The following is a 144,179-nucleotide window of genomic DNA, read 5'->3' on the forward strand; positions in this document are numbered from 1 at the left end:
ATCTTTCAGAAATTACAGAACTTGTATTTCAAGATTGAAAGAAAATACTTCCCATGACACATGGAAGCACCTGGAAAAACAATGTGCAAATGTCATAGTAGCGTTATAACTCTAGCAAGAGTTACACCTTTGATTCGGCCTTTAAATGAGTTTGCTGGATCAGACTTCCTTGAAGCAGGTTTATCTTTTCAATTAAAAATATGATTATTTTATATGTCACTTCTGTAAAACAAAATTGAATATAACGGGTCTTCTGGGTTAGTCTTTCAAAATGTTCCAGACCAATATTCCGTCTGAAGAGTCCCACATGCATGTTCTTCTCACTCACAGTAGTCCTGCCTTAAATGCTGCACATTTCTTCTTTCTATCCCTCTTGTTCACTGTTTTTTAAAGCAATTTTTATAAATAACTGTTCTTTTCTTAAAAACAATAGTCCTTAGTTTGATTGGATGCCACTCACCCTGCCTCCTATGCAGGATATAGCTCTTGCCTTCCTTGAAAGGAGTATGTGAGCTCTAGGAGGTGAGGATGCCTTCCTTTCCCTACCCTCCAACTTCAATGAAGCCACAGTCTGTGATATAAAGAAACCACTTTGTCCGGTGCTAATTACAGCAGTAGGAACTTAGTCCTACCCACTAACAATACCTATCTCATGTATATCACAAATCAAAACATTACAATGTGCAAAATTCTCAGCTTTGTTCTTTTGTTCATATTCCTTTCCTCCCTACAATTTTTTTAACTTCATTTACTCAATAGCAGATTTTAAACAATAGTAAATAGTTGACATGAATAACAGCAGAGCTTGTTAAAATGTTACCTATGTAATATGTTCAAAATCTAATGAAAACGTCTCTATTCAAGAGGAAACAGAAGAGAGGCTTCTACAAAATCATGAAGCTTCCAATAGTCTTCAATTTTTCTCTTGAACCTGCTCCTCCATGACAGTTTTAGCAAAAAAAATCCACTAACTTCCAAGACACTAAATATCCTTTATCTCTCACCACTTGCAGTACGTCTCTTCAGCAAAAATGCAGCCTTTTGTAAACTTCTCACAGGTTAAACTTTTTTTCATTTCATTTAATGTCCCTGCTCAGCAGTGCTATCTTAACTACTGTTTAGGATGACTGTGCCCCAAATACATCGCTCTAGAGAGAGATGTCTTCCGCAATGATATTTAAACTGCCTATCCTAATAGTCTTCTGGTTAACTAATGAAATCAACTGGACCTGTAGTTTATGGATCTGGTAATTAAAATGTCCTCCTATTTATTGAAATCACTATACAGATTTTAGGAAGAAGAGAGATCAACCCCCATGGGGTTAAAATCCTTGTGGCAAGACAGGCCATCTCCTGCATGACTGTGATACAAGACAGACTCATGAGATAGCTCATAAGTTTCACATTATATATATATGTGTATATATATATATATAATTATATCCCGTATTTTTGGTACTGACTGAGAAGGTCAGTACAAAGTCTACTGAAGTGCTCAGACTGCGGGTCAGGCCAGGCAGAGACCGGAGGACAGGTCCCCGAGCCCCCGGGTGGGGGGGGAGGTTGCCATGGAGTCCTTCCAGAAGAAACAATTCTCCATTCTCATGACTTTCATAGCAGGAAACCTGCCCTTTGGCTGCTTTTCTGCCCATTCCTTCTCCTTGACAAGGTATTTTACTCCGGAGGTGCTTGCTGCCCCTGACTGCTTTTTCAGGGGAGCGGCCAGCAGTGCAAACGGGATCAGCGCGGCCCGCGGCCTCGTTTGCTACCGGGCGGACCCGGGGAACAGCAGGCACAGGGGCTGCAAGGGGCTGCCGCTGGCTCCATCGGGGCTACCGCAGCTGCCTTTGCGGGCAGCCCGCGGGGGGCGGCTGCTTCTCGCTCCCCCTCGCCTTCCGCAGACCCCGCCGGCGCCTGTCCAGACGGTCACCCAACCGCCGCTCTTTCAACGGCTACAGCGCGCGGCCGGTCAGTCCGCGGCGCAGGCCCGGCGGCTCCCCGCACACGCTCCGGCCCCTCTGGAGGCCCGGCTGGCGCTCGGGAACGCCCCAGGCGCGGGCAACGAGGCGGGAGGCGCCGCCGCCGCCGCCGGCTCCGGGCCCCGCCGGGCAGGGGCAGCAGCAAGGCCCGAGCCGCCCTCCCCGCCTCTCCTTTCCCTTCCCCTCCCTCCGTCCCTCCTCCCTCACGCAGGCGCCGCCACCGCCCGCCCCGCGGCGCTGTGACGTCAGCGCGCGGCGCCGTGACGCGCCCGGCGAGACACTCCACGTCTCCGCCAATGGGGGGGCAGGCGGAGGAGAAGGGAGCGCGGCCGTTGGTTGGCCGCGCCGCCGCCCCGCCCCCCGCCCCCCGCCGCCGCCGCCGCCAGCGCCGAGGAGAGGGCGGGAGGGGACCCGGATGAGGCGGCGGCGGTGGTGGCGCGCGGGGAGCGGCGGGCGGCGGCGGCGCGGGGGGGGCCGCAGCCGTTAACCGCCGGCCCTGGCGCAGCGCCCGCCTCCGGTGGCGGCGGCGGCGCGGTGAGGGGCAGCGCGGGCGCAGGTGCGCGGGCGCGGGAGCGCCGCGGCGAGGATGCTGCTGGTCTATGTGATCCTGCTGTCGGCGCTGGCCGGCTCCTTCATCACGCTGCTGCTCCAGCTCCTGCTGCTCTACAGGAGGAAGCCGGAGCCGCCCGGGACGGCCCGAGGTCCCGGCGGCCTCGTCTACTCCCGCGTCGCGTCTGACTGCAGCCTCCGGGACTATCTGCAGGGCCCGGAGCCGGTGGGCGGCCAGGCGCCCTCGGAGCCGGCCCCAGCCCCGGCCCCGGCCGCGGCTGCCGCGCCGGCCGCCGCCGCGGCTGCCCCGGCGGAGCCCAGCGCCAAGCAGCAGCCTCAGGAGCCCCCTCCGGCCCCCTCGTCCCAAGAGGAGACCTGCCACTTCCTCAATGCCATCTTCCTCTTCCTCTTCAGGGAGCTCAGGGACACGGCCCTGGTCAGGAACTGGGTCACCAAGAAGATTAAGGTGGAGTTCGAGGAGCTGCTCCAGACCAAGATGACAGGGAAGATGCTGGAGGGGCTCAGCCTCAGGGACGTCTGCCTTGGGAACGTCTTGCCCGTCTTCAAAGCTGTCAAGCTCATTCGGCCCGTGGTCTGCAATGAAGAGGGCTGCCCCGAGGAGCTGGGCTTCGAGGTCGACCTGGAGTACAACGGTGGCTTCCACTTGGCCATCGATGCCGACCTGGTCTTTGGCAAGTCAGCCTACCTCTTTGTCAAGATCTCCCATGTAATGGGGAAGCTGAAGCTGGTCTTCACGCGCCTGCCCTTCACTCACTGGTCCTTTTCCTTTATGGATGACCCTGTGATAGTCTTTGAAGTGAAGTCTCAGTTTGAAGGGAGGCCCATGCCTCAACTCACTTCCATCATTGTGAACCAGTTCAAGAAAGTTATTAAGCGGAAGCACACCCTACCCAATTATAAAATCAGGTGAGATTCATTTTCTCCTCAGTGTTACTTTGGGAGGAATGTAATAGAATTGCTGTCATGTTCTTAGTAGGTAAAAAGAGATTTCTGCTGGTATTCTTACAGGCATATAATAGAGGTATTTGTGCATTACTTCTCTGATATCAGAAGCCTTCCATGAAAGTAAGCATGATTTTCCATTTATAGTAGGTTAGGTAGCTGGTGTGCGGTGGATTGTGAGTGCCCCAAATTACATACACCTAAGTGGTGGACATAGGAGGTATCAAAAATTCCAGGATCTTGTCAGATGTGCAACAATGGGACCATGGTATCCCTTTGGAAAAGGAAGAAGCATGGCTTTGTGGGACAGCATGTTGGTTTGGGATATCATTCTCTGAAGCACTGCCGCTGATGAGCCACCTTAGACAAGACTTCTCGCTTATACTTATCTATAGAAGCAAGGTTTCTGTCAGTTAATGTGAGGCAGGGATAAACTCACTTACTAGGGAATATTTTTGAAATCTCATGATAGATGCTGTCATATTCCTTTCCAGTCTGATGAGTTTCTTCAATAACTTTGAGGAAATCTAAAAGTTGATAGAGATGTATTGCCATTGTTGCAAGACTTTTGGAGCCTCTTTTTTTATCTCTTTTGTCTTCTCTCTTCTTTTTTTTTAAATAACCTAGCACATCTTCTCTTGTAAATATATGGACTGCAGTATAGATTGCGTTATATATATTGCATGCAATGCAGTATTCAGTGGTAAATCTGCAGCAGAAGTGGCAAGTGGCATCTTCTTTACGTGATTCCATTCCTGATTTCTGATTAAATATATTGAATGTCCTACCACTGTGAAGGTACTTTGTTTACTTTCTTTCTTGTATTTTGCCACTGTTAGAGTACCATGTGCCCTTTCTTCCTTGTTCATTCTTTGTAGTTTGTATTATTGTGTATTAAGTGAGAATTTCTTTTTTGTTTACCACGTTCTTCTGCAGTAACACTTCTCTGAAATTCCCCAGAGATGATTAACTCAAGATGCTGATTTGGAATTTGAAGTGTGATTGGCTTTGCAGTAACATGATTATTAAAGCCTTTTCAGCCTATTCTTCAGCAATCTAGTTTGTAAGAGTTTGCATAGAAGTGGATGTGTAAAATATACAAGATTTGGAAAGCCCAAAAAGGGCAGTTAGTAGCTTCTAAATTTCGAGGTTCTGAATTGCTCTCCAGAAGGCCCTGGGCAACAGTGGAACTATCAGAAGTGAGTTTGCTTCAATTTTTTTCATTATTTTGGAAAGAGCCTGAAACTATAAATTGTGGAAAAGAGTCTAAAGGAGAGGCTGGTGTAGCACTATAATAGTGACAGAGTGAACATTTTCAGTAAACCTAAAAAGAGCAAGTAGGACAAATGTTGTTTACATCCCAAAATTTTTACTGTGCCTGTATAACCAGTCATGGCATCCTCCTCCCCTAAGACGGAGGGAGGAAGACATCTTCAGTTTTCCTCGGGGAGACGCACCTGGACAGTAGGGCTCTCTTCATTTAGTTAGAGATGATGGATGTTCCATATACTTCTTAAGCTTTCTGCACTAGAAGGAACAAATTAGGCAGGTGTGAGCCATTGACACGTTAAAGAGACTTAGAGAAGAGAAACTAGAAGGATGATAAAAAGGAAAGAAGTGTCTGGGGCAGAAATGAGTAGAAGTGTATGAGGACAGGAGGTGACTGACATTGAGAACAACATAAGCATAAATTATTATAGAACCAAGCGGAGTTAACTTTATTTTAAAAACGTTCCCTTTAAGTTGTAGGGACTTGGGAATTTGGGAATGCTTAGGAGAAAAATATAGCATCATAGCTGTTTATCATACTAGATAGTAGGCTTATTGTACAGGGTGGCAAGTGTCCAAGGCTGTTACTTTTTAAACTTTAAATTTTGCCCTACGTTCTGAGCATGTAATTCTGACCTCACTGTATTGGGAAGGCAGGAGACTGAGCTTAATGCACATTAATGAAATTATCCTAAGGAAGGAGGATTGGATCATTGTCCTAACTGTTCTGAACTCTGCCTTTAACATTTTCTAGTGGGACTATAGAGCCCTACATAGACACTTTTAGACTTATGTTTCTTAATTTTCACCTATGAGTCCTTTAGCTGTCCACAGCTGCCCAAGAATTTGTTGAACACACGCTGAAAACGCATATTCTAGACCAGTGGGTCTCCAGTGAATTTATATAGATCACTACACAGTAAAACTTTATTACAGCCAAGTAATAACAACACACTTCTGTGTGATAGCACAGTTGCAAATTGAGACAGCATGCTTTACACGATGTGGAGAACAAATTTGTAGCCCCCTCATAAAATGCAAAATGTATTCTGTTAAGAGTGCATTGGCTTGGGATTATGATATTCTAAGGCCATGCCAATATATTCTTTAGCAAGGAATGTACAGGGAAAAAGTTAGTGTCGCAGCCTCTTAATAACCTTTATAGCTAACTTAAAATTTAACAATTTCTCATCCACAGGGAATGAGCTTATCTTCTCCCTATTTTCTCTGTGTCCTGTATTCTTTTTGTTTAGGTATACAAGTGTTTACCTCCATGTGTAATTCAAGACCCTTCTGATGTCTCCCTACTCTTGCTCAAGTAACTTTGTAAATAACTCTTTCAATAGCAGTAATTACTACCTTGGAAACAGAAGCATGCAAGGAGTTTTCTTTTGAGCCGGTTCAAAGGGGATCTTTGTTATCCTGCTAGTTTCCAGACTGAAGTCCGCAAAGGAGTTTTATCTTGTTTCAAGCTGCCGAGTATCATTAAAAGTGAAAATATGCCATTTTCTTTCTTTTGTAATTAGGTAACTCTTAGAGGACTATTACTTGATAGTGAATGGCAGAAGAGGAGAACTTCTGCCAGTAGATGACTCTGATCATTCTGTAACTAAGTTTGTGTAAAACAGGTGCCCCCATTTGTAATTGTAAAATACTGCATTAAAAAAATCATGCACGTGTCACGTCTTCGTGCAGGTACTGTCTGTTTCTACAGGCAAGTAGTTACACGCATACTTTTTTGTTTTTCCCAGACATGAACAAAATTATATGCAACAAAGCAGTGATTAGTAAGGCTATATATCATCATCTCTCTGTGTAATTCATTGCTAAAAGTGACTTTGTGCAACGTGCAGAACTATAGCTTGAAAGTGGAAGAAGACACCTTGCGTTCTTGATGCACTGCAAGTGTCTGAGGGGAGGCACTGTAGAAAAGTAAGTGCATTCTGAAGTTTGCCTAGCATATCGTGTAGAAGTTTCTTCATGTGAACAATCTTCAACTAACTGAAAAAGGGGGGATGTGCTTTGTTATGTCTAATGATTAAACTGTGTTTTCTAGCACTGCTATGGTGTGTGTTCCTAAGAGTCAGCTGCAGTTCTGTTGTTTTGAGCAGGTTCTAATTTCTCTTTGTGTAGCTTTCAGAGAGTCAGCTTTGTTTTTTTGGGGCTTTCTAAACAGTCAGAATATGCTTTACCATAATGAAGATACAAAGCTGCTCTTGTGTATGTAAAGGGGGATGGGAGGAATACTTGCAGGCTAATCTTTCTCCAATATTTCATTACCCTGTTATTTCTCTAGTGATGTTGAAAATCTGAAAGCAGCTGTGTTTTTTGTTTTGTATCCCCAAATTTAAGGTCTTGCAAGTTCATACATTTAGATTCTAAGCAGATTAGGTATTGCCTAAGCAGTGAGAGAGTTCTGTATATTTTAAGGGTGCTTGGTTTCTCAGTATGTTACATTAAAAATAGGCAATGTTATGTATATTAGCATGTTTGAGAAACTATGTTTTGCTTTATTTTACTGTATTTGATCACAGACTAGAATATTTTTCTTTCTTTAGAAATAATCTCACTGGGGATCACCTCTAACGTTTCTTTATCAGGTATTAACTAGATGACCTCCTGAGGCCCCCTCCAACATGCATCATCCTATGAACCGATCATTTGCAATGTTGTTAGTTATGTTAGCCAGTTTTATGCTTTACTTTGAATCTGGGGCTATAATGAGTTTCACTGGGAAGATGATGGTGTTAGCAAAACCGTTAGCCAAGCCTATTTTAAATTGCTGCTATAGAATGCAGTCTGAGGGTTACATAGCAATTTCTTTTTTTTGGCAAAACTTAAGCCAAGAAGTAATGTAAGTAGCTATTGATTTGAAGTGTTTCCTATAATAGAAATGACTTCATAGTATGGTAATAGAGGTCTTGCAAAAAGTATCAGAATTTTAAAAAGTATATATTATTGCTAAAACAAGTTAAGATTATGAGCATTTGTGACTTCAAAAATCAGCTCCCAGTAGAGAAATCTACTGTGTCTACAGCTTCTGCAAAGGAAGAGGATATAGATTTATTTTTATTTTTGAGTGGGTTATGTCTGGATTCTACTGTAGTTGTGATATGGGCTTCTTACTAATTAACCTGTAAGATGTACCTATTTGAAATTCTTTCTATCCTGTTGCTGCTAGAAGGGCAGATGAGGCTTTTTTTGTTTTGAATACCATGTCTCTACCCATTCCAGGTGGAAAAAAAACTTCTGGTATGCGGAAGCAGAAAAGGTAATTTTGAGGCCTTTTCTGCGCTGAGAAAATTGATGGTAAAGAAACTTACATGGGATTTTTAGGTGTTCCAGAGTTAATGTCCTGAATGGTATCAGTACAAAGACTTATTGTGTTACTGGCAAAGCAGTGATAACTAGAGTCAGCAGATCTGTCTGTTGATACTAGTGTTTCGTGTTTGGAAGATTATCTTCATAATGCATGGGCAAGTAATTTTTTTTATTCATGTAGGAGTTAGATAACTGGATCTGTAAGCAACCTGACACACAGTAAACAAAACCAAACCCAGAAACATTAAGTATTTTCGTTTCTTCCAGGATGTTGCCTCATACAGTGGAGCTTTTTACTCTCTTTATTTTGGGAGCTGTCTACCTCAGACACTCCTCGTCGTTGTGTCTGGAGGGTCACTAAATATGGGTTTCTTGAGATGAAATGAAAGTCTTGCTTATGTAGATATTGGTTCCTAAGGCTGTTGATTCTGGAAGGTTTTGAAACCTTTTATCCTTCTTCTTCATCCCAGCATTTTATGGGCTTTCATACCAGAAAGATCAATTTCTGTAAGAATGCCAATTTGAAACTTTTTTCATTATTAATTCACATTTAATAAATACTGGCAACTTATTGAACACTTTCTAGTAGACGGTTGTTGTGCTTTTTGGAATACAAGAGAACGTCTTTCCCCATGACTAGTCAAAAAATGTTACATTTTCTTTTACCTTGCCTGCAAGGGTCAGGAACTCATTGGAGATGAGTTAGTTAAAGAAACCTTTAACTGACCAGAGGTATGATTGGGGACAAAAAAAAGTCTAGAGGGATGGATGGAGAAATAAAAGGATCATTTTGGCGAATACTCTGTTTGCTGCAGATGGTGATCCAGTAAGGATTAGCACTAGTTGTCTTGACTGGAAAAGAAAACCTCCTCCAACATCTCTTACTTGAAACAGTGTATAAAAGATTCTTTATGCAATTATAATGAAAAGAAAATTACCTCATCAGTTTAACTCCTTTGCCATTTTAGATTTAAAAATACTTACTTTTAGTCCTGCAGTGGACTTTTTTTAATGCGAGTTTTGAGTGAAGGCTCTGAAAAAATCTCATAGAATTGATTTGACACTTCCTAACTTTTTACATGCACTAGCATTGTGAAAACGGACTTTGGTTTTCTGTTATTCTGAACTCTGATCTCAAATGCTTAAGCTTTGATCTTGCTGCTCAGTGAGAACAGATACTTTGCATAAAAATGCAAAGTCATAAAAATGACTCCTCTGTCATAATTTGCATATTTTTCAATACTCTTTATTAAAAAATACTGCTATTTGTTTTGTATTTTTACCTTTTGGAACGTGACTTATTTCAAAGTAAATGTAGGACTCTTAGGAGTTACTCACTTTACCAAACTGTAGGCATCTAACAGATGTCTGAGTTTGGATTTGAGTCCATCTTTGTAGGTGGAGATAGGTAGGTACTTTGAAGCGCTGAAGTCTGGCTATTCTGAGTCACCTTGTATAAGCTGTTTAATGGTCTTTACTCTCTGTGGGTAGATGGTGTGACTCTAATGTTCCCTACCAGTCACATAAAACTGAACACTAGATTTCCCTTGAAGACCTTGGAGGAGATTATTTCAAGGAGCAGAGGCACACTTTTTTTTCGTAAAAATGGGTGACTGTTGCACCTCTCAGTAGCTCATTTGGTATAGTAACATGTAAGATTCTCTTATAGAAAGTATTTTGTATATATTAAAAAATGAAATATTTAATCTTTTTTTATTAGTAAACGACATTTCGTCTAAATGCTCTTGAATAAGCAACCTGGGTGAGGACAATGGGTTTGAGTAGTCAGTGGTATAACAGTGTGGTCCTCTAGTCACTATGAAGCTTTATCTCAGGCTGCCAGTTTCGCTATTGTAGCTAGTCCTTTCATGTTGCTGGGTTACTGTGGTAAACTGCTTATTCTGTGTTCCTGCAGAAATTGCCTGAAGTCACCCAGTATACATCTGTGTTTACAATTCACGTTCATGCTTGTTGGATTTAAAACTGTTTCAACATTTGATCATTCTTAGTATTGTTGTTCTTCAGAGAACAATAGAAGAATTTGTTAATCTTATTAACAAAGCTTAAATGTAAACTTTTATCTAAAATGAGTATGTAGGGAAAACATTACATACCTCTGTGGTTTGTTAATTTGATAGAGAATCTGTATCACTGTGGGCTGCTAAAATCCATTAGTTGCTGAACTACAAAAACCTTTGCAAGATGATCTCAAACTGTGTCTTTGTCAAGAAGATAACAATCGTCCGGTACTATATAATTATTTTATTGAGCAGGTTTCATTCTGGGTGACAAATGAATATGAATATTTAATACAATTAAGAGAAAATCGTGTCTAAGTGTTTCTTTGTTTTGACATTCAAGGACCGAAGGAGACTTCTGTTCATAATAGTGGATAAAATCTCTTTGTGGAAGTGGCTATGGATGCTAGTTTATGCGGGATTTGGGGGTCATTATCTTATAAGCATTTTACACTTGTCAGGGTATTCATGACATATGTACTAGTCTGAACGTAGAGTTTATAAATTTCTTTAATCAGGTAGTTTCTGCTAGAGCTTCCGATTTAAACTAAAGAATATATTGCTGGAACAATGTTCATCTCAGCCCAGACACTTAAAGTGAGGGAAGACCCACGTAAGTTCTGGAAATTTTTCCTGTGATTATTTACCTTCACTATTTAACAAAATGCTCCTTATTTCAAAAGCCAGACAAATCTAGGCTAAAATTTAGGCCTTACTTTAAGGTATTTGGTGATTCTGGCCAGAGTATCTACCTGATTAGTGAAAAATTTAGCAATGAAGACATAAGTAGACAGATGTGCAGTGAACTTTTCTTTTAAACTGCCCAACCAGCAGGTGAAATGGTTTCTATGCAGTTTCATGGATGCGGGTGCATTTGAACTGTTCTACCGAAGATGCTAGGTGTATGGTAGGACCCTTAGTTTGGTGGATCAGACCTCATCAGATCCACACAAAGCCGTTTGGGTGCGTTTGCTTCCCTAAGTACTCGTTCTAGAAGAGCTTATTAGCTTGAATGCAGCTCTTATTAACTTGGGCAGGGCACCATCCGAATAAGCCCTCTTCAGCGTCTCCTTTTACTGCAGGACCCAGCAGGAGCGTGACAGCACTTAACACCTGTATGTGGGCATGTATAGCCAAGAATGCAAACTGCAGGAAGTGCAGCTGAGAAGGAAGAAAAGAAAGAGGAAAAATATTTTTTGTGAGATGAGAGAAAGGCAGAACTAGTTAGGAATAGAATTCTGAGTTGTGCTGTGGAAGGCTCCCCCTCTCCCCCCAGCTGTTATAATTTATTTTAACCTTACAACTACATGGGACCAACTTAACTTTACAATTTCTTAATTCTACTGTTCAACTTGCAGCTGCTGCAATTTAACTGAATGTTCTATGAAGAGCACTCATCCCTGTCCATTAAAACCGTTTTGTGTAATGGAAAATACAGGAACCTTACTATAGCAGTATGCTTTTAATGTTTGAAAGAGCTAGAAGTCATAAAAATCTGTTTGCAGTGGAGAGTGTATTACAGAGATCAGCTGAAAACAGTTGCTGTTATACATTTGCATAGGCTAGAATACGTTGAAAACCAGTAATTAATTGCTAAATATGGCTATTTTCAATGATTTAGTCTGAAATTAAATTTGGACAGTCATTCAAGAAAATTTGGTTTTAGCAGTTTGTTGTTGCACTGTAACACCTCCAAGGAAAACGTTAGTTAAAATTTACTAAGTTATTCTAAAATATTGGACAGAAAAAATCAGAAAAGTGTTCTCTCTGTTAGATATCCACAGGTTAAGTATTCTGTTCATGACTTTTAAAATCTGTTCTTAATGCTAAGCATCAATTAATTTTCCTATGTCAGTTTTAATTGGCAACATTGTTATAAAAACGCCCATTTGGGAGGAAATATGTACAAATATTGGGATCTGCTTTTATAATGTTGTTAAGTACAAGATCACGTTTTGTTTACTAGTGTCACTGAAATGAAGAAAATAATACCTATGGTAGATAATGCCATATACATAACCTGCTTTAAATCATGCTAAAACTTTTGTTATCTTGTCAAACAAACTGAAGGGTTTTAAATGTAAGCTCGTGTGTAGTAAGAAATAAAATAGATTTTTTCATAAATGTCACTTGCATAGTAAATGGCTTAAAGCATTATTCCTGTTTGCCTGAACTAAAACAGGAAAGTAGAAATTGAAGATCATAGTCTTGTGGCAACGTTGCAGAAGACATCATAGAACCGCTTAAATCACTGCTGTAATTGATCTGGCTTAGCTAATCATTCTTACGTAGCTAAACAGTATAACTCTGCAGTATAACTCTGAAAACTTCACAGCAGTTTGTTTTTCAGAATAACTATGCATACTTCCCAACAAAACTTATGGCAATGTTGTAGAATAAACAAAAAAATGTAATGTTGCCAAGCAGCGCCTGATGGATTACAAGGGGAGGTGGGGTGAGAGCAGCAGTGTTAGTCAGTAGTATTGTTTTAAAACAATACTATGAAAACTCATGTTGTTCTGTCTTTGTGAAAGGAGGAAAATTAGAAAAAAAAATATAATAATGATAATTGTAATGGATTTGTGTGATTATGGTAACTTGAGCAGCTGCCTCTTTTAAATGTAATCACAAGTCACGACTGTGCAAATTGCCGTCAGTGATGCAGCATTTAGAGAGTGCAGGAGTCCTTCCTGTTAATTAATCTTGCTCTCCTTTCCTGTATTTGATTGTCAGCAGTGGTGCCACACATCATGTTCAGACTGAGCTTCTGCGTTATTTGGTCCTGTTTACAGCACAGGCCCATTAGTAAAATGCTCTGCCTCACCAATACTAACAACTTTGCTTGGGGGACAATTGGGAAGAATGCCTCATGTGTGCCTCCCACCACTTTTGCAGCCCTGAATAGCTGAGGTATTTGTGAAGCAGATCCTCCGTCGCTGCTGAAAGGTGAGCCATCGCTCATTTCAGCTTTGAAAAATGTTAGCCTAGTCTCTGGATTAGGAATATCTCGAACGTTTTGAAAGACGTCAGGGGCATGAACTGGACCTTCTTCTATGTCGTTACAAGTGACTAGACAAATATAAATTGAGGAGAGACTTCTGTAGCATGTACATATTTACAGCTAACTGGAGGGGTATGAGATGTAAACCTTTGAAAGCTCTGGTGTCTGGATTTCAGATCAGATAAAAATATTTTTTCCCTTTTGGTTTACCACTGCCAGAGAGACTATCTTCAAGAGTGAAAGACAGTGATTTTCTGGATTCTCCAAAAAGCTGTCTGAGAGGGTACCATTAATTTTCATGTAGATGCGTGTGTTTAGAGCAGAGGATGAAAACTTTCCAATTCTATGGAAGAGTTGTGTACTGAGCTTAGATTTCTACTAGAAAAGTCAATATTTGTTTTTTTTCCTCTAGCCAGGATTGTTTTGTGGTTTAATATTCGTACAGAGATTGATACCTCCTCATGGGAGAAAATATTGTTGAAGTCGGAAAATGCACCTCTTTCATAGGAATGAATTGAGACAGCTTTTTGTATTTTTGCTGTCTGTTTCCCTGAAGGCTAATAAATTAAATGTATCCTACTTCCAATATGCAGCATTTTATTTATGTATGAACTGTATGAATATGTTGTTTTAAATATACTGCTGCATTTTGTTAGCATCATTTCCAGAACTTATCTAACTGACTGAATGCAGAGGGCTTTTTTTTTTCGTCTTTTTTTTTTTTTTTTTGAATGCCTAAAGGCTGCTTACTGCCTCTTTCAGCCTACATGAAGAAGCATATTCTGCATCTTCTGGCCAGTTTAGAGCAGAACCACAACACTTCAGGCATTCTAGTTAGACAGTGAATTTCTATTCTTGCCCTGCTTGAAACTGAAGTGTAGAGGGGGGATTTTCATCTTTCTCTTCTTAATTTGAACCAAGAACTGATTTCAGCTAGGTCACATAACATGAAAACAAAGAAGAAAACCTTAAAAAAGAAAAACTCAATCAAACATATTTAGGGAATTTAGATTTTTGGGAGAATGTATTCCTGGAATGTAAGTTCAACAAAGGCAAGTGCATGGTCCTGCACCTAGGGAGGAATAACCCCAGGCACCAGTACAGGCTGGAGGTTGACCTGCTGGAGAGCAGCTCTGCCGAGAAGGACCTGGGAGTCCTGGTGGACAACAAGTTAAACATGAGCCAGCAGTGTGCCCTTGGGGCCAAGAAGGCCAATGGTATCCTGGGGTGTGTTAGGCAGAGTGTGGCCAGCAAGTCGAGGGAGGTGATCCTGCCCCTCTCCTCAGCCCTGGGGAGGCCTCCCCTGGAGTACTGTGTCCAGTTCTGGGCTCCCCAGTACAAGAGAGACATGGCCCTACTGGAGAGAGTCCAGCGGAGGGCTACAAAGATGATGAGGGGACTGGAGCACCTCTCCTCTGAAGAAAGACTGCAAGAGCTGGGCCTGTTCAGCCTGGAGAAGAGAAGATTGAGAGGGGATCTGATCAACGTGTACAAGTATCTGAAGGGAGGGTGTCAAGAGGATGGGGCCAGCCTCTTCTCCGTGGTGCCCAGCGACAGGACAAGAGGCAACGGGCAGAAACTGAACCACAGGAAGTTCCACCTGAACCTGAGAAAAAACTTCATCACTGTGAGGGTGACAGAGCATTGGAACAGGTTGCCCAGAGAGGTGGTGGAGTCCCCTTCCCTGGAGATATTCAAAACTCGTCTGGATGTGATCCTGGGCAATATGCTCTAGAGGTCCCTGCTTGAACAGGGAGGTTGGACTAGATGATCTCCAGAGGTCCCTTCCAACCTAAACGACTCTGTGATTCTGTAAGAGAGTTCTATACGTGGCCAAATTGCTCTTGCGTGTGAGTTTTGATAAGCCTGCTTCCAGACTTCTTTTTACCTTGGTTATTTCAATACAGACAGTAATGGCAAGTCTTTTCACCTCTCCCAGCCATGTTTACAAAGACTTCCTGCAAATCAGTGGGAACAGAAGTCTGCCACTCCCCTCTACCTTCCACCCGCAACAAAGGAGCCAACTGAATATTTACATTTGTTTTTTGTTTTTTATCAGCCATTGCAGAGTGGGTCTTAAAGTTTAAAGCAATTAACAATTTTGAACATCTGATTCACGATACCACAAAGGTATTGAAATCATTGTAAGGAGGGCTGTAGTCTAAGCATCTGGAAGCACGTGCAAGATCTTTGAAGAAAAAAATCCCTGCCTTTTTTTTAGCTGTCTTGATTAAAAAGTAACTGTTGGTATGTTGAGAACTTAAGCTTATGAGCCTCCCACATGTCCCTGGGATAATATCCTGTAATAGGGTGGGTGGAGTGCTAGAAGTGGTTAGAATGTTTCCATTAAACTTCCTAGAAAATACACCCGCTCTCTCATTGTAATGCTGTTAGGCTGTTTGTAAACTGAATTATTTTTGCTGGTGTGAGTAAAGCAAAACTAGTTGATTTTTATATTTAGTAAGAGTATACTTTGAATTACTAAAGTCTACTGAATATGAATTCTGACATACTTTTGTGGCTTTCTTCCTTGTGAGATCAATGAAAGCTGGAGAGTTATTTTTACAAAATTTGCAGTGGTGGTGGATTAAAAAAAAAAAGGTACTAGGTTTTTTTTTTTTTTCTCAAAGTAAGGATGAGTTCTACTTTTTTTGTCTTTGATGTGAAGAATGATATAAGCTGTTTGCATTATAATACGTTTAAGCAAATGGTTTGCTAGGCTTAAGTAAGCTGATAAGTACTTTTTCAGTATCATTAATGTGATCCTGCTTTTTAGGAGTAGGCTGTAATATTTTAGAATTTTTGTGGCAGTAAACTTCATCCCAAGTTACACACAATGTAAGAATAGAGGTTTTTTAAAATGAATTACATTATTTGGTGTTAATCACAACTTTTTTTGAACTTTATATACCTCTTGCGAGTATGACTTTTAAGAATCAGATGAAAAAGGCTATATTAAAATGGATTTTTGTTATGTTTGAGTTTTATTCTATCATTTATCAAACCAGTGCTTACTCCTAAAACTGAGAGAAAACCCCAGCGATTACTCCTTCCAGGATATTTTAGATATTAGAGTCTTCAAATATAGTAGGATTTATAAAAGTAATTAATGCTTTACTAAACACAGTTCCTCTGGATTTTGATTTATTCTTACTTACTCTGATAAATGAAATTTGAAGACTTACAAAGTATACTGGAGAACCTTATGCTGAAGATACTCATATTTTCACCTAGTGAGCTCTTTTGAGATTTAAGGTCTCATCTTACTTTATTATGTTTTAAACTTTCAGTTAGTGTTGCATCACATAAATTTGTTATTCAATTGAAAATTCTTAAACCTGACATTATGTAATCTGATTTTATGGCAGAAGAGTAGCACCAGAAGTTATATAATACAAGTGAAGAATGTGGTCTTAAGCAGATAACTGGTGATTTTTAGACCACCCTGACATCAAACTTCCTTCACAAAACCAGAGAATAATTTATAACTTTCCCCAGAAGTACTTATTACATGAATGTGTTTGTTCTTTTTTAGCTAAAGTTGTGTGCAAAATTCTAGCCACCTCCTGCATTAAAAAATCAAGCTATAAATCTTCCTGCTTTTGACAATAAAAGTAGGAAATGGACTGCTGAAAGTTTTGAAGTTTGTCATTCTCTGTTTAGTCGTTAACAATAATTTTTGCACTGTGATTTTTGGATGTTCTTTACAGATGAAATGAACATAAACATGTAAGCCCTTGGATATCTTTGGCCAAATAGCTTAATATTTTTGTTCTTGATCGATTTCCTCATGCAACTGAAAGCAGTTGTAGTTAAGTAGGTACTGGTGGGAGAGATTAATTTAGCTAATAGGCTTATTGAACTAACCTAAGGTCTAAAAGACTCTTGTCTTCTCTGATACAAAAAAAAGGCCTAAGGCCCACAAAACAATCATCATGCAATACTGAATACTAATTAATAGTAATATCGATGAGATTTTTTTTGAAGTAGAACACTGAGTTATAGCCTTGTTCCAAGTAGATGAAAGGTTGGGGGTGTTTTGAGGAGGGTGTCTTTGTTTTCACAGGACTTGACCTGGAAGGAAGAATAGGGCTATTCAAGGTTCTGAAAATGCCCAAATGAGGGGGCTTCATTTATTTATTTGCCAAATGCAGTTTTGGTACTAGCTTTGAGTGAAATGCTGATGAGATGAGAGCATCTGAGTTTGGTACTATTGCCATTGCAGTTACTCTAGGAAATACAGCATCGATATAGCGAAGAAATTTTTAGCATGAAGAAGGCATACTGACTACAGGCAGCGTCTGAAAACGCTTTTGTTGTGCTTTGTATGTGGAAGATCTAAGTATTATCTTAAGTATAAAATCTTTAATATTGTATAGTAATTGAAGAACTTTCTCTTAATTACCTTTTAGTAATCTGACATAGTTCCTGATGTGAAATGACATTTAATGATAATTTAAAAGCAAACCAGAAAGGCACTATATGCTTCTAGTATGAGGTGCTTTTTTGTTTTGTTTTGTTTTTCGATAGCATGTCATATCCAAGCAGAGTTTTTGGGATGGGAGGGTACACAGTGTTTGTTTGCTAGTGTAACTACAATATGCCTATTTTACTTCTCTGGAAAAGATGAAGAGTTTACAACGGTTTAGCCACTACAGTTTAAAAGCAGCATAATTCTTTCCCCACAAAATCTATTTTTTGGCATTTTAGTATCACGTAACAGGTTTGGAAGCAAAAAGGAGGTTTTTGGATATGTGAATTGCGTTGGTATAATCCTGCTTTCTCCATCAAGGGTTTGTGATTTGCACATGAACATGAATTTTGCCTTTTGACCTTGTTGAATAAGGATATAGGAGCCTTAGACCCCACTTGAAAGGGATCTAATAAGGATACAGTGAAAATTTGCCTCGGAGACCTGGGTAACAACTTGGAAATGCTTAGAAAGACGATGTATTTCTTGGAAGTAGTTTTTGGTAATGTTTCTCAACTGTTATACTGTCAGCAGTTACTCCAGGATTTTCCCAGACTATTGTCATGTCTTAACTGTCCCCCACTCCCACTTCTTAAGCAGCTAACGGACCAACTGCAGACTCTTTGTTATGCTTGTGCTCCACTGAAGGAGGTCCACCAATTCCTGCAACTGTTTGGGTACTGGTTAAAGTTAAGAAGGGAGCTGAAAATACTAGATTGGTATTTAAAGGTATAGGTAACTAAATAAAAACCACATTTTTTTCTTGTTCAGAGTTTGCAATTGAGAGCCTTGATTCATAAGAGCAATCTACCAAAACTGATCTTACCCGAGATCCTGGGCTAACTACTGTGATGAGCATCCAGTCAAAGTGACATAGTTTCCCGTTACAGTTTCTTCCTAGAATTTCCTGAATAAGAGGTTCACCAGCAGGCTACACAATCTTTTATTTCTTTCTTAGTCAGTGTGGTGAATTCTAGGCATTTATTTGTGAAATTTTGCTCATTAAAGGTGGACTAAATGTAATGGTACACTTTCCTGTCCTCTAAAAGCTATTACACAAGTGCAAGGTTATTTATAGAAGGTAATTGATAAAATAAATTCTACTTTATAATAATGAGCTTGAGATAAGAAGTATCATTCCTTTACCTAGGAAGACTTGGGACATGGAGATACTGAATCACTAAAGGTAACACGTAGTCTGCAGGGAGTGAGAACAGAGTTCCTATCTGTTGTCTGTTTCACTAAATTATGTTATTGGGAGTGTTAGCTAAAAGCCTACTTTTAATATTAAATATACTGAAAAATAGCTTCACTTTCATATTAAGTGTGCTTTGATATTCCCACTGTAAATGTTTTCTGAAACCGACTTTATAATTCATTTTATCTCAAAATAGGATTGTTCTTTAGGCCGGAAAGTTAGAGGCATTACAAAAGTAGGAAATCTGGCTTCTCCCCAGGGAGGAGAGCACGCATTATTGTTCTGTTGCAATCCTGTTTAACTGAACAAAAGGCCAGCAGCGATAGCTCTGCAGGAAAGCACTCCTCAGAGTGCTGTTAGTTATGGGTGACTGTGTTTTTAGAAGGTGGAGTAGCTTAAGGCTTTCTCTAGCAGTGGGAGAAAGGTAGGAGAACCTGTGACCCCTGACTCTTGTTACATGCAAGTATTACATTGCCTCGGTGGTTTTGCAATGCAACCCGCGAGGTAACTAAATGTTACTGTGTTACAGAATATAATAGTCTCTCTCTGTATTCGTTCACTCCTTCCCGGTAGGAAATATTCTTTCTAGTCGCTTTCTCTTAATAAATTCGATTGGGTTGTCTTGTACTTAAACAGTCTGTCAACAGTTCACTTAACTAATATGTAATTAAAATCTCCGTAAAAGAATAGTTTGCTTGACGTTTATATTTAATTCTGGAAATGCACAAACTCAATAAATTAACTTAAGTAGATAATAGCTGCTAGGTTAAAAAAAAGTGGAATGCCGTAGAGCAGTAGTTATACATAAAAATGCATTTAATTTGGGATATTTGTATATTGCTAATGCCAATGGAAATAGGCAATCTATTAGGTTTTTTTTTTTTTGGGGGGGGTCAGGCATTTTACAAATTAGTTTTGTTGTTAGAGGTGTGAACATAAGCCCTTGTTGTAACTTAGAAATTCTGTGGGATAGCTTTTCAATCCTGTTATTTTTAGTAAATTTTATTAGCCTGTGAGTGCTACGCAACCCAAAGTCCAATATATAATCTCGCATATATTGCACATTTTTGTAGGTAACTATATTGCATTTTAGAATAGTTTTTTCTCTTTAATTCATTGTTGCATTAGTTCAAAAAAACCCTCTATTTTCAAAATCAAAATTATAGATCCTATCCTGTCTTAATCTAGCAAGAAAAGTGGCTTGTGCAGAGCATTATTTTATCAGTCTCTGCTGTGGCAAAAGATTGCAGTGTGTACTGTACTTAAAACGTTGTTTTGAAATTACTTTTGAAACAGCTTTGGTTTGCATACACAGTTTTTATATATCTACATTTTTATTGGAATGTTTTAGTTACTTTTTCTTTTTTATTCTGACTTATTTTTAACAATGAAAATAAATTTTTCCTGGTTGGGTGGTTTGTGTTTGTTTATTTGTTAAAGAGCCTGCAGGCTGTTTATGGTGGGTGTAAGGGAACTGCCTATCAGTACCAAACTCTTTAAGCCTTGCATTTATAGAAATTCATATAGGTGACAGTAACCCATTGGATCCTCTTTCTTTTTCTGTCCCTCCCTCCCTGAAAATTTATTTCAATAATTGCAACAGTGAGAATCCTGGAGGTGGTCATTAGTTTGAGGTTCCCAAGGGAAGCTATTTTTTGGAAGAGGAGAATTTGGGAGATGGTGCATAGACAATTGTTGGTGCTAACTGAAAAGTTATTTGCACTGTTGCCTCTTCTCTTAGAAAGTAAGTTCCTGCTGTGCTGAAAAATAAAATAAAAAACCCCTACCTATATTTACTCATTCAAAACTTGGCATTATTTTCCAGTAGTGGAATGCGTGATCATTTTTAGCCTAACAAAACCTGAGCTGAATTCTGTGGAGAAGTTTGTGCTGTGGCTTAGTATGGATCTTGGTGGAGCGGTGCCCTTCACCGAGGCCTCCGCAGGTCCTTTAGTGGCGTTATTTCTTAGGAGTATGTAAAGTGCAAATTGAGGGGTTTCCTTGGTGCTATTTTCCCCACTGTTGTAATTATAGTATTTCTTGAATTGCTAAAGGAATAGTAAAGTAAGATTATGGGTAAAATATCAAACCAGATAGTGTAGAAATAGACAATATTTTGGCTTTGTTGTTTATGGTATACCCATAAGCCTAAAACATGGCCGGTGTGATTTAATCATTTCGTATATAGACTTAAGTATTTTATTCAATATTCATTTTTTAAAACTGAATATTTTTACTTGACCAATTGGAAAACAATTTTCTCCTTGAAGAGTTAATGAGGGAGAAACTCGGAACAAAATTAAAGTTAAAAATTGAATCGGATTTCAGTTAAAGAAAAAAAAAGAAATAAGTGTTAAGATGTATCTATTCACAAGCAGAGCAAAAGAAATGTCTTTCTCATGGCTTTGTATCAAGTCAACAAGGCTGATGCACTGTACTAGTACAAAAACTAAGTGTCCTGAATCAGAGCGTCAGACTCCCTGCTGAAGAGTGTGTTGACAGTCAAAGAGCACTTGGATTATTTATTTAAATTTCTGAAGCCGTTCAGTTCAGAACCGTGTGACTGTTTCCTGAACATACTGTGATCTCTGAATGTGACAAGCACATGCTTATGATGGTTAAGCAAGCAGTGTTTATGAAAGACTTCTTTCTTATGAAATGGCAAATATGTCCTGCAGACAGTGGTGTTCATATTTTGTGATTAGTAAGTCTTCTAAACAGAAATAATCACTGGAAGACTATTGGTGATAAAGAATGGAAAATAAAGCACAGGCAAGTGACAGAAACAAGACCACTAAATAAAAATGGAAAAAAGAAATAGTCCAGAAATGCTTTCCCAATTGCTTTGTATAAATACTAGTGCAGTTTCCATAATATTTTTCTAATTACAGGGCTGTATCCCTTGCTATTAGCGCTGCATGTGCACCGTGTGTGTGTGTATCTTTATCATGTGATGTGACTGCAGCTGTGCAGCCTTTCCCCCTCCTTTCTTCCCTTAAATCATGACTGTGTCCAACACTGAAATAGTATGACTTAAGAATGAAAACTGTATTTGTAAGTCAGCATACTCTAATCAAAAAGAGCCAGTAATGTGGTGAGATAATATGTGTAAAACACTTAGTATCTTGAACATTAACTGCTTTTCTTATGAGTCATATGCTACAATAAGGGAAATAAGACTCAAGGAGAAGAATTAAAATAAAGATACAGATATTCAAAAAATAACGAGCCTGACTGAAAAGAGCAATCAATTGTTTTTCCCATGATGAGAGAAGTATTAGTATATGTAACAGAGTAGTGTCCTATTTATTAGGTTGCATTAGTCCTTCAAGTACAGCAGTGTCCTAACAGTTATGTCAAAACATGCTGATGTAATATGCAGGTGAATTCAAAATTTAAAGATTTGTTTAGATGTTTACTGTAAAAGCACCCTTCTGTTAAATTGTGTGTTTGCAATCATAGAAATATACTGCAAGTTCATCGACTTCCCTTTTTCTCAAGATTATCTCCGCTAGTAAACGTAGTACTCAGATAATCCATTCCAGTGAAGTGGTCATTGTGTTTACATATTCTCCAATCCCCTGCATTCAGGGAACAGATTTAGCTTCTGCTTGCTTCTTTTGACCAGTAAGTATGCTGCAATAGCAATTTTTTTCTTTAGGAGTCTTGAATAAAGTTTGGTCTTGTTAATGTTTTTTAATTCTGTGCATTACTCCTGCTTATGTATTTTGAATTATGGTAAATCTATTATATATTTTTCAGGTTCAAGCCATTTTTTCCATTTCAAGTACCATCACCTGACGACTATGAGGATCGAGACCTCTGTATACAGGATTTTCCATTGACAGAAGGTCGACTAAAAGTTACGTTAATTGAATGTACAAGGTATGTTTTGTGGTTGGTCTGTCGTTCTTATGATTATATGTATTTTCTTAAATTCATAATAGTGATACTTGCAAGCCTGTTCTGCTTCAAGAAGATAACAGCTTTACTGTTGGGACTGAGCTCTAATCAAGAAATATATTCTTTTAAGTAAAAATGCTGTGATCAGTTGAGCAAATGAAAGTTGCAGTAAGTTTCTGAGATACTGTTTGCGTGTTTTGCCTTTCTTTTGGATTTTGTCTGGTTACAATCTAATCTGTTCTTTCAGCACACTAAGTTATGAAAAGCTGTCCATGACAACATAAATATTGATGCAATTGTAACATGTTGTAAGCCGAGGGAAGTGATTATTTCACTCAGTTATACCTGGAGTGATCTAAATATAAATCATTCTATAAATCATTATTTAATGTCTTTGTCGTGAGCAAAGTAAGAGAAAGATAATCTACCTCTTCTATGAGAGTTTACTGGAGAGCTAATTACCCTCTCTAAAACTGAAAAAAGGGGTGTAGGTTTTTGGTGTGTTCTTTGTCAGGATTCTTTGAGCCCTCGGTTTGTGTTGGGTCTTATCCTAGTGGTGCTTACACTCTTTGATCTAATCATATACCATCCTGATCTTCGTGAACTGAGCTCTGATTTGCAGTGAGTTTTTAACAGGTTCTTTTCATTGCTCATGTTACTGTATGAGCTCACTTCTGCAATTTTTTCTTTAGCCTCGTATGAGAGTATTAGAACAGTATTTGGTATACCAACATAGTTTCAGTGTTATATAGGGAAAAAACCCAAGTTTATTTCCAGATGGTTTTCTTCTCCTCAGACTACTAGCTGGACCACAGAATTGACTTTCTGCAATAAAACTGCTGCTTACTTGTATTCCTTGTGTACTTTCTGTGACTGGTCCAATAATAACAGATGATTCAGTACGCTCCTTGACTACGGTTAGCAGTGTTTCCTCTTCGTTTGTGCTGAATAAGGAGACTCACAATCCCCCTATATAGGCAGTCTCCAATTTTGCTCCAGCAGTATGGTTATCTTTATTATAATGGGGTACAAAATAACCACCTTCAGTTGTGTGCGATTGTTTTTGTTTTGGAAAGTCATTTTTAAATACTATACCTTTCCTGAATCTGAAGTGCTGTGCAACGTCTGCAACACCTCACTAATATTTTATTTCTTTCCAGGATATTTTGAAAGTGAAAATGTTCTGTTTGACATCAGCAGCTGACCTTTCAGTATTTTGAGCTGTCACAGATGCCTGTCAGATGGCCCAGAGGAGATGCAGTTGCAGGTTTGTCAGGCCCTTTAAACTTCATGCCTGACTTAATCCAGCCATTTTATGCATCTTGGAATCTCTGGACATGCCCTCGAAGATTGCATATGAGCAAACACCTCTCAGTCTAGATGCCTGACCCTTGGCCCTATAGTAATGCCTCAGATCATGCAGGTGTCTCATCCTTTTTTGAACTTAAGCACCTGCTGTCCATAAAATCCCATTATCAGTGAACGTTTCTGCTTACTTTGCACTTGAAGGCGTTTGTGGGGAAGACGCTGAAAGGCACACAGAGGATTTGGTAGTAGTAGAAATATACAGTATTCACAAAAGTAACAATTTCATAATTTACCCTTTTCATCCCCACTGTATGTGAGCTAGTATGAAGGTGGTTTAGGGTCATGTTGAACTGTTCATTTGCAGTGAAGCACTGTATACTGAAATATAGAGCTTTTTCCACTCATGTCTTCCTTAGGGACCTTTGCTCTATTCTTGTACTCTCCATCTCCCTCACAATTCCTCAGACCTCTCTTTGAGATTCTTAAAAGTGAGCATGGTAGCCTGGTGCTGGGAACTCTTTGCTTTTTCCCTCCAGATAGTTCCTTATCTGAAGGTGCTTCAAGGTCATTGGGTCCTCAGAGCCTTGTCTGTCTTTGGGCACATACCTCAGGGAGTCTGTAGTACAGTTTATATTTACATTTGAGAGAATTCATAGCAGCATGTTTATAACTTCCTAATGAGAACCAGCAAACTATATGGATCATCTGAAAGTTTTTTTTTCTTCTTGGAAATCTTTCCAATTCCGTAATTAAAATATCACTTTAACTTTGTGGGTTTTTTCAGCTTTGCTCAAGATCCTGGGAGTTTTTTATATTCTATCTCAATATGGTAGCAATTCTATGATTTCTGTATACAATTTGGAGTAGGATTTTTGATGCCGACTTTGTATTCCATCTAATCTTATAATAGTATTCTATTACTACTTCTGTGTTCAGATTCCTAAATGAAGATAAAACTGTCATAGTGGAAGCATATAGAATTTGCTTTTTAAAGTATATTTTTACTATATATCCCCACCTCTGGAAAGCTAGGCACTTTTTAATCATGAATAACATTTCTTAGTTAAATATTTAAGAGCATCAAAATGAACAGAAAGAAAATTGATGCATTTTTCTGTAACAGCTTTTGTGTCTGTGTCAGCTCAAAGGTTGTGTAATTTTCACAAATAAGATGCTTTAGATGAAAGCTTAGAAGTGGTCCTTGTCAAAAATATGTAGAAAGATTAAAAAAAGACAAAAAACACCTGATAGCTCTTTTTAAAAGGATAAGAGGTTTGTCTGAGTTTTTAATCCAAAATATGTGTCTACCTTTAGCTACTATAAGATGTGCTGTGTACAACTTTAACACCGGTCTGTGTCCTAGAGTTGGTTGTTTTTTCTTTGATAGTGCTGATATCTACCTGAAGAGCTCTATAGCTGTTTACAGTAGGGTATTGTGCATGAAGAACCACTCTTGTTTGCTCTGAATATAATGAAAAATGTCATATACAAGAGAATCGCAGTGTAGTGAAATAGAAAAATAAACAGCTGTAGAATTTTCACTCTGATCTTTCCGTAACACTCTCTGGAACCAAGAAAAACGGTCCTATGTTGTGAAGTTTAGGATGAGAGTGGACTACATGAGGTTATTGCTGCTTAAAAAAGAAAAAAGCAAGTTCTTTGTTTTGTGGAAAAGTACTACACTGCATGTTGAATGTTTAAACGAGCTAAAAATTTTCAATGGCAGTTTATAGAGTTCTTCCGCTAGAGGGTGGCAGTGTCTTTCCTTTTGTGTAAGGCTGTGCCTGTAAGTCTTACATGGGTGTCCGTATGTGTTTACACATTGAACATAGTAATAGAGTGTATGAATGGAGAAGAGTGAGTGTAAAGTATCTCGGATATATGGAATGGTATTAGAAATCTCATTTCTAATTTTTTTTTTCCTAATTTTCTATTTCAGGTTACTTATATTTGGATCCTATGAAAGAGAAACAAATGTTCACTGCACAATGGAGCTGAGCAGTAATGTTTGGGAAGAAAAATCAAGGAGTTCTATTAAAACGGTAAAATCTTGGCATACTGCAGTATGTCTCATGTTCGTAATACATTGTTTAGAAAGAATGTATGTTTTGGACAATCAATGGACAGTTTAGCAGAAAAAAGAGTCCCTTATGCTTTTTTTTAAATTTCTTTTTAATCCAAAGTTTCACTGTCAAATTAACCTGAATGGATAACAGCATGTTCTATTATCACAACAGTGCTTGAAAGTATATCCAGTCTGAACATATAAATTATCAACTTCCCATCTACATTAAAATGAATAGTGTAAAATACACATTTAATAGTCCAGTTATTGGGGGAGAAAAAGGAATGTTTAGAATATAGTGAATACAGTTAATCTCTCTTTCAGTGGGCAATGTATTACGTTCTGATGTGGATGTTGAAGACTTACGTGATCAGAGTAACTCATATGATTATTTCCCTCTCTCCTCTGTATTTTGAGAAAATGCAGAGGGAATTTCCATAGACTTACAAATTTTTTTGGAGCATATGAAACCTACTCTGGCTGCTGAAGAAAAATACTACTTTGTGTCTGCAAATACAGAAAGCAGGAGTGTTAGTAGTGTTGTAAGTTAATATGTTACTAATTATCATACTTGACAACAGGCAGTTTAGCAGCGTACAGCCTACAAATTGTATTTCTACCTTCTTTGCTGTGGGAAGATGAGAGTTAATTTCTTTTCCACAAGAAGTGCAATGTACGAAGGAGCTTTTAAATTTCACATTAGTGATATACTGGTTGCCATCAGATTGAACTAGGCTTATGTTGAGCAAAAAGTGATAAGCTCATTGTAAAAAAAACTAAAGTTTTATAAGTATTTTAACAAACCATTTATGCAAAGAAATCGCTGGAATAAAATTGTGTTGCATTCTGCGTTTTACCCTCTGCTGTCTGAGTACCCCTAGCCCAAGCCCTGTGCTTTTTGTTGTATTTACTGCACAAAGGAACACTAACTGGAGTTTTGTTTGTAGATCATGGTCATTTTCCCACTGGAGTGACAGGAGTCTGGAATTTCAGCATCCTGTTTAGTTTATGCAATGAATTCCATTTTGCATTGCTTTAAAAACTCCTTTTGACAAATACTGTGATATGTGTTTTCAGCTTACTGTATACTATTTTTTGCCCAAAAGTCTTTGTGACTGAGCAACAAAGACAACTGCCTATTGTTGTGCTCTTGTTCAGGAGAAATACTTGAAGGGATGGTATAGATTTATCCTTTTTCTCTTAGCAATAAAGAATACTCGATTGTAATTAGGTTTTTGAGGGCAGCATGGGAGAGGCAGGGAGGGAAGTAAGCAAGGAGTCTCTATGAAGTGCAGACTGAGAAACTTCTGAGAAGAGCTTGCCTAGAGCTCAGTTCCGCAGCCAAACTTCATCACAGAAACCTACAGCAGTTCAGGACTACATCTGTTAGTTGTCTCTTGTCTTGTCCTCCTTTCTACCCTTTCCTAACACTGTTGTGGGTGTCCATGTGGTTGCGAGCTAGCCATGTCAGCTTCCTGAATTGCTATGCTGCGTGATAGCTCCAAGTGGAAAGAAGGAAGCAGAAATGTGTGGGGAAAGAAGAGTGGGATGGTACCATTTCTTAAGCTAGTTTAAGTTGCTGAAGCATTGCACCATCAGAGGTGATAGAAAGCAGAAGGTGTTCTCGGTGGTTCTGAAAGGAATTACGTAGTCCACTTAACTCTAGAAGCTGCTGAAAGTTACTGGCCTTCATTGAAGCAGTAGGTCTGAAAAATTCTTTTTATTTAATGTCTCATGTGGCACTTCTAAATTTTGTTTAACTTTTTCTGATTTGTTTTAATCTATTTTTAACTGTTAAGGTTTTTGCATGTTCACGTAAGGGTAAGATAGGAGCAATTCAGCCTCAGTAGTCTGACCAGTTTATAGTCCTAACCCTTTCCTAATAAGGCATACTTAAAAATTTTCAAGAAACCAGCAATACTGTTGTCTTTGTTCAAAAAAAAAAAAAAAAATCAGCATCTGGACACAATCCTGCTCATACTTAACTCATCTGAATGAGCCCTTAGTTGGGATAAGTTTGTATGAAGTTATGCATGATTTTTGCAGGGTTGGTGCCCTAGCAATTGAAGTGGCAGTACACTTATTTAACATTATGCTCTGTGGACAAATTGATCTGTCTTTATTTTTTAGATAATTTTGACTACCAATATTGGAATATGTTTTTTTTCTTTTCCTTCACTCTTGTTGTTTTAAGAGCATAATAGCACTCTGTAAACAGTGTGGTGCCAGTATGAATGTGACAGCAGATGGCAGCAGGACTTAACTAATGACAGTTGGAAAGGAATGACTCCTGTTTAAAACTTACTCAGGGTGAGACTCTCAAGAATTCATCTTCTCTTTGAGCACTTAAAATGAAATTGGAGGTTTTCAAAATTTCTGGAGTTTTTGGAAATCTGGCCTATAATATACAGAAGTTTACTTTATGTATCTAATATCCAGTCCATCGTTAAGAATTGTTCAAACACTGTCAGAGACCAGAGACTCCTTGATCTGAGTTGCTGAATCCCTAGACCAGTGACCTGCTGTCAGTATCAAGAACTTGTTGTGCTCAACAACCTTGAATTTTGGGTGACTAAACAGGTGGCCTAGCTTTGAGGACATCCATTTGAAAATCCTGACACGGTAGAATAAGGAAACAGGAGAACTAGCAACTTGCAAAACTGCCTTGCTTCTCAATCTGTATTCAACAGAAGTAGCAAAATCACAGAAGTTTCTCTTCCTTACGAAATAAGATTAAATATGCAAGTTAATTCATAAAATATTAGCAGATCTTGCTGGGTTACAAGAGTCTTACCGAGCCCCTCAACAAAACAGGAAGTGTTGGTAGCACACTTAACGCTGGAACTTACTTATTTTCCTGAGAAATTGTATAACCGGCAGTTATAAAGAAAGACCATTGTGATTTTTGCAGACAAAAATTTACTTGTCATTAATCTTTTCCATGATTTTTAGCTGTAATGCAATGTTAATCACAAGGCAGCTGATCACATTACTTAATTCTTTCTAACATTAAATCCTTCACTTAATGCTGATGTGTGCAATAATGATTAAGTTGTTAGAAAGAAAAACAAATTCAGAAGCTAAGGAGGTGTTAGCAGCAGTGATAAGAGATTAAACAGGTTTAATAATTCATAATGAATGTTGGTGAGGTTTTGATCTGATCCCATTATTTATGGAATACTAGTAGATGCCACAATTGGGTTTGAAAAACAGACTTTGTGTATTTGAACATATCTTTAGCATTATTGAAGTGTCTGTTATATTATAAAGGTGTTTCATGCCTCTAAGCTGTTTATCAAATCAATTTGAAACACCAGTAAAACTTCAGAGAAATGATTTGGCGCATTCCTATGAGAAATATGTAAACATTGTTAAATAACTTAATTAGTAGTACATGCTGCTGGAATTAACATTAATCACTGCGTTGCTATGTAATAGTTAATTATGTGTGAATAGGATGTAGTAATTGGACTACTAGACAGCATTGGATTGCTAGACAGGTGTTTTGCTACACTTCTGATAATTAGCTATATATTTATGAATTATATAGATGTTAGACGGAAGCTGCATCATAACTCTTTATGATTATGTCTATTGAAATGGCAGTTAAGAGTCCCAGTTTGATTTCAGTGAACTAAAAGAATTGTTGGATTTTTCTTGGATTGCATTTTTTCAGAGTGGACTCTTGGCTGTATTAAACTTGGCAAAAGTCTTGCTGTTAACTTTAACTGGGCCAGCATTTCACTTCAGTGTTGTGAAAGAGTAATACAGTTTTTCAACAGAAATCCTTGAGTTGCTCTATAAATAAACAGTAAATATCTCCTGTCTTTCTTACAAATGGCAGGAGAATGGATGCAAAATGACCTTAAGTATTAGCATTAGAGACCTGATGTAGCTTTGCAGTACATCTTACGTGGATAATGTAATGCCTTGGCTGCCCTCTAGATGCCCTGTTTTTCACAGAATCGCAGAATGGCCAGGGTTGGAAGGGACCTCTGGAGATCATCTAGTCCAACCCCCCGGCTCAAGCAGGATCCTCTAGAGCACACCGCTCAGGACAGTGTCCAGGCAGGTTTTGAATATCTCCAGGGAAGGAGACTCCACAACCTCTCTGGGCAACCTGTTCCAGTGCTCAGTCGCCCTCACAGTGAAGAAGTTTTTCCTCATATTCAGATGGAATTTGCCTCTTATCCTGTCACTGGGTATGGAGAGTGGTGGCACTTTTGGCTGTGATTCTAGCAGTGTAGAGAACAGTGAATCAAGAGTGTAGTTGCCCAGAAATAAGGATCTTGTTTCATACCTACTGCTTAGGTTAACCTATTAGTCATACTCACTTTCTTTAGGTACTGATTCTTCTGAAGGATAAATTAGTCTTCTATGACTTGTAGCAGTCTATTGGCAATAGATTCTATCTTCTGCTTACTCTTATACCCAGGAAGCATGCGCAAACTGCAAATAGTTTGTGCTTTTTATTGGTTGTATGAATGTAAAGTGATGGAAAAAGTAGCCTTGCTCAACTGCAGAGGCACAGATTCCTGAATTTTCTCTGTGTGCATCTATGTCTATTTCCCTGTTGTGGTCTTGGACCTCTGAATAGGATCACAATCCTTAAGTAATGCTACAGTTATGGAAAGATAGCTAGACAATCTCCTGGGTTCCAGTTTATTCCATTACTTTCAAACACTTTGTGTTTGTTTTCACCCTTGTACTTATTTCATGGATCATCAAACCATATACATCATTAGATATTCGGATCTTGCCAGTACTAGGAATTATGCAGAAGTATTGACTAAAATGAAATGCAGACCACTCTAAGCAGTACTTATTTCAAACTTTTATACAGTTAGTTAAATACTGAAAAAAGAAATGCATCCGTTCCAAGTTTTCTTAGGTCTGTCGTCTTCATAGAAGTTCAGAACCACACGAGAGAGAAAGTTGCTATTAGTCTTGAAGTAATCAAGTTAGATATTATAGACCGATTAGGAGTTATGGAACACCTTTAAATGCTGGTTTCAACTAATACTGTATTTGAGATAGTACTCTAGGAATAGCCATAGTTTTGTATTCGGAAAGGCAACGAGTTTTTGGAAACCTCTTCTGTAGGTATGAATTTAAGCAATACAGAAATTGCATTTCATATTTTCCAGAGTAAATATGTTCATCTAAAACACCACATCCAGTAGCACATTCACCTTAGTATTTGCAGCAATTGTCTCAGAAGCTGATAGATATGCTATGAAATAATGTAACAGAAATAACTTTGTAATTAAGATAACTTCCCATCACTTTTTTAGGAGCTCCACTTGCAATTTTCCCTCTTCATTCTGAACATTCAGTGGTGAATACTGGAATAATTGAAGGGAAAGGCCAGTGACATCCATCTCTAAATATTGCATTCTGAATTTGTGTGTGTATATATGTGTGCATACACATATTGGTTGTGATCTTCATTCTTTTTAGGAGGTTATGCTAACAGATATGTTTTATTACAGGTGAATTTATCACTAACTTTGATATGGCTGTTGGCAAGCTAGTTGGTACATTTCAATAAAAACAAAAGGATATTTCTCAGCCTTTCATAAAGTAAATTTCCTTTATCAGTGATTAAGGGAAACTTAAAGGTATTCTAATATAGTAACATATGAATGTAAAATGAGAAATGTAAATCAAATTCAGCACCTATTGAAATGAATTGCCTGAAGATACTGAACTATAATATCCAAATTTGAAGCAACTGTAAAACATTAATTTGTAAATACAAGTAGTTAAATGCCTCACAGTTGGCATTTCAGTCTGCTTACTTAACAGTCTGCCATTTCAGAGCTTAATCCTATCAAAAGAAAGGAGGAGGATTAAAGCAAGAGAAGCTTTTTGAAAATGTCACTTTTTATGAAAATTCATGGTCTTGTAAAATTTGATAATATTTGTAAATACAATGGGGAATAGTTCTGAGATTTGTGTCTTACATAATATTCTGTAATCCGTCTTTCAAATAAACTTGAAGGCCATCAGGATTTTTTTCTATCTCATGCTAAACATTTAAACATTTTGACTGTAGGCTTCAGAAAGCTTTTTCTGTGATTTAATGAGAGACTGTATAAAACGCACAGTAGTTCTGCACTTTTCAGAGACTCTTGAATGCAAACAACTTAAAAAAAAAAAATTATGCATTCATATTCTGATAGTTGTTAAGAACATGGTCTCATTGCTCCTGTCAACATCAGACCTGCTACTTCTTTCCTGCTCCTAAATCATTAGGAAGCTATGATATACTCTGTTCTTGGGCATGTGTACCCTCACCTGGGGCACAGTACACAAAAGCAATGGTAGAAAGCAGAGCCCCCAAAGCCTTACTGCATTTGCCAGCAGACTACACTGAATGCCTCCTGTATATCTGAGTCTGTAACTTTCCTGATGTGCATCTTCCTTTTCTTTGTGTGCAAGCTGAAAGTCGTCATCCTTCCTGTGTTTCCCTTGATGGTAAGGTTCTGCAAAGGTTCCGGCTGCTTGCAATGCATCTGAGTAGCTGAGTTTCAAATCTGAAATGCCAGATAAAAAGATTAATGAAGAGAATAACTTGAACTGGAAAAATATGTAATGGGCATGGCTTTATGATGTGTACCTTCCCGAACCCTCACTTTAAGATTTATTAACAGAACTCAGGCACATTACTCAGATTTTGGAAAAAAGTTCTTTGGCCAAATAATTCTGTTAAGTAGTGAAATAAATCTGTTTTAGAGAGATATAATGGAGACTTAGATGAGAATTCGTAACTGAATTGTGGCTGCAGCTGCTGTCAATGTTCTCCTCTATCTGTTCAGCAGGATCCAACTCCATATTTTGCAGGATAGTGCACTACAGTCATAACACTGGCCCTTTGTGATGTCCACACACACAAAAAGAGCCATGAAAGAGGTGCAAGCCTACTGGATGATGATGTGGGATGAATTTACCTTTGAAGACTACTCTGTATGACTTTTAGAACAAAAATTGCATAATATTACATAAAATGAGTACACAATATATAATACAAATACAATATAACTATAATACAATTGCAATATGATAATATAATTACGTAAGCAAACTTCCAGTTTAATTGGGGATTAATTCTTATGTTTTTTAATGCTTTATACGGAGCTGATAACAATTTTTATTTTAGCATTGTTTTTTTTTTCCTGAAAGGTTACTTGCGTGATGACCAATGTGTATTACAAAATCTTTGAATTTTCTTTGTTTTTAGTGACATATCTTCCAAGTCCTCCTGACAGTACCTAGTTTGAATAGCAATTGTATCTTTTTCTTGTCATAGTTTAAATACAACTTCACATTTAAAATAAAAAAATCTTTAAGTAAAGAGTACATGGAGTTTACAGTCATCTGTAAGGAAGAGAGAAGATGAGCAACACTGTTCTAGTATCACTAGATACGCTGTGGTGGGGTTTTTTTTTTTTTTTGGTACTCTTGTGATCTGTTCTGTTGCATGTCCAAATATTGGAGGCAGAAGAGAGTTTTAAGTAGATTTTGCAGCAGCTGTGTTTCTCATTTGCAAAGAAATTGATTTACAGTGATAGCTGATCTTGCTAAATAAATAGATGGCTGATGCATGAAAGCTAACTTTGTTTGTATAAACAGTATGGCCCATTGTAAGAGAGATAAGGGTGTTTTATTGACCAGAGTAAACAAAATGGTTTCTGGGTAATTCAGTATATTTCTGGAATGACTTTCTAAACTATTCTGTTGTGTCCTGTTGCAAAGTTCTACAGCGATACCAGCCAGCAGCTCAGACTGATGGTGGTTGCACATGGTTAGAGTGGAGGGGGGATGGCAGGGAGGGGGACAAGTTCAGGCGTCTCCTCTCTTTTAAAATGTTGTTTCATTAATGAATCATCTATGCACGTTTGTTTTCAGAAGAACATGCTTTCCAAAAGTAGGTGTTTGGTTTTGAGATGTGGTGACAGTTTTGTGTATGCAGGTGCCAAATTCTTTAAAACTAGAAATCTGACTTACAAAAATCTGATGTTTTTTTGAAAATCAGGACTCTTACTGTGTCATATTCACTATGAAGCATTCTTTGTCAGCTTTGGAAATTCTGACTTAATTCTTTTCCATTGAAATGCATGAGGAAAATAAACCTTATATAACAAATAATCCTAATACCACTGAAATAAATTGAATTATTTTAAGTCTTGGGCCAGGCTGTCAGCTGTCTTTTTAAAAAAAAAAAAAAAAAATCCTATGCAAGGCATAAACTAGGGAAGACTTAAAATTCAGAGGGACCTTCATAAGACATGTTTCTGGTTTTTGTATCAATTTAAATCAAAACTTAACTGTTTGTATGAAGTGCATCATAGTTGAACTTAGCAGGTTTTATGGATTTTAGATATGAAACTTTTCAATGGAAAAACAAATTAGGACCTAATAATGGATTTGTTCTACCTAAAATTGCCAATTCAGTGTAATAGGTTTGCCACATCACTCTGCAACTACTCATAATTAAAAATGATTGAGATGTTGGGTTTAATTTGATAATCTATAGACTGAATATTGCTGTTAAGTAGCATATAGAAAATGATTCTCATCTCACATGCACAGATTCCTTTGAAATTAACTTCCTTAGTTTGGCTTCTTAGTTTTGAACTTATGCTACATACATAAAGCAAAATAAGCCGATTTACCTTAATATATGTTACAATTGTTAAAATAACTGGCAGTGTAAATTTGTAATGCTGTACCTTTACAGATGGTGCTTTTGTGTTCCTCTGCCTTTGCTACTTGTGTTGTAAATGCATCTATAGCTCTTAAATCACTTCTCTATCACTGTAACGCTGGGATCCAAGGAGAGATTTCAAAGAACTCATTGAAACATTAATTCATTAAAGCTATTATGTCTAAGGGAGATTGACCAGCTGCTACATGACAGAATGTCGCTGTCATTAATGTTTCCTTACCCAATCAGAACCTTACCAGACTGTTGGCCACATATGAAACTGTTGCCTTCTGTTGGTGAACAGTTACGTCTTCCAAAAAAAGATAAGAAGAAAGCCCACCTTAAAAGGTTTAATTACTGAAGAAAAACATGTTTATGTTTTGTACCTATGCAAAAAGAGAAAGTCTATGTAAGATAGAAAGAAAGACTCTCAGAACTGGCACCAGTAGCTGTGAGTTAAAATATTCCTTACGATATAACGGATTGCTCACACCTGGTGCTCGTATGATCTCTTAAAACCAGTTAACTTTCAAATTTGTGTAAAACATGTAAGCTTTGACACACTAAAAGCTAATATAGGGGTATTTGTTTCTTCGTATGAGTTGCTCAGTGGTAACTCTGTGACTGCTCTCTGTGAGCATGCTTTTACCCCACAGTAAGTTATTTGAAAGTTCATCTTGCAATAAAAAAAAAAATTACATAGTAGTTTCAGCAGATTGTCAAAGGGTAGGAAGGTGCTTGCAGTTATCACAGGACAGCTGATGTTTAACTTTTTACAAGTCGATGTCCCTAGTAATCTGTTGTAAACCTTGCTCTGTGTACCCCTCCCTACTCACAAGACTCTATGAATATGAGTAACTTTACTTGGGTGATGTATAAGCATAAAATATGCATGTCAAATTAGACCTTTTTTTCCTAAAAGCAAAACACAAATTGGTAATCTATCCCATTAAGGTACTGGCGTCATCTTTAATAAAACATTATTATGCATTAGGGGAAATTTTTTTTTTTTTTAATATTATGAGAGGTCCATGTTGAGTATCTCAAATGAAATGAAAAGTTTATTTACTGTACAGACGCCTAAATTAAGATCATCCTCTTGGCAGTGTAAGTGCTGAAGGATTTAAACAACTGAGGAAACTTTTAATACACCCCAAAATCTCTTGCTTTATCTGGATCTCAAGGAGGCTGAGTATAGAAAGACCTGACAAGAAGTCATAAGAGGTCCGCAGGGAGACAGCCATAATAACTCTAATAATGTTGCAAAGACTTCAGTAGTGTGGGTACATAGTTAAGATAATGGAAGACAAATAAGAATTGCCTTCTAAGGCCATCTGTTACTTGATCACATGGTTGATCAAGGAGAAGTTGAAGGAAGTATAACATGCAAAGCCAGAAGAGCTCGATGTAAATTATCAGGAAAGAGGAAATTAAGCCTTTAGCAGTGGAAGAAGGGTAGATTGTAAGTGTCCAAGATTGTAAATGTCCAAAGCTCATTCAAGAACACTAGCTTCAAGCAGTGATAGGAAGGGAGGGGAAAAGTAAGGGGTGGGAGAGGGAAGAAAATGATGCAATATGCCTTGCTTCATTTTTCATGGAATTGTGGTAAGTTATTAGTAATAATATGTGTAGGAATTGGCTACAAGATAAGCTTTATAAATTGTTCTTAAAAGCTTTTAAATTGTGTATAATTTTTTTTAAAAAAGCTGAATTCCAGTATTACTCAGATACCCTCATGTTTGTCACATCATAAATGCATTGTGCACTGTTGTACTTCATAAAGTAGAACCTGAATTGCCAAGCAAATGAGCCATTATCTTCAGGGCAAAAAGCTGATACTTCAGATTCTGCCTAGTGCTTTGGGAGACATTACAACTAAATTAAAAATTCATGGTCTAATAAGTAGATGTGTCTCCCTAAATAGTTTGCATCTGTTTTTGCAGCCACCTTGCTGGTACTTGTTTTAACATAGAACACTGCTTGTCTGAGTAACTGAATTCAGTTGAAGTAGGAAGAAAACTGTAAACTTTGCTGACGTTTTATACAGCAGTAGTATAGTATGATCAAGAAGAACTTATTCCATGGTTCTTACTACTGTCTTCGACTATGATATCGCTCTTAAAATCAGTGTCGTGAAAGGCAGGGCTAGGATTTTAAATGGATCATTTAAGAATACTTGGTAGGAGGGAAATTGACAGAATCAAATTAAAATAGTAGTTCATGCTTTTGCTGCAGAAGAGTTCTCAAAGTAGTGCGATAAATTGTTCTTCATTAGGACATGGCCTCACTTGATAAGTATAAACAATAATTTTTTGAAGTGTAATAGTAGCTACTGAAAAGACACCTCCTCTTAATACTTCTGTAGTTGCTTTATTCACAGTTTTCATAGTTTGAACTAAAGCTGCTGAGTAGTTTTTTACTATCAATTTATCAAAAGCCTGCAATTATATCATGCATTTGAATTTGGGTTTACTTGTTATGGATTGTCTGACATTTTCACAGTCTTTCCAGTAGCATGTCAAGTGCTGCTACTGAATTGTTTCTACCACAGTTCTCTGCACTGTTGCTATTAGGGCCGTATTAAGGGAGAGGCAGGGAGAGCTTATGTATGAAAATGAATGTCTAGTAAAATCCAACTAAAAATAAATTATGGGTTTTTTTAACTCCTGTTAAGTCATTAAAAATGATGGACAACTTTGATAAACTTAACTGCAGTAAAAGTAAACCTGTTGCACGTTGGCATACTGGAAAGTTTCTACTTTCTGTGGTCTGGAAAAGGCATCAGTAGACTAGGAGCAGTGACTTGCATAAACTGTTGGCTCTTTAGCAACTTCCTTTAGCAAAGTGGAAGAACCAGAGACAGTGGTATAAGTTTGGCATCTGCACTGTGCCTTGAGAAGCTGAGAGGATGTTTTAGACTACTTAAACTGTAATAAAGAGAGAGGATGGAGACAACTGAAGAAGCTGCAAGGTAGATGGATTGAAACACACCGAATGGTGTTCTGCACCAGGCTCACAGATTCTTCCATGCTGCTAGGAACAGGTACTGGAGGGATGTATGAAGTGAAAGGGTCCTGAATAGACTGGTTATTGCAAGTTGCTAGCCAAATGTGTTCTTTTGTGGGCAGGTCATCTGTCACTTCTGTAACAGAAACTTGTTTGGCTCTTGTTGCTCATTTTGATTGCCTACAGATGAATCAAAGTATCGAAAAGAATTACTTGTTTTTAGCTAACAGACACCATGAAAGCCAATAGGAATTTGTGGCATTCATGTTCCTATCTTTCCCTTCTTCTTAACTCCCACTTACAATGCATGCTGTGTGCGAATAGAAAGGGATATCCAGTTACTCTGCAGATCTTTAGGGATCATGAAGATCTTGAATGGCATGGACAGCCAGCAGAAATGCTCTGTGGAAGGTGCAGCCTGTTAAAGTTTGAACAGGCATATATTTTACTGATCTGCTAATATCTGTAGGGTTTCTGTTCCTAGCCATCTTGAGTGTCAAGTCAGGAAGGGCTGCTCTGATTTGTGGACAGCTAGCAGAAGATTGTATTCTTTCTACACATCTACTTTGACCTGCAACATGTTATGCAATTGAGTGTAATTTACACTCAGTTGCATAAGTTCAGCTGTTTGCACCAATTTTAAATAATTAGAAATATGAGTCTCTTCTGTGGTTCTCTATATGATTCAGGCTTCTTACCTAGAAATGGCCTTATGTGCGTCTCCCTGTCTAGATTTCACCAGTTGCCCTTTTTTTCCAGTGAGGCTTTTAATTAATATATTTTTAAAATTCAAAAGAGCTGAATACCATCTTCTTTTAATTAGACCTGCTTGCCCATTGCAATTTAGTGAGAAGTTAATGATAGTAAGATATTTCTCTCAGTTCCGTTTGGTTTGTGTAGTCACTATGTTTGTCCATCTATTTGAAATTGACTTTGTACCCAGCAATTTTTTTACATAGTTGACCAAATTCAGCCACATGTGAAAGAGGCACATAAAGCTCAAAAATAAAGATTTTTCCTGAAAACGAAGAGCTAGAGATGGGGAAGAGATCAAAATAGCATCTCTGAGGCAAACCATGGCAGGATTCTAGTGTTAGGTTGGTTTGGGAAGCTGATAGCAACTCAGCACAGATGTAATTCAGTCGCAGCCACAAGAAGTTTTATCTCTTGCCCAGTAGCACTATCATAGAATACATGAAAGAAAGAGAAGAGCTTAGGAGACAAATGAAATTGGCTTTGTTAGTTTTGCTTTTCACAAAACGATTTGTATATAAACATTCTCATTTGTAGAGGAAATCTCAGGTACTTGGATCTGATTCTCATTGCTAATTTAGCTAGTATAAATATAAAAATTACATTAGCATAAAAGAAAGTGTAATCAGGCTAAATTTCAGGAAGGAATCTGGACCAAAAGATATCTGAAAAGATCCTTAATTGAAGTACCTGTAGTACTTTAATATAGGTATTTAATAGAGGAAAATGAATTTTGATACACCAGAATAGCTGAAATCTAGTGGTCTTAAATTTTGTGATTGAGGTGTCAAATACGGTTTTTAGGACTGGTTCTTATATACAGGCATGTGAACTACTGGATGACTGCGAGGAAAGTCTTTTATGGCAAGAATGCCTTGTGTTATTTTGAATATAGTATTATGTAATGGGAATTTTAACACTTCCTTTTTTTGCCTGTTTCCTTCCCCCCCCCCAAAAAAAAAAAAAAAGTGTCTCATATGTTGCTATTTTTGTGAACTCAGATAAGTTAACTAGTTTGGATTATTGGAATCAAGATAATGCAGTGTCGCTGCATGAGTTTAGTCTTAACTTTCTCAAATGCCATAATTATTTAACTGAACATTATCTCAAAATGACTGTGGGTTGTTTTTTTTTCCCTTCCTTTCTCCCTCTTTAATCATAAGGTGAAACAAATGAAATGTTACTCTCTGATGGTGTTGGTCTTGCAGGGAGGTGTTCAGCATCTGAAGGAAATGCAAAGTGAATGAGAAAGGTGTTTGGAGTGTTTCTATGTCGTCATTATCATTTTCACTAGCTAGAATACTGTGGTTATTCTATGTCTGTAGAACTGCAGGAGAGAAATCTTGCTGCTGTGGGCAACAGTGCGCACCAAGATAATTGTCATTGGTGCAAAATAAGTGAGCCTTTCTTTTTGTAAGGGCTACCAAGCATTTCAAAGATACTTTCAATAATAAGGAAAAAAAGCTTCAGCATGTATAAGCAAGCATTTTATAATGCAATGTTATATGCTCTCCCAATATCTGTAATGGTGGCAGATAGAAAAGAGAAAGTAATATAGGTAGGCAGCATGGCAATTGCCTTGGAAAAGCCTTGGAGATCAAAAGTGGAATTGCTGATTCGTGTCATACAAATGAAATGACCAAAAGGTCATTCCAGAGTATTAAGAATAGATACAGCAGACTGATACTCTGCAAAGGACACCTACGTATAGGGAGTAATCAGTAGTGAATCATCATTAGAAAATGGTGCATTTCCCTGAATGCAGTCTGCTAAAAGTCTACCTTCATTACAGTTTAGAAAAGATAAATAGAATCTTTGAACTTTGAATGTCTTTACAAATATTTTAACCAAAAATCATTCTCTTCAAATTTTTACTACTATCGTCTGTTTCCATTTTTAAGTGCTTACTTTGAAACAAGTATCAGATCAATTTGCTGTTAATTGAAGCTGTATATTTTCCCTTGCTGAATGGAGAAAACAAAACACAAAACCTAAAAATCCCCTAGAAGTCTGAGGCTGGATATCTAGAAACAGATTTTTCATTATAAAAGCAGTTGTTAAGTTTTTCATATCTAAATAAATAGCTTATTTTAGGAATCTGTAAACTTTATTCCTCTTTCCCATCATTCATAAGTACTATATCTGTATAAAACATCAATTTTTGTTCTTCAGTGAAATTTAAATGAAAATCTCATAGATAACAAATTGACCATGCATTTAAAAATGCAGATGCTAACAAATATAATAAATGACTCCTTATGCCTGAGCAAGTTGGCTTTGCTTATCTGAAGTTCATTAGTGATTACAGTCCTAGTGTCATAACGCCAAGAAGTACAAGGATGATGATTATCACAGCAATTACAGAAATCTTCTGTTTCTAGATCCTAAGCTTTTAAATTGCGTGTCTCTGGGAACATAGTTAGACTAGACTATACAGCAGCTTCTAAATGAAAAATATCCCCTCTCCCACTCCCCCAGGTGATTTTCACTAATCTCAAATCTGATACACATTTATGATAAGTACAGATAAAAATGCACATACTCAGTATGATTTCAGTGAACTATTTAAGTGTGTAACAAGTTGCTTGTTTAAATTATAAACTATTCTTCAGTTAGGTGGTACTTATGTGAAATGCGCAGTCAGAATCCATTTGAGCTGTATAGCCTGCTCTTTAGGAACATGAAAAATAAAACATGCCAAAGATGATAATTTTGTGTGTACTTATGTGTAACATGTATTTCTCCTAATGTCTAGATTTGAGACCAATGTATTTACTGTAGATGAAGTTGTCCTCTTTATGGATGTGTATACATAAATTGGACAATTTGGAAAACTGGTGTGCATATTGCAAACTATGTCGATACTGGGATGCTTGGGCTGTATCCATGTTAGTAAGTGGAAGAGCACAGTAGAAGATACTAACAGTGAAACCCTTGGGGCTGAGGGTGTAACTTCCATGGTGTACATGTTCTGGAGGTTTTGCTTGGGCCTGGCTCTAGTCTGTTCCCATGAATTGATCACCGGTTAGTGGTAGGAGTGCATCGTCTAGTTTAGTTTAGTCTGAAAAGAGTGCAATTTGTGCATTCTAGGACCACTTCATGATGCAAACCACAGCACAGTAAGTAGAAACAACGGGAAGATCAGCCTCAAAAGCATACGCCTGGTGTAAACTAAAATGCAATTGTAGGCATACAATGCTTTGGAATTTACAATTTAACAGTTATTCATCTTGTGTGTTGACTGTTTTGCTCTTACCTCTTTTTGTCTCTTGAATGAACTAAAAAAGCGATAGAATTTATTTTGTTATTTTCTTACACACGTCACAGAGCTTACTTGTAAAAGGCCATCAAGACCCCACACCCTCCCCATAAGGAACATAATAAAGAAGTAACTCGGATGTAGTTGAGGCCTAGGTCAAATTTTACTTCCTGTAGGTTGGCAATGAGGTAAGTCACCTGGGGATAGACTTAAATCATGCAGTGAGTTTGATGCAGAAGTCATTTGATGTAGAGGTTAGGTGGAAAGCAAGGGTTTCACAAATCAGCATAGGAGGGAAAAAAAACCTGGAGCAGTCTAACTGCATGTGTTAAGTACTAGAAGAAAAAAAAAAACATGGGCAAGAGAGGATATGTATATATATAGGATATGCAACTCAGATCCCATAAAATAGTTCAAAAGGGAAAAGAAATAGGTAGCAATGTTGTGCAGATAAGTATTCTTCTATTTAGGTAATTTTAACTTCTTGTGATATCTAAAATGAAGTAATTTCATTTGCTTTAATTTTAGTAGTCATGTTTCCTCTTTCATCTGTTGCTTTACTTCAGGGTGAAGTTCAGTGCTGAGTATTTATGAGATTAGAGTTTTGGGAGAGGGTGCTCTTGAGTTTCTTTACTTGTTGCGCTGTGGTGTTAAGCATACAGGAAGGTAAGGGATAGCTAAGAGTTTGGATAGGGTTTTTTTTGTTGCTTTAAGACTGATGTAGACACATGGTGGGGGAAAAAACAAGATTTCAGAGACACTGTTTTGACCTGAAGAAGGCTCTTAGCCTAGATGGGCTAAGATGTGCTAGGAGTAAAGTACCGCACTGTGCTCAGCTGTGGGAACTGTGGAAGGTTATGATAAGAGCCTTCTTAGTTAAGCAGCCTCCTCAGTGGGAGGAAGAATAGAGTTCAGGAAAGAGTTTTGTTAGCCAGAATTGTTTGGAAAGCTTCCAGTAAGAAAATACCCTAGCTGCTAGGAAGTGTATTACTTAACGAGATCAGCTCTCTAAGCAGCACTTGAATATAATATCTGTTAATTATTAAAGGGGAAAGGAGGGACAGTGGTGAGTAAAAGCAAATAATGACTGTTAACTTGATGCTGGAGACCAGGTGTGATAATGAATAACTGCATCAGTTCAGCTGCATAAACAGAGAGAAAGGGATGTCTAACAAGGATAATACTATCAACGGTCGTAGGAGTAATAAGGTCATGGGAGTAGAGTAGCTGTAAATATTCAGCTAGTGTGGAATCTTAAAACACCTGATTATTGTATGTTATTTATAGGTTGTAGAATCACAGGTTTCCTGAGAGTTTCTACTATCAAACACTTTAAAGAGCAGAAATACTCGCTGCAGATGGCTTCAGGCAATTGTTCATATATACAATTATAAAGAAGATGTAAATGATATCTGAATGAGGTATCTGCTTGATTATTAGAACAGAGTCAAAATAATTTATAATGGAAGGGACCTCTGGAGTAATCTGGTCCAAATCCCATTCAGATTAGGGCTAAATTAGATCGGATTGGTCAGGGTCTTGTTCAGAAGGCAGCACTGTCAATTGTTTAAGAAGGCTTTTACTTCAAATTTTTATTCTTGCTAGTTAAATAGTACTTGACAAAGGCTATGTTGTTACAGACAGAGGGAAGGCAACGAAGCTATCTCATCTCATTTAGACTAGTTAAGTAAAAAAAAAAAAAAAAAATCATTCCTAGAGTGATTCAGTCCAGAGACCAGTCTAAGAGTATTTCTGTATGGATGAATTCCATTCCAGACAGATTAAATTTGTGTTTCAGGCTGTCCAGGTATGAAGCAGTTTCAGCCCAAAAACTCTGTAACAAAGGTAGTGCAAGACTATGCCTGAGGTTACAGTCCTACTGGAGAGGGAAAATATATTTTAAAAAGTAATATTCATAAATTATTAATGTACTTCCATAGGGTAACCACAATGGATGTTAGTCAAAGCATGGGAAACTGTCATGGATTTTTTTTTTTCCTTGAAAATGATACTTGAATAAGGAATACTTTTTTGAAATGTTTTGCCAGAGTTGATAAACGTTTCTATTTCCACTTTGGTTTTTGGAGCTTCGGCTATTGGAAGAGAGTCTGAAATACATATTTTCTAAAAAATATGTCTGTAATAACTAGGACCAAACTGTTGGCTGCCGTTGTGAGCAAAGATACTAAGATTCTTGCCAACTGATGTGTAGAAATGTGTAAGGAACAGCAATCTTGGTTATATATGACTGAGGTAATCAAGAACTTCTATTAATTCTTGAGCTTTAAAAATAGCTGCTAGGAGGAACTAGTTTTTTAATGCGTCATTAAAGCATTGTTCTCTCCTATCCCATCATTGGAATGAAAGTAAACCAGATTTACCGGAAAGTGAACAGTCAGTTTCTAGCTAAGATAACACAATTCACTTTTATAGAGATTAGTTCCTTTTTTAGATAGGTTTTGACAGCTGGAAGCGGTATTCTGTAAAGGCACTAGAAATGTGTCTTGGGCAGAATACCCCTTTCTCCAGCTTCAAAGAATAATTTTGTGAAACAAAGAGGTCTCTTGGTATTGCCAAGCCCCCAACCCACTGTATAACTCTCTCCAAATGCTGAAATAAATATTATAGAGCTACAGTAGTAGAGAGGCAAGAAATGTTGCAGTGGCTACAGGGGGAACAGTTTAGGGAAAGATGCTATATGGATCTAGACTAATTGTATCCTGGGTCTCCTCTCCAGCAGATCAGTAGTAATAACACAGGAGAGGTGCAAACAGCTTCTGATTTTATAAAACAGCTCTTCTGTCTGTATTGAATTAGAAAATAAAATTTTAGCATGGAAACTTGGCAACTAATTTCCTTTATTTTTAAAGTTTCACTGGAGAATACGTACTTTTGAAAGGAATTCTTCTGGTAGTTGTTCTTTTGAAAGCTAGATACTGTATTTTCTTGCCATGTGCTTCTTGGTGGCAGTAGATGTGTAGCAGCCCTACAGCTTACCAGGTAAGCTTCAAGCACTGTCCATTGTTACATGCAAAGTGTAGGAGTTTAAACTGGTATGCTCTTTGCATAGAATAAATCAGTTTTGTTAAGATGAAATGTCCATTGGGATTACACTGTAAATCCAAAATAGAATAGCAGAACAAAGCTAACCATTATTTATGCTGCAGAAGATTTTGCAAGTAGATTACTAAGTAAAAGTGCACAATAGTCATCCGTACATCTCTCCATAGATCTCATACATTTCTACCTACCACTTACTAAGAAAAGAATAGCAGCTGAGAATACTGTTAAGCTCTAAGAGTGAGCGGGCAGTTAGTAACTATCTGTTGGTCAGAAACATTTCGAAGCCATGCCTTCTGTAAAGGGCGGTATGAAAAACTTGGCAAGGAGTGGGCTTGACATGCAGACATCCTTTGTTCTCAGTCTCTCACTACTCCACTTACCCCATCCATCCTTTAGTTCCATTCAGTGAGTATTGCTGCCATTTATTTTGAACACTTGGTGTAGTATGACTGTCAGCTAGGGGTCTGATCTAGTGTAAGGGTTAAATTAGTTCTTAATTGATTGTTGTTAGTATTGTAATTTTTTGATATTTATTTATTTATTGCAACTTTTTTGTCTCTCCTTCCCCATCCCCTCCCCCCCCCCCCGTTCACTTCCCCTCCTTGAAAAAAGCCGAGTGGTTTGCAAAAGCTGTATTTTAGAACTTATATTTGAAAAAAATATAGACATATTTGACCAGGCAGAGAGTTAGACTGCCTCCTGTGATTTAATATGGCTCTAGGCCCTCCATTAGCCCTATATTATTTAGAGCTTTAGTATTATTTGTGTTCCTGGGAAAGTCTGTAGCTGCAGTAAGCCTGCGTAGCTCTGTTTTTCTGTACTGGCTAATTGGCTCTGGGGCTCCACACCATATCAGCGAAACCAGCACACTGTCTCGAATAGGGCAGCCTCACATCTGAGTCCTACTGTCATGACAGCTCTATGGGGCATTCTGTTGGCTGGGGCTTTTTTGTGAGCCCATGCCTATCCCTATCAGATCACCTTTGGGGAAAGGTGGATTTTGCCATCTGTTCATATCAGGGCTGTGCCTATGGCCATGAACTATAGGATTGTCAACTGTTTTTGCATTTACAAAAGCCGTATGTTCTACATGAAAGTAAAAACATTTGAAACTAAACTAGAACTCCTTAAATAATTATAAGCAATATATTACTTGATTTCATCATCATACAGAGAAGTCATGATCCTTATATACTGTTTTTAACTTTGGCATACTCCATATGCAAAATATTGTTTCAAGTTCAACTCAGAAGTGTGGCCTTGTATTGAAAAGGCAAAAGATCAATGATGCCTCCACTGGAAAGATCTAAATTGCAGTGCATTTTGTTATTTGTATGACTTAGCAGTGTCAGATGATTTCAGTTCTAATTATCTTGCAAATGCTCTTTTTCAAATGGTATTAAAGTATATAAGTCAAAGGCTATTTTAAGGAACTTGGAGAGTTCATCAAGAAGGGCAAGTTGTGCATGATGAAAACATATGTTTATTCACTTTATTCACTATGATTTTCTTCTGGCATTGGAAAGCTAGCAGACTTCCTAAGCCAAAAAAAAAAAAAAAAAAAAAGCATACCTCGCTGATAGAGGAGGAGATGGAAAAGCAAAACTATCTAAAAAAACGGAAAGCACTTCTTTATTCCTTTGTCCAGCAGCGTATATGGTAATACTTGCGTGACTGTCGTTACCTAAGTGTAACATTGTACATAAATAACCTGAGCCTAAGCTATGGGGTTTTTTGATGGTGCATGCAATATAATCAAGTTTTAGTAACGGATGACTTGGGAATGGGGAAATTAAGAGTGTTTTGCAGTGGTATCCTCAACAGAAACTTGCAAACTGCAGTTCTCTAAAGCAGGCTAATTATTTTCTCTCTCTATCTTTCTAGCTCCCCACCATCCCCACATAATCAATGTTTTTACTGCCGTCCCCACCCTCCCTGCCTATTATTGAATATACATTTTTGCATACTTTTTTCCTAAGCTTTGTAGCATGTTTCAGAGGTTATGTTGAGAAGAAAAGTTGCTCAAGGAGGCAAAGACAAAAAACAAGTTTCTTGAAATAATTAGCATATCTCTGAAACTATGGTGGGAGGTAGGCAATTGTTTAACTAATTGGGAACTAATAAATGACTGAATTTCTGATTTTGTATCCTGAAATTTTATTGATAAATGCCTAAAATATCTTACACCTTGCACATTTGTATTTCTGCAAAGCTTTAATTTCATGAACTTGTAGGTTTTCAAATCCTGTTTTTTTAATTATTAAAAACTTTAACTGAAGCTATTTGATGATTTAAAAAACACACACTCTTTCCCCCAAAGTTTCAATAGTAAATATATATTTTTAATTCTTGTCCAAATGAAGCTTTTCTATATTTTACTATATTGTGTTTTCAGTACATTGTCCATTTTTATTCATGTTCAACAATTTTAAATTCATATTTTTATTTTACAATAGTGTAACAATAATGTTTAAAAGGTTGAAACGATCTCGGACTCTTTACTACTGAATGTGCCATTCAGTGAATGTTTTTTTGGGACTACCCTTCAGGAATGTTTATGAAGAGCTGTTAAAGCTCATAGCAGAATCACTTTGTAGAGTTGCAACCTTTGACTTGTAAAGGCCCTGATTACATCCAGTTCTATAAGCACACACCCCTGTTTTGTAGTACTTGCTGTTGTTTCAGCCAACAGATTTTCAGCAGTGGTCAAGGAAGTATAGTACCATGGGCTGACATCAAGTGTTCAAATTATATCACGCAGAATGTTTTCATCAACTTCTTTGATGCAATTTTCAGTAAGATATATTTGTTTGGTAAAGCTCAAAGTATTAAATCAATTGAATTGTTGATACCTGAATAAGTCAAGAATCTCTTCTTCTCTCTCCCCCACCCCTCCAGAATTCTAGTTTCAGAGCTGATAGGTGATTCTGTCCCTGTAATAAGTAGAAAGATAAATGTTTACCTTAAAGTAAACAAGTAATATCTACTTAAAGATATCTTCTGTCATGCCTATACATTTGACAGTCCTTGTCCATTATGATTTTTAAATATACTCATTTCTCAGGCATTCTGTGATATTGAATAATAATTCTTGATTCATTTTAAAATTCAACAAGGTGCGTGTTGCCGATTCTTTTGTGGTTAAGGTAATTTGTCACAACTAATCCCTGTTTCTGGTGGAAAAGGAGATGCTACCAGATGTTGCATTATGAAATCTGCAGGGTATTTTTTTATTTATATATATATATATATACATATTTCACTAGCTATCAATGAGATCTGTTGCTAATTTAATAATAGCCATAAAACCAGAGCGTATGAAGTTATAGTGAAATGCTGAAGTAAAAGAAGGCATTTTTAAACTTGACGTTTCCTATTCATTATTTCACTTGCCTTACTGTAAAGAGACATCGAATTGGTGTATATCATTTTCCCTGAGCCAGAAAATACTTCAAAAGCCGATCAAAATGTGTGAATGCTTCCATGGTGTCATGCTCCTCTCGTAACTTTTTCTTTGACTCCTAATAAGTTATTTCTGGAAGAGGTTGCTTTTGGTTTGATTTTTGTTTTACCACTTTTGCATGCTTCAGTGTTAGCAACTTAGGGTCTAAAAGGGGTCTGCAGAGAATTCACATTCTACTGCTTCCAGAAATATATTTGGGGGAAAGTTGTGGAAAGGATTTCTGCCAGAATCATAATTGAGCCTCATCATAATGTGCAATCCTAATCTTAGATGTTCAACAACAATGAAATCATTTTGTGGCATAGTTAAGTTTTTTGGACATCCATTAGAATAAAGCTTTTTCATTATCAAATTATGTGATCAAATAGATTATAGGGAAAGAAAGATGCAACAACAAAAAATTCAGACCTTCATGAAGTATGTGTAGGAGTTAGGATGAAAACTTAGATACCATGTTGATTCCAATTTACGGTCAATGTGAAGTTCAGTTTCCAAACCATTCTTCTGATATACTGAGAAGTGATTTTTGTGTGTGCATCTGGAAAGAAATTTCTGAAATATTTAAGTGCAAACAAATATAGCTAAATATTGATTTCCTGTACAAAATGAATTGTCAGTGTTTGACTTAATTGGTGTAAAGGTCTTTTCAGTTTATAGTTGTGGCAATTTTCATAAGTGATGAATGGTAACAGTATGAAAATCTGGCTTCTAGGTGTGCTGTTGTCTTGGTGCTACTAATTAGATGTGACAGTCAGCTTCTGTTTCGCTGCCTGGCAGCGACTTGTGCCCTATAACCATAAACAAATTGATTTGACAGGTTGTGTTCAACAAAATAACCAGAAGTAGACGTGTGGTCGTAGACATCTTTATTGGTTCTATAGTTATGTGTTTATACTGAAGTGTTTTGTCCATCGCTGAATTAAAAACTCAGTGTAATTTGGGTTCCTTTCTTTGTAGAGAAAGATTATATATGCAAAAAATCGTGGCTGCCTTATAGTAGTTATTTAGAATATGGCTAGATATAAATCCCTGCCTTTTCTGATCGTGACAATATAGAATCTTAGAAGTGAATAATCTTCTGGTTTTATCAAAGAAAGAAAGGGGAGAGCAGTTGTATATAATAGGAACTTTACTTTGTTACAGCCTGATCTTTTATTTCATCTCTGAAGAGCTGTTATAATGCTGAATCATTTTATTGCATGTGCTTTAATTACTTTGGATTTTGCTAGTTCAATGGGAGTGTAGCAGTCAAAAAAATGATCAGGTCCTATGGGATATGCTATTCAGGCTTACTGTTTTTCTGTACTAGCCATCTAACCATTCATTAATATTCATGGCAGACGTAACAGTTGGCAGGAAAGTAGTATGCTTATGCAGTGCAATCACAAGCTATGTTAACTTATGTCCTATGATATTTTAAATTGTATAATTATGTTGCTTTTAGGTACATGTGAGACCATTATTGCTTAGACTATGTTAGTACTAAGCACATAATTTATATTACCAGAAATTACAATGGTTTGTTTATAGGAGTATGCTTTTTTACTTTTTTTTTTTTTTGCACAGGACTGTGTAATTATTTAGAACATCATATTTTTAATCAGTCAAATGATATTGCTCAAGTTCTTGAAGTCTGATGTGAAACTTAATCTAATAATCCTATTGCAGCCTAGGGTAAGGAGTAAGCGAGGCTGCAGGAGGCTGTATGATGGCATTGAAGACCAGCGCTGTGACTGCTTCTTTGGTCTCTTCTGTTCTTTACTCCTTGGTCCTTGCCGCTGCCTCCAGTAGAACTGAGCTCTTCCTCAGAGCGTTGTTTCAGCAGTGTGGCTTCTTGCTCTGATGCTGCTGCTGTTTCAGAGTTAGGGTTTTGGTGGAGAGATTCCCAGACAAGAAGTATTTTTGAAGCTCCTGCTCCTTTTGTGCACTGTTCTCTGGCTGTAACTTTTTGAAATCCCAGAATAGTTGAGGTTGGAAGGGACCTCTGGAGATTATTTAGTCCAACACCCCTGCTCAAGCAGGGTCACCTAGAGCACATTACCCAGGACTGTGTCCAGATAGCCTATAGCATTACTATTGCTGTAATGAAAACAATTCTATTCCGGAATAAAATCAGCCTATAAAATAATTTCCATACACATTCTTTTCTAGAAAGGTAACTTTCTAGAGCGTTAAGGTTGATGGATGCGATGGTCAAAATTGTCAAGCAGTTTCTCTTTGTGGAGAAATATATTCTCCATAGCCACTGTTATTTCTATTGCAAAGGACTTCTGCTGGATGTTCTCATAATTTGAATTTCTTGCATAACAATTAATAATAACTGATTTATATGAGAAAACTAATGGTTTAATTAATGGTTTAATGGTAAGTATTTTATATTAGATATATTTAATAGTTATAATACAAACATAAGTAATTACTGGCTATTTTACAGGTTTCCTTTTAATGTATACCCTTGAATGTGTTTGGATTTTTTTTCTCCATTAGTAGAAATGAGCACAGTCCCAGATTGATCTCCCTCACTCATATGCGCATATTATCAAGTCTACCCTCTTATGTTTCGATTAATCGCCTGTGTCTTTAATTTGCGTTGCAGCAATTAATAACAAATTTATACAAAGACAACCATCAGCTAGGTAAACTTTCTATTGTTTCTGTCTCGCTCGTAGTATTTGTAATCCTTGATGAATCCATCAACCTCTGTTTTTTAAGATCCAGTTTCAGTAAGCCTATTTCAGTATTTTTTTTTTATTAGGCTACCTGACGTTTTTACAAAATGTTTATATAATAACTGAGTCATGCTGAAGTAATATTAGAAGAAGCCTTTTTACTATCAAAGACATAAATGGTGATATAAGAATTGGAAAAATCAATTTTTTCCATTTTTTCAGGGCCAAAGGAAATCATCACAGTTGGGTTTAATAAAGACTAAAAGGATGTGACTGAATAAGAGCACTTAAAGAAGAGACACATTGGTGTTTGTACTAAATTGCTCTCCAAAGAAGAGCTACATATAAAACTGAAGGTCTGCATTTTACCTGCTTCTGACATTTTGAAGTTAAATGCAGGTTTTCTGCTGCCTTGTTTGTCTTTAACGCCTCTGTTCAACCCCTGTAATTACTGTTCAGTGAGAATGCCTCAGCAATTCATGATAATTGCTAACAGTTTACTTTTTGCATGTCACATAACCTGTTTTCCTGTACAATTGGAAAAAGTATAGTTTTTTTAGTACTTAATTTAGTAAAACAGCGCCAACAGTGTGTCAGGAATACTGAGGATAAATAATGTGTAGCTCCTTATTTTGTTTAGTAACTAGCTTGTTCTGTATTTGTCAAATATTTTTAGTACTCATTGAGTAGACACACAGATGTTTAGCTTTATTACCATGAATTATCACACTGATTTCAGACAAAAAACTCGTGATGGTAAAGTTAGACATGTGCATAACACTTGCAGAATTGTGGCTTTAATGAATTATTGTTTTAAATATAATCTTGGTCCAATATGTAACTCATTTCAGAGAGAAATTACCATCATATTTTGTAATGTATATTTTAATGGTTTCTATAAGGTATTATATAGAACAAAAAGTCATGATGCCCATTATCTGGATATATTACAGGTGTAGTAAAAAACTCTCAAATAATTTATCCATAAAGAAGCTTCTTCCTAAAAGCAACAGTGCACAATTCACACAGTCAAAAAAATTAGCAGAAAAAAAGTCTAATATCTTGCTTGCATTTTTTCTGTATTTTTGTTGTGTTACTAAAAATCTCTCAGTTGTCCCTAATATTCCAAAAAAAGGAAAACTGGCTGCTATTCTAGATCGCACCAAGAAAGCAGAGGTAGTGATTCCATTGCTTATAACCCTGATTTCTCTCTGACACAATTACACTGCAAACTTTTTCATTGATAATGTCATTTGATTATTTACATAGAAAGTGTGTGCCCACTAAAAAAATAGCATTCATGTTTAATTGAGGTTGTTGAAATATGACAGATCTAATCCATGGGAAATTTTATCCCTTTAAAAAATTGCTTCCCAGTAAGAATGACTTTTCCTTTTGAAATTTCTGTTTTTCAGATAGTCTTTCAAGTTAGTGAAAACGTTTCCATTTCGTAGAATTTTCTATCGCTTCTGACCTTTTTGTGTGTTAGGTGACTTGTGTTGTCAGTCAGTCAAACTCGTTAGGGGAAGGCAGCCATTGCAATTCTGCAAGGTAACTGATAGCTCTTTTATGACCGACGTTCTGCACGGTGTGACAGTTTGGAGAAAATTCTGTTATGGTTAAGGATATTTGAAACGGGCAGGAAGAAATAAGAACGGCACAGTGGGCAAATAAAGGAATATTGGATACCTACCTCCAAAGTGATTAAAGGTAGGTTCACGTTGCTGTCACAGCACTGTAATATCCATATGCCCGAAACAGCTCGGATACAGTGCCACCTTAACTGTGCTAAGTCTTAGCACAATCTCAGCATCAGTTTTAGAGTGAGGTTAATTTATCTTGCACTGATTAGACTGCCACCAGAACACAGATTAACTGTATGTAGTTCTATGTTGTCGTCAGAGCAGATCTATAAGAAAGTGCTCAGGTTGCTCAGTGGGCATTTCCAGGTGCCAGTAGAGGTAACAGGTCTTGCGAAGGCAAAGATGTTTTTAAAAACTGCTCTTAATAGAGAGAAGTGGGGAAAATGGTCTACGTGTCAGGTGTTGCATATGCTGCCTGGGAGTAGCTGCAAGTTAAAAGCTTTTTCCTGAGTGGAGTTTTTAACAACTGAATGACTTAAAGTCCAGTGCTATTAGGACTCCAGTGGTTGTCTTCTCTGAATGCTGTATTTGCTAGTGTTTAAATATAAACTGTACCATTTGAAATGACTGTATAATTCCTGTGCTTTAAGGGGTGGTCAGAGCTCCTTTTGAAAAGTCAATGGCAGTCGCAGTGAACTTGCTGAGGTACTCCTGCGTCAGTCCATCTGAGTCAGTCTGCTGGGTTAGAGTAGGGTAATGTTAGCGATTTCCTTCAAGAGAACATGAAGAGGCCACAAGCTGATCGTTTTAGGATCCATTCAGTGACACCCAAAATGGATGTCACTGCAAAGGTATAGTTAGTCCCGTAATAGTCATTGTTCATACTGTAAATAACTTTGCCTTCAGTACCTAGTTTGTCAGGCGCTGGTGTTCTGGTTGGTTATTTGTAACATAACTTGCAATTGTTTTTGAGCTGGCGTGATATAAAACACGAACATAAAAAATAATATGCAATAAGTTAAGGAAGCCGTAGTATTGAATAAGACTAAGCAATCTCGAAAAGGTATTTTCCAGTATTGCAAGTGTGTATACTAGAGAAATTGTGTGACTACCCTCAAGATTATTTGCAATGTCAGCTCATTCCTGTGTTCTGCTGATGAAGAGTGTTTTTGAGACCGAATGTATTGTTTGACCTTTTTTGTGTAAAAGGTGATGAGTACGAAAGATTTTTTTCCTCCCTCTCGAGTTTCAGTGGATGACATTGATTAGGCAAGTGAGCAAGTAACAGCAAAGGATAGCTACGTGAATACTGAAAAACATCTCTAGAGTCACTGCCTTAAGAGCAGAGTAAGAGCTGCAGTGGAGGAAAACAGAACACCAGCTGAACCAAGTAATTAAAGCAGTCTGAAGTTGGAAGGATCAGCATGGTCTGGGAAAGCCACATGCTACAATGTGTTACTGAGTAGAGGCAAGGGATTGTCCAAGTATCAAACTAAGTGCCAGCAGAGGATGAATTAAGAAATTGTGGTTATGCATCTAAATAAATTCTGTAATATACCTGCAGAGACAGTTTTCTGATAAGACTTTAACATTTTCTTATATTCATTGTAGCTCAGTCCTGTTCACCATGAAGTTTTATTTTTGTAGGTGCGTACTTATAATGAAAGCTTATTCTGCCTGCTTATTAGCCTTTCCAAAGTATTTTTGCCTTACATATTAAGTTTTCTGTAAGCTTTTAATTTTTTTATTACCTTTTTCTAAGCAAAATGGGCGGAAGAATATCTTTCAGATAGTTGCTCAGTTGTGTATTGTAAAATGAAGTATGCAAGAAGAAAAATGTAATTGGATCCTCTAAACTGCCATTCAATAGACTTTTTGTTATTAGGAGCAGATATTTCAGTTTTTCATTTCTTATTGAAATTTTTTTCTCAAATATATTTTTATTTTGAACATTTAATGTATTTTAAGTTAAACTATTTCGGAAAAAAACCCACACTTTCAGTATACTTAGAACAAATATGTATTTGTTCAACATATTTGTCCAATATGTTTTAGCAAAATTTAACTTAGAGGGAAAAATCAAATCAACATGTTTTCCTGGCAATTAACTGAATCAATATAAACCCATAGGGAAAAAAATACATGGAAATTTTCAGCCGCTTCTAGTATTAAAGGTGTATGTTTCTGTGGTGTGGAGGAATCATCACATAGCAAGAAAGAACATGTGAATTACTGTTACGCAAGTCTTGATAAAGGCTTTGAAACAGTAACAATTTCATGTTTAAGGATTTATGCTCAATCATGCAAAGAGTAAAATTCAAATTTTTATTCAATCTTAGGAAACATATTTTATGAATGTTTTAAAAAAAATTAATTTGCAAATCAGTAAACTGCTTTCCAAGTTATTATTTGTGTTTCCAGTATGTGCTGATTTCTTAGAGTGCAGGATGGCTTCTAGCCATGAAATGTACTGAGGTTTTAGGTAGCCAGTATATAACCCTTCAAATTAGATTAGAAATGACTATTTAAAAAAAAAGTTTATTAATATTTGTGCTTCTAGTGGAGAATAAAAGAATGACGTAAGAGTCAGGTTTATATTTAGAATTGATTTTAATGCAAAGATAGTCTTCCTTTAAAATAACTAGAGTACAAAAATGTTGTATTCCTCAATTTTTATTTAATTTTTCTAATTATTTCTCTTGGTAAGTTTTCACAGGTAGTAGGCCTACTAAAGGAACTATTGAAGAGATTGAGGCACATGCATACGATTTAGGTAGCAAATTCCTAGATCTTTTTTGTGTATTTTGTTTTCATATTTGTTTTTCCAGCGAATTAGAGTGCATTTTATTCAGAGACTCACTTGGAAATCTCTGGCTAATTAACGAGGTTCAGAAATAAATTATTTAATGGATTTCTTTGCAACTCTGTGTGTTTGTGTGTGTATATATGTATATCAATACATCTACACATGCATAAGACATAGTGAAAACAATTTGTAATAACTTTTTAATAACCAGTGCATACTTTTGTGATTATGGAAGGCTGGCTCTCAGCTTTCCGAGCATTTGATTAAACCCTTTCTCCTGTCGTATTGCTGGGAGTTTTCTCTGTGCCTGGCAAGTAAAAGGGGGTTCTGTCATCTGTCGCCATGGGATCTGACCAAAGCCTGTATCAGACAGTTCAAGTAAGATTGTTTTCTTGACTATTTCCCCAGAACATTTGAGGGAATGCTCCCGCATGCAGGCAGGAGGACTGCAGAATTGAATAGAAATGGCTTGCTCTGCTCTAGTCCGGTAGCTTTGCACTTTGGGTTCATGTCACAAAGGAAAGAAAACAGCTTCTCTTTTTCTAACGCATGGATTGAAATCCTCAGAACATGCAAAAAATTGGCTTTCTTCCCCCTCCCCCCCCCCCACCGAGTCCAGTGTTATTAAGGAGTCTATCATGAAATTAATGACCCCTGCTTCCTTTCGCTGTCTCATCTAGCTCAGATAAATAAGCTAGCAATCAGTTCACTATGGAGGTCATACGTTATGACTGCATTCAGTAATAGAGTCAAAACAGAATAATGTTAAAATCCATATTTTAATGATATATGCCAAACACCTTTTTCTAATAATGTAAACTTCTGAGTTTTCAGAATAGAAGCAACTGCTTCCCGGTTTTGTACTTTAATGCTATTTTTTTGACATGAAATATTCCTTCCTTTCTTCTCTCAACATGCAGGACTGTCTGGGAAAATGTAATAGTTTACAGGCATAGTCATAGACATATTATCTCTTATCCTTCAAAATTACGTTAGAGCAAATCTTCCAAGAATTCATAAGAGCTACTGCAGTAAGTCTAATGAGTTGGAAAAAATTAAGCTTTTCGTCTACAATGCAGTAGATGTACTGTACAGATATACCACTGTCCACTTGAGACATATACAGCAGGTTACATATTGATTGGTAAGAGTTGTAATATTTCATTGATAGTCAATCAGAAAGGTTTGTAAAAATGTTACTCTTCAGTTGGTGTGAAGTCAGTGAAGTATGTGCTTGGATGATCAAGCTTTTTTCATGTTTATTTAAAAGAGTGTGAAACGTTTATTTAGCTTATTTTTATTAAAGCTATATTATATTAAAGCTTACAAATAGTTTAGTAAATATGAGATGTGAGCATGAGCTATGGAATAGGATTAAGCTTTCAGAAAACAATTTCCTTTTTATTTCGTGAAAATAAGTCATTTGGTTGAAAAGCAAAAGTCTTATGCTCTTATTATTATTCTGTGATTTATTTTTGTGGCTTTTGATTTATATATATGTTTAATGTTTTTGAAGTTTAGCAAAACAATGTTCCTGTAGTAGTAAGAGGTTATCATAACTGCCTTTCCAAATGTCCTGAGTTCCATACTTACTGGTGGACGTTGTTTATATGTCCTGTCTTAGAGATTCTGAAAGCAAGCATGTGATTTCTAATACTAAACTCATAGTAGTTATGGTACTGCAGTATTGTTGAAGACATTCTTATCTCTCTATTTTAAAATGACCTCTAACTTAGTACGGTTTTGGAAGTAAATAGTAAATGAGATGGCATCGTACAGACAACTACCTACATGTTCACAGATATAAATCAGCATCTAATATTTATAATTCCTTTGTATCTGCAAATTCTTTCAGACTAATTATTTTATGAAGTGTTTGCAGAATGAGAGTTACATCCTATATTGATATTCATCGAAATATTCAGGCATTTTAATGGTATTAGCAAGCTGTAGATTTCTGAATTATCAATATGCAGCTGTGAAGTTCAGTGTCAGTATATTCAAATGTAAAAAGGTTAAAGAAGCCGCTTTTACTGGCAGCCAGCATCTGCTAGGCTTGCAGAATGGCAAGGCTGAGGTAGGGAAAGGCTGTGGAACACAACATAATTTTCTTGTGCGTTTTATTTCCAGAAAACACTTCGGATATTGGACTGAGAGCAGCTGAGGGGTTATGCTTCACAGTGGCTCTTAAAATGGTGCATATAAATGAACCAAAACCTTTATTGTGAAATCAATGCTTATATTCTTTGTTCCACTGAAACCCAGGCATTCACAGCACCGCATCAAAATGCTTTATTAATTTTAAAGTGAAAGGAAATCTTGTGTCCTCTTCTTTTTTGCCTTGAATAATAAAACACTACAGAAATTACTACCCCTCCACCAAAGATATGCATTCCTGCTCCATTGCACCTTAATTTCAAAAAGTATTTCATAAGTTGTTTGGAGGGTGCTTCACAATATATGTTCCTTTTTTAAGGAGGATTATTTTCCAAATGTTATGAAATTGTTTAGCTCTAACTCATTGAATACAAGTTTCACTGAATTATAAGCCTTTTACTGAGAAGCATCTAGTATTACCTGCTTTATCTTGCACCTTACCCAAGTAACTGCAGTGGGAGGGTTGCAGGTGGTCATAGAGCGGAACTGTTAAATAGATTAAACTAAAATAAACTTGCTTTAATACAGTGTAGCTACTTGATTATGACTCCCTTTTCTCCAAAGCACCACTTTTAGTTTTTCTGCCTTATATTACACTTCACTTCCAATCTGTTCTACTCAGTGTCATTTAGCTGATTTTGTCCTTCTGATATTTCCCATCCCAGTGAACTTTTAGTTCTTCACATACATTATCATATTTTAATGAGAGAGGGGGAGAAAGGTATAAAGTAGCCATGCTGGATGTACAAAGATGCCTGGTTTTGTGAGTTCAGTTGTCAGGGTGCAGGGTATTTCAGAAAGCTTGAAACAGTTTACCTGCACTGTAGCTAGCCTGAGAGGAGTATCATTTGGTGAAACTCGGAGTTTCCAGACAGAAAAATCAAGAGAATTATTCATCTGGTTGGGACTGATAAATAAAACCAGTTTACTTCGTGAGAAAGCTTGTGACTGTGCCAAAGTTAATGAAATGTTGAGATGACCTTTGCTTGTTATGTTCAGTGGAGCTCTCCTTTCCGAAACAGCTTTCCATCAGATATCGCTAGAATATTGCAAGTTTCCCTGCCGCCAGTGCTTCACGCTCATTCTGAAAAGCAGTGAGTGTCCTTGCATGGAAACCAAATGTTCAGAGATAGACCTAAGTGTCTTTGGTCCCAGCTGTCCCTAGTTTCTTTTATGTGGTCTAGCCCTGGGGAAGGAGGGAAGGATTGAAATGCTGGAAATCACCTCAGAGGTTTCTAGTCTTTTACAGTGGGGAATATTTTCATTGTTAAGTCATACTACTATTGAGATCTGCTCAAAGAAGTCCTTGAATTCAAAGGAAGCTTAAGAGGATGAGGATCTGTGCTGACAGACTCTGAAAGAAAGAACTTTTGGTAACACTTTCACTTTTTTTTTTTTAAATATCTATTTATGCCCTTTTCCCATATTTTGCTCATCAGGGCTGCCCTGATTCGTAAGTAATAACAATGTAACCACAGTTCTGAGGTCATAGCTGCCTTTTGTCCAAATGTCTAGATGTTGCATTAATAGCCCTTGTTTTTTGTGCAAGATTCTCATTTTGAAATAAGGCTTATTACTTTCTCAAGAACGGGTCCTCAGAAAGGTCATGGCTTTTGCGTGCTACTGTTTGAATAGAAGAGAGACTATCCAACTGTAAAGGAAAGTTTGGTTTTCATGAAATAACACTTGTAATAATGTTACGATGGTCAGCTTTTCTTAGCAGTTAGCTGTTTTTCTAATCTATTCAAAAACAGATTACATAGTTACCACATGTTGCAAACAAGCAAACTTTCAGCAAAGTTTCTTCTGCAGTTATGCAAAATAAAGACTATCTGTCCTTTATGAACCATGATTTTGAAGTGTCATGTCTTATTAATTAACTCCAATTCAGGGCATTAAGATCCAGAACTTGTGTTAGATTTCAGAACAAGCCATAGATTTTAAAAGTAATTGTCTCCTTCAAGGAGTGTAATTAAATTGCTAGAATATTTTAGCATTAAGAGAAAAATCATCCTGTTGGGTTTTTTTTTCCTCTACCATTTGGACTAAAGATTCATTTCTTTTCTAAAATTCCCTCACTAAGATACTTGTATGCTTATGAAAAGTAGGACGAACATGCTTATAGTTTGCTTTTCAGTCTGTATAATATTCTTCACGTTTAAGTAAGTGCTCCTTAGTGGAAGTTGATTTTTTTCTTCTTTATGTTTAATGATCTTTGTTAGTTTAATTATCTATTCAACCACAAGGGTTTGTGTGAATTTTTTTCCAGCCTTAATAATTTGAGCAAGACTTTCAAATGAGCCTTTTTAGTAAAAGTGAGATTTGAGTACTTAAAATCGGGCAAATCCCAGAAAGAGTGGCTTCCTCATTGTCTAATAATAATATGCAGAGCTACGTAACATAAAGGAGTGATTTTTTCACAGGAATTTTTGCTGCGGGTTCATATACTGCCGCAGCAAGTTCATGGCACTTGTGTTTTTGACAGTTAAAATATTAAACTAGTGTTATTTGAAATTGTAGTAATTGTTCATGTTGTCTCCATACAGCGCATGCGATTCTCATTTGAGAATTGCTAACGTAAAGCCATATTATATACAAATTCAAGGGAGTAAAACAAAAGACTTAATTTTTTTTCTTTAAGAAAGCTTCTCTTTTCTGGAAATATTTCTAGTATATTTTCTTTGACATTTTAACACTTCAAAATTGTGTAGCAGTACACTATTTAATAGTGTAATCAGGGTTTCTCCAGTGTAAATAGGGATGAACCTTAAAAAAAAAAATTGAAGCAATTGTTTCTGTAGGCAATAAACTTATTTATTTGCATTACAAGAGAACCTTAAATCCCAGAACTGGAGTTCAGCTTATATTACGTCTTGTTTCACATACAGTACTGAGCTTAGACAGTGTCCTGAGTAGTTTAATTTGCCTTTCACAATAGACAGGTTAACAAAGCTTGAGAGAAAATATCCTTACTTAACTGACTGTGTGAAATGCAGAGAGTTAGTGGCAAAGCTTAGAAAGTTAATGCAAGTCTGCTTCTTTAAACTCGATGCTGTTTTTAAGCAGACAATTAATTAGTATAGTATTTTTAACTCTATAAAGAACAAAGCTACAATTAACAAAAAGCAAGAATATGCTACGGTTAGGACTAGAGCAAAGGAATAATGAGAGTCATGCAGCCAAGGAGAGCGTCAGGTACTGAAGTTAAGTAATCCACTCCATCCATGAAAAGCCACTATACAAAAGTAAGCAAACCAATATGCCCTCAAAAGAGGAGGATCAACTCCAGACAGTTCAAACATAGACAATTGAATAGCAACAAAGTAAATGCAGAAGGATGGGGGAGAGGACTGTCTACCTAAGCTCGTAAATTGAAAATAAATAGAAAGTTTCTATGGAGGTTTTCTACAAACAATATCGGTCTCTCAGTTCTTGGGAAACAAAAAAGCAAATTAGATTTCTCTACTTGGAGCTGAGACAGAGTATGACTTCCCTTTCAAATGGACAGAGTATACTTTGGCAAAGTGATAGCAGACAGTCATTTGAAACAGTTTTCTAAAGGGAATGCCATTTAGAAAAAAAAATAAGCATTTTTTTATTCCTTAAAGGCATTCTTTGAGATCTTCTGCAACTGGTTTTATTAACAGACATTGACGTGTCGTGAATAGTTAGTAAATTCTCGTTATGTTCTTCAAGAACGGCCTTTTCTTATACCTTGGAAGTTTGTGCATGTGTGTTGGGTGAAATTCTACTACAGAATGCACCTTCGTCATTTTTTAAAGAATAAAATATATGAACTTGCTAAGTTAAACTATCTTATTTTTATAAGACTGCTTGACAAGATAAATATAAAAAATGGTTCTTGGGCTTTGGAGAAACTTACACTACGCTACCTACACTATTGTAGGTGTTGTATTTTGTCTTAATAAATATGTATAAATACGACATAGATTTGTTCTAAATATACTTAGTTACACGTGCATATTCCTAATCATTTTCTCACCTCAAATATCTTTTGTATGAACTACTGTAGAGCTATTGGTAATAACAGGTTTTATAATTTTAATGTGAACATTAAAAGCATTACCTAGATTGGTGGTTCAGTGCTCCTTTAATAAAACTTCTTCCCGATAGTACAGAAGATGAGGTTGTATATAGTTTTCTTAGGACTGGGCTTTTTGCAAAAATGAGCTATTTGTTGGTTTTTCAGCAGATTTGTATTTGCACAGTTTAGCTTGGTATTGTTATTATTTGTATATAAACAATTGAACAGGCACCCATTATATATATTTTGCTAACAATTTCTTGCACTACTTTTTAGTTTCAGCTTATTTGGCTCTTCAGAACTGGTGACATTTGGTTCCATTTTTCCCCAAAGGTGTAAACCGAATTCGCAGATAGTGAATGTATTATGTGATAATGTGCTCATTGAATTCAGTAGATGTCCTAATGTAATTCTTTTCGTAGAATCAGCTGTGTAATTTTAGTTAAACAAAATCGTAAGTAACCATGAGTCCTTACAGTAAGCTAATCAACGTATTCTAACTTGTGACTTCCTTCTCTCTAGGCAGAACTTGTTAAAGGAAATTTGCAAAGTGTTGGACTGACGCTCCGCCTTGTGCAATCCAAAGATGATGATGCGGGGCATGTTGTGATTGAAACGGTTACTCCGAACTCTCCTGCAGCAGCAGCTGATCTACAGAGAGGGGATAGACTTCTAGCAATTGGCAGTGAGTAATATGTCAACTTTGAAAATAGCAATGTGATCTTGCAAGATGTATGGACACTTTTGCACACAGTTCGACTTAACTACCTTTCTCGACGATTAAAGATATTTTTGGCTCCCACAGGGGAAACTAATATTTGTGTGTTTGTGGCCACTCAGGTTATCATTCGCTTGATCCCTTTTCTTGCGTATTGATTTACTCTTTGCTAGGCAAAAGCTAAAATAAAGTTGAAGAAACATTTAAATGTAAATATATTTTTAATTGCTCTAACAGTGATGCTGTGAGGTTTCCTACTTGATTTCTTCCAATGACGCTAGAAAATCTACTTAATTTACAAGGAAAACCGTGGCATTTTATATCCTAGATTTGCACGCTCAGCACTGACTTTGAAGTAATAGTAGAGTATGGAACAAGCAGTATAAACATGTTTTTGACTAGCAGAGCAACTTTCTGAAACTTACAATATTTAAAGATTATAATATTAATATAATTATATGTCATTTTAAAATTATAATTATAGTAGAAATGTTAGTATTCTTTAGAAATCTAATCTTAGCTTCTCACATATAAAAATTTTGGCCAATTCTTAACTGGAAGATCGGTGCTGCACTTAAGCAAGAAATTTTCTTTGACTTTTTGTGGGGGTGGGTTTTTTATTATTAGTTCTATCAGAATCCCTGAGAATTATGACGTGGATTAGTACAGTTCTATGTTATACAATTTAAAATTAGACCATCTCCAGATGTAGCTTCGATATTTCTGCTTTACATGGACTATATGACCAACAAAGAATTAAATCATAATCATAAATCATAATCAGTCTCTGAAACTGGAAACCTTACTTCTTTAAACTTAATAGTTGGAAGGGATCTACAGGATATTAATGTCAGCAGAAGAACAGGTAAACCCTTAATAGGAACAGCAGCTAATAAACTTAGTGAAAGGACCAGCTCGAAACCTGATAATGATCATTAAGAAATAATGCAATATTTTTATTCTACTGGATATCATGGGACTAAATAAAGCAGTGTGCAGTAGGAATTGTAAGCAGCTTAGCGTAAAGTTATTGGGGCTTAGAATCACCTCACATCACATTAGTTTCTTAACATCACATTAAAAATATTAAATCAACATTAGTCTTTAAGACTACAGCATTAATACCAAATTGCAATCTAGACTATGTATGTTAATTTCTTTTCCAGCTCCTAAAGTGATATATGAATAAAACAGAAAGGACCCAGCTATTACCTATCAGTTCAGATCTTGTGTCATAGTTTTTTTTATTTCCCCTCTTAGTAGTAATAATACAACTGTTCACTGTTGCAGTTTCAAAGGTTTTTGTTAACTGTATTTGGACGTTTACATAGCTATCATATTTTCAATTTTACCCTTTTTGTCTTTTTTTTTTTTAATTTTTTTTAACAGGTGTTAAAATCACATCAACTGTCCAAGTGTTGAAGCTCATTAGACAGGCTGGGGACAGAGTTTTAGTGTTTTATGAAAGGCCTGTTGGGTATAATCAGCATGGTTCAGCACTGCAGGATGGATTTGGACAATTGGAAGACTCTACTTTTTTGACACAACCAGAAGATGATCAAGCTAATATTTCAGCTGATGTTGATAATAAAGATTTTGATTCAGAATTCGAGGACTTAGCATGTGAGTCACCTGATCAAAAAGAAGATATGCTAACAACTCAGAGTCCCAAACGTTCAGCAGTAATATTTTCTGCTAAACCACTTGGAACTATATCTCCGATTCTGAATCGAAAATTACTTTTGGGAAACTATCAAGCAACATCAAAAACACAACAAAAAGATGGAGCTAAAGTGGCAACAGCCAAAACTTCTGAGAGTTCAGATGCATCACAGCAATCAGGTAAACAATCACAAGGATCTAGTAATAAGCCTCCAGTACCACCTAGGCCACAAAATAAGCCTACTTTGCCTACTAGTGAAACTCAAAATCTCTTAGAAGCTGGAGGCGTATCTTCTGAGAAACCAGAGAGGCCACCTCCACCTACAAATAATGTAGATAAATGCACAGAGAAGGTAGTAAAGAATAATGATCAAATAGAAGATCCAGTGGTATCAAAAGTAATAACGGTACCAAAACAAGATACGTTAAAAGATGGAAGTTCAGAAAATGCACGTAGCTCTAGAGAGAGTGGAGATGATCATCAGACATGGGAATCGCCAGAAATTCCTTACCGGATCCGGCTAGGTCGATGGCCAAGGACAAGAGCATCCTCCTGTATATTTGAAGTAGAAGGATACCATAAGTACCTTAATGTAGCACTGTGGTGCAGAGACCCTTTCAAAGCAGGTGGTTTTATCTGCTTAGGATATGCAAGCATAAAACTTGAAGAAATTGCTTTAGATTGTATAGCCACATCATCCATGGAATATATTAGAACATTTAAATTGGATGCTCCTACACCTAAAGCAGCAGTCACTAGAACAGCATTGCGGAATTTAACAACGCATAAGGGATTCAACGAAAAATTCTGCTATGGCGATCTAACTTTACATTTTAAATATTTAAAAGAAGGAGAATCAGATGATTCCAACTTTCTGCTAGAGAAAGAAAAGGAATGTCAGTTGGAAGAAGAAGGTCATGCAGTTCAGAAAGAGGATCCTTACTTGGGACAAATTATTTTTACCGAGAACAAGCATAACTTTCAAGATACTCAGTTTCAGAATCCAACTTGGTGTGATTATTGCAAAAAGAAAGTTTGGACTAAAGCAGCTTCGCAGTGCATGCTCTGTGCTTATGTTTGCCATAAAAAATGTCAAGAAAAATGTCTAACTGAGACACCCTTTTGTGTAGGAGCTGAAAAGAGACTTGATAGAACTGTGGGAAGTTGTAGAACAGAAGGACAGGAAGCTTCACAAGCTGTATCCTCTCGTGTTGATTCAGAATCTAAATCTGTTAATAAAACTACAGGTTTGACCAGGCATATCATCAATACAAGCACCCGTTTGTTAAATCTTCGTCAAGTCCCCAAAGCTCGCCTTACTGAGCAAGGAACAGACGTTGTAGAACCTTCACCAAAGCACACACCAAACACTTCTGATAATGAAAGTAGTGACACTGAAATCAGTGGTTCTAATAGTCCTTCAAAGCGTGCAGCAGGCACAGGGGTAAAGTTAGTGAGAAAGGAAGGTGGTCTAGATGATAGCGTCTTCATTGCAGTTAAAGAAATTGGACGCGATCTCTATAGAAGTTTACCTACAGAGGAGCGGTTTCAGAAATTGGAATTCATGTTGGATAAATTGCAGAATGAAATAGACCAGGAGCTGGAAAATAATAATTCACTCATTAAAGAAGAAAAAGAGACAAATGATGCAAGGAAAAAAGCATTAATTTCTGCTGCGCTGGCTAAATCAGGTGAAAGACTGCAGGCCCTTACACTGCTCATGATACACTACAGAGCTGGCATTGAGGATATAGAATCTTTGGAAAATACTTCATTAGACCGGCAGTCAAAAAGAGTGACTAAAGATTCAGAGGAAGCCAACGTAGCAGAAGAAATGGATAATGAAGACGTCAGTCTAACAGAGGCTCCAACATTCAACACCGTATCAGAAGAACCAGCTGATCCACCTCAATCCATAGACTGATACTTATATATTTAGCCTTTGAAAAAGCGGACTAAAAAGAATACTTTGCACTTAATCATAAACACACAAAAATCAAATTAAAACACTGGTATAATGTACATGATCTGCTTCTCCACAGTTATTTGTCTGTGCAAGAGTACAGATGATAATGTTTTTTTACAGCTACGGCACAATCATTTTGTTAAAACTGGCTGGTTAAATTTGTGTTAAAACTACATTTTTGGATTTATATTGGAAGTTTATTTTTAATAATTTATTTTTAATTTTTCTAGGTATGTAACCTTACCATTTCACATTAATCTGTGTGGTGTCCGTAGTGTATTACTTGCCTCCCTTTTTGTTTTGAATTTGTGCTTTCAAAAGGAAACCACCAGGATTTTTGAAATGTTTAACTTTCATTGTATGAGGAAAAGGTTACAAGCTTGTTGCATGCCTAAGCTGATGACAGACACAGAAATCGTTGAGGGACCAGGCTTTAAAATTTTGATCACAGTTGTTGTAGGTCTTCTAGATAGTTCTGTATCTCTTGCCAAACATATCATGAATGCAAATAAAGTAGCTTTTATTTTGTCTGTTATTAATATTTAGTAAAGATATCATTGCATATGAAGTCACTTGCTTTCCATATTTTTGTTAAACACAAGAACTTTTCAGTTTGTGAGTAACATGAAATATAGTAATGCTGTGCTAAAAAGTTGCCTCCTTAGAAATTCGGGATGTTGCATCCTGCTTGAATAATATTAGGTATTAAAGTACATACCAATATCTCTTAATTTAATTGGGAATATTTTTGAGATAAAAGAGGCCAGTTGCCTTCCAGAACATAACTGTCTTTAAACGTTGTTGTAGTATCTGATAACCTGATAAAAGTAAACTGTACTTCACAAGAGTTGGAGGTTTTATTGCATTCTATGAAATAGCATGTGATGGCAATTTAAGATTTCAAATATTTTAATATTTTGCCGCAGATTTTATCATTTCGGAAAGCTTAAGGTACAAAATAAGTAACACTTTACAAAATAGCTAAATACTATGTTTCTCAGCATTTGGGGGTAATCATATATTGGTAAACTGCATTCAGCTTCTCAAATGGAAGAGAAGGTCTGAGCAAGAAGACTAGCTTTTCCAGAAAGCTGTCCTATAGTGTATATAACATGTTTTTGGGGAGTGAGTCCAGTAGAGTCAAAGAAGAATTTCAACCAGCAGCTTTTGAAAAGAATCATCTGGTTTTGTGCTATGTGTAAATTGTGGATCTTAGCATCATGTGGCTATGGCCATTGTTCTTATTTATTTCCTGTAAACATGTCTTTTTCATCTTCTGTGTATAGAAGTGAGGTATACAGTTTCATCTTTATTTTAGGTACTATTAGATGCTGATATCATTATTACTGATTGTAGAAAAAAATGCCTTTATGGAAACAGAGTCGAACTGAAGATGGTAAAATAGTTTATTTAATTTGTGAGGCAGTCTGTAATGTACCTTTCAGCTAAATTTGCTTCTCAGTTTATTTTGTGATAGGCCAAAAAAAAGAAGCAATGGTTTTCACACATGGAGAAACATACTTGCACTTCTAAGCAAAACAATTACTTCCACTCATGCAACTACTTGCACTTTTTTGCGAGTTCTGGGCAGTTGATAATTATTTAGTTAAACGTATGGAAAACACTGTCCATGCTAAAATAGGCGTGTCACACTTCTGAAATTATGCTTCAGCAAATAATCACACAAAACTAGCTTCCCTTATTGACTAAAAGTTATTTAACCTATACTTGCTTGAGATGCGTATTAAGACTTTCCCACTTCATTTTCTCAGTGGCTTACCATTGGTGGTGATCTGCGTTAAATCTCCATCAGTGTTTGCTCTTACGGATTGCTATAGAAGTTTTCAAATATATCCAAGTACTTCATTTAAACCCTGGTAAACATGAAGGAGCTGTGAAAACAATGCAAATAATGATTTCACAAAACTGCTTTCAATGTTTTAAATTTACTTGTGTAATACAGTGGATATGAAAAGCTGGATATAGTTTTCCTCATATAGTAATTGCTAATGATGATTGTAAGAGATAAATTAAATGTAGTGCAATATTTTTAAATATACTAAATGGGGAAAGGGTGCAAAATAGTTGTATTTTAGTGATAAGAAGGAAAACACACAATTCCTATTTGGCATTAATTACAATAAATGGTAAATCTTGAGGGGGAAATTGTAATACTACATTCCTGATGTAATCTTTGCTTCATGCTTGACTGTAAATAGCTGAAAATAAAGAATACCACAGAAAACAAATATCTTGACTTAGTGATATCTGAATAGGTGGCAGCTACACACATTTACAGAAAGTCTGCCTAATATGATTTTGTTGCCTATTATTTTATCATGAGAACAAGCTTTAATAAAATAGTTTTGCTAAACTGTAAACAACTTTGCACTGTGTTAATTTTTTTTTAAATATTTGTATTGCAGTAGTTTATCATGTAAAGCCACTAAAAGAAAAGTATCTTTGGGAGAAAAATAACACATTTTGCATTAAACAAAATTACTGGCTACTGAACTAATGGGGCTTTATGCATTCTTTTTAATGGATATGCATTTATTTTTATTCTACACAGTTTAACAGTAGGCATAGATTTCTTTTGAAATGATGACCTCAGTTAATTCTTGCTGTAGCTAGGATACTCTTATAAAATGCTAAGAACAGTAGCATTTACTTATTTACTTTAAGACCTCCAGGCACTGTGCAAATAATACTGCTATTCTGTTAATGATGATAGTGACTACAGGTGGAGGTTTATGAGAGGGGGAAAAATTGTTTAAGAAAAACTCTTCTGACTTGCCCTGGCCTTCAGAAAATGTTAACAAGGGAATTAAAACAAATCCTTACTGTTTACTAGCTCATTTTCCTCTAATCAGTTTTTCCTTCTAATTCCTTATTTGTTTTTTCTGAAATTCGCAACCAAACATACATGGAAGTTTCCAACTGCAGGGCTAAGCAGTGGGAGCAGTGGGTGTGCTAAGTGACTTTACCACATGTAAAGTGGCACGGAGATAAAATATACCAAATATGAAAGAACCCAAATATTTTTCAGTGTTTTCTGTTGCTGAAGCTAACCCCTTTTTGCTGACAGTCAGGAACTGTTTGCTTACTAGCTGATAAAATCCACTTATTCCTCCATGCCTTAGAAAATCCAGAATACAGACCAGCTGCTAGAGCTCTGTTGTCTGGGGAGAAGCAGGGGGGCAGAGACCCCAGGCATGGGTGTCTGCACTACTCTCGCTCTATTGTCCTGTAACTTCTAGTGGACCCGGAGCAGAGCAAGAGCACATAGGAGTTAGACTGTGAACTGCATGGGTCTCCTGAGCAACGCACTGAAGTGCTGGCCTGTAAGGCCACAGCAGAAACCTGGTTTCATGTGCAGAAGAGGAATGTGATCAGTTCTTGTATGTTGCAGAGTAATGTGAGCTTCCCTTAACTTTGATTTTTCTTGAAAGTATAGAAACAATTTATTAACTTGTTCTATGCCCTTTTTTGTTAAAGTTACTATGTTTTGTGTTACTTTTATATAAAAGTGTGTGTGTATTAAAAAAAACTAGTGAATTTAAGCAATACAGTGGTTAACTGATTAATGTTTGAACATATTGTATGGTAATTTAAATTCTAATGTTAGCATTTTAGTTTCAAATTTAGTTGGATAACAATTTTGCTACTGACCAATACTGTTTAAAATTTAGCTTCTATACTAAATAGGATTTCTTCTGAGGGAAAATTTGGGGTATTCAAATGATATACAGTGTTCAAATCTTGGACTAATGCAAATAAGCCTGTTTCAATACGGACAATTGTTAATTATTCAGTGGCAGTGAAATATTCAACATACTGCAAAATCTTGATTTGTACTATATTAATGATAGTTTATTTTCGAATACTTCTCGATTTTGAAGGAAGACTTTTCATCTATTTACGTTCAAAAGAATACAATAGAAGACACACCAATACAAAATCTGTTGCCTGTGTCAGTGAATTTTCAGATTCACTATAGGACATATTGCTTGGTCTTTCATACCCTTTAAGCCTCTTGTGATGTTCTCTGAGAATATTCAGCTTTAGTTAAACACTCATTCTACACAAAATACACAAATATGTATCCTGGTAGTGCACGTTTTGTCCTTGATTTCACAAAAACTAAATCTCAGATCCGCAGTCATATGATAGATTGTTTGCCGTCGTTTTACTTCAACAAGTTACACATCTATCACCTGAAGTGAAAATGTTTGTCCTCAATGATAAATTGAGTAGGTGAGTATGAGAAGTGCTTTCCCAGGAGTTGTGTTTATGCGCTTCTGTTTTGGTTTGATTTTGTTTTGTTTTCCTCTCTGGTGTACAGTAAACCACAGTGTGTAATGCAGATCATGAGGGGAGTTTTTTTACTACATTTTATTACAATAGATCGTGAACTTATTTTAGATTACTTTATTTTAATGCAGTCTGAATGCATAATTATTGACAAAGCAATACTTGAAGTTTGATCCACTATTTTTTTTCTTTTCTAACTATAGTATATACACTTTACAAAACTATATGTAAACATAGTATCTATGCTGTAATACATAAAACATCTGCAGTTACATGAAAGAAGGCACATAAAGATTTTAATTTACAAATAAAAACCATACACCACAGTAGATAAGGACATTGTGATTTTAAATGCTTTGTTTCAAAGTCTGATTTTTCTCAGTGCAGATACAGACAGTCTAATGCAGTACTTTTTCTGTATTTGTTCCCAAATGTTAAGATATTGGCAACAAGCTATTGATTCTTATTATTTTTAGCAAAATTGATATTTTTACTTCATTTTTGAAAAATAAATATATTTATATATGCAATTTCTAGGCAGGCATGCAAATGTATGTAAAATATTTTTATGTTCAAACTACTAAAGGCATCAGCTTAGCTGCAGCAGTCTGTAGAACTAAAAGCTGTGATACTGCAGCTTTTTTTTAACCAGTCATTTAAAATGTGTCTAAAATAAAGTTGACATGTTAAGAGAGCTAAAAGATAAGAATATAAACAAGTGCCATATCTTCATGCTCTTCTTATTCCCTTTAAAGGAAAGGAAGTGTGTACTTTCATACATACCTTTTTACCCGTGTGTGTGTGTGACATAGCTGGCCAGTTAATTACAACTTTTTCAAAGAGCATTGAATAATAGCACTACACTCGTCTGCAAAATATTTACTTTTCCCCAATGTTTCATGAGTGGTCATGCAGAGCTCATTTTTGAATCAGCAGAGAAGCTAAGGCCTTGTATTTAAGTATTTTATGATCCAAAAGGGATCACAAAACTCATAGTGATGTCTACACTCAATCTCAGACTTTAGGTCGTGTGAATGTACTTACAATTTAAAAGAATGGAAATGGGATAGGTACATTTTCTTTGAGCTTTGCTTTTTTTCAGTTGGTTGACTAAATTAGATAATTTATTGTCAATGGCTCAGTTTTCCTATGCATCTAAATGAAATATGAAATATTGTGGTCAATGAGTTAATTAAAAAAATAGTTTAAATTCACATTTATACATTTTATACTACACATTTAATCAAAAATACTATGTAATATTCAATAAAATAAAATACACAAAATAAAGGTTAACACTATAGAAGTCTGCTATAAAAGCTTTTTTTCTTCCTTATAAGGCAGTTAGTAGTCTGCTTCATAACCATGGGAAATAAATAATTTACCTTTGGGGTTTTTTTTTAATATTTCACTATTAAAAATACAGTACAACTAAAACATATTTCTGGATGAGATGTTTCACATGAAACACTGCATTTTGTACACCAAAATACTTGATATGGCTTGTAATGTTATTCATCACTTTCATATTCTTCTTCATCATCACCTATTGGGTAGGACTGGATGTTGTTCTGAGTATACATTTTTGTTTTCACAGGACAGTTGTGATCCATGAGTATCGCCTAAAAGAAAACAGAGCATGGACGTTAGCATTTCTGTTGAACGTTCAGCTGCGGTCTGACTCTTCAGCAAACAGATATCCAGCTGCATCCACAGATTTAGGGATTCACCTATCTTTCATGAAAGTAGGAACCAAATTACTGATTTCATTTAGTGTAAAACAAGTTCGTAGGTCTATGTGAGGTGGGATCTTTACCCTAAAGATATCAACAGGAACTTTCTATTACTCCAGGAGAACCAGTATTTTGGTCCAGGCTAGGTAAGCTGAGATACGTATAAGTGCTCTTCAGTTACAGTAACTTACCTATCATATAGTGGATCACCATCTCTTAAAAGTTGGATAAATGAGCAAGAGGAATCCCACCACCTCAAGCTAAATCTCCCTTAATACTAACTTTATTTTCCCAGCACCTTCTGTGGCGCTTCAGAAAAACGAAGTAGGCTATGCTGAGAGTAGTGGTCTAGTAGTATTACAACTTTACACCCATGGCTAAAAGTGATTGTTGTAGTTAGGCACCAGCCACAATATTTCATTTTATTCATTTTTTCGTACAAGAATCAGTCTATACTTTGCAGTTTTTTAGCATAGTCCACAATGTATGTGATGAGGTTTGGCCTTTAATTAATTACACAAGGAGCACAGACGGGCCTTCTCCTTTTGACTCTTTGTTTTGTTTTTGAAAGAAACAGTTCACTGATGTGAAACAAGCTACTTTCAGAATGAGAGTGACCTTTGCATTTAAAATTCTGTTAATGGTAGGGAATTCACTGTGGAAGTTGCTACTGCCTAAGCAGCGGGGAGAGAAGAGCCTTTCCCTTCAATGGTCAGCATCTTATAAGTGAAACCCTGTCAGTGACAACCTTCCTGATGATGCCACTGTATTTCCCTTTATAAAGCTGCAAAACACAGGCATGATTAAAGACTGTAATGATGAAGACAGCCTGCACTCCTCACATATTTATACACAAAACGTTATCAGTCTTAACACTGGCCTTTCACACATAAAAGGCAGCTAGCATTAAGCTTGTTGTTGCCTCTACAGGATGTGTTCTGTTTGGTTCGATGGCACCACACAGCATCAAAACTAGCTCCAAGAGTACCTGCAAATGCAATGTATTTTATCTCATCTTGGGACTTCTTCTGGTCTTTAATCTTTCATGTACCACACATAGGTGCATACTGAATATGCACAAGAAGCAGTTAAGAAATAAAGGCTGAACATCCTGTCTGCATGCTTTCAACCCTGCTTGGTTTTCACTCATGACCAGCTTTCTAGTCAAGATCAACAAGAAGATGAAGGCACAAACCAGCTGAGAAGTAAATGTTCTGTCCTGGTTTGTACAAAGAATGCTATTTTATCAGGTGAAGATACCAGCTAACAAATGTGATAATGTGAAGTCCTTTGGTCCAGCTTGAGTCATGCAGTTTAACCCTTAACTCCCCCCTCTGCAAATCAGCTGCACCAGCGTCTGTGATTCTCCTTGGTCGTCTCTGGATCACACTCATTAAGTACCTTGCTTTGCCCACATTGCGTTTTTCCCTTACTTCTGGCTTATTCTTCAAGCCTCAGGCCAAACCTCTGTAGCCATTAGTTTTTCTAGACTTCAAGCAACAGCACTTTCTTCTGAAAGAACCTTATGCACATAAATTTTTTTGTCTCACTGCTCTTTCTGGGAAAGAAACTTGCTCTTATGTTGATTTGCCCAAGCCTACTCCTGCCTTTTAAATGGATGTTCCAACAGGCACCTGCACTTGGCCCTGCCTTATGTACAGCTGTGGGGCATCTCCAGGAAATTTCATATCTCTGGCAAACAACAGCAGCTCCTCATTATTTTTCCCTTTCTGCTCCTGAGCCTTAGTCAGCATGTAAAAAGATCTGCAAAGGTTATGACAAAGGATTAGCTGGAACTGCTGGGATTCTGCAATCCAAATATGTGCAAAACTGAAGGCCTCTATCCTCACATACGCTACAACTTCAGTAAGATTCATTTTTACATTTTTCTGTTTACATCAGTACAAAGTGTGAGCAGCATATCCAGTAGTTTCTGCTCTTACCTTTCAGAGATGTGTCACTACATAGTAAGATAATGGCGATACAAAATTACATTTTCTTTTCCTACCAATAAACAACCAACAACTACATTTTGGCCTCAAGCCACCTTCTTCAGCCTGAGCGAGGACTGAGCACCTTCTGGGCTAAACCTACAGATGGTGACAGATGTTGCAGCAAAGATTTGTACTTGTTCTTCAGCATGTTACCAGCTCTGGAATCTGAACGCAGATTGTTCTACCTACTAATAGAGCTGCGTTACAATTCTTTCTGGAGTTTCCCATCTTCTTGCCAAACAGAGGAAGCCTAATGAACAAAGCAATGTATCACCTCCAGCAGTAAGAGGGCTTTTGAACCTGATCCAATATAAATCTATACGAACAGCAGATCTTGCAACAGGAATGTAAGGGACTGGATAAAGGACATTATTTTAAAGGGCAAATTAAGCTGCAGAAATGGAAGACAGAGGGGAAAACAGTATGGATGGGAGGAGAAATGAAGGAAAAGGACAGTTGAAAACAAAGCAGGAGGCTTTTAGGGCTGTGCAGGCTCAGCAAACAGTGAATAATAGGAGAAAGAGTGGACTGTGGATATATAAGCACATTTGTGGAACCCCTGGAGCTGAACTCATGGACTAAGTCCTCACTCCAGACTGTTGTGGACCTTAGACTTTCACATCGGTTCAGAGAGCAACTGGTCAAACTAATGGGGAAAAAGTCCATTTAAGTCTATTAATCACGGTGTCACTTTTGACTTAGGAGGCCTCTTAGCTCCCCCTTCCAAGTTTTTGAAGGTTGAGAGACAATTTTAGGGACGTAGCACAACAGGTTCACCTGCTCTTACACTCATCCCTTGACACTCACTGTTGGTCACTGTTGACAAGAAGATACTGGGCAATATTGCCGGTTTGGCCAAGTAACATTCTTATGCACCATACAGTGGCTAGGGAGGAAGGAGCACTGACTCATTAAAATCAAGTCATAGGCAAAGTTATATTAAAAAAAAAAAGAAAGAAAGAAAAGACCTGTGCTACAGTTAGGATAAGAGAAGTCATTAATTTGTAAGGGATCTATATGAAGGAAGAGGAAGAAAAGGAGCAAAATGTACTATGGATGACCCTGAAGAAAACAGGACGAGGCACACAAAGGAATGAATCACGTTAAGTGAGTACTTGGTGAATACAGTTTTGGCACTTAGGGGAAAACAATAATGGCTTTCATACTGACTCAACCACATTATAAACTGTTGCAGATGAATGTCTGCTGGACCTCTATTTGTTTGATGATAATCATTGCTCATTTTATTGTAAAAGCTAAAAAAGAAGGACTGACTTTAAAGACATTGTAACAGCGAGGTACATAATAATATATGCACTATGTGTATAGCAAAAAGCTTTTCTTCATACATCTCGGATATACAAAGAGGTATTTTTTCATTCCAAAGGGAATGCATGAGGGTGAAAAAAACTGTGCCAGTCCTGTTTTGGGGAAGTTAGAAGCCAAGATGCAGAAATAAGTTATTGTTCATTTCACTGAAAAAACAAAAGCAAAAAACTTTTTCTGCTTACCATTTTCTCTTCTTTGGCAGGTGGACTTCGAAGGAAAAAGCACAGAGGAGCGAAAAGAATATCCACAATTCCTATAATGGTCATGAGCCATGGAAATCCAATTGCTTTTGCAATGGCACCACCAGCAGAGGGACCTTTTATAAATAAGAACCTTTTTCTGAATACCGCTCAGACGTAAAATTTGCAACATTCACTTTAGACAACAGCAGTTCTATATGCAAAACTCCCATTTTACAAAATTGATTTGAGGAATGTAAATATACCTTTGTAACTCAAACATAAACCTTTCCTTGCTTCATGCTCCACATTCACTGAAGAAATTCAAGATCCTCCTCTCTAGGAGCTCCAGCGTGCCTTGGCACAGATGCCTCCTATACGGTGGTTCAGCATCTAAGCACATCATCTCGCCACAAAGCTATGTATCATAAACTCAAGGGGATGGCAGGACGGCATGGAATTATTTCCTTTGCAGACAGCTAGGTGAGCAGCCATGGGCTAGTTTCAAATGTTGCAGGGCCTCTTTACTAGGAATATCGTATCCCTGTTCAGTGCCTACCCCCTTCAAGGCTGTTACAGGTAATGAAGCTGAGAACAGCATCATGGCAGAGGGGAAGAGATGCCACACAGTTCCCTGCGTCCTCTCCCTTTGCTTCTCACTTCTTGCAGCACATAACTACCCTAGCTCATAAGGCCTGTGAATGCCACTGGGATTCACTCCTAAGAGGCTCCCTATTTCTCTTTTCATTACTGTCAAATGCATTATAAGCAACAAAAGGCAAGACTTACCAAATGCAAACCCCATACAAAAGGCAACATCAGCTATCGCATACACGCTGCCATAGACGGACACGTGTCGCAGATCTACGAGGTAGCCCATAATTGGCATCATGGAAGAGTCCACCATTCCTTATGGTGAGGGAGGGAAATATATTTCAGGAAAACATTTCGATATTTTTTTCTTTTAATATCTCTCTGAACTCTGCTAAAAACAACTAAAAGGATGCCTAATCTTAAATAAACAAAGGAAAAGCCCAGCCACATACTCAACTGCATACTTACCTTAGCGCATGTCAGCTGCTTCACAGCAACTGTCCATGCAAAGGCTCTTTCCTCACATAACGGCAAAGTAACTTTCACTAAGAGGACAGTTATTTTTGTATGAACTCACATTTACTGTAGGCCTAAAAGATTTCATTAGCTTCCAGTCACTCAAAATTATTAGAGTAGTTTTAACTTGTGTCTTTGGAGCCATGAGGCTTTCACTGCTAGCAATAGCACAAGACAAGTCTGAGAAAATGGCTGAAATATTCAGAATTTGTAATTGTTCCTCTGACTTCTTTCCTAACTGGAAGTCCCCTGTGCAAGAAGATACCCGAGAACAATTGCTGACTAGCCAAGCGCTAAAAACCAAGCCTTGACCCCCCACTCAAGTCCGACTGGGTGGTTCAGTATAAACAAAGTTCACACATATTACTTGAAAAAGAGCATACGCATGTGTAATTAGGCATTCCCATCAGATGAACAAAAATTCAAGAGTGCATTTTCTCTATGAAAGTGTCTATATAAATCTCTTCTACAGCAGGGAATACTGTGGTTTTTATACAGTGCATTGCTTTATTTCTGAAAACAAGGTATAATTTTGTGAACCATTTGAAAGATCCATTTAGGCTGATGGAGCAACTCTGGACAGACTGCAGAATCTAGCTTGTTTAATAACAGCCTAGATCAAATTACCTTGAGCATTGGTCCTTTAAGCCTTCTTGCTTTACCTACCAATTTGGATCACAGCTCAGGCTTTGCTACCGTAAAATCAGTATGGCCTGCATAACATCACTTTTACAAGAGCAACAGACTGTAATAAGTCATCAAAATTTTCCTTACCAATGGCGAATCCAACTCCAAAATTTGGTGCTATGAGCCCATAAATATTTTTAGCAAATGGTACCTAGAAATGAAATTTCAGGAAGTTAATTATATCATACTGCACATGCTAACAAGGGTAGTTTTCTTTTTCTCAGATAAACCCTGAGTATTCATGGCACGCTTTGTACAGAAGTGCACATTAGAATTTGGTTCCTGTTGTGGACTACAGTTTCAGATATCTGTGCCATTACACCACTGACACACGTACTATTACGAACAAGAACAAACTGCTAATTGAGCAAGAGCTCAAAAAAATGACCATCCTTCTCCTTCAAGAGCCATATCTCCTTCAAAAGACCTAAAGCAATGAAATCTAAAAGCCCTCAAAATTGTGTTCTGGAACCTATTAACTATACACAGTTTAATGAAGTATCATAAGGCAGGAACTTCAGTAAAATCTCATGGGTAAAACACATACTCAAAGATGAATACATGAACATTTAGATGATTGGTTTTACTTACACATATAATACTTATTCCCACGATTATCATCCCAAGTAAAGCACAAAGCCACCTATCAAAGAAGAACCATCACTTAGACATTAGTGACATTAAGATATTAGAAATATCTTGAATGTTTCAGCATCATATCAGAAGTGAAGAGTTACATAACCAAAGGATTTCAAAAAATTATTCTTCTAGGTTAATAATTACTTCTACACAACAGACTTTAATGATTTCCACTATCAATGAACTGCCCTGGGAAACACCGAAACAGGACAGGAACAGACTGGAACATTATTAGTATTTTTAAATCAAGCATACCTTCCCATTTTGTGTGCAAGTATCCCAAAAATATTAGTCCCAATAAGATAAGAGATACTAGCTGGAAGAAAAGCAACACCTGAAAAATATGAATGAGATGTTTTATCAGCGATGATTTAAGTGAAGTGTTAGAAGAGACTAATAAATTCCAGACACTGCAATTTTGATTTGAACGCATCTAATACAGTCTTGGTGCATTGCACAAAGAATCAAATATCCGGTTTGTTGCAGTCCTTTCATGAAATCTAACGACATTATCTATGAAATACAGGAGCGATGTGATGCCTTTGAAAAGAGTTTTTCAGCATCAACTACAACAACTGGTACGGGAGAGGAGATAGAAAAAAATAAAAAATAAAATAAAGAGTAAAAAGTATTTCTACAATAAGCTTTGTGATGGCTCAAGAAAGTTCGCTTTTCCCTTCACAAACATTTCTCTGTTATATTGAACTTTTCGAGCATGTGCTCAGCATATGCAACAGACACAGAACTGTTAGGGACAGGTAAATCTCTCTCTGGAGCAAGGGGACAGCAGGACTGCTACTGTGACTTTGCAAGCTCGCTCAATGTGACTGCAGTAAGTGCTTGTACTAGAGGCAAGTTTATAAAGCCACAGTATGGTCCTTGCTCAAGTAAATACTGAAGCTGAGCATATATTCATAATGTAAAGGTTAACATGTCTTAAAAACATAATTTTAAAACAATTCAGCCAATATATTCACAGTAAAAGTTAATTTTTAAGAAATTGGTTATTAGTTTAAATTTTAAAAATAATTATCTATGAAAACTTGGAGATGAGGGCATCCAACTAAATTTTTTCTGATGCTAGAGTGACCAGATCCTCCCATGTGTGCCCCACCTCCACTCTGACAGAAAGGTTGCTTGGAACAACTATTTTTGTAGTCTTAGGATATCCACAGCAATGGCTGTATCCAAAGTATCTGCAGCTGGCTCCACCGTGGCCAGAAACGTCTGTGGTTTAAAAGCCCATTATAGTCCGTGCTTGAGGGTTCACCCTCTTCCCATCCCTATACACAAATCATAGGGCAGAACCAAGCCTGAGGGGAAACGTAAGAGGAAGCTTCTGCTTTGTAGAAGAAACACTAGCAGGTAGAGCAGAGTGCCATTGCCCCTGCTGCAGCTGCCTGGAGAGCGCCGGCGAGAACTACGTAGGCACGTACAAGACCATGGGCTGTCTTTGAGGCGAAGACATTGTATAAAACATTTCTGAGAAACAGACGAATGGAGTTGTTGCATTTAATGTTGGATCCTTTGTGGAACGGAGTAGAGTGGTTTATATGTCTTGGAAGAAATAATACACAGTATTTTTCTGTTGTTCCTGTTAAAATTTGCATCTTCCTAAGAAAAGTAAAACTGGGAAATTTGCCAAAGCTGGGAAAGTCTGACAACTTAATGCTCGCCATGACAAGCTGTCTGTCTGCTCATTTTTTAAATTGGGAATCAAGCAATTCACGTTTAGAAAGCTGCCATGACATTATGGTACACAATCGAACAATTTCCTTCAAGTGTATATGCTCCTCATCTTTCACCAAGGCAACATAGATTTTCTCATTTCCTGTCTATCCATCTTCCTTCCTATCTCTCTGATATTCATAAAAAAAATCTAGAGGTAATTTTTAGCCCAGCAATATCCTGCGATTAAAATCCTCATGCGTTGTAATAGTAAGGCTGGGAAAACATTTTCACCTGTGTAACTGCAGCTGCTTTGGTACTGCTTGGAGCAATCTCCTTATACCAAGTAGTCATGTTACATAGAAGACCTTGAAAACTGCAGAAAATACTGCAAAGACTCGCTAAATAAGTCTTATAGTTGGGTGTGTAAGGCAGTGATAAGCTGTGTTATACTGAAGCAGAACTTTAATTTTCTAAACAAGCTTTAGTCACTGTAACACTAACTGATCGAAATTAGGATCCTTTATACTTTCTTCACGTCATGTTTCAGACAGCTGGACTACTAAATTGTATAAGATAAGGATTTACTTAAAATCCTGCAGTTCAAGATATAATTCAAGAGGCTTAAAAACTTTAATTAATGCTGTCAAATCAGACAAAGCATAATGGAATCAATTACTTATATCATTATGGGGTAAAATTAGTCTTAATTTAAAATGGATATTTTGCTTCCAGGAATCTCTATTCAAAGAAGAGATTCATAAATCTCATTTCCGTTACACCAGTAATATTAAACACTCGTGTGGGAGGTAGATAAGCAATCTGTCTTCTTCTCAGCGAGTTTTAGAATCGCTAGGCTTGTGCATTAATTTTGCTATATTACTGGCTAGCAATCATTAGCACATACAATGGTTCGGCACTACAATGAGGACGGCTATCTATGGCCAGCCTAGATCTGAGTTAGCGTTTATTAGAACTAAGGCTTGTATTCTCTCTGTGGTGAGGTCATGCTTTAACACAATTACTGTTAGTGTTGGAGCTAATCAGGAAATTTGATATTAACTACTTGACGTAGTGCAGGGATATTAGTTTGATGCTAGTTGAACATCATTTTCATCAAGGATTTTTTTTTTTGCAAATATCATATATTGATATGAAAAAACACCCTAAAGAAACTTCACAGCACAGAACACGTAATTAGCTTCATCAAATACATTTTGTGTTTGTAACAGTAACTCTTTCCTACAGACTATTAAAACAGTAAACATCAGTCTCATTCATAAAGAGGATCAAAACCTAGGTGTTGTGACACATAAAGGCCAGGCACTCCGCCACCCAGCACAATTCACAATAACCTTTCGCACACCACGTGGCTGTCTGGACACCTCAGCGCAGCATTCACGGACACTAATAGACCGAGAAGAAAAGCTGGAACTTCTGCTCACTGCTGGAGTTTGACGCTTCCTGGAAGTTAGTCCCTTTTTCTTGTCTTTTTCCCCTGGTCACCTCAAAGAGAAAGCGCTCCCCAAGCTTTGCACTCTAATCTAATCTGATACATGGACAAGTTCCCAGTTTGCCTGCGGACACTGGTGGTCAAAATATCAACCTGCTGATTTCAATCAGAAAATGCCATTCCCTTCAGTAAAAACATGGTTACTACTTAGAAGTGTCATGAGCTCTGTCGAGAAGTCTCTTACGAATGAGATGACTAAATAACCATTGAAAAGGGTGTAAAATCTTCCAGACGACTGAAAAAAAAATGTTCCTAAGGCCCCCTTTCTCTCTGGTGGCTACATTTTAAGAAAAGTCCATGCTTCTTCCACACTGTTGCTGCGAGCAGCCCTGGATGAGTATGTGTTAGTTTGCGCATGCTCTACGCCAAACATACTGAATCCAGTGCAGACTTGTGTGATTGCCTACTCCAGGCCATTCATACTAGGAATTGAAAAATGATGCCCTGTAGGAAAAAACTCAAACCTCTAACATAAATTGTGTTCTGTTTTTTTTAAATTGACAATGCCCTTTAATCAAATCTTTGATGTTTCCTTGATTGTCAAAAAGGCTTTATAAAAAGCTTATTTAAAAATAGAATCTGAAATTTGTGCATGTTTGCTGTCTAAAATGGGGGGCGAGAAATCAAATCACAGTGTGCTGCGCTTAACCATCAGTCTCCCGTTTGGCAGTGTTGCTGCGCTGTATGAATACGTGATGTGCATGCAAGCCTACCAGACTGCCCTGCTGGGCCGGCTCTGCTGCTCAGCCTGCCGCAGGGAACTCGCTGCCAGGTGTGCTGGGGCTCCGAAGGGAGCCCGGTAGGACTGGCGCTCCGCAGGCACCAGCACAGCACTGTGGCTGCCTGCATCTGTTTCCCCTTGCAGTGCCCCTGTTGCCCCTTATTTGAATCTATATTACAACAATGGCAATCCCCTATCTAATCCTTTTACAAGTGCATGTATGCAGTTGTGCCGCTATGATGTCGGCAGCTTAGAGATAGTTACCAAAAACGACTACCCTAAAGCACATAAGATCATTTCTAATGGGGCAAGAATAGAGACAGCTATTGGATAATATATACTAGAAACAAACAGTGTACTGTACTTTACCAAGTTGCCACTTTCTTGAACACATGGTCTCCATCATCCAGATGGGTAATGCTGGTTCAAGCATAGCAATAGCCATGTTTGCAAAACAGATTGATCCTTAGAGAAAGAACAGGAGAAAAAAAAGTAGAAATTATTTCTTTTGACTGTTAACAAAAAGCTATATGAAAGATGGACGCTTTTACAAAAAGATTGCGCTCTTTACAGTCCTATTTGTTATGTGTCAAATGTTGATTAATGTTAAATAGCAGAGAACGTAAAACCACTTAAGACTAACTTCCTATATATTTCAATTCTCCTACAAAGTCTACAATAAAGGTTAAAATATTTTCATAATATGGAAGGGAGGGGAACAGAGTCTGCAGTGAGCATGATGACATTTAGAAAGTTCATGAGGTCTCACTGTTGTACAAATGATAAACTAAAACTACAATCCTTTAGTCTTTATCTCTAGTCTCCTGGGGCAAAACCTGAGCCCTCTTGTGCAAGAGGCACCAGCTCTGACCCCATTCCTTTGTCATTTGAAAACGACTAAGAAGAATCATGGAGGTCTTGATCCGACGAAAACGCATGAGACAACCACAGGGATGTCTATCCCCTACAATAGCGAGTTTGGTGAAGTGATTCCAGAACTAGCAACAAATAAGACTGTGCAACTGAGCAGCCAATAAGTCCTAAGCCTAGCCCTATGAATTTCAATTGCTTCCCAATGCCTTTTGAATTTTGGGACCTTTGGCTGTTCAAAAGCAAAGCAGTGAAAGTGCTGATTCAGCCTTGCCTGCTGGCTCAGCTCTGTCAATGTAGAATTGTTTCCTGCTGTCCACAACCTGCAGATTGAGATTCCAGTGGTTTTATGTCAAGTCCATCTATCCTCAGTAATGTACCTCAGCTGCAGTGCTGAGATTATTAAATCTCATGGTATTTCTTTTGATTCAGGATGCCTTTCCCACTTCCTCAAAAGAACCTGAAGCAGCTAAAGACTAATGCGGGGCAACAGGATGCATCCCCTCTGCCAATCCTTTACAAAATGATTTTCAAGGCGGTTTGGAAGTCACTCCTAGAACTGACAACCTCAGGCATGTGTTCCCACTTTTCTTTCTAATATTTATAATCTCTGAAATTTAGGAACATGTTCAAGACTCTTACAGCAGTTTACCATCCAAATTTCACTTTTTAAAAAAAGCTTTATTTTTCCGAGGTCAGTGAAATATTATTTCTCTTGGAATAAGTTCCTCCTCATACAGTTCAAAATGAAATGAGCACTGATGTCATTCTTTGTTCAAATCTGTCAGAATATATTAGACCATGTATCAAAGATTCCTAAAATAAACTTTCAGGCTGGCTCACTCACTCCCTTCCTGGGGCAAGCAGCAACAGTTCAGCACTGCTTTACACTAAAGACGCAATGTTATGTCTAAAGCTAACCTTTCCACTCTGTTGCAGGCTTCCACTAGTATAGTGTCCATAGGCAACTTAGTTAAACACCTAGGGGTTTCCCTGTTCCAAACCAAAATCAGCCAAGCTTGAGCAACTTCTCTGATGCCAGAAAACCATTTTAAGACACACAAAGTGCAGCCAGAGGAAGCAGTGTGGCTCTAACAGAAGTGGTTAAGTGGCAAAGATCTTATTCTGCTCTTAACAAACTTCACAAAAGTCCAGAAATGTGTGTGCATGTGGGTATGTGTTGCACCCATTTCTCATTAGGATAGGACATCATCAGAGTTTACCAAACTCAGCAAGTACACCATGACAAAGGTACGTCCGATCTTTAGGATGTACCTCAAGAGAACAATGAGAGCCTAAGATGGTACTCTGCAGACTAAGTGCAAGGTCTAATAAAGACCATGCTACCTTACTGAAGCTTCCTCAAAAGAAGATGAAATAACTCTTGCCTCCATACTACATGGGCCTGACCTCTCTTAAGAGAGTCATATCTCAAGGGCATAATTCCTACATTGTTTCTTATTTAAATTAAATTAAATGTCCTGTAGGTGTGACACTACTACATTCCAGCTAGATCCCATCTCCATGGCTAAGAACTCACTAGACTTTTGGCACAGTACCATAAATATCACCAATATTTTCCTGTAAAATGGTGAGTATCCAGTGAAAAACTGTCAGGCACCTTCTCAAGAACCCACGTGCTCATGATGATATCTGTCTCAACTTAAGCAAGTTCCGGTTTTTGGATTTGATAGTTTAAACTAACTTGTCTATCAAGAAAACTTTGTCACCCTGTAGCTTCTGTAATCCCTGTTAACGAGGTCTAGCTACGAGAATTACATTGACATCATTTGTTGAGCTCCAACTATCAGTGACAAAAACTGTCAATAATGTTTCTTTTGTCTGGGTACATGAGCACTGATAGCACTGTGAGATGTCACATCTGACACAAACCATGGAGAAGGAGGCAGAATCAATATTTGCTCACATTTTCCCTCCCCTACAGAGGCTGCCCCTTCTTTGAAGGGCCATCCTTTCTGTACATCCTGTACAGAATGGATGTACATCCTGTATCACCTTTTTTCCCCTCCTTCCTGCCATGCCCAGCTGCACTGGATCAAAGATAGGAAGGGGAACTGGGAAGCACCAGAAGTGCTTATAGGCAAATGCAGGGAAGCAAGAGGGAAAAGGAGCCGTGGCAGTAGGGAAAATGTATCTCTGACACACATAGTCCTGATGCCAGGTTACCTATCCTGAGTCTTTTTCACCAGTTTGGCTCTCAGACTGGTTGCTTTACAAAGCTCCTGAAACATCACCTGAAACAGCTTCTCAGAGGAGAGGAGCTGCAAAAATTGAATGCGATGCAAATGTGTCAGAAAATGGAAACAAATTCTATCCCTGCTTCCAGCAGACATGAAGGATGGGCAAAATAAAGCAGCATAAAGGCGAGATCCATGGTCCATAGCACTTAGCTGTTCATGCTAAGCTGAGTCTTAGCCAAATCTTAGTCAAGTAAAGTGCCCCTTACAAATCCATCCCCTTGTCATGTTTTGGGGTTTAAAACAAGCTCTGTTACAGTTTAGATCTTGATGGGGATTCCATTCCTCTGCAGATACCTACTTCATATGACAGATGAACCTTACTTTGCAGCACCTGCTACTAACCACTGTAAGAGACTAGATACTGAATCAGATGAATGATAGATTTGATCTCTCATGACAGCTGCTGCCTTTGCTAATTTTTTCCCTCAAACACTTTTGTTCTACGGCAGGGTCTTTTAATGCTCCAAGAGTTTCTTAAGCCAAAACTTTGGTCACAGCTTGACCAAGTGTCTAGTTACAGAGTTAAGATAATGATAATTAAGATCACTAAAACCAGAGAACCCAAATAATGCCTGTAAGATTGCTTTGTAGGAGAATTAAGTTACAAGCAGAGGAACACAACTGTAAAAATCATGACGTGTTCTCAGGTATTTTATGAACATAAAGAAGGCCAGGCTTAATTACTGACTTCTTCAGAATAAATGCTCAATGAAATGTGATGCAAAAAGCCAAACTTCTCTCTAGACAGGAAGAATCATCAAACAATGATATACGTAATATCAAATGCCATCCACCATTTGACCCAGACCTTTTGTCAAATATAATCCATGCCCTAGAGACCAAACTCACACCCTCTTCAAAGGGAAACAAAGTTCAACATAATCCCTTATGCTTGTCTGGGATGTGCTGGCAATTCCTCTGTCCAAATGCCTTAGCCCTGTTCATTTGCCTTATAGAAAGTTCCAGGGTCACATCTCAGTGTGAGCAGCAATTCGTTATCTTAGTAAGTCACTGCAATTCATTAGCTTCCTCCAAGCTAGACAGACTTCCATCCAACTTCCATCCTATGAAGTTTCTAGCGGTGTACTAATCCTGTATTGCCAATGAATGATTTTGTTCTTTGACCTTTATGTGAATGAAAGCTGCAAATGACACTACAGTTAAACTAGGTTAGCCTGAGGCGTTCTAGGATGCCAGCTGTACCACCAACAGTCAGTAAAGAAAAGGAATCAGGTACCTGCTGCGATAATGATGTAAGGGTCCTTCAAGAGCGTCAGTAACGGTGTCCCTTTCTGACTCTATGAAACACAAAAAAGCTTGGGTTTATGAAAGGCAAAGCATCATCCATCACCTGAAGTGCTTCATGTTAATACTTACTTCTGCTTGTGCTCTGGATGGCTGTAGCACAAATAATTGAACAGCTGCAAAAAGAAAGCAATGCTGTAAAATTTCTTCAAGAAAGGTGGCTAGATGGTAAGGAGTGGAAGGAATGTGCTGGATGGAAATACTGAATGTTCATATTTACTGACCTCCATCTAACAGTGCTAGTGCAGCCAGCACAAGGAAAGGAGAACTCTTCCCCACGAACTCATACATGACGCTCCCAAAAGGTGGGCCCACTGAGAGAGAAAAATAAAGGAAACAGTTATGCAGTCTTATCCCTGACTCCAAACACATAGCCTTTTCAAGGCTTTGGCCATGCTGCTATCAACACTTAGTGACCAAAATCCTCAATTAAAAAAAAAAAAAACACACAAAGTTCTCTGTGATCAAAATAAACAGCTATAATTTTAACTCAGAAAATACTGTTCCATGAAAACAAAACCCAAACATCTAGAGACTACTGTCTGACATAGTTCAAATAGGAAACATCAAGCACCATCCAAGTCTGACTCGCTTTACTCCTTTAATTTCAGTTATATTAATTCTGTGATTCAAAACAACAGGATCTGGTCCTGGGAGCCAGTAAGGATCAGACAGTGCTCCTGAGGTGGGCTTCATCGGACATACTGACTGCAATGCCACCAAGCTGCAACCGGATCAGGGTGGGGCCTAAACCCTTTAGAGCCTGGCATTCATCTCCTGCATTTAAACATTTATGTGGGTAAGAATACAGCCTGTAGTCCCTGTAAAGTCTGTCCAAGTCATGAACACTAACCTATACCACTAAAACCCAGTTATATAACTGAGTGAACACAATAGCTCTGATTGCTAATCATTGGACTGAGCACACTGGTAAGAGGAGATATTCTGAATCAGGAGGTAATTGGTAACCAAGATTTGAAAAACTTCTGTGTATCAGAAGATGTGCCTGCCTTTAAGAAACTGTATCTGCCTAAGAAATATATTTCTGTGTAAAAAACTATTCCTAGCGTGCACCAGTAATCTAAACTGGAGACAGCCTAATAACATTGCACTTACTCAGAATCTTCTGCTGCTTTCACAGGTCACAAATACATGTTTTGGGGAATGCTGAGGGGTTTCTTTTGCTCGTAGAGCCTCCATTTCACTCACCTAATACTCCCATAGCAAGACCTCCTAGTGCAATTCCCATTGCGTTGCCTCTCTCTTCATCGTCTGTATAAACACTGGCAAGCATGCCCATCCCTAACATTAAAAAAAAAAACCCACAAACAAAATTAGGCAGCTGTTTACTACAGTGTTTTGTCGTCATTTGCCAGCCCTAGTGAATATTTGACAGAGAAGATAGCAAGTATAGAAGAAAGCTGTATATACATCTCCTCCACATGGAATTTACCTTGAAGCAAAAAGGAATTTGGCAAGTGCAAATGGTCTCAAAGACCATGTTCCATCATGTTTGATCACTCAGGTAATTTAATGATGTCCTGAGTTGCTAGATTCTCTGTCTTTGTCATACAGCTTTTAGACGATATTTTTCAACTAGGTGAAACAAAGCTTTGGACAAGTATCCCCTGTTTGTTATTTATACTCCAGTGCTTGACACAAAGGTCTGGTGACCACTCACACATGTAACTGTGGTCAATGGAAGCGATACTTTGAACACAGAGTATTAGGCAGTGCTGATTGCTTTTAAAATGAATATTTCAAGTTCAGCATCCAAAATTAAAAGATGGTTTTGACCTTTATCTTCATGAGTCTCACTTCTGCATTTGATGATGATAAGCCTTCATTTCACAAAGGGAAACATGAAACCAAATTAATTTGTGTTTTTGTGAAGTGCTCAGGCACGGTAGCGGTAAAAGCTATAGAAGAGTCCTCATAGAAATTAACAATTCTGTTTTCAAATCAAGGTTTGAGTAGAATTCAGTAAATAAGGTCCACAGCTGCATAGTGAACCAGAAGAAGAAAAACTAAATATTGCATGATTGATCATTAAGTGAATAGTGTCCATCACGTGCACCAAAAAGTCAGAGGTTCTATGTGAACAGATATGCTTATTGAAAATTGTGGATGACATCAAACTGTTAGCAATAACTCTTGGAGAGCAAGTCAGAGAACAACATCAGAATTCACAACGAATTTGTCGTATTTGGAGAAATAATCTTGATAAGACCAGGATTCAGTACAAAGAAGGTAACAATTTTACAGTTAGGAATGATTACATACAGAAATACAGGATGGTAAATGGTCGGTTGGCAGGAATACTACATAAAAAAATCTGAATGTTATAACAAAACATAAGCTGAACATGAGTAAGCAAATGTTGCAAGTGAGGTGAGCTATGCTTGTCTGCATGATACGTAAAGTAATTCTTTCACTCTGGCTGGCACTTAGGAGGTATCAGAGCTTCTTCTGGGTCTGGTTTGGTACAGCATTGTAGGAAAGATGGGGGTAACTGGAGATTATCCAGAGAAAAGCGATGTGGATGAGCAAAGGTTTAGAAAATATTACCTCTGAGGAATTACTGAAGGACTTTGAATTTAAAACCAGAGAAGGGAAAACTAATGGGAATGGCCTTCAAATACACTAAAGAACCACAAAGATAAACGAAACAAAGTGTCCACTCTGGGTATGGGAATCAGAAATGCGTTTAAATGACAGTAAGGAGGCTTCAGGTGAGAGATTAGAGGAAACTTCCTAACACTAAAGGTTGTTAAGCACAAAGCTAGATGTTGAGGGAATTTCTGGAAACTTTTGAGAACATGTTGTGAAGGATCCCTCAGGAATGCCAGAAACATAGCTGATCCTGCCTGAGCCAGCCCCAATCAGGAAGAAGCTGGACCAGATGGTCTCTTGGTCTTTTCTCCTCTATTTTGTAGGTTGTTGAAAAGAAGTCACATGCTCATCTAAGAATTGGATCTCAATGTGCATACTTGCACAGGGACTGAATGAAAGCGGAACAATAATTTTGATTCTGGCAAGCCTTAACTTTGAAAAATGTGAGCTGCAACCTTAATAAGGTTGTTTAAACTCTATTTATTTTGTGTATGACCACCCATGCAATTTTCTCGTTCCTTTTTTTAGGGGCAAACTGGAAACACATATGATATCATACAGCATGCAAAGGACTCCTGCACAGGACCATGCACCAGCAGAATCTTTTAAATCCTTCACATTACATTTAGCAAAATAACTCCTATGGGGGGCAGACTGTAAACTTTTATGTAGATCAGTTTTACATATAACAGTTGCGTAGTGATTTCCTCAGATAGCTGCTGACAGCAGAGGAGTGGAGAGATTGGAGAATCTTTTGTTTTGTGACAGGTTCTACAAGGAAAGATGGCAGATTTTCTTGTCCTCACCCCTCCTGCTTCTTCTTGCCTTCTCCATCCCTGGTTTTTCACCCCACGCCCTGCCTGCTCACTTAGCCACATCCCCACTCTTCCAATTACTCATCCACTCTTAATCTCTCTGCTTACTCAGTGTTTGTTGCACAGCTTCAAACTCATCCTAACCACAAAGTGCTTCTTGCTCCCAGTTTAAATGCTCAGTCTGGGGCACAGAATATTCCCAGCTGCCCCAAGCAGTGCTGGCCAGACATGGGCTGGAGCAAAATCCATGCAGAGGGAATCTGGGTGGAATTCAGCTGCTAAATTCTTACTAAGTTATTGCAGAGTGCACGTGAATTCTGCTTGTAGACCAGTCTAATTTGGAAGGAAGAATTTTCCTGGGGAAGTCAAAAGATACACTCTTGATAAAAAGCTCTACTGACGTCCTCTCCCAAGCCAAATTCATGCTCCTGCCACCATTGCAGGAAAATTTTCCAAGAAAAGAATGTGAAATGTCCTAACATGAACAGAACATATTTTCTCTAGCCTCAGTCTCAACAATGGTTGAACAATTTGGACTGAAAGCACATACTTCCTTTTACCTACTTTAAAAAAAAAAAAAAACCTTGAAGCAGATACCCAGTACGGGAAACATGAGTCAAAGCCAGCAGATGGGATTATAAGCCACTGAAAACAACATTTTATAACAGAAATTTCAGTAACAGGCAGAGCTACTAGTCCCAACTATAATAAGTGCAGAGATAAGTTCCTGATGACCTTTAAAATGGCTAAAAATGAATTTAGAAAGTTGAAGACACACATGCAGAAACCCCAGGGAGAGTGCAGTTTGTTTAGTTTTCTACCTTACAACAACCCAAATACCAAGGAATTCTGAAATGACATTTGCTTTTGGGCTTCTTTATATGAAAGAGGTAGGGGGGGAAAAAGTGAAACGGATTTAATTGAATAATTCTATATTAATTATTGAAACTGTAGACAATATACAATTAAGAAAATGACTGAAATGACTGTCACTAACAATGGCAGAATCAGGGATCTGCATTTTATTCAGTTGTGTATTCTCTTACCTGCCACTGAAGAACAAGAGGAACCCACTCCTTGAAGGGACCTTGCAATAAACAGTAACGTGTAGCTGCCTGAGAAAGCAAACACTACAGAAAAGATAGAGGCAGATTTGAAAAATTAAGTTAACTCTAACTAGGTTAAAAAGTTAGATTTCTTTAAACTATCGCAAAAACTTCATGCAATTTAGTCAAGTGTTTACAGTGACTTGTGTCACTTTCAATGCTAACTGCATTATTTTCTCTTATTGCATTTTAATTTGTCAGTGGTGAATTGTTCTTAGGCATCAAAGCCTCCTGGTAGCACAAAATGCAAGTGTACAAGCAGTCTTAGCTAATTACTCAGGATTAGATTACATCCTGCTCTGATTCAGCTGCACACAGACAGAGTAATAAGACTTCTCCTTTCATCTCTGCCTCCCCATGCTGCTTCATTTAAGGCTGCCCAGTTTGAAGCTCCAGACATTCAGGGAAAGGAGGATTTCATATGCCACCCCCTCCCACCTCATGTTTCCTCCAATAAGCAAATGGATGGAGAGAGGCTTTACAAAGGTGTTGCCAACTCCAGACTAGATGTTGTGTAGCACAGCTTGCTGAACATGCAGGGAAATCAACTCCACCAATGCAAGGGCTGTAGCATGTTACTGATACTCATGGCAGCAGAGCACTGGAGAAATTACACCTGAAGAGGTGACTCCTAATAGTCTCCAGAGAGATTTTTACCCAGGACTCCTGTCCCTGCCTTTATCTGTCATTTACGACAGAGCCCCTAACTGCTGCGCTCTTTAGTCTGGCTAAATTCCCTGTTCACAACCCTGCAAAATCAGTGTGTCCCATAAAACCAAACGTGTCTCTGTGTGTTGAGCATTTGTCATGCTCAGCTTTATTAAACCTAGGGTGAGTTTTTTAAACTCTTTTTCAGCTCTTACCTGTTGATGACCTAAGGAATTTCCCTAGATGTCTTATAGCTCGGGAAAGCTGTTACATGCCAACTAAACACAAGGTCCGTGTGCACTTCTCCCACCCACTCTGCTGCATTATGCCTCTCAACCTTTTCACCAGGTCTTACAAAAATCCCTACCCATGTGGGGAAAAAAAAAAAAAAGAAGAAAGGATATCAACAGATCAAGACTATTCCCCCCTGCCCTGAAGTAGGCTTACTGCTCTTATATTCATCCCAACCAAAATTTGTCTAACATGCTCCTAAAATGCAGCAGTGCTGGAGACTCTACAACCAGGTAATCTTTCCCAGCACTTCACTGCCCCTGCTGTAAGAAAAATTTTTCTAATATTTAAGATAAATTTTCTTTGATGCAATTTTTAAGCTCATTATTCCTTTTCTTACATACAGCGGACAAAGAAAACCTGTTTATTCCCTTCCTTTTTGTCATAGAGTTTAATATGCCCTACATCTGCTTTCTGAAGCCCATTCTTTTAATCTTTCCTCACAGGCTTCCAATGGTCCTTGATGTTCTCCCTTGTACTCTTTGCATTTGTGCTACATCTTTAAGTGCCATGCCAAAACTGAATATAAAACACCAGCTGATGCCTTATCGATGCCATTAGAGGGGACAAATTATCTCAGCCGACTTGCAGGCTATGCTACTGTTTGTACAACTCACTGTGATGTTTATCAGCATTATGACACTGTTTACTCATATTCTCCTTTTGAATCACTGCAACCTCACAATATTTTTCTGGTAAGCTCATACCATAACTAGCTGTTAAGGATCCTGTAAAATAGCCCTCCCACGGCTGAACATTTTATCAGTTTAAAACTGCTTGACTAACAGATACTCACTTCAGACTAAAAGAACCTTAGAGGAGGATGGGGCTATGGAAGAGACCAGCCTAGATGGGCTAGAAGGTGGAGGAGAGTTTCTTGTCTGTAAGAACATGCTTCTCAAATCTCACCATCACCACCATCCATCGAAAGCAGTCATACATTTCCCTTTCAAATAAGTCCCTCTAAATCAACAAGAATGCCTAGTGACAATTATTGTAGATCATTTATCTTAAAGGTGCCCCTGAACCAAACCAAATAAACATGGACACTTACTGATTGTTGACACAAACATGATGCAGAAACCAGCAAACAGTGGAATCTGGTAGCCTATTCTGGAAAACAAAATGAACATCCACATTTTGGGGATCATCCCGCTGACATTTTGAGTTAGATTTACTCAGATGGGTGCTTTAGAATTGCACACACACACACAAATGCACACACCCAACCTGTAGTTCCTTTGTAGGTTTTGACTATTTGTATTGAACCATATGACCAAAATTGCCTACATTACAAGTGTTTTCTCACCTGGCACAGCAGACTTTTTATCTGAAATCCCTGAAAGAAATCCTTCTCACTTAAGAATCTGATAGCCCTCTTCTCCTTCCTCCGTAATTGTTCCAGTGCAGCCCCTCTGGGCCTCCATGGGGTTGCCAAGGATATTAGAACAGAATATTTGTCTAAGCACGCTGAACTTTGACAAATTCTAGTAGTATTTCAATGATCATCTGTTTCCACCCTCATGAGACAATGACTATAATGAAACAGTGTCAAACCACCAGATTCTTTCGAGGAAAATTTGTCCTCAGCTTTGCTGGGAGTTCTGCCTAAGAAAAAGAGTCCCAAAGAGTCTGAGAATATCATTTTTGTTTTTCCATGATTTTAGGAGTAACAGTGGAGCTGATTAAAGCTTTCTTCATCAGAACTCAAAATAGCCTGTAGAAATGCCTGGTTGTTATTAGTATTTTCAAGTTTCCATGAAAGAAACGGTTTTCTGTTGGAAAAGTAAACATTTTTTTTTTTTAGGCAGCTAAAAATTGAAATTTCAACAAAAAAATTTACAATAGGCTATTTGTCCTATTGTTACAATAGGCCATTACAAATCTACCCTAAAATCAAAAATGCTACCCAGTTAGTTCTAAAGACATTCTTAATATTCTATTCAGCACACTTTATTAATAGCTCTTTTTAATATTCTACATCTCAAAAGACATTACTTAATGGCCTAACTCTTCAGCAATGGCCAATTCTTTTCAAAGAAATACCAATTGACTTCATCTTCCAATGATTTGGCAGTATTGGGTATTTATACTGGCAGGATTGTTTCATAACCTAAGTAGGTCAGTCAAATAATGAAATAGTTTATAAGGATTCTTTATTTTCAGTAATACCACAGTCTTGAGATATGTAGACCAAGTACTGAGTTTTAATTTTTCTTCATATAAGTTTTGTACAAGTAAGATTATTGACCCTCTAGAAGTCATGGTTGTTCTTGCTTAAAGGAAATTGTTACCCACATACAGCTGGCATCTGGTCAGATACGCAGATTACCTTTTCCTGCACGATCTTAGCAAACCCTGCCTCCTCCTAAAATAGCAGCACTAATTAGTTGGCAGTTGTTCCAGCACAAATGTCTAATCCACAGCTGCATTCCCTGATCTGTCCAATAGACATTATAGAGCACAAACCTGGAGTTTTTCTTGATCAGAACAATTACTCCCCTGTACAACATAATCACAAAAAGGAGAGGCATTACTTAGTCAACTGTTCAGTGATTTTGTCCCTTGATCCTGCACCATTCTTATTCTTGCCACATGAAACCTGCACGTATGCGATTTCTGCTTCACTTCCATGACGTGGCATGCTCCATCACAGATTGCTCTACATTTTTCTTCCTCTCTGTGCGTATAAGACAGAAGAATACTATACTGTATACTGAATGTATATACTCTTTTCTTTCTATCACACTCAAACTGCTCATTTTTTCAGGCACCTCTTTAAAAACACTTCAAGGTACTTGTTTGTTCATTGGTAAATCTGAAACAGCTGCAGAATCCAACACGTTTCAGAAAGGCTACCTGCAGCTCAAAATGCTTCCCAGCAGCATTTCTGACTTATAGAACAGCCATAGTCCTTAGTTCAGGAGGGGGAGGAAAGGCTGCCACTGAGGGGGAATGCCTAAATTACTCAGTTTCAGTGCCAAGTTGGACCCATATCGCAAGACTGTTTGGCAGTGGATGCTACTCATTAGCAACATTACCCTAGGATAAGATCAACCATTGATGGGCACGGTGCTGCACTAAAATAAAACTTATACTGACCACCAGCTTAGAAGCAGTGGATGATTAGAAGCTGTTCATTACAGTACTGCAAATCGACTGATCTATCTCACTGCTGTTACTGTGCCACTGCCGAGGCACCACTGTGAACAGCACCTGCTAGGTCTGTCCTTGGTTGGCATTCTTCTTCACCGCCGGTAAGACTGGGGATGAAGTACGGCAAAAAGAATATCTTGAGCAAAGTGATGGACTCCTGAACTGCGAAACGTGTGTGAGGCTAAGGAAGAGCATGCAGGGACCACAGTGCCAGGTAAGAGTGTGGTTCCTGCACTCTCCACCTAAACGCTCCACGCTCTAGTGCAGGGCAGGCAGGGGTTTTTGTTCAACCTGGATAACTGATCATTTCAATCACCTCCTTCTGTCTGAACTGAACCGTAACTGAGCAGTTATAAATGCTGTTATATGCCTCCCTCTTCCTCACTCTTCATATGTATCTTGGTCATAAATATATCATGGTCCACGCCCCAGTCTCACTTGCACATGGATTCAGGTCTCAGGTTGGCTGTAAAAATGATGACGTAAATGTCAGTTCATGCTTTAATGACTTTTGAGGTTAGATATGAACAAACATAAGGTTAAAGCCACATTATTTTTCAGACTGGGGGAGAGAGACACATGGCAGATGAGATACTGGCATTAGTGGATTGTCTGGCCAGCACACGTGGGCAGTAGGCCTGGGCCGTAGAGCTCAGTGGTAATTTGAAGAAAATAACGGAGCAAATCAGTTAGCCACAAGAAGCACAGCAGCTTGTTCACCACTTTCTTTACTGTTAAGGATTAGGCAGAGTCTTGAACCTCCCCTTGCCAATACATCCTCCCCGCAAAGGGAAAGTGCCCTGTATCGAAGCGTTCTGCTATTTTGCATAGTTTCTTACCAATCTCACTGCAATCACAAACATACTGTGAATATGAGCCGTACAGTCATACCTGGTCTGCCCTGAAATGGTGCCATTCTGAGAAATGTGTTGTTCACATCCTATGGCAAAGCCACAACCTTAGGTTTTCATTTGCTATGACTTTTATCAGCATTTAGAGGAAAGGCAGATTGTGCTGTTTCGTGAAATACAAACCAATTCACTAAGACAGGTGTGCATTTGTTCCCTATTCCATGAAAAAGCTGGGGTTTAAATAAGAGCTCGTGTTTAGCAGAGCTTACTTCCTAAATTAATTTTGAAATTTCTTTTTACAAATCTACACCTCCAATGGTTTTGTAAAAGGTGAAAAAATACCCTAGAAAACTTTCAGAAAAACTAAAAAAAAATCATAATTATGGGCCCAAACTACTGTGAATGTAACATCTTGTTGCATCCTACACCTACTCAAGCACTTCAAGCTTTGCTGTACTTGAAGCCAATAACTCCATACTCCTTCAAAACTCTAAATCACACCTAAACAATATTATTCTTTCACTGAAAAACTAAAACCATGACCGTAATGTACTACCTGAAAAGAAAATTTGCTGGGCATCTTAACAATCAGGCTGTGCACGTTAATTTGTAACAGAGCAACCCATTTTACCTCAAGCTGCGTTATTTTGCTGAAATTTTGCAAAAGTAGTAACAATGATACCGAACAGTTTTTCAGTGCTAAGTATATTCTTTAAAATGATAACTCAAGCATCTCCAGTCTCATTTATAATAAGCACAATGGTCACTTCTTCTTAACTAAACATGCACTTTGCTCTTAAGGAATGCCAATTTTAAGGGTTTTTTTTTCTTTTGCCCACGACTTTCATAGTTAATTGCTAAATACGTTAACCGATATTTCCCACTAAGCATTTCTCAGAAGAAAGGCAGATACTGGTATCAAGATATAAATAATGCATGAAAGAAACACAGTAATCCCTAAATTTAATTTAGGGCTACTGTGCCATTAGGATGCTCGTTTCTCTCAGCAGGATAGAATAAGTTTGTCGCACAAGAAGCTAGGGCGTATCTTGTCCTTGATTATTCTTATATTACAGCTCCCAAACCTAACAGTTGGCATTTCTGCCCCAGCGGGAGCCCCCGCGGCGGCTCTGCCCGCCGGCTGCAGAGGAGCGGTGCTGCCCCGAGCGTCACCGCGGGCAGCGCAGGGCTCTGGCCCCAAGCTGCACGGGCAAAGGGATAGGCATCGACAGGGATACATGCACCCCTCCTTAGCCAGGTGCCTGCCAAAGAAAGAGCAGAGATTGCAGCTAGACTATGACGTTAACTGCAGTATTGAGAGACCACTGCTAATGTGAGGCATATTACTTCTTTTTTCCTGGTTTGGCAGTTTGTGGAAATTGTAATACCGATGGCAGAATCCAGAGGAAAGTAAATATATATAGGGCAATTATCTAGACGGTTAATAAAAACAAGGAGGATATCTAAAGAAATACAGAGAAATGATACATCTTCATGCTGTATTGTCTGCGGGTGAGCTACCTTACCTCAAAAAAACAATATAGGAGATTTGGGTAGCAAAAAATTGTTTCCCTCTTTAACTTGCACATATGTTTGTGTAAAAGCAATTTTGTAATGGCATGCATACATGTGTGTAGGTGGTATGTAGGAGGAGATACAGTGAGATGAGAGCGAAATTATGCTATCTAATTTAAAGCTCTTGTGTTTACACCAGTTCCACAGATTTAGGACAGATTTTGAATTTATGGCATTGTGAATCGAACAAGTGCTTATCCCTCAAGTGGATACTCTTCCATCAGACTAAGATTAAACACTCAGTTTAACCATCACTGGGTATAATCTGTAAAATCTAAGAAAAGTAGTTTCGATTTCAAAAGCAGAAATATCTAATATTTAGGTGTGTTCGTTGTTTTATTTATTGCCACAGCATTGATTGCTCCAACAAAAGAAAGTGTTTCACAGGGACAGAAGGTGGACACATTTGCACCGTGTGCTATTTTCCGAGAAGAGGTTTCTGCTTCATAAAAATAACTTAAACAAGAAATATGAAAATCAGTGATCTAACTAAACACAATTTGGAGTTTGCTTTGTTCAGAGATTGACCTCATATTCTCATGTTTTTTGCTGCTTCGAATGAATGCAATTTCTGTGGGGAACAGGTGTACAAAATACTAACAATAAAATCAAATTAATTCTATAAACACTGATTTAAAATGATATTACACATACTCTTTCATCTCCATGCAAACACCACTAGTGATTGGTTTGTTTATTTCTTTTTTGCATGTCACCGATATTGGCAGTTACATCCCTGACGCTGTTCAAACACATTTCTAAATGTAGCGTTCAGCCATACTTTGCTCAAGGCATCATATATATGCAAAAATACAGAGAGAACAACTTGAAAGTCAGATTAGATCATGTACTGACGTAAATCCACGTAATCCATTGAATTCAGTGATGAATACGGCATCAACAATCTGTCTGAGAGACTTGTTCACTTTTAATCATTAAAGCCCACGAGAATTACCTACTTGGTTCTTACTGCAGGGTCCCGGAACACGATTCAGGAGCGCTGACTACCAAATCGCTCTCTGAGCTGTGAGACTCCATGAGGGCAAGGGAGAAACCTAAACTGTGCCTACAGCTTCAACGTCACATTTGCGAAATGCAAGTATGGAACTACCATCAATTCACAGTGCTTCACTGTCATAAATACTGAGCTATAGCGTCTTTTGGCCTCACAAACACGAGTGGTTATATGACATGCATTGAAGAAATGTGAACATAATTTCAGTAAAAGTTTCTACAAAGACCTGAGAACTCAGGAGCTGGAGAAGAAGAGGTGTATGGCACTTAAGGTATCAAATGGCTTCTGCATAGCTTACTGTTTTATTTTGGAAAGGAGGGAGGCATTTATAAGACATGCTAACGAAACATATTTCACGAAAGTATTCCTCTGGATAAAGTGAGAAGGACAGTAAGTCCTTCCACAAATTTTAAATTTCCGCAAGAGAAATTTGAAATTCTTTGTTTGAAACACTAATCCAGAATAAAACATTAATATAAAAACCTAATGGCATAACATAACAGGATTAACATCACGGGAATAACATACCTGTTTGTCAGGGGCCCTATGAAAGGGTTAGTGATAAGCTGAACTGTTGCTTTTGAAGCAAACAACAGACCGACTTGAACATTTTCATTCAGCAGGTCCTTGTCTTCCTTAGGGCAATCAGATGGCGAAGTAGTCACATTCACAATCATTTGCTCTGTCTGGGTATGATGCAACTCTCTTGGTCTTGTCTTATCAGATTCATTTCCAGTAAGCATTGACGAGTTGTCATAATAGGAAAAGATGCTCTGAAAATTGTCCATTGTTGTTGAAACTACATTAGGCTTAGTAGTCTGGATTTCTGTTGCATTTTTCTCATGTTTGATGCTGTAAAGGTAACTGGGAATTATTGGCACTGGAAAAACAAATAGAATATATTGGTATCTTACTATAAGGTTATTTGTAAATGGAATGACTAAATTTTCTTATTCGCTTTATCGTTGATTAGGAAATACAAAGCTTTCCTATAAAGAACGTCAGTAAGGGTTTTGAAGGCCTGAAACACAGAATTAAAAGTTTACTCAGAAAAACACACATACAAAAACTTGGAAGTACAGTTAAAACAAAAAGATCTTTTCCATTAATATTTATTTTTTGCCATTTTCAATATAAAATTTTCTATACAGATATCAGTCAGTAAGCAAAATTTGAGAAGTACCAAAGACCATGTTTGTACAATCTTTTTGTTGCACATTACTGCATATATCCCTTTAGTAAGTTGTGAAAACATGGAAGCTAAGAAAAGCATTAAAACTATTATTAAAACAAAGTATTAAAAAATAATAAAACCAATTTATAAAACATGCCATGAAAATGTTGAATAGGTAATAGCCATAAGATGGAAAAATTCATAACACTCCTATGTTCATTAATGTGAATTGATATATTGACAATTACATTTCTAATACTTTTTTGAAAATTTACACTTAAAAGATCATAAAGAAGTTGTTGAACACGAGCCTGTTGTATATAACTTAACTGCAACTTAATTGCATTAATATGTATTTCAGAAATTAGTATTTCAGAATTAGTAAAAACAGATGAAGTTTCGTTCTACTAGAAAATGTTAGTGACTGAATCACCAGTTGTTGTCTCACTTTTTCATTTCCTGAATAAGTCCAATCTTTCATTCAGTCTGCAGAATGAAATAATGTAAAAAGACTTCTCACAGAAATATTACTGAATAAGCAATAGGATGTTAATAACTTCATAAGGAAGCATATTCATGTAAAACAAAATCCAAAATTGACTTGCCAAAATGTATATCTAAATGTTTGTGTTAAAGTCTACATTGTGGTATCCGTCTTTATGTTGGACTCTCCGGAGAAAGTCATGTATCTGATTGAAATGTGACACCGCGGCGTTGTCAAAGAGTCACCTCTGCAGAACCTGCTCCACCTCTGGGAGAAGCATGTGTACTTGTGCGTGTGCGTGTGCACATCCATGATCCAGCAGTTTCTCTGAACCCTTTTAAAAATGTATATAAATATACAAGTTTGAATTACTGAGGACTCCTAAAACTGCCGGTTTGAGTACATTCCTAAATCTTGACCCTACATCATGGAAGCCAGTAGACGTTTACATCCTAAACTTTGATTAAAACAAGGATTATTATACTCATAGAAGTGCTTTTCTTAAAACTCATTTTGATTGTTTTCTTTTTAATCTGCCATGTTAAGACCAATGTGGGGAAAGGGGGACTATCACAAGGAAACATACATCTAAAACGTTATCTAGCCTGTTCTTTCAGTTGTATGACCGCAGGAGAAACAATTTGATGACGAGCTAAAAATACTGTTATCTGTCATTCTCCGAAGTATTGGTGGCTTTTAGCAGAAAAAAGAATTATGAAGAGTTTTTGTACAGTGCTGACCCTGCAATTAAATAGCCTGAAATAGAACTTCGAGATGCATGGCAGCGTGTTTGCAGTGCCGAGAATATCACCTAAGTTTGAAAATGACCGGTGGAAAACATTTAAAGAGAGCATTACTCCTGCATTCAGGGAAGATGTAAAGACCTGGGCTGTACCTCTGCCAGCAGAGGTTATTTCTGGCAGAAACTGGAAGAAAAAAAGACGCTCTACGTACCGACCACCGTCAGCAGCATGTTGTCCAGGAGCAACGCGACGAAAACGATGAGCAGGATTAGTTTCCTGGACTGCCGGCTGTCCCGGAGCCAGCGGAGGACGCCGAGCTCCCCCCGAGCCATGCCTGCGGCTCCCCGCGCTGCCGACAGGCAAAGGCGCTGAGGCCCCCGGGCCGCAGCAGCCCCCCGCGGGGTCCCCCCCCGAGCAGCAGCTCCGCGGCTGCCGGCCGAGCTGCCTGCTCGAGCGGCGCGCTGCCCTCTCGCCTCCCGCCGCGGCCGGACCCGACCGCCCCGCGCCTCCCGGCACCGCCCCCGCGCCGCCCCCCGCGCCGCGCACAGCCCCGCGCCGCTCCGCCGTGCCCGCGCCGTCGGCCGCGGCAGCGCGGGGGCTGCCCGCCGGAGCCGCCCTCCCCGGGGCGCGGCGGGGCCAAAAGCAGCCTCCAGGGGCTGCAGAACGGGGGTGTCTGTCTGTCTGTCTGCCTGCCTGCCTGCCTGCCTGCTGGCAGCTCTGGGGGCGCCCCCGCGCCTCTGCGCGCTCGGCGGGACGGTGCCGGAACAGCTACGCGGGAAAGGGAAAGTCACCGGCGATAAGTGTGCCCTTTTGGTGGTCCGGACCGAAATGGCACCACCGGTTCTTTTCCCGAAACGAGGTGTTTGCGCTATTTGGCATTTGAATTGCCCATTTCTCTTGTCCACTCTGCACGGAACATCCAGGTTTCTCACCCAGTTTCTTACCTGTGGCGTTTGTTTGTGATCATTACGAACTTGCTGTCTTTGCAGTTTGTATTGGAAAGGAGATTGTGTGCTTCGAACTGATCGAGAGGCACGTTTTAATTGAGATAGGCATTTTTATATCATACTGTCTTTTTTTTATATGATGCTGTCTTTCAGACCATGTAATGCACAGTTATCTTTCCGTCCGTCAATACTGAACTTGGTGAACTATTCTTTGCTTTATTGTCTTGGCTTTCCTTCATTTTGGTAAAGCCCACTGGACTTGAGGGAACTCTCTTTAGTCAATTTAATTGTTCCAGGATCAAACATCAGACTTAAACGGATGACAGCATTACAGTGAAAACAGTTTATTTCTTTAACTAAATTGCATGCTGTGTATGTTCACTAGTGTAGCTGCGTACCTTTTCAACATGATGAGTTTTCAGTGATAACACAGATGTCTTCTGAAGTAATGCTCAAAGTTACGCTAGTGCTCTGTAGCAGCATTCCTTTCATGTTGTGAACACACGGTTTCAAGAATTAATTAATGACATCTATACTGTGCAATTTTGCTCATGTGAGTAACAGTGGGAGAAAAACATATATACATGGTCCAAACTGATCTCTTAGGCCCTAGGCCGTCTCTGAATGAGAAGATCTAACAGGCCTTGGAAATGAGAGTAAATTTTTTTGTACAGTGCCTTATTGACTTTGCACAGATTTTTCTAAAAATAGTGACAGGGGAGAGAGGATTTACTGATAACATATAGTGATACATATAGTGAACATATTGTTCTCACTTAAGTAGCCTGAATTTTATTGCACATTGCCGCAATGTGTATTTTTTATGTATAGGAACTGTTACACTGGTATGTGATGAGTATCACTAACGGCTATCAGTAAACTACTGGTTCTTGTATGAGGGCTTAGAAATGGTTTGCATTCTCCTAACATTCCTGACCAGTAACTTCAGGCGCTGGGCACATTTCTGTTTAAAGCTAAAATTCCAAAGCTAAAATTCCAAAACAGAGCTTCTACTTCTGTACTCAGAGTAAATAGAAAAGTATGCTCCGTTGTACTGTACTGGGGAGAAAGGTTTGGTCCTCCAAGTATCACCTCCTGAAAGCACTTAGACAGCAAATTACGTTGCTCTGTCGAGAACTTCTGTGGAGCTTGGTAGGAAAGGGAGAGCAGAGGCTTTGGGGAGTAGCAGAAGCAGCACTGGTACGGAGTGCATTTCAGTGAAATGCCAACAGCAATATTCTCCCGGGAAAACAAGGGTTCAGGCATTTCATATTCACAGCAGTTCAGAGGAGAGTTAACTGACAGCAGCGCCACAGTTTCTTTCACCTGTTGGAATGAAGATGTGGAGAGAAGCGAGATGCTTTTCCAACCATCTCTGATGAGGGAGATGATTATAGAAGCACCTTGCTTCTCTCTTTGTATCACCTACATGGCAAGTTAAAAATGTCCTCAATAAAAAAGACCTTCTAGGATTCTTCTCCTCTTCATCTGTCTGTCTGTGCAATACTGCTATTCACACCAGCAGCATCTGGCCACTGTGTTTTGCTAGTGTTTAAATCACTCCTCTTTTCTACTGTCATGGTTTCTCTTGCCTTCAGGCAGTTGCTTGTTAGACACAAAATGCTAAAATATCTATGTAAAAACATGCTTGCACTTTTAGTGTGGATGAGCATGAGAGCATTTGAGTTCATTAATTTGCATGTAAAGATGTCTAATAGCACACAGACATTATTGCTTTATTAATCTAGCCAATTAAATTGTGATTACTTCTAGGAAGTAAGCAGGTCAGGAACCTACTAGGTTTTTGCTGTGCAGACATATAACTGTATTTCGGCAAATAACTATTCCCCTACGAACATTTATGTATCTTTAACAAGAGATCTTTGTGCCCATGGAGGAACAAGCAGAAAAGGCATAGAGTGAAGCTGTTTATGAATTGGTTTTCCTATTGAACTTTTGACTATTTGACTGTATCATTTGACAATGTAATTTGGCTATATATTTGATTGCATAATATAAATTGTTAAGTGAGACTGGTCAAAAAGGGGGAGAAAAAAAGTCATGGGATTCTTTCCCATTGTTATTTATGTTTAAAAAAAAAAGTTAGGTGAAATTTCATGCTTTGAATAATGCTGGTCAACTCCACTTTTTTGTAAAGTACCTACCTTTTATTTTTCATATTATCTTTTACAGTATATACATGCTTATTATATCCATATTGTAAAACTATTGCTCTATTAATTTTTAAAAGTCAATAATTATAACCTCAGAAATAACTTTTAAAAGCATACACTGATTTAAGAATCCAAATTCTCAAAAGCGGTTCGAGGACTTAGCAGCTCAAGTTCCATTGACTTGCATGGTAATTGTTGACATATTTTTAAATTCTTTGCAATTTGGAGGGACTTGGCTTCCAAAATGGCTTAGATCATTTTGTCATTCTTTCCTTTATCCAGAGAAAAATATCTACAGTAAAGGTTGAGACTGTTGCATTATTACATAGATATGAGAGACTTCATCACTGGGGAAGAAGGGCGTTCCTAACCTCAACTGCGTTCATACGACAGGGTGTTCTCCGTGGATTTCCCCTGTAGTCAGTGAAGAGAAAGGTTCCTTCAAAGAACAATTTGGGGCCCTTAATTGGGGTCCTTCCGAGCAGTCCTGCATAAACCTCTCTCTTTCATGAGTTAGGTGACTTACATTAGATTGTACAAATGCTCCTGTCTGAGTAAAACACCTGTAACCCTTCAGGGCATGGACTAAAGACAGACTGCACATCACAAAGTCTGTAATAAAGAAAAATTTTTTTACATGGTATCTGGCACTGAGACTTTGGCAGACTGACTGGTAGACTTCCCTGAGTCATCTCTACAGTTCCATAGGGCCTGAATAGCCAGATAAAATGGTGATGCCAAAACCAATCAGTGTTAGCTCCACTGGCAATGACACTGCAAATGATCATCACCCTGGAAATGATGCTGGAGAGTACCATCACTTAGTAGTTAAGATTTTGACCTCGGCTGAAATTTTCTCCGAGGCAAGATATCTTGTGAGCATAGCTGGATGCTGCCTTAAGAAATGACACAATGTTGTCACCAGTATTGGGGAAGAATGTCATTTTGCTGGGGTTGCCTACCGGTTCCTTAAGTGCTGAACTTAAAAAAATATATATATATAATTGTCACCATCCAGGCTGAGGAATGCACTGTCTTGCCAGCTCTTGTAGGGAAACTTAATCCTTTTAAAGCTGTCTCTCTTTCAAGATTTACATTTATTTCTAGAGCTTGCAGTTTAATTTGCCGTAACTCATCATTATCTTAGCTTTCTATATGAATTAATCATTTACAGTTATTGCTACAGGGGAAAATTCTCCTTGCGATAAATACTTCTTACAGTTTAAGTTGGAAGACTTACCTGGCATCTTAGGTTTTACTAATAACAAGTAATATACTTAGCCAGCCTTTGCAACCTTTGTAGCTCTCTCAAGGCTTTTTTTCTTTGTGCCCAACAGCCATGCTGCTAATTACTAGGTAGTAAGAGTGTGGGGTGGTTAGATCCGCTGAATAATGCATCTCATCTTCTCCAGGCATTTAGGATAGGCATTGTACTTTAAACTTCTGCCATATAGCCTATGGTGAGTGTATGTGTGAACGCATAAATAGGTGTATATTAATACACATGATCGTTCACTGTCGCATGTAGTGTTTGGAGGAGAGAGAGAAAAAAATCAGAAATTTTGTGTGCCTCCGTTAAAAAAAAGCAGTTTTTACTCTGTTTTGCACAAAAAAACGGAGCAGGCTGAGGGCCTGGGGAAAGCCCTCTGGGCAGCAAATCAGGCCTATCCAGTGCCGTCCCCCCCTGGCCAAGAGGGGGTAGGAGGTTTCTTCCCTCAGCCGGGATGCCCTCGCAGCAGCACCTCCTCGCCCATGGTATGAAACCAGCCCTTGTGCCAAAGACAAAGCCGGAGAGCGGGAGCTCGGGCTCGGGCTCCTGCAGGACAGCCGCCTCCAGGCTGAGGGAGGCAGGGGGCCTCTGCACAGCAGCACGGCCATCGTGGCACCGTGGGATCTCAGCGCTCGCCTTACCAGCGGGCTTGAGGGGCACGCAGCCCGGGCGAGTAACACCCTCATTACGGTAGGACCCTAGGCAAGGGCAAAAAAGCAGAGAGAGGGGGTGTAAATGTGTGTTTAGGGGTGCTAAAGGCAGGAACTCTTCTCAATAGCCCCAATCTCTTAGTGGGAGAAGAAGTCAAGTCAAATTAGAAATTAAATTATTTGAGAAAAGAAAAGAAAGGAATTCCGTTCGATGTTAACTGTACTGTATGAATGCATATGCAGTGATTTCTCATGCACTGAGAAATTATGGCAGGAGATGCAGACCCCTTTTACAGACATGGAAAAATTGTAGTGGAAGAGTAGTAGGAGAGATGAAGATCACCTTGGTGATCAGTACCTTGGTGATTTGCTTATGGGAAATGATAGACTTCAGGAGACATATAGATGTGTCACGAAGAAAATCCTGCTTCACAATACATGATGGTACAGACTACGTGCAGAAAAGAAAGACCAAAATAATTAATTGATCAGCATATAAGGCATTAATTGCTTCTGTTCAAGACTGAGTGGACATTATTATTTCAGAACAAGTGTTCTCTTGCAAAATAATTTAAGCTGGTAACAAGTAATGTTTTTGAATTTAGGGCAATTATTCTGAAATACACTTGTTCACACATAGCCTTGACCCAAAGTAGCAGTAGTAGTATGAAGTACAGTGCCTTTAGATTTTCTCAGTTCCATTGACTCTGAAAAAATACCAAAAAAAGTTAAAATTGTTAGGAACATCTTGTGGCAATAGTTTCAATGAGGGTTTGAAATTCTTGGAGTGCTTCAAAACCAGGAAGTTTTATTCTACGTAATGTCACCTATTTAAAATCAGTGTTGTTTTGCTGTTCACCTTAGAAAAAAACATTCAGATACTCTGGGGTTGTGGGAAGTAGCTGAGTAGAAAATCATCACTTACCTTGCTCCCTATCTAAACTGACTCCTGAAGAAAAAACATAGCACATAATACTTAAGTTAGCACGTTATAACATTTAAACAATATTTAGCTACCTATTGGAACAGTAGCTAAAGCAATGGCACAAAAAAAATCCCATTTTACTTCTTTTGTGTTGCTGACTCTCATCGAAATTAAGACAAACACAGAGGCTCCGTTTCAATAATTAAATCACTGAATTGACTAGACTTACCCAGAAATACCCACTGAAAAGTGCTTTCCTGAGCTTAATGCTTAAAGTACAGCTAACCTTTCCAAAAACACGTGCTGTAACTTAGCACTGCCTTCAACAAGAGGAGACACAACATTTCCAAACACTGTTTCATTAGCCATGACACTCCACTGACCTGCTCTGGTCTGTAAGAAAATGTCATGCTCTAAACTAACTCCTGATTAGTAATGTCTTTTCCAAATGGTTATGGCTGACCTGCCTTGCAGAAGCAGCTTGTTGCGAAATGCTTTCCTGGTATGCTTCAGAGGTTTATCCTGTCATTTTTAGGCTTGCTTAAAAACTTAACCTAAAACACCCACCCCCCCGTCTTCTGATGAAGGCAGTGTCAGATATCATCGCTGTCCCTGATTTCTCCTCCTGTCTTCCAGTGGCACATTGTTATCCCCCCATTTGGTCTTTTTCGGTAAGGCCAAAGTTTGTCAGAGGCTGTAGGTAAGGGATTTTTGGTGTGTGAAGGTTTGATGTTCTTCAGACATTTTGTCCAAACTTTGTGCGGACTGAGTGCGTGTCCCTGGCTGTCTGTCACCCGAGAAGCATGATGGGAGGACTTTGGCACGACCTTTCAGTCCAGCACCCCCATAACTTCATTTTTTCTCTGCTGGCTTTTTTCACCCTGAATATTTTTTCTTCCCAAGAGAGAGAGCTAGCAAGAATACTTTGCGAGGATTTAATGTGAATGTCCTTAGACTCTGTCGGAAGAGCCATTACACTGCAAGATGGCAATGGAAGCTATTTTTACCATTTTTAGTGGCAGGCTTTGTTTTCCCACTCTGATATTACTGACCACAGCTCTGTGAAAGTAAAGTCTAGCTCTGACATGTTTCACTGCTCTGACAGGAAAAGAGGGTCCACCAAGCACAATAAAAGCTGCAAAATAGCTAGTCTGAATAACACCTTGTTTTATCTGTTCTCTCCAAGCTAGTATTCTATTTGCGGTTGACACAACCCTGAGGGCAACCCACTGTTAGCTCCATGATCAATGGGAAGACACGCTGGCCTCAGTTTTACCAACCTAATTATTTTCCTCAGAAAACTGTCTGAAACTAAAAGGCATCTGACAAATAATCTTTCTGAACCCTGCAGCTTAGAGGAATCCAGTCATTGCATGTAAATTGTGTTTATATCGACTGTTCACACATCTTTTGAATCTGTTGCCTTTTATGAGGCTTTGCAAAAAACTCAGTCCCTTCCAGGCACAATTTGTGAACTCCATGTATTAAGAAATATGGATAGTAATAGCAATGTACGTGTTTATGCTTATACTCACACACACACACAAATGTGTGCTAATATGTATGTGTATGTGTGTGTGTTGCATGAGATGCCACCCTGCATCAGTTACTTAGGTTGTGGTGCACACTTCGCATACATTGTGGAGCATGAAGGCAAAGCAGAAGGAGAGCAGGTTGTGGATAAAGGCAGCAATAGTTTTTACTTCAGTGACTGGGCTTCACAAGCCTTCTTGCTTTTTTGGCCCAAGTGGAAGCCTATATAGAAACTTATATATGGACAGAAAGCTTTAGGGTCATTTTGGTTTTAGCAGTTTTTCACCTTTAACGTTTGTCTTCCGGTTAAAAGATTAGCCAGCTCTCATGCACTTCTTAAATAAGTCCTTTCCCCCAACACAGCTGAGCTCTACACCAGAAAGTGGATTCAATACTCTCCTTTCTGCTGGCATAAAAAACATTACCTGCATTAGAACCGATTAATTTTGCAGAACTGACCAAGATCAAGTGAATGAATGGAAGGGTCAAGCTTGTGAGTCTCCTGTGCAAAAGAGATCCTGAAAGTGAAGTGAGCCAAGTTTGAAGGATGGCATACGTTCACCATCATTGCTACGTTGTGGTGGCAGCAGGAAGAAGGAAAAGTAACTCGCTCAGAATCAGTAACAGTCATGGAGCCAGAAAAGAGTCAAAGCACAATATCTAGAGAGGCAGAAAGGCAGATATGGAAAACATAAAGCAGCCTGATAGGCAGAGAAGTACTCAAGCCAGGTCTTGAGTCCAGTTATAGGAAACAGCCCTGAATGCTTAAACTCAGTGCACATATGTTTGTAATGCACATATCTTGTATTCGGTGATTAGACTCTGGCTGCCTGTAAAAATAAGGTTTAGTATCAGACCTGGTACAGCAGAAAAGCCAGACAGGACACTGACCAAATCCAAACCCCAAGGAATCTTCAAGACATAACTCAAGAGTCAGTGACGTAGACATTTAGTTACATAAAATGTTTGCCTCCAATAGGCAAGAACACACTTGATGGCCACGGAGCGCTGTCCTCATTCTGCATACCTTTGAAACTGAGTCAGTAAATGGCTCCAGAGCTTTTTCTTTTTTTCTCTGTAGCTCTATAAATACACATTTAGTACAAAGAAAGGCATGCAAATAAAGCAGAAAGGATAAAATGGCATGAACATGTGAAGAAGCATTTCCGTTTCTGGGTTCCAGTTCAGTTCAGTTGCTGGGCCATCACAGTAGAGCCGTACTGGGGTCCTGGCTTAGTAAAACATTTGGCTAGCTGGCTGTTGGGCGTTTTCTGTCCACATTCATGCTTGTTTTTCCCTTGACAGACTGCCAACAGTAAAATCCTCCAGCATGACCAAGATGAACCGTTGCAGGGCCTGCTGGTTGGCTAAATTATACCCATACGCCGTTCTGAGGTATCTCCTCTTCCCATGCAGTGTGTGGGCGGTGTTGGCATCTAACAGCACACCACATTACAAGGGCACAGCGGTCACATCAGGGCTGCCACACTGAGCAGTGTGATGCTTGGGACTTTTGGTGGAGTCATCCCTTGTTCTTTAAAGTAGTATTAGCGCAGCTGGCTTCTGCTTGTGTAAAGGGGTTAAATCAAGCTGTAACTGTGTCCTTCTAAAGAACAAGCTCAGTATCATTAACATAAGGGAAGGTTTCCCTCGCCATTATAAGCATTATCAAATTGTAATAGAATTCCCCAAATACAATAACTTCACTTAGTGAGGCCAGAAAGCTGGCCTGCATCATTAGCTTTTAAAAGCAAATCCCATCCATTCTTGAAAGTGAATCCATTCTAAACCCCTTAAAACAACTGCCAGGCTTAAATCTAAATATATTACCCTAGATTAAATCCTATATAAAGTTCATAAGGAAAAACAAGTAAGCCATGCAAAACAGGTATGATTTGCAGGCTGCCAAATACAGTGATTACTTCCCACAGATTATAATTGTACCAATACCTAGGCTGAATATATTGGGCTGATCCAACAGCTTTACGGATCCTAATGAAATAATTGCACAGTAAGAGCACAAAGAAACATTCAAAGCCTGAGAGAAAACAAACAACTGTAATGCAGAAACAGAGACACTAGAGTAGCTGGGAGATAAAAGCCTTTGTGTGGCCTTATTAATATTACTGGCATAAAAAAATCTCTTCAGACCTCTTATGCATCTCTTCTTACGTAGAAATGCAGTCAAATGAAATGTTAACTGCCAGGTCAGAGCGAAGTCATTGATATAGTTTTGCAGGGCCTTAAATAAAATATCCTGGTCAGATATGAAAGGTAAGAGGACAGAAGAAGGGGAGAGGTCCACGTCACCTCCCTCCTCTCAGATGAAGCATTTTCAGAGGGCGGTTGCCCTTTTTGCAATCTGATCTGCCCTCTGCAGCTGCCTCTCTCCAATGACTTATATGGCTGTGGACAAATCACAAAATCACCACATAATCACTTGCTGCCTCAATATGTTTCTCTGTAAAATGTATGTAATACTCTTTACCTAACCTCAGGAGCCTTACAAGACTTTTCAGTTAATTTGTATAACTTATGTGTGAAATTCTTGCATGAAGGATGTCTTTGAATAACCAGCTTGTACTGTTTTACTTAAAACTATTTGGTCACAAGCACAAAGAAAGGTTTCTAATGAGCATCAGAAAAAAACTAAGAAGCTGCAATTCTGAATGTAGGAACAGTGTGGCTCTCCCAGGCAAACCTACAAAATCAGTAGGTTTTCCTGTTGAAAGATCAGAGATGCCAGTTTGAAGGACAGATCAATCAAAAGTACCAGGAAATAACTGTGTAGGATTATCTCTGAGGGATCTGATGATAGAGGTTAAAAGTTGACATCTAGACACACTTGAATTATTGAGAAATTTGGTTCTGAGCATGTTCTGAATATTGCACCTACTTCTTTATCTGTAGTGCAAAATCCACATGTTACAGGACTCTGGGAAAAGTGAGGATTCAGAACTAAGTTTTGCAGGTCGCATTAAGAACAGACCATCTCATTTATATCCTATACATAAGCTTTTGTTTACTTTTCAAGAGCATGGTGTTAATATATGAGAAACAAGGTAGAGTACTGAAAGACAGTGAAATCAATCTTAGCGTCATTCACTAAACAAGATCAAGATTAATAGATGAACAGAGCTGAGCAGCTCTGTTTTTAAGTTGATGGGTCCAGCTATTTGGGTAGAAGCAAGCTACTCCCATAGGAGAACCTAGGTTTTCAGGAAAAGGGAGCGCCTAGACATGTAAGAGACTATTTCAATCACATTGACTACAGCATCAAAAATTCAGTGGGAACAGAGGTGCATGAGCTGTACCTCTTAGCCACGCATATGCCTCACTCAGGATCTTCTTAGATGTCTGGAACAGAAACTTGGCTGTTGGGAGATGTCTAAAGTGGCTTTCAATCATCTATAGGCTTATTCCCTCATCCTTTGCTAATGAACAAAATTCAAGGAAGATCATGCTAATATTTTGTCAGTCCAGACAGCTATTCACATATATAATTCCTTTGACTTCAGTACATGAGTTTGCAGGATTGGATACTAAAACGTGCAAGTAATAATGATAAGGTTTTGAGTATTTAAAACAATCATTGCCTCTAAACAGTGTTCTTTTGCGTATCCTTTTAATAGTAATTAAGATATTTCTCTGGAATGTTTGTTCTAGAATCAAGTAAACTAAATGTATATGTTGAGCTTGTTCAATTACAACTCATAGTACAAAGGAATATGATTTGGAACCTAGAATGACTGTGAAATACTGTGTTTCATCATATGTATCATAATCTCTTAGATACCTTCATATACTACTGGAGATGCAGTCATTATCTTTAGCCAGATTCTTTCCTTTTAAAAATCTTATTAAATTTTCTTCCACCAAGAGTGTTTTTTGCATTTTTGCATTTGTTCTCAACAGCAATGTTTTTTTCTTTTAGACTGTAAAATCTTCATAAGAGTGTAAACACACTTTGAGAAATAGGAAGCTCTGCCCGGGAGTATAAATTGCGCTGCTGTGCTTAGTCACAAATGGCTGCGTGCAATGAGATTTTACAATAAACCAGAAATGTCTGTGTTTTGTTGTGTCAATAAATGTTCCAGTGATGCTCTTAAAGACAATAAATTACTGGTAATGGAACACTATCCTCAGCATGTAGAAGTCATTTTCCACTTCCAGACATTCTCAGATTAGGTTTAAATTGCTATTAGAAAATCCTAAATGTGTTTGTTTGAATAAAATCTTTTTAATGCCTAGAAATAACCCAACGGTGGCTGTTTTGATCGGAGTTAACTGGAGTATTCCTGGGGAACACTGTTTACTGATTTTGAAGGGAACTCAGCCCCAATATATCCTTACTGCTAGCACAGGGAATGACACAATGAGATTTCACATCCTGTAATTTTTTCCAGCTCCTTGATGGTATGGCTCAGCTGAAGAGAAAACGCTGTCTGCCTGTAAAGAAAAGCATTGTGAGAGACTTGAGTTTGTAACACAAGCATAAGACTTGTTCCTGAGGCAGCGCTTACAAGTTGCAGTCGACAGAGCATATCTTCATAATGGTTATTCATAGAACGCCTTTGATGTAGCACAAGTAAGTGATGGATATTGCAAGCAGGGCAGGATAAAAGGTGAATGCGGGAAACTAGGAAATGATAAGTAAAGGAAATAGTGGAAAATAGGACTCTGATATGCAAACATTTAACACTTCCGTAAGCAGAACTGTTGGTTTCCCTGAAGATCCACTGAAAGCCATGGTGTTATTTATTCTGCTCATGTGCTGTTCGTATGTTTGGTGATGCTTACAGCGTGGACATACGGGTACAAATGCTGGCGTTCTTACACATCCCTTACTCATTATAGCTGACATCAGCAATAGAAAATCAAAGAAGCACCTATCCTTTACTTTTCTTTCTTATCAGTGGCAACAGTGGTAATGGTCAGAGCAGTGTGCATGCTTAAATAGAGGTGTAACGAGCTATGAATAACCTTAAAGGCTGTAATATACTGCTGCCCCACACTGAAAAATAAAAAGTAAATTGGAGACTTAAAAGATTAGCAGGAATTTTTATACTGACTCTCTGAAGTTTTCAGAGTGAAAACCATTAGGGATCACACAGGATTTTCAGAGGGGCTAACTAACCCTGCACTCTAAAAGAATTGTCACTGATGCTCTCAGAAGGCATTGGATTGCACGGAACTGTTTTACAAACCAGAGAGCCAAAAAACCTGGGACAAACGACTCTTTCCTGATCAGTGCCCAAAATTGACTCCATGTGTTCAAATTCAAAACTGCATATCCCTTCACATTGATCAGAAGGTCTACTTTGCTCCTGCTTTTATTTTGTTTTATAGAACTAAAAAATGTCAAATTAAAATTTGGTGATGCTAATCCAGGTAACAGAGGAATGAACTTGATATAATATCAGATGATGAAAAAATCAGTAATTAACTGACATAATGGCAACAAATCATGGCTAGCTGTGCCTGGCATGTCAGAAAGGGTGGCTTGTAGATGTGAAGCAGGTAGTATTGGCAAGTAAAATGCTATGAGCCTTATTACAGGTGGGAAAAGAGCTGAATAGGGCCCTTCACAGCTTTCTTTTGTGGAGAAGAGCATTTGTGGCATCTCTAAGATAAGCTGTCTTCTTTCAAAAGGCAGTCTCAGTCCTTGTTGGAGCCAATGAGTGGTACCAAGCATTCTGTCAAAATCAGGGAAAGGAGCAATTTAGCCCTTTTATGTTGAAAAGATAGCTATAAACAATGAAACTACTGCTGACACATATGGAGGATTAGCACTCAGCCATGCGGCCGGAGCACTTCTCATGATTGAAAGCAGTGTCTCAAGATGTGTGGTTTGCAAACTGATGTGAGTGGAGGAGGAAGCCTGGAGAAGCAGCCCGTCATTCTTGAGTAAAGGACAGCTGTTGTTATAATAGATCTTGTGGATGTTTTTCAGCAAGTGCCAGAAGATATACCTGACTAGCATTGCTAGCTTTTCATCCAGACAGGAACATCCTTCAAAGGTCACAAATGCTGCACTATCACCAATAGTCAAAGATGCATTTGTCTGAACTGAAGAACCATGAGTGGTTGTTTCAACTGAAGATCCACAAACTGTAAAAACTAAGCTGAGCCAAGAGCTTTCCCTGACAGCCTTAAAACAGCTTAGTTTGCCAACTAGAGATTTTTTTCTTTAATAAAGCAAAATGCAACATGATGGATAAGACCATAGAAGCTGTGAAACGGGAAAATGTGATTTGCTGAGCACTGCATTTAAAAATCCTGCAGCTCATCCATCTTCTTTATAGAATGACTGACCTGTGAGTAGGACAATGTTTCTATATGGGAAGTAAAGGGATTCTTCTGTGCACAGCATCAAAGGTATTAAACTTTTATTATATCTCATATCCACTTTTCTGAAAAGGAAAGAGAGAAGTTACATAAAATCATGATTCTGTGACATGGAATATTTTCTTTGTCATAGAATCCTGGCTTTATATAACTCCTACCTGAGCTAAAAGTCTTATATAATTTCACCTTCAGCTTCTCTGTGTGAACAAAGTCAATCACATATGAAATATTTGGAGCCAGGTCTTCAGGGGGGATAAATCACTATACTTCCTCTGCCTTCCATGCCAGCTCACCACAGCTGAGGTTCTGGTCCAGTAGAATTTAGCTAATCACTGGAAAGTTTAAATATTTTGGGGAGGGGAAGTTTTGCAGTTGTAAATTCAGATTTGACAAATATTTAGCATCCTGATGCATTAGACGTCCACATGAGAACATTTAGTTATAAGACATGTTTGCCGTGAATTACATACCTTCCTCCCCCTGGGGCATTTTAGGTTCTGCTGGCAAATGTGCCTACCAGTACAGGCACAGGATAGCATTGCTGCTCCTCTTCCGCTCCAGGATCCCATGTGCAGGTGTAGCAGAACAATCTGCAAATCATGTATTCCTGATGTGTGGGATCCTGATGCGAAGAAGAGGCAGCAGCTGCTTCTTGCAGACGTGTGGGATGCAGGCACCACGGCTAAGCAGTATGACGTGGGGACAAAAAGGCTCCTTCTCACATTCACCATGTGACGTTGGACCAGTCTGAGTATTAGATTAAGTACCCACATTTTCCAGCCACTACATTTTCCCTGCAGGAAGAGTCAGTCATTGTCAATATTTATAAAGCCTGATGAGACCTTCTCACTGAAGGGCAGAAGGAGAGAAAAGCGTTCCATCCTTATGAGTTTCCAGCTCTTCAGTGACATTTGATGAAATCATATTAACCATAATTATATTTGAGGGGAGCACGTCTAAGTTGTAATGAGGCTTTATAGTTATTCATTATCTGATTTGCTCATCTTCACTTTTCAAAGGTTTATTTGCTTCATTCAGTTAAAACAAATTATGTGAGAGCCGTTTTCATAACCTCTTCTCTTCAACATTCGGGTCCTTTACTGAGCTTTATAGTTATATGCCTGCAAATATTTGCACTCATTTGCTTGATTTTTAGCTTCTAAGGGGTCCCATTATCTGCTTGAAGTTACAGTTAAGAATAGCTTTCTGGATAGGCACTAGTGGATTGAGAGGCAGCATTTGTTTGCTTTTTATCAAAGGAAATTATTACATAAAGAAACCGAGCTTTGCATTTTCAGAAAAGACTACATTTAGTGGGATAAAATCCAGGCACCACAGTGGCTTCACACAAAAACTATATGCAAATTTAAAGTATAAATCCCATTTTGTCCATTTTGAGGGCCTACTCTGGATTTAAATGGAACAACACAGAGCAGCACACTGACTTATACTGAAGATGAATATCTTCTTTATCTGTCTGTGCTAGTTCATGATTTAAGTCCCTGACTTGGTGGGGAAAAAAAAAAAGGTTTTAGATTTTAATATGTCTGAATGTCTTCCATCTTTTTTCTGTGCCTTTTTCAATCTGAGGAATCCAGCTTGGATATGTCCACTCAAAGCTGGCAAATTATAACTAGTTGTAACTGTGATTATAATTAACTATCACCTACAGTAAGTGAATAACTGATGAAGGTGCTAATTGGCTTCTGTTTCAAGATGTTTTCCCCAATAGATTTTCCTGACAGTCTCATTAAAAATCCTTTTGGAGGGAAATGAAGAATGTTTGACATAGTATGTTCTGAACAATCACCCTAAGAAAAAGTTTCTGCTAAAAAATATGAATTGTCAATGCTACCAAAATATTAATAGGACATAGTTATTCAACTTTGTATATCTTTAGCTGATAAATATTAAATAAAATAAAAATTAAAATTAAATATTGATTTTGAAAATGTAGGTTTCATTAGCCTACGTTTTTCCTATTTATATCTCTATTTATATCTCCAAATTTTTCCTATTCACTTTGCTGTCTACTTGACACCACTAATGATCGTCTACTCATAATCTGACAGCAAAACAATCTGCACTAATACTATTTGCTTTTCTTCATAGCTTCTCCTAACAGCTACATCAAACTGAGGCACTGACTTGGCAGGTTTCTTTATATTATCACCCCTTTAAGTGTGATGTACAGATCTACAGTAGATGAAGCCTCAAGTACAAATATTTCTGAGTAGGTCTTCCCCTTTTTCTAGTGGACCGAAGATCAGGCCCTTAATGAACAGTGGAATTTCTTTCCCTCTTTCTAAATGCAAAAGGCTTCACATCTTTCTGGAATATTTTGCAATAAATACTAAACAACCCTATGTCAGTCATCCAACCACAGGGAAATAGTATTTTGTTGGGGTTGCAGCCCTGTAAATGTAGGCCTAGTAGTTCACTGTTGTTTTCAGATGCAAAGCTATCTTACAGAGAACTGCATCTTCTCTTCTGTTAACCTAGCAAATAACCTAGCGAAGTTCTGTTATTCTAGGAACTCTGTTTTCTTTAGATTATCATGTAAGTATATTTTTGTAGAGCTCATGTATTTTCAGAGAGAGAAGACAACCCAAAAATCTGAGAACCAAGCTCCTGTAAACTTTAGGAGTTCTGGAAATCAAAACTCACATCTAGATATGTGTAAAAAGCCCTTATTTTTATAATGAGCTGAGCATCTTCTGAATTCTGGACTTTTCCCAGTTTCACTTAGAATTCAAATGTGCTTTGAACATATCTCTAGTTTCACCTATTGCTAATAACTGCATGCTTTGATTACCATGCACTTTCGCTCTGTTAAAAATAATCAGGTACTCCAGCTTCCACATTTTGCAAAAATGACCTATAATTTAGCACTGCTCAAGCTTGCATCTACATGAAAGGAACCTTCAATAGGTTGTCTGCATTGCCTGTATTTTCAAACCACAATATCTCCATAGACTGTCTCTTCACAAGAATAAATAAAAGAGATAAAGCAAAAGAATAAAGGGAAAATCAGGGATAAAAGAAATAATTTGCAACCATAGTTAAGTTAAAGCAACATGCTACATCTTTGTTTTTCAGATAATCCAAAACAACTTCAAAGTTAGACTCTAAAGAGAGGTTCAATATCCATAGCAACTAATTGCATTTCCTGCACCTACTGGAAAGCACTGTGGCTGGGTACACCCATACCACAGTAAGCCACACTGCTACAGATAAACGTAGGGCCTGACCGAAGGTGTGTCCTTGAGCGCTCCTGCACTACCAGGATGCTTCCACTCTGCTAATGATGCTCAGACTTTGTTACGTTTGTAAAAAATGTCTTGTGCTTTCTCTCATATTATTCCTGACGTCAAAAGCATTTTCCAAAAACTTTCTTAAAGGAAAGCAGTTGTCCTCCTTTAGCCCATGATGAGCATAAAAATCTTGGCTAACAGATAGATAGCTGGCACATAGAAATTATTGCCTGCTCAATCATTAGACTATGTCGTTTTTCCGTTGTGCTCCTTAATGCATCTCTCCCTGTCCCTGTTCCGGTTGAGATAGATTATACTGCTCAGGGCAGGCATTACCTTTATATTATTTAGTTGTACAGTGTATAGCATAAACGGCTTCTAGTCCATGACTGGAGTTTCTACATGCTATCACAACACAGATATTAATAAGTCAATAGGGATTTATCATTACTATTAGCGGCATCCCTCTATTACAAAGCACTGAGCTCAGTAGTTTGTTCCACGGCAAACTGAACGTGACTAAGCCATGTCCAGACAGCACTTGTTCTAACCATTGAGCAGTAATGGATGTAACGTGTTTCTAAAAGCAGAAGGAATATTTTGCTGCCAAATAATGTTTGTAGCTGGAACTTCTGCTGCTTGTGGACACTGCACAAGCAGAACACTTTCTTTGTACTTATCAAATATTTTAATTAATTTGAACTTCTTTATGAGATAATAAGCCATTCAGTGTAAATGGCTGATATTACAAACTCCCATCTATGTGCTCTAATTCTGTTTGATTACACAGATAACATGCTTATGTTTCTATTTGACAGATCTGCACACAGAACTCGCAGGAGCAGAGAGAGAGCTGGGTTGGGGGTGTATAGAGAAGTTCAATAAAGAGAAACAGAAATTGTTTAAATTCTTAAATATTTCCTTTCTGGATCATGTCGGCCTTGCCAGGGATTGTACTTGGATATATGCTGCTACTTGAAGCACGACACTTTTGATGATAGGTGTTCAAATGATGCCCTTAGTGAACAGATCTTGCTTTTTTTAAAGTCCATGCAACAGGAGCTTGGCCAAAATAAATTACTTCAGAAATGTTCAAGAATATTCAACAGAAACGTCATTTGCTTAGTCCAGTATATATCTTAAGCATTTTGTAAGTGATTTCCAGTTATTTGCTTGTAATAAAGGCAGCAAAGCTCTTTGGGCACATATCACAATGTCTGTTCAGACTAACTCATTCTCTGTACGTGCGCTGTCACCATTTCATGTTGCATATGAAGCACACTTCTATTTTCCCTCACTTTTATCTGACTGTTACCACTGCCTAGGAAAATTTAGCCTGTTGCAGCTCCACGTCACAGAGAAAACACAAGTATGGCTTGTGCAAACATAAATGAGGGTGTTAAATTGACAAAGCCCATGGTGTGTCAGGGGAAGTGAACTGGGGACACTTTTCACCCTTCTGTCCCTCTCTCTGCAGTCCTGGACTCCTTACGGTAGCTCAGTCTGCTCAGAGGTCCTGCTCTCCCCGGTCTTTTTTTCCCCTGAAGCTGGTAGGAGGCTCATGCTGCTCTAAGCAATATTAATTTCTGCCTGGATTTCTGTCTGTAAAGAAGTGAGATTGCCCAGGAGGAGCCGAGGTACAGGGAGAGAGACGGGAGAAGGAAAGCAGGGAGGCTGGGCGCAGGGCGAGGGTATAGTGTGTTATGTTTGCTCTTCAGCTCTGCACGCTCAGCACCTGCCATATCCCCCTTTTTAAAATGCAGACAAATAGAAACTCCTTCAAATGTGTAGCACTGACAGGGTGAGCGGAAGGCGAAAGAGGAAGCACCAGGGACATCAGCAAGGATCTGTGCCTATTTCCTTGCCCCTCCTCCTGGAAAGGTGTCACAAGGTTGCATGTCGTGGCCTAAGAATGATGCTTCGGAGCATGTCTTTGCTGGTAACACTTCCTTTTCCCTCTCGGATTTCATAGGAATCCTCCACAATATGTTTATTGTCATTGCAAGCAGCTATTATACTTCCCTGTGTGCATATTTTCTAGCATTCAGGGCAAGAAAGGTTCAGCAGCCAGACCAGTATTTAAAGGGACTGTAAGGTCATTGTCATTCAGTAATTAGGCTGTGGTGCAGGAGCTGACATTTCATGTATTTACCTCAGATATGCCTCATGCAGTTATAAACAGCCATGCCACCAAAACTGTAAGCTGGAATGATTCAGGCCTCATCGTGTCCACCATTGCAGCTTAAACTCCACTAAAAATAGTAATAATAAGAGAAACTGGTAAAATTTAAGCAGAAGTCTGGACCGAGTATGAGCAAGGTTAGAAGAGAATAAACAAAAGACTATCTGTCCTTTGAAACACCCACCTTCTTGCCAATTCAAATATTGACCAGCTGCAGAACAGAAAAATCACTGCTTGCAGTAAGATGGCAATGGCTGAGTTTGCTTCAGAGATAACCCTTAAAGTAAAAGCAGTTTTTGGGAGCTTCCAACAAAGGCCAAGTTTCCGCTGCAGAAAAATGTATTGTGTGCATTGAGGTGGCTATCTCAGGGATGCAATAGCAGTGTAAAATCTGAGTGGAGATGAAAGATTTCACTCCCAGACTGTTATGTGACATTTAGAAATGCTCAGTGATAATATCTGCTTAAGGAGTCCCTGTGAGAACATCCTGCCCCCCCAGCTGCTTCTGTGACAGTGCTGTGAAACAGATCGGATAACTGATCTGACCAAAAAGAAAACTGGTGCATTCAGGATATTGTTCAGCTGGATCTGTTCCCTACTCTGGTTCATAGCACAGCTGCGCAGGCACAAGCGCCAGAAGTGGTGTGTGGCGTATCACAGCAGGAACGAGTTGGAAGGGACACAGGATGCAAGGAAACAGGGGGGAAAGACAAGGCAGAAGCAATACCTTAAGATGTTACTAATGCTCACAACATCCAGTCATGGTCTCAGTGTAACTAGTCACGAGAAGAGCGTACAAACTGTGTCACACAGTTTCATCAGGTAAGAAGGAGAGGGTCTGTGGTCCCTCCCTCATCAAAGCTGAGGGTGGGATGGAAATGTCTGTTTCTTCCCGCTGACCACAGAGGAGGTCTGGACACCCCTTAGGTGGCATGACTCTGTCATGTAACTCAAGCTGGTAAGACGAATCTCACCATTTGTAATTACCTTTAGGGGAAAGTTTTCTGGACTGTGCCTCCAATAGGACCCAGCATCAGTCTATGCAAGCCTACATAAGCTGGTAGTGTAGGTAGTCTCGCAGGAGCAGTCCCATAGGGAGGAACAGCTGGTGCTGGGGACTCCTGTCCACACTGTTTATGCTTCAGGACTTTTACTTTGGACTAGCTCTGGTTTGGTCTTGCAAACCGAGCAGCCATTAGCAATTGAAGTGCTTGAGACATGTTCCTGGAGTGCATCCTGCAGTTTAGCTCCCCTCACAAGGGAGCCACATGCTCCAAGACCACTCCAGGGTACAAATCAAAGTGCAGCAAGTAGAGGTAACCAGGAGACTCACTTTCATAGTGCACTCCTGGTCCAAAAAAACCTCCTGTCGTAATCATATCTCTACTCACCTCACATCACACTCATTCTGCAACAACTTCCAGGAAGCCAAAAAGGGGAGCTCCTGCGGCTTTCTTATTTTGAGAAAGAGATTGCACAAAGAAAATCAAGTACATCATTTATTTCTTCTTTCTTACTGTTTCTAATCCTGAAATGACAATAAACAGCTTTCCATTGAATTCCTGAAGTGATTATCCATCCTCCCCCCCAATTAGTTTTACATGGGGTATGCTTGGTGACATGACTTAAAAAAAAATCCATATCTTCCAGGACATCCTGAAGTGGATATTGTTCTGACTATATTAGGTTATGGTTTGACTATTATTTGAATTGTAGTGTGATAGGTGGAGTTTAGTTGTGACTCTTTTATATCTTTTTGTTTTGCCTGGTGATTTTTTGGCACTTTAAGACAGAAAAACTTTAAAATATTTTTGCCTGAGATGTTTCATTTGTTCTTTTTTAATACTATAAAGGACTGTAGAGATCAATTCTGAGAGCCCAGAAAAGTTAGTATGTTGTCCCTCCCCTAGTATCAATTAAATCTTTTATCATATGCAGAACTAACAGTATATTACGTCTTGCCACAGTCCTCCAAGGTATTATTACCACTGTTCAATGGATGAGGGCAAACGAAGCCAGGGAAAGTTGCTTTAGGCCAGTCAGCCAAAGGGATGCAAACACAAAAATAGAGCAGAAAGTGCCCAGTTCTAAATCATATTCTCTAGCCATTAGTCAGTGCTTCTTCCTAGTAACATGCACGGCTATGCAGGCAGTGATTGTACCAGTCTTGGCATTGTTCAGAAGTCAGTAAAGGCTGCAAAGGCCTCACCTTTTCTTGGCCGCTTCCCCATACGGGTTTGGGTGAATCTGGCTGAGGAAGTGGCACTTCTTAACCTATTTGTTACCTGCTCCATTCCTATTATGAGCAGCAATCTCCAGCATGGAGGAACCTCTGGGGACACAGCTGGAACAGCTCGGGGCAGTAACTCATAATCACCCAAGTGTGTATCCACAGAACTTGTCATGGGATACTTTTTTTTTTTTTTAACCTTCTGAGGAAGAAAGGAAGAATTGGGCTAGGAAGAACAGCACCCCTACAGGAGTCAGCAGAGCTGGCTTCTCTTTCTGCTGAGCTGCTGTATGGTATTAAGATTTCCTTGTCTCAGTTTACCTATTCATATGGCCCTTGAAATCATGGTTAGGAACCTAGAGATGTTTCAATACAGCCCATATATTATGTACATGTACGTATACGTAGGGCATCAGACTAAATGATCAGTGTGGTCCCTCCTAGCTTTAAAAATATGAACAGATGGTTTTCTATGTAAAGCCTAAGTATTATTGCTATCCTTTCCTTCATAAGTATTACTCATCTGCTTCTCCTAAAGTCTTCGTTCCCTTACAAATATCACTTTTGCTACACAAAGAATCTCGTTTCTAACTGTGTACTAAATTTGCTAAATCATTCCCCGCTTACCAAACCAGATGAAGAGCAGCGGTGCAGGACCCAGTTCTGAGCTGGTGTCAAATGGCTGTCTGTGTCAGCCTAAACGGAAAGACCGACGAGAGCCACCTTCCTCCAGATCTCTGCAGCTGTCAGTCGTGCCATCTGGTGGTAGCTGTCCTCTCAAAGGAGCGAGGTCTAGTTGCACCACCTAGTGGCTTCAGAGTAACTCGAGCTGAAGAGCTTTAGCATAGGTAGCCCGAGCGACCAGTAAACAAATCCTGCATAACAAACATCGAGACAACGCATTTTCGATTACAGGCAAATATAAACTAACGCAGGAAATAGAAAAAGTAAAAATAAAAGAGAGACAATGAAGATGTGCGTTTGATAGGGGTCACAAGACCTGAGAGGGGCAGATTGCTGAAGCTAAAACTTTAAAATCAGTCTCCAGCAGCAGGACACAGTTTGATCTCTGATCCAAAATAAGACAGCAAACTTTACTATGGAGGTTTCTCCCCTGTTTCTCCTCTCATTTAATGCGCATCAGGGTTGAGACCTTCCCCTGTATTCACGTGTATTGCCCAGACAAGGCAGAGGCAGAGAGAAAGCTGCACGGGAGGAAAGCGGTTCTGCTCCCAGTGGGGAGACTCTGTGACACCCAAACTTTGGCACAGGCTGTGCTCAGCTTTCCTCCCTTTTGAAGAGAGGGAGGAAGGCTTGGAGGGGTGCCCCATCTCTAGAGAACAGCCTGATCTGTAGTATTGTGTATCTTTCCAAGTTACTCTGAGAGCTGGCTTCTCATTCCCCTCCCTTCTTTCCCACAACCTTGCCCAGGGTAGGGTGCAAAAAGCGTAACTAGCAGCCCTTGAATTCGGCACTAAGCACAACCAAAACATAAATTTCCTATGGTTTAGTATCTCTGGTCAAGGACTGGGAGCTCAGAGCTGGTAGCTAACCACAGCCCTGCCAGTGGGTCACCACAGGCATGCTTCTTCACTTCTCCACACCCCACTTCTACCCACTTCATAAAATAAATATAACTATTTATCCCTGAGGGGAGGTTAGAAATACAGTCATGAAATATGAAGTGCTGGGTATTATTTTTCAGTGGATGGCTTACCGTATTACTGTTGCAATGGATGCTGAGCCAGATGTAGGGAGTGCCCAGGGCTGGAAACTACCAGGAATCTTCTGCATACACAGTTACTGAGAAGACAACTAAAGGCCTTGATTCCACTGGTCTTACCGAGTCAACACTTCTCTTGACTTAAATGACAGTATTGTCTTTGAAAGCAACCGAGGCATCTTCCAGAACTTTAGTAATACAAGTGAAATAGCAACAGATTTGTTATTTAAGGTCTTCAGTTTTTCGTCCGAAGAAAATTAGAGTTTTATAATTGATGCCAGTCACTCCAGGTTTGGGAGTTTACCTTAGCTACATAAGCAGTAGCTATTTTCTTACTAGAGAAATCTGTCTGAGGCATGCCGAAGGACATAAAACATACAAGAAATATCAAGGGAAGCATTTGGCTGAAAAATTCCCTTATATTTAGTGGATGCCTACAGACTTCCTCAGATACAAATGGTCCCATCCTCAAGACAAAATGGTACATACAGACAGTAGAGCTTTAGCCTGTTAGGAAATCACTTTAGAACCCACAGGCCAACAGGAAATTCAAAACATTTGATGGATAGATGTAATAACGGAGACTTGTATCTTGATGATGAGCCAGATATGTATCAGTTTCAAAGAACTAACCATCAATTTAGAAGTGCTACCAGTAAACACAGGCGTGCTGTCACTGTGACAGGGTCCCTGATATCCCAAAGAGCCTACCTGCAACATAAGCTGATTGCCTCCATCTAAAGGCTCAGGTTCCAAAGCAAAAAGAAACTGTGCCCCAGTACAGTGATGCCAGATGAAGACTCAAGATAGTTACTTATTAATATTCATGCCTCCACATATTTTACAAGCTAAGAACATGACCTGCTAAATGACCTGGACTGAGCTCTTTGTAAATGATATAATTCGCTCAGAATAGCCTTTGAGTCATGTCAGGGCATAAGCGCACAACTGCTCTGAAAGCTTCTATAGCAATTTAAGATGTAAGCACTTGCCAGTTGCTAACGACCTGGTTGGTTTCTACTGTCCTCCTGAAGATTTCCCTACTCTTAGCAAAGACAACAGATTGTATGAGTACTCCCTATCCAGTGAAAGGCCAGGCAAATTAGCACAAATCATCTTACTGGTGATGTAAACTAAATCAGGCAGGCACAGAGAGGACAAGAGGTGGCTTTGACTGCTACACCTGCACCAAAAGGTGGGGACACGCATCTGCAGCAGGATTACATGTTCGTGCACTTCCCCCATGTAGATCAGTGATGCATCAGCCGATCCTGTGATGAAGCAGACCTGAACATTTGAGATCAGCTGAACTGGAGGGACGGCAACCTCTAGCCGGTAGCTTTTCTTCACCGCCGTTGCTAGAACCAGCAGAGCACAAGTTAGCCCCTAAACATTGTGTAAATTAGGGTTCAGGACAGCAGAAAAGCTTCCATCTCTTTCTGTGTTGCCTAATCAGATGGTGAAACAGAAGCCACCCAACTTTCATACTGTGCGTGTGAACAACGCATGCTGCGACTGAGGCCATAATCTCACCTGCTAAAGAACTCTGAGCTGAAAGAATAATGAATCTAATGACATCGCTAAAAGGTTTTGATGGATTAATGGTACATTATTATTCTTCAGCCTTTAAAAGTGTGGAAAAAGCAGTTAACTATGTGTGCCCAGAAGTACAAGGAGTGGCAGAGCTGGTGTAGAGCACCCAAAGATGAGCACAGCGACAAGGTGTGAAGCAACTCACCAACAAGTCAGATATCATCCAAGGGTAAGCAAAAACAACAGCTCCAGTAGCACATATTCATGCTGGGCTTTTACACATGCAGTCTCATCAGCCACCTCGGAAGAAAGAGGAGATCATGATGAAAAAGCCTGCATGAACACCTTTCTCAGGTTCAAACTCTATACAATATTTTTTTCAGTCCTCTATTTCCTCTCTGAAAAACAGAAATAGTGGTTCATGCATCTACAGAGATATTGTGCTCATAAATATTTAGAAGACATTGATAGGGAAGGAAACTCTACAGACTTGTTGAACTTAGGCATAACACGTAGAAAGAGTAATTGCTGAGATTATGAGTCCTAGAAAATGCCACTCAGGCACAGTATGTGTACAGAGCGCAGATGAGCACCGTCATGACACCAGCCATGGCACCATCCTGGCCAGGGGGTCCCCGTGGGGCAAGGCCGGGCCTTGCCGCCAGGGTCCGACCCAGCACCTGTGAGGGAGCAGGGCAGCCAGGGCAGCCCTGGTGCCTGTGGAGGCACCCTGGGTGTCGGGTTCCTCCACAGGGGCCAGGCCGAGGCCAGGCCAGGCGAGTGCCCACAGCTTGGGGCCAGGGTCCGTATCAGGCCAGTGGCCTGGCAGAGGCAGGGCCGTGGTGGGGCAAGAGACGGGCACTATGATGGCGTCCCCGGGCAGGGCTGAAATGGGGCCTGGGCAGGGTCAGGGAGGCCCCAGGAGGGCTGGCAGTGCCCTCACATATAAGGCTGATTGCAGGGTTAGGGCCCCGGCACAGAGAAGGCTGCGAGCAGCTCCTCTGCTTCGCCGTTCTGGTGGCACTTTGGCTTCCCTTCAACTAAGGCAAGCTGGATATAGTAAGGAGCCTATTTGGTTTAAAGGGCTCTAGAACTGCAATAAAAGTTTACCTTCAGGAGCAGCAGCTTGTGCTCTCTGCCTCAGAGCTGGCAAAGGAAAACCAGCATCACCGGAGGGAACCCAGCAAGGGGGGCTTCTGAAGTACCGATGCTGAATTACCATGGAAAGTGCTTCAGCTTTTCTTGCTTTACCTTTAGCGTGGGCCGTCTGAGAACATGGACAATAGTGTGACCAGCAGGTGAGGACTTTAAGGTCAGAGGAACACCTGGTCCATCGCCTTCTGGGAAATGTAGCTCAGTAGCCAAATGGCCATTTTGCTGTGGACAAGTTGCTTATGATTTGGCAAATTAAAAGGTGGAATTTGAGGAAAGGGATGCTTTTATAAAAAAACTGGAGAAGAATTAACTCTTTCGTCCTTTTAAAGAAGCTGGTGGGAGGGGTTGATAGAGGAAAAAGATTTAGTCTTTTCAGGGGAGATTTATTTATAATTACTGGTTGCAAAAGGGGCTGCAGTAGCCTTAAGGTGGAGATAATTTGCTTGTTGGGTTTGAGGGAGTCTGGGAGTGGGTGCACACATGTTAAATACAGTATTTTGAGGAGAAAGCTCTCAAGCTGTGCTTTGTGGATAGGACAAGAAGTCATAGGCTTGAACTGCAGGAAGAAAAGTTTGAGTTAGTTGCTGGGGAAGGACATTTCTAACGGGAGGAAGGTTGCACCTAGTTAGACTGTATGGGCCTACAGAGATGTGGGCTTTCAAGCCTCAGAAATGTCTATGAATGTGCTGGGCAAGCATTTCCCACGATGAGCTACTTTGCTGTCCTCCCTGCCTTGGAACAAGGTCAGGAAGCTGGAGCTGGAGACTGCTTCCAGGCTTGTGTTCCTGGACCGAATGTTCACAAGCAGAAGCTGCACCACAGAGGAAAATTCCATATACAGGAGTATAGGAAACTGTATAGCTACTTCGTGATATTTAGCCTCGGAGCTGCGCTAAATAGTCCCAGTTAGCAATTTAAACTAAATCTTGGCCCCCCCCCGCCCCGGCCGCCCTCCCAAATGAGGGAGGGTGCCATCCCTCATTAACTGCCATTACTGCTATTAAGTTAGACCCAGAATTGCAATCTAGAAGGGAGGAGTTTTTAGGCAAGATGTTAGCAATGTTTGTATAATACTGCAAAACAGAAGAAAAATTATTATAGATACAAGATAAGGAGACTAGAGTGGACAATATTTTTGTGTGTGTCACTTTGTAGCTGGAATGCAAACTTAGCTTCCCTTCACTCACTGTCTTTTCCAGACATAGGAATGAAAATAGGCAGTGGGTCTAGAGAGGCTTTTCCTATGTCAGTCTTGCAAGAGGGATCAGGGCATATTCTGCCGATTGCAAGGACCCAGGCACCTCTGTAGTGCTAACAGACTGCGCGGATATGCCTTGCTTCACTAATTCCACTGATCCATGTAGGACTGCACAAGTGAAGGAAGGGATATCCTTCAGGCATTCAGTTTCCGGCTGCATTTGGCAATTATAACCTATCAGACCGTCTGTGAGTTGTCCAGTTTGCTCTCAGACATTATTACTCTGTTTTACTTTGCTTCCCTTTTTGTTTGTTTTTTAAATCCTGTTGTTTGAGGCCCTCCTTACTCTGAAGGTCTCTCCCCGTTTAACCTATTCCTGACGAGTTTTGACAAACATATTAGTGAGCTAGCCAGGCAGTCTCTGAACTGAAATACCTCTTCTCCCCTGAGGATCTGTCAGGCTCTCTTAATCTCCTCTTACCAAATAACAAGCATGCAAGTGTGGTTGTTCTCCTGGCTGATCTCTTCTCTACACCTGTTTCAGCCTGGTTTCAAAGGCAGCTCCGCTCTGTGAGCAAACTGTGCTCGTGGACTCGCAAATACCCATTTTCTTCCTATAAATCATGTAACCTTGATAAAATCTAATATGATCATGACCACTTTACATAGGCACTTCTTTTACAAAAAATGCCTTCTAGTTCAGTTTTGTAAAGTGTACTTAAGGATTTACATTTTTGCACGTCTATCATATTTCTCTTTGCCCAGTCTGGGCAGGGAAAGTGTGTTTTACTCACTCTGTCCTTGTCCGATTCTTGCTCGGTTTTAATTACCTGGCTCTTCCTGCTTCCCAGCCAGCTGCAGCCACCTTGAATAAGAGCTATCCAGATCATTACTGAACGTTAAATTAACAGCTGAGCACTGACAAACTGATATGTTCCTCAATATTTGCAGGAGTGATCCAAAAGGCTTATGCAGAGAGTGCAGTAAGTATTTATAAATGCTCACAGACAAAACTAACGCATCGGCCAGGCATTGACTAATCAGTCAATTGGTCAGGTCAAGTGCCTATGAGCTAGATTGCAGCTTGCAGGGCAAAATGACAGAGCTGGAGCACACCAGCTGGGCAATGCACAGGCTTTACTTGTCATGAAATGTTACTGTGTTGCATGAGGCTTCTGCATTCGGGGTCCTATTTCACTAAGTTTCTTCCTTTTTGAAATACACCGCAGCTGCTTCACAGATCTACTCAATCACCCAGTGACACATACTTGTAAACTAGCCATAAAGATTTTTTTTTTCTTGCTTAGCCAACACAGACAGGAAGTGATAAGGTCTGCTGTAGTTACAGCGAGATGCATGCTGCAGCTGGCATGTCACTAGAAACTGTTAGATAATGGAAATGGTTACTTAAGGTCCTTATCTAAGATGCTCCAAGGAACTACCACAATAAAAATAATAAAGCATCAGCAATAATAATTATTAACAGAATTCAAGGAGGCTGATTCTAATCCCACACTGGCTTTATACTTTAATGACTCTGCTGACTTAACAGAGCTGCTTCTGTCTTACATTGCTGAAAGTGAAATCAGAATCAGGGCCCAAATCTTTTGGCCTCCTTACCTAGAAGTAGGCTACTCTGTAGCACTGTATAGCTCCTCACTGATGCAATACAGAATAAAAAACAGGTGAGATTTTCAGCTCAAAGAAGCTTCCAAAATTTACTTATGTGAATCACTTCACATCTTTATGTCTGAAGTGGTATGCTGAGAATTTCATAGGAAGAGATTCCCTAATGTGTTTTTGATGCCACCTTTTCCCAAACGGTAGAAACACTGAGAGCAGTTCCTAATTTGTTTTCCTTTTTCCATTAATACAATTTTGTAAATAAAATGCCTGCTTTTAAAACAGTTGAGTTAGATAAATCTCAAGGGCTGGACAAAGTTAATTTTCAAATATCCATCCCTTAAACCGGCTTTAAAATGACCTGTATACTGAGTTAAATGCCTTCTTTAATTGCTGTGCTTATAGTATTGTTAATATTTGTGCTTCTCTTTTCCTGTTACGTTTTAATGGAGGGTAAGGCCAACGGAGAGGGAATCCCCGTGCTTCTTCAGGGAAGAAGTGAACTTCTGGCCTGTTCCAGGGTAAGCACTGGTGTCCCTGCATTTTTCTTAAGGATCCAAGGGCACATTTGGCTATTGATGGGGAACTGAGGTGATGAGCTCTGCATAAAAAACAATGACAACATATGGCCACAGGAAAAATAAGTGATGTAAGTGTACAACACATCTTAAGGTTGTTCTGTTTTTCACCAAGAAAAATTTGATTTTATTTCAATGAGAAGTTTCCCTGTCTCTTGAGTGTGTGATCGTGCCCTGACCGTGGATCTTTACTAACAGTGAAGGAAAATAGCCGTAATTGTAACGAGGGCAACAAGAAAAAACCAGCAACAGTTGCCAGGAATTTAGCCAGCCTTTGTATAGAAAAAAAATCTGTATGAGAGAGCAGTTTAGGCATGAAATCAGCTCTTATAAAATCAGGATCAAAGGGATTATTGCCAATACTTATTCTATTTACCACTTGTTTTCAGCTCTGATTTCACTAAAGTCACTAGAAGCTTCTCAAGATCAGAATTCAACCCAATGTTTGGTACTTAGGTAGCATTTCAAAGTGGCTTTTCTATAAAGTAAAAGTATGTATATCCACCAATCCTTAATCCCTTTTAAGCACAAAGTTTATTTGATTAATCACCAAAACAAACTGCTGTAAAAACCATTACCGTTCTGTATGACTTTTGTTGCACAGCAGATTGAAAAGAAGGGCTGTTGGCAGTCAAATATTAGCACAAGCATGCACTTTTTATTTACAGACCCAGATAGTAAATCAAACTTCTTAGTATAGCAGGTTATGTCCTGCTCTTGACTCCAAGGAAGGTTCATGAGCATTAACATGCTTTCATTTTTTTCCAGCAACTACAAAGTTGTATTAACGTACGATTATTTAAACTATTTGAAAAATGTCTTTTAATAAGAACATTATATATTGCTGTGTCTGAAGTAGATCACACCAAAGTTTGCTCTACTTCTGGGACACATGGAAATACTTGGGATCGAACCTGGAGAAAGCCAGTCCTATTTCTTTCACAGAGTAAGTGTGACACTTTGCCATCTTTGTATGAGAAGCTGGAGCTACAGCACCAGAATAACAGCTTTATTCTTTCAGGTCTTCCTGTTCTTACTCACTAGAATGATTTATTTCAGGGACATTATAAAGATAAAATTACTAAAATGCATTTTAAAAGTCCATTTTTGACCGTCAACCTCTTAACTCAACCAAAAAATCCTCACCAAATTTGGATATACTTGGAAAACATTTTGCAAAAATACTGCTATGATTTTTTTTCCAACAAAATTCAAAACATCTATTTCCCTCAAACTTCATTTAAATGTTATCGGAAGCTTTCATCCAGGCATCAGCCAGCTCTATGCCCCAGCCAGCAAACCAGCCCTGTGCTTTTGGCCGGTGGAAGGATGCACTCAGAGCGCTCCAGACTTGCCCCTGCAGCCTTTGTCCTGCTGGCGCTCCACTGGGCTTGGCTGCAGGGCTCTGGTCTCGAGCAGCCCCTGGGATGGAAACAGAGATGTGTAACATGGGCAGCTGCATATGTGAGAACAGATGTGGCCAGGATGTGCCCAGACTCTCACCACCACAGACAGGATATATGCAGCCATAATCTGCTCCACAGATTAGCAGGCAGTGCCTGCTATGTCATGCCCTTCCCTGTTGGTTAATCCAAGCCAAAAGCTCACTTTTTAGAAAGAAGACCCTTTGCAGAAAGCACTGCTTCTGACTTCTGATGTCAACTATTTCTATCGTATATTTGGAAAACTATCCATTAAACATCAGTGAAATACCTGCAGGCAATGCCTTCTTTAGTGGGCTTGAATGTCCTCTCCTGTGATTAAGGTCTGTTGGCCTAAAAAGCAAATATAATCAGCCAGTGGGCAGAAGGCTTCCACCTGCGTACATACACTGCAACACCTGAATTCCCTCAGGAGCAACAACTTGTATTACTCGCTACAAGAAAAGTGTGAAGTGGGAAAGTCGCAGAGCGAATGTCCTTATACCCACAGCCAGAGCACTAACCCCCAAAACTCGCATTGCTTCTCACACGTGACAAAAGAGAGCAAAAGGGTGGATTTCCCCTGCAGGGCACTGATCAGAGAGCATGATGACAGTCTGCAGTGTACAGTAGATCAAATAACTCTCTTCCAGCAAGAACATCAAGTACATTGGCAATTTTATATGCTGATTTGTGGTATCTTTTCTTGCAGTTTTCCTGTTCACACAGGACTTTGTGGAAGCAGATAATGTAATGAGTCAATGTTATTATACAACTTCATTACCCTGATGTCTCATCATTAGATGTTTAACACAGAGTAATTCATTTTTCACTGTCAAATCTCTCTACTCTTTCCTTCTTGTTTTTCTTTTCCTTCTCTTCTTGCCCATTTTCTTCCATTTTCTCTGGGCTTTGGTACATTCTGAAAATACATATATATAGAGTGTTATGGATATGTGAGAGATCTGTTGTTCTCAAGCAGCTATTACTTGCTATGAGCAATGGAGCAAATTCCTAATATTTCTATCACCATCTGTGCCTATGTACTTTAACCAACATGACTGAAAATTATCCTGTGCAACTGGATCTCCCTTGCCCTGGGTGTAATATAGGATATAGTTTTGGATGCCTTGAGACACGTTTTCCCTACTATATATATGGGGGATGGGTCAGGAAGAAAAGGAAAGTTAGCCTAATTAAACAGTTGAAGTTGCTTTTAGCATATAGGAATATGTCCTGGCAGAATAGCTGAGTACAGCTTGTGATGGTGGTCTTTATTTAAAAAAAAAAAAAATCAGTTTGTGAAACCCACGGGAAAGGAAAAGATCTTCATTTTTGGTTCACAAAACACACAGATTGCATGCAACAGCCACATGTGCTACATTCGATACACCCTGTGGTCTGGAGATTAGGATCACAAGGTGATCCTGGGAACCTGGAAGCAAAGGAGACTACAGGGGCTTCTCCTGCCTGGGGTCTCAGCTTTTGCCTCTGCTGAGGTTGCCATCGTGCATGCTATTAGCATTCATTACGTGACTGTGATTTTTGTGATGTGGGTGCATCCCCACCTGGAATGAGTTGAAAAAGCATAAAGGCCATCAAAGTGCTATTAGAAGTTGTTAACATGCAGCCCACTAAAATCTGGACTACATCTGAACTACTGGCACACAGATGACAAGTCCTACATCCCATTAATTATTTCCTGAGTCCTCAGACATATCATTCGTGTAAGAGACGCTTCTGAAGGGGTTGCCATTCTTTAAACGAAGAAGCAGAGAATAAGAGGCATATTTTCAGTGGTTTCACTAATAGCATTTCGGTCTGGTCCCTGCATCTTCTTTCCATCTTTTTTTTCTCAAGAGGGCTCTTTGCACAGACTCCGCTGGCTTCCCCGTGGCTGCTGTGCTGACACATGTGCTGGAGCCCAGTGACTGTGACCAGTGCACCGATCTCTGAAGTGCTCTCTGACCTGAGGGCTGGCTACACAAGACTTCTCCAGACTAGAGGCACCAGCCCTTGCTTGAGTACTTAATATGTTTCAAGTATCTCTAAAACGTATTTATTACTATATAGCAAATGACTCCTTCCTGCACCTTTGCTGTCATTTTCTCCCTTCGTTTCCTCCAGCCATTCTACCTTAACATTGTTTTCCTCTCCTTACACTCGTTCCTCCATCTCCTCCTTTATAATTTCCACACCAGGAATACCTTCTTCTCTTCTCCTAAGCACTCATGACAGCTGCCATCTTGGCCCAATCCGGAGTGATTGATCCAGCATCTTTCAGCGCCAAGTATATTTGATCTGTAAAGCTCTCCAGCTGGGTCTATAATAACTCATATCCTCTGTGGGTTAGGCATCAAGCAACTCTTTCCCCATCAATCACACCCTTCCTGATAGAAAAGTTCTTCCATGAAGCCCTTCGCTGCTAATCCACCATCTCCGGCAGCATGTGTTAGAAGTTATTATGAAAAGCAGTATTTTGTGCTGGTTTGATGGAAATAAAGCTGATTTCCACATCAATTTTTTAGAATAAAATTTATAGAGGGAGAAATTGTAAATTCTTTTTGGCCAGGAGCTCACTAATGAGCCACTACACACTACTTTGGTTCATCTTCATTCGCTCTGTCGCTTTGTTTACTTAGCTATATTCAAATCACACTATACAAACGGAACTGTTACTATCAATGTCGGTACAATGCTGCTGCATGCCTCTCTCTCACCTAGGAGATTGCTTTCCAGCTTTGAAAGTGAGAAAATTAGGGCCAGGCATTCCAATATGTATAAGAGCAGTGTTCAGTGCACCTGTAAAGAAGACATAGATGCCTTTTTACTCCTGACATTTAGGTCTATGTCCAGCTCTCCATGCCTCTCTAGGTCCCTAACACAAGGCAAATGACTGTGTCATGTCTGCTGCAGCTTGGTTGCGTTGTGTTGCCTAAATCGCATTATTTTTGTGATATATTTAGCAGAAACGGTGTGCTTGTTCAGGAAATCTTGGGAGTGGATCTACCTTGCACATACATTTGAAACTGAATATCTCTTCAGAAATTAGATTTAGTGGAACAGTTTTGTTAGTTGTTTATGTAATAATCTATTTCAACACGTTACAGGCGCAGAAATTGGTCACAAGGCCATCTAGCCCAGTATTCTGTCTCAGAAAGAGACCAAGCTGCCAAAGGAAGAACATAAGGACAGGAAAGGCTGTAGAGATGCTTCCTCAGACTCTGTCAATTTGGAACACAGTGCTTATTGAGCCAGAACTGCTATATTTATGTTTAATTGTTTTCCAAGTTTTGCTTTCACGAATTTATCCTATTTCCCATTGATTTAATGAAAATTTTTAATTTCTGCAGCCTCCTATGGCAAGGAGTATCTACAGCTTCATTATATGTTGTGTGAAAAGCCATTTTCTTTTCTTAAACCAGCCACACGCTAGTTTCATTTGGCATCCCCTAGATCTTACAATGAAAGATGTTGAAAAATGATTCCATCATCCCCTATTTACCTTCTCCATGCCACTCGTGGTGTTAGAGATCTCTTTCACATAGTTCCTCACCTCCTTCCAGCCTAAGGAGACCTAGTCTACATCTTTCATGGGGAAGCTAGTCCATGCCTTTGTTCATTCTTTTCCCTGGCCTCTGAACTTTTTCCAATTTCATTCTCTCGTTTTGGGGATGGGGGACCAGAGCTGCACACGGTATTCAAGAGGCAGGTGCACCACAATTTTGCAGAGTGGCATGGTGATGTGATTTGGCCTCTGTGCTTCAATAAAGTCAGTTTTATCCCCACAGCTGAAGTATTCTATAAAAAGGCAAGCTGCTTACCGCCCTCTCTTGTCCATAACTAGAAAAATTTAGTGCAGGATCCATTTGCAGCCAATTTGCAGCCAAAATTCCCTGACTCCAAAAAAGGAAATGTGAAATGATCACATTACCATATGAGCGAGAAATCTATAGGGGGACAAATTCTAGATTAATCCTTATGCATAAATGTGATTTCACTGAGAAACTAGTCTTGTGACTTAAAGATCAGTTCTTACTAATGCTGGAAGCATTAGGCATATCATAAGGAAAAAGCCTGAGGAATAGGAAGTGCAGTTCTCTGATCCAAAGCCCACTGAATCGTACAAGTCTTTTCACTGATTTCTGAGAATATTGGATCAGGTCCAAAGTTCTATACTGATGCATTTTAATTCATAAACAAAAAATGAGGTAATACGAGAATAGTCTGAATGGAAGGACTTTGTGTAAGTGAAGCCAAAATCATGGCATTAAAAACATTAAAACATTAAAAAGCTTTCCATAGTTGCTTCCGGCTGCTGTGTTCTTTATTATTAACCTTATAAAGCACTTTCCTCTATATCATCACTCCATATAGTTTGCACATTATGTATTTTGCATCTCTGTAGTGCTTAATCATCAATAATTATTAATAATGACTGAATATAAATTAGCATGTACCTGAAGTGCAACAGAGATAAGATACCATGTAAATATTCCGAAAATCTCAACTTCACGCAGCAAACTTCCTAGTAAAAATAATGTAAATTCTGTCACGATCAGCATGCTTTAATATCTAGAGCTGTCATTTACATTCAGTGTATGCATATAACTTACAAGCTAAGAAGCAGTTAATCAAAGTCAATGTTTTCTTTTATAGAGTGTTATACTTTTTTAATAGAAAAAAAATTATCTATCATTGCTAGCATGATTCACATTGCGAATAATATAAATAAAATCTTGAAGAACGGCATTAGTCCCACAACAAATGTGCTCCACAGGTATAGAACTACAGCATCTTCACCACATCCCCATGAAATAGGTAGATTGTGCCCTTCTTTCTATGAGTGGGTCAAGGAACTCACGGAAGTGGAGCAGCTTGTCCAGAGTAAAACTGTGATTAGAAGTGAGGACTTCTGGGATAAGCGTCCCCACACCGCCGTGCTTTTTTAACAACAAAGACGTAGCCTTCGTCCAGTGGCCATAGTGCAGCTTCAGATTTTATGCGTGCCTTCCCCCATATGTTCTTCACAGGAGCAGAACTTCTCATAAGCACATTTGTAGCTGTACACCACGAAACACAGCTGGGTCTGTACTTCCTTCAGACCCTCTCTGACAATGAATCATACTACAATAGCATGCAGTCACGCTTCATTACTGACAGCCGCAACCAAGCTGTGCCTGGCTGCAGCCTGGGTGGCAGGACAGAGCAGTGATCTGGGCCTTGCTTGGGCAAAGTGCTGAAAGAGAAAATCCTAACCTGTTTATTTAGGGGAGAGAGGGCAGAAAGCTCGTGGAAAATCAAAGCTTTTCAAAGAGATGCTAGGGAGTGCTGGCAGGTAGAGCTTTCTGCTCTTTTATCATGCGTCATTTTTTTATTTTTTATGACATGGAACCCCTCTTGGGAAGTATTCCCTACAGGCGCCTACATCTAGGGTCTCCTGAGGTATTCAGCTAATTTACAGCAGATTCTCACAGGAAAACACAGGAAAATATGCCTCCTGCAAGCCCAAGGCAGGGAGAGGAAATGCAGAGTAACAGCTTCACCTGATGGCAGTGGCCAGTGCTTACAAGGGAGAAATGACTCATCTTATTTTGGATATATCTTTTTTGGTGTAATCTTTTTCTTCCCACAGAATGAAATCACCTTTTTATAAAAAGCAATTAAGCGGTCTTGGCCCAGCTTAAAAGCAATGAAGACAATTTCCATGCCAATAATGATATAGAGGGAAAAAAACAAGAAAAACTTGGGATGTTCCAGTTGTGTATCTCCAAACCCAATAGTAGTCAAGGTGATAAAGCAGAAGTAGAAGGCTTCCTGAAAATCCAGCCTGGTTTCCCAGTTTGGAAGAATAGCAGCTGCACAGGAGATGTACACAAAGATAACGAGTACCATTAACACAATGGGCACATCTAATTTTTCTAACTCTTTTCCTATTTTGTCAAAATTCTCAATTACACTCGTCATTGTCTTTCCCCTCTCTAGTTCAGGACATGAACTCCATCTTTCAATGCTTTTAGTTCTTGATGTCTTTGTGTATTCATTTTCTCTGGCAATTAACATCTCAAAAATTTCAGCATTGCGATATTGAATTGACTTCCTTTTAACAGCTGACTGACTTTTCAGCGCTTCCACAATACTCAAGGGTTCATTTATGACTGCTTTAGACTTCATCAGCGCTGATACTCTGGATTTTGTTTCACTCTCTTTTTTACATGTAGATCCAGAACAGAATTTAGAGGCTAGAATTTTTGACTGTAGTTTTCTGAATTCATTGTAACACTTGGATAAGACGGTTGCAAGGATGTCTCCCATGTCTGTCAGGACCAAGAACATCAGAGGGATGCCAAATAAAGCATACAACATACAGAGATATTTCCCAGTCCGGGTCATGGGATAGGTATTACCATAGCCTTGAACAAAAACAAAATGGAGAAGAGAAGGGAAAGGGGGGGAGGAGAGAGAGAGAGAATACTGTGTTTTATTATGTATCAACCCAAGGTGAGCTTTTTACAGTTGTCAATTTTTAAGAGATATATTAGCCCATAGCATAGTGTTCTTTTTAGCTTTGATTTGAAGGTGGTAAAACTTCTGTGTCTACAATGTTGTTAATGATCCCAGAGCATCCTACCTCTTTATGTATTAGGAGGTTTGGGGTTTGCCAGTTCTACTAATTAACTCTTCCTGCTGTATCTGCATTGACTTCACTGCCTGACAACAAGAGGCCATTTAGGGATGAGAGCTGGCAGGCTGTTTGTATGAGAAGCAAAAAGTTGGGCTAGTCTAAGACCAGTGGGGTGGCTGTGGCCTGCTGGAAGCTATTATTAGGAAGGCTTTCCTGATCTGGGCTTCTGGGCTGAGCAGAGTCTGTAAGGCAAGACAGCAAGAGACATCACGGACCCCGGGATCTCTCAGCAAAGAAGTCGGGCTGCGGGCTGAGATCAGAGAGACAACAGCTAAGTTTGTACTGATGCTCAGTGAGAGCTAATTGCCTCTGCTCCCCTGGAGAGCGTAAGAAGCTGGGGATCATCTCCTGACTGGACTCCAAGATCCTCCAGCACAACTGAATGACTTCTGTGGGTGCAGCTCTGAGCTCTGTGAAGATTCAGATCTGGATGATAGTGTGAACTTTGAAACTGGGACGGCACTGCGGATCAGACTGGAACAATGAGGCCCATACCCTCAAACTTTATTACTTCACCAAAACTACCTGTGATGAATGGTAAGTTAATAACATCATTTGAAACTGTCTGTAGCTCATCAGCTCTAGTTGTAATGACAGGTGTTGTATTGCCTTTATATTTGTACTGGCTTCATAGTTTTCAGCCTCTTACATGTACACAGAAAAACAAAGGATTAAGTGAGGAAACGTATGTTTATCAAGTGAGGAATTATATGTTTATTCTAGAGTACTAAAGCTTACAAATATCAATTGAAACAAATAGGAAAAAATTACGTCATATGACCTTTATGACACATTAAATGGTAGTAAAAGATGTGCCCTTCTGCTACATTCAGTTCAAGTATTTGTATTTCCTTCCTCTAACATCTTGGACACAAAACTGAAATTGTGAGCTAGTGCAGTGTTTTTCCAGTACAGTGGAAATATTAATTGTATGGAAGTTTAACAGCCATTCTTTCTCTCCTACTCCAAAGAGATATACAGCATTTCTTCTCTCCCTTTGAAAATGTTGTTTATCTCTAGATGGTCTTCCAAGGCATGTATTTAGTCTGTAACATTATTAGCTCATATGCTGTGGTATGCCTTACTTCATAAGTTTTGGCCACTCATACTCATTTTCACTAAGGGCTGCTGTAGCCTTTGGTTTGAATCCAGCCTCAGCCACGAATTTGCTGTGAAGCGCTGACAGACTGTTTATTCTCTCTCACCCTATTCCCTACTTGTTAACTGGGAATGTTACTGCTGAAGCAACCTGGGAAGATTAACTATTTATAGTTATTGTGCAGAGTGATTTTCTTTTCTTTCTTCTTGATTTCCACACATACCTAATACATTTTCAAAGCTTAAAACTTACCTTGAGCTTAAATTCAGCCATCCAGAAATCTAGCCTAGCTGGCCAGTTGACTTTCACCTGAAGTCGTTTAAGAATTCCTAATATTGCAAATAATATTCCACCACAATGGAAATAGCCACCTATTAGCAACAAATATTCCAGGCTTCCTACTGTTCCCAAAACTCAGCTCAAAATCTAGACCTTTCCTAGGGAGCCTTCATAATACCCAGTGCTATGAAGACCAAAAATAACGGCAGTTTAGTAATAAATGTGTTGGGTATATGTGTATGGGCACGTTTCTAAAGTCCCATGTCCATTGACTTGATAAGTACAGCGAGGCAAGAAAGTTTTCAACAGTTTGCTGAAGTCAAAGCTTTCTAGTAATATGTACTCTTTCAACTGTTCCTAGTGCAATTCTCTTTGCACTAGCAAACGTTCACTGTGGTGAGAATTCAAGTCTGCATTTCCAGTCTGTGTCTGAACTCTTAAGCTAGTCAAATGTACCTGCAAAGTAAAAAGTATGTCATTATCTATACGAAACAAAAGTACTCCAGCACGCAGTACTGAGGAAGGCATGCTTGGACAACAGCCAGCAGTACTCTCAGGGCTGCAGGCAGCTGCATTTGAAGACAATCACCCTTACAAGAGACTGAGGTTCAAGTCTCTGCTCTGAATTAGATGGTGAGGGTCTCCTCCACGCTCCAAGTAAACATCTGAACTCTCACACTATTCACTGCCCTTGCTTAGGATAGGCCTTTTCTAAAGTGCACTTTTTGCTTTGCGAAAGACTCCACCGGGATCTTGAATATATCCTAACGCCATGGAGAAATATCTTCGCAATCTGATGCAATGCTGTGGGACTCTTTCGCATTCAGCTTAATTCTGATCTAGTATTTAGATAGCCAGTGCCTGTGCTTGTCAGCATTTGAGAAGATTATCAGAAGAATAAAAGTACCATTGGAAATGAGCCTGAAGTGCTGTATTTAGCTACGTGGAGGGAGCCCAAACCAGAGCAGACGTTTTTGTTGAGATCTAGGTCCTTCTTTGGAATATGCAGTCAGAATGAAAGATTTCAGAGGTGTAATTTAAACATCGCTGTTAAGCCAGAAAAGTGTGAACAACATAGTTAATTATAAAGCCATAGACTTGCAAAGCTAGGTTAGACATAAGTAACCGTGAAGCAATTCACAAACAGTATATGCAAAATGAATTACCTCTTTCAGTGAAGAAAACATTATCCAGCATAAAACACAACAGTGGGACAGGTAAGGTTTTTCTGAAAACTGGAGTTTTCTTTTGTTTTAATAAAACAATTGTATGCATGTTTCATATTTTAGCATATGTTACAGTATGCATATAATGATAGAGCTAATTAGCATGTGCCATCACTATTACCTAGATTCTGACCTGTCTCTGCGACTAAACTGCAACAACATGATCTGTGTTTGCAGAAGCCCTCGTAAACTCATTGTGGATAGTCTGGAGAAAACTTCAAGGGGGTGTTGGGGCTAGGCTTTTTTGGTTGTTGTATTTTTTTAATTCCCTGGAAGAAGCACGTTAGGCAAAGCAGTGCCGGCATTTGATTCTGCAGGGGAGTACTTTACCTCTGAACTTACCCACTGTTGTGAACACTGTGCAGCAAAAAAAGAGAGACCCAAAGAAAGTCCATATGTCTTTTGGATTGACAAACCAGTCTCGTTCAGCTGTGGTGAGCAGCACATGGATTTTTTCCTTAAATATCTCCTCATTTTCTGTCATGTTATCTGTTACAATAACAACAGGACATACACTGAGTGTTTGCAGATCACCCGTCAAGAAGCAGACAGCATAAGTCTGTTATCCCAGGGAAGACAGTTTACTCCAGCTGAGGATTTGTTCCTATTCTTTTGGAAGAACCCTAAATACTTACCATCACCCCCCTTTTCCCACTGAAAAAGGAATAAACAAGCAGTGTTGCAGCAAATTCAAAATATGACACAAAAAGAAGCCATACAAGGAGGATAGAAAAGTAAGATTGGATATTTGTCTCCCAGCTTGAATGTCACGTTTCATTTCGGAGTCCCCAGTTTAGTCTTCTGGCCCAAAGACCAAATAGGGCACTAGGACTGTGGAGCCCTCAGGACATCACCAGCATAAACCACAGCAGTGGCACGGCCCACTGCCCTGCTGTGAATCTGTGCCTTCTCCCAGAGTCTGCACCCTCTCATTCCTGCGCAGGGTGGCCCAACTCTGCTTGAAGAGATATTTGCTACAAGGGGGTTTGTCCCAAACAGCAATGGCAGGAAATCGTCTCAGCAAAAGTCTCTTCCTGAGCAAAAGTCCAAGTGGGAGAAGAGCCCGTGACAGAGATCCAATAGGGTCTTGTAGCTCTTCTCCTCCCCTTTGCCCCTCCATCAGCACTACCAGCTCCTGGTGCAACACCATGCAGTGGCTCCATCCAACCCTCTAGCTGGCAGGCAAACCTCACATCACCAGAGGGCTGGTAGGGAGGGTCAGAGCTGGGAAAAGAGTGCTAGAAGAGACTTCCTAAGCCTGAAAATCCGGTTCCCAGCAATCAGAGGGAAATATCACAGAAATCTCAGCCTCTCCTTCATGATCTTAGTTAAACTGAAAAAAAGAACACAGGCACCTCAGGAAAAATATCTTCAGGCAGGAGCACAGGGACCAAGGAAGCTTGCAAAGACAAAAAACACAGCTAAGGAAGATAAGCAAACAGTATCAGTAATTAGCTAAGCAGAGAGAAAATCCTATTTTCATGCTAAACTGTTATTATTTTGATGAATGCATTCGAAAGGCAAAAATCTCATTCAAAAAGAAAGGGAATGAATAACTCCCTGTACATACCTGATAAATTTTTGGAGATGTACCACAGATTCTGCAGAAATTTCCTATACTCTTCACTTAAATTGACTTTCCGGTTACCTTCAATGTGAGAGAACATGAGAGCCCCAAGAAAAGCATAGATCACAAGAGACAGGATGAAGCAGGCGTGAGGAAACACTGCCCAAAATATTTTTTTGCATGCCCCTTTACCTTGCAGAGGCTGTGATGCTGGTGCCATCTTAAATTCTATTTTTTTTTTAATGAAAGAGAGAGATACAGCTTTTAGAAAAAGGAATGAAGATGTAAAAGCTTTTGCATCCTAGAGAAGCTTCTCCTGTGAAAACTAGGATTGCTCTGCCTCAGGCTTTCAGATCCCACATCTTTATAAGTGTAGATTGCACTACGGTCCCAATGGAAAAAGCGCACAACTAATCAAGCCTTAAAATATTTCTCAGTTGATGATATGCTGCTCTGTGTCCCTGAATTACTATTGATCTGTGAGTGCTGTAAAGCACACAGATGATCAGTTTCTGTGGGTTTCTACTGGAGCCAACTCATGTTTCAAGTTTCTTGTTCTAAACTACAATTTGCCATTGACACCATAGAAACAAACATCCAAATCTCAGGAGGGAAAATGCACGCTGTAAGTGATGGATTTGTATACAGCATTCTTCCAGAAATGAACAGGGAAAATTAAAATTAATCAAAAAAGGGTATGGCACTAGTTATTGTTCCCTCAGGGCATAGTGTAGAACAATTCATCTCTCTTCCTGAGCTCTGTCTGTACCACATAATATTTGTGGGGGGTTTCTTTTGAATTTTAAAGGATTTTTCTCAAAAAGAGTCAAGAGGGTTTTGTCCAGTTCTCACTTGATTAAAGTCTTCTCTTCAATCAAAACTGCCACTGACCTTAGTAAGAATTGACACTGGATTTCAGGAGTCTGTTCAGTGTTAGTGATCTTTGGAAAACTGCATCCAGCTTTAAAACAAAAACTTTTCCTTTCATCCACCACTCTAAAACACTCAGAGCAATTAGCAGTATTACTGCCCTTTATCATGTTAATAGTGGTAGTAAGTGGAGTTAGACTTTACCGAAGGAGTTATTAAATAATCCATCTCCAGGGAGTCTTTAACTAAAAACTGAAATAGCCTTGTTCAATCAAGAGCAACTGAGTTACCTGCAGGTAAAATGTCCATACTGTGAAGAAAAACTACATGATCATAGTGATTTCTTCTGGATCAAACACTTAGCAAATGGATCACAAGATATCATATGTTTGTTAATGTGGCAGCCTCTACTACAGAAAAGAGCCTTTTAGGGGCTAAGACAACAATAAGCCTGTGTGCTAGCTACCTTTCTGGTTAATTGACTACTTTACTCAAGTAGTAAAATAGTGCTTTTTAACAGTAGATTTATGAATCCTCTTATTGCAGTCAACCTCTCTATTTTTTTTCATTATCCTGAAACACAGGGAGGAAAATTGCTAATGTTTGTAATTAACCAAAAGCAACAGCACTTCCTAAGAGGTTAAACTTGGAGATAACATACTTAGATTCAATATCCTTGCTGATGGAATAAGGGAGACAAGTCAAAGGCGCAACTAAAATAATAAAATTGCTTTAGGGAATGCGGTACTCCATGCTGGAAGCGTGATGCATACTTCTCTTGAGCGTTTTGTAGAGAGTGGGCAAGCATGACACATAAGTTGATGGAATTTACTTGGGTTTCTAAAGAAGTTTTGACAAAGTGATACATGCAAAGTGATAGGCTCAGGGCTGACTGTCCTCATTTAGCAGCAAAGTCTTGGGGCATAACAAGCAGTTCCACAAACACATCAACTTAAAAAGTCAAATCATATGTTAAGAATTATTATGAAAGAAATTGAGACTAAAACAT

The 144,179-nt window shown here is 38.8% G+C and overlaps 3 protein-coding genes across 3 annotated transcripts in view; 1 reads left to right on the forward strand and 2 right to left on the reverse strand.

The window, feature by feature from the left end:
- Window positions 1-2,487: 2,487 nt before the first annotated feature.
- On the forward strand, window positions 2,488-67,475 carry PDZD8 (PDZ domain containing 8). The gene is made up of 5 exons (XM_009668673.2): window positions 2,488-3,455; window positions 22,532-22,654; window positions 25,920-26,022; window positions 62,082-62,244; window positions 63,667-67,475. The coding sequence occupies exons 1-5, from the start codon at window positions 2,566-2,568 to the stop codon at window positions 65,862-65,864; spliced, it is 3,477 nt and encodes a 1,158-aa protein (XP_009666968.2). The 5' UTR covers window positions 2,488-2,565; the 3' UTR covers window positions 65,865-67,475.
- A 2,854-nt stretch (window positions 67,476-70,329) lies between these two features.
- SLC18A2 (solute carrier family 18 member A2) lies at window positions 70,330-101,196 on the reverse strand. Its single transcript, XM_009668618.2, has 15 exons — window positions 100,912-101,196; window positions 98,828-99,179; window positions 92,757-92,815; window positions 90,704-90,787; window positions 87,439-87,531; window positions 86,454-86,543; window positions 86,302-86,345; window positions 86,162-86,222; window positions 82,163-82,258; window positions 78,147-78,225; window positions 77,844-77,895; window positions 77,340-77,403; window positions 76,245-76,364; window positions 75,459-75,592; window positions 70,330-71,842 (listed from the first exon to the last, which is right to left on the reverse strand). The coding sequence occupies exons 1-15, from the start codon at window positions 101,030-101,032 to the stop codon at window positions 71,732-71,734; spliced, it is 1,560 nt and encodes a 519-aa protein (XP_009666913.1). The 5' UTR covers window positions 101,033-101,196; the 3' UTR covers window positions 70,330-71,731.
- Window positions 101,197-135,757: 34,561 nt separating this feature from the next.
- Window positions 135,758-144,179, reverse strand: part of KCNK18 (potassium two pore domain channel subfamily K member 18) — an 18,539-nt gene continuing 10,117 nt past the window's right edge. The window contains exons 2-3 of the mRNA XM_068951224.1: window positions 141,076-141,222; window positions 135,758-137,857 (exon numbers count right to left, since the gene is read on the reverse strand). Of these exons, the coding sequence (XP_068807325.1) occupies window positions 137,034-137,857; window positions 141,076-141,217 (966 nt within the window). The 5' untranslated portion in view covers window positions 141,218-141,222 and the 3' untranslated portion in view covers window positions 135,758-137,033. The remainder of the gene's footprint in view (window positions 137,858-141,075; window positions 141,223-144,179) is intronic.

Source organism: Struthio camelus, chromosome 7 (assembly GCF_040807025.1).
Source record: "Struthio camelus isolate bStrCam1 chromosome 7, bStrCam1.hap1, whole genome shotgun sequence".
Lineage (NCBI taxonomy): Eukaryota > Metazoa > Chordata > Aves > Struthioniformes > Struthionidae > Struthio > Struthio camelus.

What these genes read in the sequence shown, in the direction of transcription:
- PDZD8 (XM_009668673.2), top strand. Translation starts at nt 2,566, where the DNA reads ATGCTGCTGGTCTATGTGATCCTGCTGTCGGCGCTGGCCGGCTCCTTC. An exon ending in CTACCCAATTATAAAATCAG is followed by an intron (nt 3,456 to 22,531) that starts GTGAGATTCATT and finishes TATATTTTTCAG; the next exon opens with GTTCAAGCCATTTTTTCCAT. An exon ending in CAAGGAGTTCTATTAAAACG is followed by an intron (nt 26,023 to 62,081) that starts GTAAAATCTTGG and finishes CCTTCTCTCTAG; the next exon opens with GCAGAACTTGTTAAAGGAAA.
- SLC18A2 (XM_009668618.2), bottom strand. Translation starts at nt 101,032, where the DNA reads ATGGCTCGGGGGGAGCTCGGCGTCCTCCGCTGGCTCCGGGACAGCCGG. An exon ending in CTCTTGTTCTTCAGTGGCAG is followed by an intron (nt 87,532 to 90,703) that starts GTAAGAGAATAC and finishes TTTTAATGTTAG; the next exon opens with GGATGGGCATGCTTGCCAGT. An exon ending in CATCCAGAGCACAAGCAGAA is followed by an intron (nt 86,223 to 86,301) that starts GTAAGTATTAAC and finishes TGTGTTTCATAG; the next exon opens with AGTCAGAAAGGGACACCGTT.